This window comes from Callorhinchus milii, unplaced genomic scaffold, assembly GCF_018977255.1.
Source record: "Callorhinchus milii isolate IMCB2004 unplaced genomic scaffold, IMCB_Cmil_1.0 Scaffold7, whole genome shotgun sequence".
NCBI lineage: Eukaryota > Metazoa > Chordata > Chondrichthyes > Chimaeriformes > Callorhinchidae > Callorhinchus > Callorhinchus milii.
The window spans coordinates 11660930-11805108 of record NW_024704748.1 but is presented as its reverse complement, the minus strand read 5'-3'; the positions used below and the strand labels follow the sequence as shown (position 1 = coordinate 11805108).

The following is a 144179-nucleotide window of genomic DNA, read 5'->3' as shown; positions in this document are numbered from 1 at the left end:
GATTGCTCTCTCTGCTGCTGATAAGATTATTCTTTTCATGTTTTTACAACAATGTAATCTTTGATCTTCTTTGCCTGTTTATAGATTCAATTTTACAGTGCAGATCGTTCCTCCCGCAATGTTTTCACTTTGGCCAGCAAAAACAAAGACTTCCACTAGAGTGACTATCATTTGGGTTGATAATGTCTCATGGTGAGAGTAATGTTAAGTGTTAAACGAGTTCAATGGTGCACACAGAGAAAGAAGTAAGGACATCACAAGCCAGCTAGGTGCCAACCTACAACAAGGCAGCATCTCTGCAAGTCTCGTTGACACTGCCTCTTCTCTCTATAATTGCTATGTTACCTACTCTCAGTTACTTGTCTATAATTTAAGTCAAACTCTCAATGCGTCCTGCTCATAGGGGTAAGAGTACATGCAGCCCTTAGTTTCAGGGTCAACTCTGGCTGGTCCAAACGTCAGATACCCCAAACCTGAAAGAAAATCAAAGTCTGGATATCATAATTACCTTCTCGACAGCCTCTGAGTAGGTACTCTTGGTAGTAGGTACAAATAAATCAGAATGAAAACAGCTAGGGAGCAACCTGAAATGGCACTAACTCATCAGAATTTAAGGCCAATGTTTTTTCACTATGGAGAGGAGATTCTCCCAACTGCATTACGAGTCGCATGGTCTTAGCAGCATAACATCACATTCTTCCTGTAGAATATTTTTCTCTTGTTGTAAGCTAAAGGCGGAGAATACATTGCTTCAGAGTGTTGCTTTTAACATAAGAGAGAAGATCTTTGTCTTATGCTTTTACCAGCTACTTCAGCTCCCATTTGCAGCGACTGGCTGGTATACTTTACACAGCTTTGAAAAGGTCAATGAGGACAATTTATATAGGGCCTCTAGGGCTTCCATATGGCTTAATACTGCCATTAAAATTAACACACAGATAATACATCTTAAAGACTCGGAAACCAAAGGAATTTCTTTTATCAAAGATTTATTTGATTGTAATGACTTTAAACCATTTAATCATCTAAAAAAGCCCTCATATTTTGACAAAAAAAGTCTTTTTTAAAATACTTACAGATCAGGCATATGTTAAGTGCTCTGCCTTTTGGGCTCATATTCCTAACAAGAGTTTATTTAACTCTTTCAGGAGAAAATATTCAGAAACCCGATTGCATCATATCTGTTCCCTTATAACTGTATTTTGCCTCAACTCTTCATTGGTGAACGATTTGTTCATCAATAGGTTTAGAAAATCTCTTAACTGGAAACGCTGGTTATAAAAAGCTCAATGGTCTGCTAGCCAAGTATACACTGAAATGATCCAATTTAAAATCAGCCAAAGAGCATAAGGCACACTAGTGTGGATCAAAGATATCAGATGAAGCAAGGATGATACGTTCTGAAGGTGTAGTGGGGAAAAGAGAAAATCATGTTCCTGGAGTTGATCCGAGTCGGAATTATTTGGATGAAGATGTTTTTCCAATCATTGTTCAAACAGTGCAATTTGCAGTCCAATTCCCAACCATCTTACTGAACCAAAAACAATGAAACACATGTAATTAGGTTTTGTGCGACAACCTAAGGTTCACAGGATGCTTGGCTCTATTCCTAAATCAGTTGAGTTCAGATCCCCTAATTTCATACTTAAGCTATATAGTGTTCTGGTCCGGTGAAGTACTGCATGCAGTTCTGGTTGCCAGGACACAAGTGGCTGTCCAGACCCTAAGGCAGTGCAGAGGAGAGTTTGATCCCTCGTGTTAGAGGAATGAGTTATAAAAAGTTATTAGACAAACTGATCCTCTTTAGTTTTGATTGGAGATATCTTAGAGAGGATTTATAGAGGTGTGTAAATTTCAAATGAGATTAATATGTAAATCCAGAATAGTATTTCCTGATGCACTAAGACAATTTGTAGAACAAAAGAACATAGATTTAAAATTGCAAAAGGCAATTTCAGGACAGATATCAGGAAAATTTTCTTTACCCAGAAGGTAATGACTAGAAAAGGTTGCTAGGAAGAGTGTTTGAAGCCAGGATACTCAACTCAATTAAAAAACAGCTTGATACTGAGATGGGAGGACTGTAGGATGGATATCAAAAGCATGAAATCAAAGGGGCCAAAGGGCCTCCTTCATCTAAATGAATTGTGATCTTATGATGTAAACAGTTCTATTAATGGTGCCAAAGCATGCTATGTGAGCAACTAGTCTTTAGCTACTGACACATTTGAAAAGTTTCACCAATTTATTTAGGCTCTAGACTGAGATGAATATGGCCCAAAGTATAATCAATCAGTGCATTAGCTGAAGAAGTCAAGTGCTCTTCTATTCACTTCCATTTAATTCTCGACACTACCTTTCTTCCAGTGATCATGGTTTGGAAAATAGGTCCTCTCCCTAAGTCAATAAAACGTGAATTAATATGATAAGCACAACAGCAAACTTCATTTGAATGAGTGCAAATGCTGACTTTCGAAATTAGTGCTGTGGCATTGTTCCAGAATACGGTGAATTGTCAACCAAGTCCGGGAACACTGCATTTTGAGACTCATGCTTATAATGTTAAAGGACATGAATCTAAGCCGCACATTTTCACTGGGAAACTTTTGGCATTTTACGATTTGAAATCGATATGCAGAGCTCATAAGAAAAATGCATAAGCCAATTCAAATTCCAAAATGTCAAGCGTTCTCTGCATTGTAAGAAAACATAATAAGGGCAATCTCGTTGAAGGTTTACAGACATATTGGTTTTGTAGACTGATCTGACTATCACTGTTCTCTTAAGTTAAGAATTAATAAGCAGATGTTGTGCAACCTATATGAGGAATTAAAAGAGGATTTGGAGTCTCATGTACCAACAAATTAAATTCTGCCGTGCGGTGAATACAATCCATCTGCTCATGTTCTATACAGACATCTTTCAAATACTGGTCAGTGCAATTGTAGGCACTCATCAGGCTGAAACAGCAAACAGTTTGTGGCTTTTGCGCAGCATCTGTTGTCCTTTGTTCGATACTAGGCAAGAGTCTCAAAGTGTCCCACCTAGTTATTTAATTTGGGGGAAAATTAATTTTAAACACAATCCCATTTAAATTGAGTCTCTGTGAATCTCTCGAAAAACTCCTTTATTTGCTCAAGAATGAGGAAAGTGGATGTAGCCTCATGATGTCAGCCAATAATAATAATACTTGCATTTGATATAGTGCCTCATCACATCTTCGAGATTCCTCAAAGCACTTCACAGAATATACCATAAAGTGAAATGACTGTATATTTTGTGGGCGAAAGACATCTCTTTGGAACATGTTCCCTTCCAGTTATCAATGTCAGTATTTTGGTCTGATTTCAAAAGCTTTTGTTCCTTGATGTATTGATTTCATTATTGGAATGTGAATTTGGCTCCTGCTAATACCTGTGTGGCAGATACTCCTCATTGTTCTCTTTGTGTCCTATGCAGTTCCTTCATCTCAGTTTTGCACCGTTCAAGAGTGCGCTAGTCTATTCTGTGCTGATAGTGATATTGAAGATGGTGTCCAGAATACTGATGCATCACTCCTTGCTTTGCATCACCTGAAATGCAGCTGCTGATATTGCATATGCTCTGTGAATAATTTATCTCTCTTTTGCATTGGATCACAGTGTTTTCATTTTTCCCTCCCAATTCTTTCCATGCCTCTCTTGCGGGTGGTGACTCGTATTGGGTAGAGTTCCACAGATACCGGTTATCTTCTGGTGCGTTCTAGTGATCATTCTTCATGACTGGCCCTGAACAGTTCCTGTCAGCCGACTATTAGAATATGAGGAGAGAGCATCACCACCAGCCTGAATCCCCTCCTCATTCGTTGCACATGTACCTTTCAACACTCAGTGAACAACAAAACACGAGTAGGAACCACATGTGTCTTAGTATCATAACACAGAAAGTAGAGGAGAAGAAATATTACAAAGCAAAATCTACTAATGTCATTGTAGTAAAGACTAAAACAGTATTTAATTGAAAGTTGTAATCTTGTGGTGGAGTCCTGTAGCTCAGTGGTTAGAGCACTCGCTTTGCAAGCGAGAGACCTGAGTACAATTCCAGGCAAGGCGAAACCTTGGGCAAGTTTCCTTACTCCACACGCCTAATAATAATCCCTCCAAAACCAAAAACAATAATAAATTGGTCATTTTCAATCTACGACTATTTGTGGGACATTGCTGTGCGCAATTGGCTGCCACGTTCGCCCACAAATATAGTCAATTCACTTTACAGTGTGTTCTGTGAAGCGCTTTGGGATGTCCTCCTGACATGAAAAGCACTATATCAATTGCAAGGAATATTATTATTATAATCTTATAATCTGAAATGCAATTAAACCATTTGATAAAATAACTTTTTTAAAATATATATAACTATCTAGAACTACATGATTTGTAGATGAACTAGCATCTACTACTTCCAATAGTCAAACCTTTTCATTTCTGTGCCTTATATTTTCCCCCAGCAAATGATGTTATAGCAGAGGGAATGATCACACAGATGTTTTCTGATGACCCTATTGGATGTTGGTGGGTTCATTCAGTTTTAAACTAACACTGAGATTTCGATCCAGTAATTACTGTAAGTTAAACCCGTGTTAAATCAGAAGTAAACTGGCCACCGGCATCAGATCCATCAGCAGAAAACGTTAGCCTGACCCAGCTCTCTGCACACAAATTAAAGCTCAGAGTGACAGGTATTTCTGTTTCTCCCCTTTCCCATCACCGGGACCGCTTCAATCCTGATCCTTTGAACTCAACTAAAGATTTGATTGTGGTGCTTGGCAAGGCTCAAGCTACAATCATATCATTAACTGTGGAGACCTGAATACTGCCAACAAAAGGATTCTCTATATTCCCTTTAAGGGTTTCTGTCCACTGTTACTCGGTTGCCTAGGTGACGAAACACACTTTTATATTTGAATGCAGGTTCTCTCGCGACTTCATCAGATCCAACGCATAACACAGTGCTTTGCAGAGATTCTCAGCTACCGACAGCAGCTGCTAAAACTCATTAACTTTTTTTTCTCCAGTTTACTACCTGAACAAGCTGGAAGCCAAGGCAACATGGAATATTCTGATCATCAGGAAATGCCTCTTTAAAACCCTGCTGGTCTTCAGCATCCTGATCTATTAGTGACTGTTGTGCCTGAAAAATGTAAGCTGATCTTTTGATAGAAAGCATTGAAGATTGTTTTCTACCTTTAGTTCTGTTGCAAAAAGGTATTGATTAGATTTGGATTATTTGAACAGGACAACATATTAATTGATGCTCAGGTTATTTCAGAGAGTTGCGGTCTTCGCTTTTCATCCAAAACGTGGATTTCATTCAAATAACCACTAACAGGTGATGAGATTCACTTTCAGCACTGGCTTTGGATCACAACATAAAGAAGGTTGTGTTGTTTTAACAGTGAGAAAGCTCAGAGAGCTCAGAGAATGATCCCTGGCAGCTGTTCCAGCAAATGATATATTTCTGAGGTTGCCCATTGTTGCATGACCTTGACACACGTATTACTGTGACTGGTCACACGACTCAATGACAATTAAAGAAGTCAGAACCATTTTCAAAGGAGGAGAATGCCACAGCAAACATTTGCCAAGGATAACAACAGCTGATAAAATCAGGTTCACCCCTCCCCAGATTAATTAAAAGAAAATTAAAGCATTTTTTAAAAAAGCATTGATGTTTTGATTTAAATAAAATCAGGTAATAAAAATGAGCCATCTATCATCCATTAGACAAAGCCCTCAGCCTGACCTTTACAACCTTTCATTGAATCTTCCCATTTGGAATAGATGACAGCTAGATCTCTTCTGTACAGATGAAAACTGCTACAATTTTGCTAATCCTTAGTCCTTAGTGAGAATACTATTGTTGACCACTAAAGACAGTCGTAACAGAACTGAAAATTTTCAGAGGTTTCATCAAACAGGATTATACCATGCAACCAAAACCACCAAATGAAGTACAGGTATATTGTTGAGGAAATAATACACGAAAAGATGCAGACTTATCGGTGGTGATTTTGGCTTAACATAAAGCTGAGTGCAAAAACAAACAGCATCTAAACAGTACATTATAAAAAGGTGTGGGCACCAGCCAAATCACTCACAATGTACACAATGTTTCCTCCAGGGATCTGCTGGACATCATGAAAGGTCACAAAACATAATTTCCGATTAATTTATATATATATGTGTGTGTGTATATATAGCGATGGAGACATAGATAGTAAGAGGGCAATCTTGTTATAATGTGGTCGTCTGCATCCAATATTTCTCCAAATGTGTTCTAAGTGAAGCATGAAGAATTGGTTAAGTTCCATGTTGTTGCAAACATCAGTTATCTGTGTATTCTGTACATGTGCACGATGCACAGGAAATGCTACTGATGTCACTTTCTGAATCCTCCTCTTCGCCCATACCTTTAGTACCTTTAGCACTCTGCACTTTAAAGTAAATGTTGGAAGCAATTTCACATCCCCCGACGTAATAGAAGCTATATCAAATACAAAGATTATTATCACTTTTATTACAATCCTATGGGCAGATTTTACCCACAAACAGCAGACAAAGTCAACAAGTTTCATTTGGAATTTGGAAACAACTGCACAGCAGGACCCCACACCAAGTCACCAGGATATAAATGCACTGTCTGTGCAGCCATGTTAATGGGGTCTAACAGTAGCCTCTCAATGTTTATTTAACAGGTTACCATTTTGATGCTATGCAAGACATTGCTGTATCAATTCAAAGTTAAATTTTCACAAATGTATCCGGAGAATAAGATAAGTCCGTATAAAAACACCTCTAGTACAAAACTAATTTATTTTAGAATGTGCTTATTTAGGATTTAATACAATATAATAGGTCCGTTTAAGGTTGCTTAAAGAGCAGTCTGACATTTACTTTGGTTGGACTGTTAGGTACTGAATAATGAGGTGTTAAACTGACTAATTTTGATTTACATTTAATAGATTAGCATTTACAAAGGAAAGATTGTAGTCATTAATCTGCTGTCTGAATGCAAATTGTGTGTACAGACTGCAAAACCAAGAAGTTATGGCATGTTTATATTATAAAGATGCAACTGCTTACAGCATTACAGTATACACAGTAGTGCTTCTTCTGGAACCATTTACCACTGTATCCAATGTTGGGTCTGGAGACCACAAAATCTGGGACAGCAAGACGCACTGTGTATTCTATTGCCATCAGGTGTGTTGGTTACAATCTCTTTCAGACTGGGGTGGAGCATCAATCTACTGCAATATACATTTATATAGGTCCTTTCATAAATAACAACAATAACAAGATTACATTTGTATAGTGCCTTTCACGTGGGGAGGACGTCCCAAGGCGCTGGACGGTGTACAGCATTTCAGACCCGAACTGGGGTTGGGGGGGGGGGGGGGGGAAGGGAGGGGAAGGGGGGTGGCTGATGGCATGGTCGGGGTCTTGAGGCAGGACTTGAAAAAGAGGCTAAGGAAGGGGCGAAGCTGAGTGATTGGTGGATGGAATTCCAGAGGTTGGGGGCAAAGTGGCTGAAGGCTCTCCCGCCAATGGTGGGGCGAGTGGATCAGGGGACGTGGAGCAGGCAGGAGCCGGCTGAGCGGAGGGAACGGGCAGGTTAGTAGGGGGTTAGGAGGTCGCAGAGGTAGGGTGAGGCGAGGTCATGGATCTTGAACTGGATCCTCTGAAGGATAAAGGCTCTACAGCAAAATAGATGAAGTCATAAGGATCTTATTGCAGATTGTACTAACCATGTGTAAACACGTGTGTACAGAGGGAATTACAGGTGCCCTTAATCATGTAATTAACTCATAAAGGATTACAGAAAATTACACACAGTAGTTTAGGTACCAGTAATTCCTCTGTACTTAAGTTTTACATCATTTGCCAACCCACAAACCAGACCACATTGAGTTCACCTCAACATTTACACCAACCCTTTCTAAAAAAAATCTGTTCCAAAGATTGCAACTACACATTAAATGAATGATTAGTGTTTCTCATGATTGCAAGAAAGCATCAGATGAGTTAAACTGATAATTATTTTTGCTTCTACACAGTTCTACATCAGTGTGCCACTTATTCAGTGAAGCTGTAATGGCGTTATTTGCGGCTAACTTTTAAAATCTTTAGAACCCTTTATTGTTCTCAGTATTATCCAGAGGGAATAGGGACAAAATAACTTTTCATATTATAAGCTTTCAGCCTTTGTAGATGTGTTTAATATGCATTATATCGGTTTCATAAGTCGCCCTGGAGCACATTTATGTAGTCTCCTTCATTTCCTCATCCTGATAACATTGATCAACTTCATAGATGAGCCTTGATGAGTGTTGAGGGTGTGTGGAATGTTGAGATTTGGTTGTTTCCTGAGTTGCAGTAGTTCAAAACACTGATTGGTTTATTTTTCAGTTGGGGAGAATGAAAGGGAGGGGGGAGGGGTGTAATTGGACTTCGGTTTCTGCAGACCACATGATGTTTACAGCTGTGATTCAAGATGAAACACAAATGATTATCTGATGCAGCTGAGCCCCTCTTCTGATTTGTAACCAGCATCATTTCTGTGCAAATGGGATGAGCTTTGCTAGTCAACACAACAGTAACTTGCATTTATATATCACCTTTCACTATAAAAGTATGTTTCAGAGCTTTAAAAAATGCTGCAGGCGATAGTGAAAAAGAAAATGAGAGATTTAAAGATGTTGACCAAAGCCACTGTTGAAAAGATACACTTTTTATAGGAGGGTTTTGAAGGAAGTGGAAGTGAAAGAAGTAGTAAGGTAAATATATTTTTGATAGAGTTTGAGCAGGAATTGGAGTGGCTCAAGCACAATGGTGGAATGAAAAGAGTTCAGTGAGCAACAGACTCTTCACAAGAGCAGAATGTACTAAATGCCTTGATCAGTTGATGAGCTGAGCTCATAAGCAATGGATTTAAATCTAATGTGTCAGCCTGGTTTAGTAGATAGCACTCTTGATTCAGACTCAGAAAGTTGTGGGCATAAGCCCCACATCAGGACTTTGAACTGACAGTCTAGGGTGATCTGATACTCTAATACAGTGCTGCAGAAGTACTGCATTGTTAGAGGTGCTGTCTTTCAGATGAGGCGTTACACCAAGGTGCCTTCTGCCTGTTCAGGTGGATGTTAAAGACCTTATGGCACTATTTCAAAATAGAAGGGAGTTTCTCCCAGTGTCCTGGCCAACAATCCCTCAGAAAAAATGGTCATTCACTTAATAGCTGTTTATAAGATATTGCTGTGCAAAAATTGGCTGCCACATTCGCCTACAAAATACACAATCACTGCCCTTTGCAGCAAATCCTGTGAAATTCTTTGAGTCATCCTCCCAACATGACAGGCACTATATCAAATGCAAGAATTACTAGTAACTATTATAATAATGGTCCTTTTTAAACTATTTAAATCTTTAGCTGGACCATTAAAAGTTCTTACAACATAAACAAGTTCCAGCTGTTTGAAAATGGTAGTTTAATGTTGTCTGATTATTCTTTTGAAACACGGACCTTGTTTTGTGAATACTTCATTCACAGAACAGGACAGCTGCGTTTTAATTTGATCGAATGTAAACAACATTTCAGATCTCAGTGAACCATTCTGTACTGAAGTGTGTTATTACCTTGAATTGTTTCCATTCACATGTAATGTCCATTGGATATTTATATTGCGGGAGCTCCAAGGGAAATGAGACAAATGTTACCTTGAAGATAACCCAATTTTTAACATTTACATATGAGGAGGCCAGAGTCGTATTATTATCAGACCAACGTAACCATAGATTGAAGTAACCAGTCATTCTGTTAACAACAGGGTTTCTGCACTGAGCTCTGCATACCACTGATTGAACAGATTTGCAATCAACATATAAGTTCCATTAAAATAAAGAAAGTTGCTAAGATGTAGTGAAAATGGCCTTAAAATAATGTGAAATAGAGATGAATTTATACAAAAGGACAACTCTTCCTCCTTAACCTTGATTGTTACACTCCTCTCCCCTCATATCCATCCTATATAGTGGAATACCATGAACAATTACATTGTTATGTCCTAGGCATTACATCCTCAGAGATACAAACTGGGAGGATTTTTTAAAAAATAGGGAAATCCAGGTGAACAGCCAAGATCCATAGGGTGGTACATCACTTACCAAGGCTGCAAGAGTAGAAGGTATCCTTTCTCCATTGGGAGCTGGGTTGGAAGTTGTCATGACTAATGGGATAAAAGTCTTCACTCTCTGACAGCTATTAAGAATCCTAAATGAAGTAACCATGGGCTGCCTCAGTCTGGTTCTCAGTGTGTGCATGAGTGAACAGCACAAAACTGGCCATAATTCAGTACTAATTGGCACTAACTCTGCACTGAGCACTGACTCAGAAAAGCCATAAGGATAGATGTTGTAAGGAAATGTAAATGTCACACTAGTGTAACAGCAGAGGTCTTCTGAAAGTGGAATTATAGAATATTATGGAACAGTGAGATGTAACATTAACTTGCACCAACTCTATACTTGATTTCATGATGCTGTCACTGAGTGCAAATAAGAAAAAGATTGTTTCGCAAGACTCGCCTCCTCTCAAATTCACAGAGCTCCTCACTTGCGGGCAGTAAAATTACCTTCTCTGAGATGAGATCAAATTATATTGAAATAGTTTCAATGCTGTCCCAGCTTATCTTTCAATAAATAGTTTACTACTGAGTACATACATGAAGATTGCTAAAGACACGAGCAAAGCATTCCTGAGCTTGTGGAACCCACCTCCAAGATTACTCCTCTTTAGCCTATGCCCTCTTTAGCATCTATTCATATATGAACATGAATTTATCAAAGCCCAAACAATATCCGGAGAATTCCACCATCACTTAACCTATAATTTCTTGTCGTGTTTTTGTAAGCGCAGCTCTAAAGCTTGCACTTACATCACTGTTTTACGTATCATTTACCATTATTGGTTTGAAAGTGATCTTTCGGTTCTGTGAGCTTTGTACTGTACCCAAAACTATCAACAGTGCACTGGAGTTAGGTGTAAGCAACCCCTCAAAGATGGAAACACAAAGTAAAGATGTGATGGTTCACTTGTCCTGCTCACAGCAGAATAAGGATCAGTCCTTGTCATGGTGTGTTGCCAAAAAGGTTCCCAGAGATCAAGCTATCTCTTATACAATTTTAATGTTCCAGAAAGTTCTTTTGATAAAAGTGCAAGTAAGTAGGAGCATTCAGATTGTCTCTATCTTCCTTGGGCTTCCTGTGATGTGGAGAGGGATGGGGGTACTCAATGATAATTGTGTCGAACTGTAATCATCAATGTAGACTCATTTTGAACTCAGAAAATGGGCTCTTTTTGTTTTGAAGGAACATTTAGTTCTCATTCACATAGAAACCCTGAAACTTGAACCTTGAGCAAGTCTGAGATCATGTAAGGGTTATAATGTATTTCTAGCTGTTGCTCAGTTTTTCTGGGAGAAACAGTGATCAGCCAGTTTAACCAATGCTACGGTCAGCTAGTTGATACAGTTTGATAATACAGATTGGCTCATGCACTTGTCGGGTTCTTGCTGGAATCCTGAATATATCAGTGACAGGAAAGGTGAGCGTTGTCACCTTCACAGCTGTTGGAAGGTCACTTTTAACTAAAATGTTCCCTCTCTCTCTAAATAAGCCTGAAAGATGTGACATAAGATCTGCGGTTGGATTACTGACATCGTATTACTGTAAATATTGCTGGACTCTAAGTGTCAGGAGTTAAAGTGACATCTATATATTCTGCTTAAATTATTTGACTTTCTCCTGTTGCCCTTCCTCTTTCACTGTTTTGTCCTTAAGCTCCACCAGAAACAATTATTTATATATACATAGGAGCTTCGTGCAACAGGATTGTAATACAAAAGGTTATCGTTGCTTGTAATAATAATAATCCTTGCATTTGATATAACGCTTTTCACGTCGGGAGGATGTCCCAAAGCGCTTCACAGAAAACACTGTAAAGTGAATTGACTGCATATTTGTGGGCGAACGCGACAGCCAATTGCACACAGCAATGTCCCACAAACAGTCGTAGATTGAAAATGACCAATTTATTATTGTTTTGGATTTTGGAGGGATTATTATTAGGCGTGTGGAGTAAGGAAACTTGCCCAAGGTTTCACCCTCTGCCTGGAATTGAACTCAGGTCTCTCGCTTGCAAAGCGAGTGCTCTAACCACTGAGCTACAGGACTCCACTATAGCCTGCAGTTTTAGTTGGCTGGTTCACAACACTTGTGTGCGATTGTCTTCCCAAGTACCTTCCAAGTTGTAATGTCCAAGTTCCAAGTTGCAATGTCCTACGTTCAAATCTAGCCCAGACCAATAGAATAAAACTCTTCTTCCTGCCAACCTGTAGGAATCTTATCTAAATTGATTTGAGCACTTTTAGCCCAGTTTCTTCTGGTGAAAGATGACAGGATCAAAACTGATTTGGCAAAGATGCCAAATAAAATAAGTCATATTGGTGCAATGTGCAACATTCTTCTAAGGCTGGAATTCAGACATATTATTGGGGAGAAGTGAACCTTAAGCTGCATTTGACAGTGCTTTACTTCATAAGAAAATGCTCAAGTTTGGCCAAAGGTGGGAACCGTTTCTGTTGCCCATTGCTGGTATCATCACCCTGACAAGCACAAAACAATTTATCAAAGGTCATCATGCTCCACTGCTTTCCACCAAGTAGTGAACGGTCCATTATGCATCTCATCACCAAAATCGGTCCAGTTAGGGGTAGGCACAAAATCTCCCATTACTTGAAACTAAAATGTTTCCTGCTTGGTAAATACTGGCCAGGAAATTGGGGTGCATTACTTAAATGTTTACATTCAAATGAAACGTACAAAAAAAAGTCAAAACAGATTTGAGAACCAAGAAAAATTGCCTAATACACTTGTGAAGCAAAAAGTAAATGAGGCTTAAACACTTCAGGCCCAGTACATTAATGGGTTATTTGATAGTCATTCATACTAAGGGGGAAAGTTAATTTTACAAATCTAGCAGTGGGTAAACAACAGATAATTTTTAAAAAATAATAAAAGCTGCTTCAGACTGAAGTTTACTTTATGTAAATGGTGTAAAATATAATACTTTAATCACAAGTTGAGTTGCTTTTATTTGATTTGTAGTACTATGAACTTCAGCTGTAGAAAAGTGAAGACAGAGTGTGTTAAAGTAATTTATTGACTCGTACAGTGTACTGAGAATTATAGCTGTGATGTCCCCTTAGTCCTGTAATGCTAGGCAGTCAGCAATCTATCATCGCTGCCCTTGAGTGCTTACTGTGCTACAATTGCCAGAAGGTGTAATAAAACAAATAATGACCATCATTTTGTGGTAATAGCGCTCCTTTGCTGTCTTGTGAAACAGAAATAATCTCTGAACCCTGGAATCTTTGAACACTGAAGAAGCTCCATTTAATATTCAAAATATCCCAATCAGGCGAGTGATCATTTCCTTATGAACATTCAAAACTCCACCACTACCTCTCTCTATCCCCCAACAAAACCCTCATTCATGTCCGTGTCAAGTCTAGACTGTTCAACTACTGATGTTGTTGTATGCACTGAGTTAATCAGGGTGGAATCAGAGAGCAATAATTGGCCAAAGCACTACTGGGCAGGGAAGCAAAATAAATATTCTGGGGTTTTTGCTGCTGCTGATCACCTGTGATATTGAGTAAGGAAGAGATCAGCTTTGGCCATGATTCTCTGCCCCCCTGCCCCCACCACCCCTCCAGGGTATGGTGCCGCAGTCTACTGACAAACATGAACAAACTCACATATTNAAAAAGACCCTTTGAGCAAGGTACCAGAGAGCAGCTGGCACCCACTGAACCACACAGAGCACAAGTCAGGCAAAGTGGGTAACATGAATGTATTAAAGAGATTCATTTACAAGGAAGAAGAAACAAAGTCAGTTTTGTACTAATGTTTAGTAAAACCTGGCATTATTGCAAAAGAACAGAATTTTTACAACTAAACTCATCATAAATTTCACAAATGAATGAAAAAGTTCTCAAAAAGGGCTCAGCAGTTCATGAAGCTCAGAAAATTTGAAGAAAAATGTTAGTTCATTTAAGGGGCTCAAATCGAATCTGATAATCTTTTCTTTGTTTTTGTCACAGAGAGCACCCACTGATAATTCCTAGCTATGTCTGTCTTCTTCCCCGTTGCACTCTTGAGGTCATCTTAGGTCAGGTTCAGTAATAGACAAATGCTGACAACCAGTCACTTCTGACACTGAAGCAAACAGATCACAGTGGAGGTAGGAAAATGCAGCCAATATGGATCACAGAAGATCTCATCTACAAAAAAAACTGCCCATCTTGATATAGATGTTCAGTGATACTTTTTTCTCTCCCCTCTATCTACATTTTATCCAAATCACTTATACAAGTAACATCCACAACTGTCATTGAGTTTCTCCTTCAAATTCTTTTGAGAAAGCAAATTTGAGTGGAGTAACCTGATCAGTGTGCTGAAGGGCAATTGTAGGTCTCAAAGCTGTCTTGTGTGCTCATTGATGTAGACTAACAATGCTGGGATCAGAAATCTGAAACCACAACAAAAAGCAGGGTCGTTGCACACACCTTCTTTTAAAACATTAATGAAAGTAGATTGCTCTATCATTGGGCTCATAAGTGTTTCTGTACAAAGTAAAGTGCCTATTAAAAGGACTCAACAATAAGAAATGAATTTCTCCTTTATGTTACGAGAACAAATGCACTAAATAAGAGCAGACAAATGACCAATATTATGAAGAATAATGGATGCTCTGTTGGGAATTACAAGACCCATAATTCAAATGAGGAGGCCTAATGACATCATACACTGCGCAAGTGCTACCCTCGTAGTTTTGGACATTAGCAAATTTCCTGATCGGTTAGTTTACATTAACCACATTTTATTTGTATACAAACTACATTTTTAAAGTGTTTTTAAAAAAACTGGTAACGTACCGCTCTGAAAGCTGCAAGGAGAGAAACAGCAGAAGGATGTTCCAAAGACATGCACAAAGAGGCACGAGACACCTGGAAATCAAATAAATAAGAGCACGTGACTCACTGGGGGCATAATAAGGTTAATTCCTGTTAATTGAATAATAAGGTTTTTTAAGCCATGGTTTATGTAGTAATTATGTACCACCAGTGTATGTTATAGTGTACAGGGATTGTACCAGTAAGGCAACGCCAGTTACCTTTTCAGGTAAGTAAACTAACGTATGCTTTGTATATTTGAAATAATTGGCACAGCGGTCTCTGTATGGTGTGAGTTATCAATAGTCAGATTTATAATCAATAACCAGTTTACAATAAGACACTTTGTCATTATATTCCCTCCCGTTTCCCTTCTAAGTCTTGGGACGTCCTCCCGACATGAAAAGCGCTTTACAAATGTCATTTTGTTGTTGTAAGTCACTAGATAATCTATATTAAATCCTAATATGGGAAGCAAGTTGGTTCACAGTCATAACAGGCAGAAAGCCTGCAGGTTACATTATTCTACCCGTCAGTAAGCCCTGCACGTAGAATGTCTGAATTTATTTCTTCCCGTACCTGCAGCTAACATACCATATTATCTCTAAAGGTATAATTGAACATGATTCTGTTGTTCAATATTTTATTGACAGATACCTCACAGACTGGTAGTGTTATGTCAGGGAAGATAATTATTTCATGGCAGATTTTGCAGAGTTGTTGATGCCTGTTGGGATTTGTTTTTGCATAAATTAAGATGCAGAATATTTAATCAGTGTCCTGTGGAACTCACGTGACTCGCTCCACTGACTGAAGTGTGAAATAACAGAGCTTTGTGCTTATGATCGAATAAATGGCACTTTATTTTCAACCAACCCATTTTGTCTTACCAGTTTCAAATTGAAAGTGAATCACTCCAAGCAATGCAGAGTTGAGCTCTGATCTTCGCTTTCTGCATTCATTTATGTCAGAAAAAGTACTCTGGGTGCTCCTGCCAATGTACGAAAATGTGTGGTTTCAAATGAACTGGCAGAACTCTGCTCGTATCCACTGCAGGGATTTTACTGCTGCCTGCAAAACAGCACCAGCACAATACCCTTGTGTATTAAAACACTCATTAATTCCTAATCTGTGCTGCAACAAACCACAGCAGTCACAGCCAACTGTCAAGTAACAATCCCAACATTCACTGAGGCCATAGCAAATAGGAATTCTGTAATTGAATATGAACTATGGACTTTGAACAAAGCACGCGTGTTTGCTGACAGAATCATGGAATTTGCTTCAACTGTCTTCCAACAAGTAATGCATTACTGCGATTGTCCCTGCAGATCAAACAGCTTCACCCTGCATTAAATTAATTTTTTGCTAAAAAAAGTCTTATTGTCATAATTGAATGGGCTTAATTGTACAATGCCTGCATCACTCTTCTCTCTGGTTAAAGCCAACTTGCTGGAGGGCAGCAATAAGGATGCATTCTACTAGTGAAACAGTAATGGAAGGTAACTTGCTGATTTCATTATTTACTGAGTACAAATGTTGGCTGCACTGGTAGTGATTGTGCTGCAACCGTTCATGCCCAGAGGGACTAATTACTCCATTTATACTAAAACAAGCAAGGAAATATTTTCTACATCTTTGCAGAGCCAAGTTTACAGAGAGCAAACCCAAGATATTACCACAGATTAATACTTCATTGAGTAAATTAATTACTGATTTTGAATAATTGTGACTTGTTTATTTATATCCTCAGCTCATTCTTTCACACAGAAAAAACAAAATGTGTCGCATCCTTAGCAGTGTTACAACCTCCAGAAAACAGTCGACTGCTGCAGTGTAAACATGCCATTAGCAAATGGAGCTGGATGGTGCATCTTTCCATCTCCAGATGTAGTCCCAAATTCAGACAATACAAGTGAGGTCTAAGTTATAACTGTGGAATGGCTCTGTCCTCCTGGAGTATCAACTTGGTTTAGCTTGGTCAATGCTGGCACTCTCATGTTTAAGTCTGACGATTCTGAGTTTAAACGCAGCATTAGGACTTGTGCACATAGTCTTGGCTAATACTCCAGTTCAGTACTGGGTGGGGCAGCACTGCATCGCCTGATATGCCATCCTTCAGACAAACCACTAAACCAAGGTGCCATTTACCTCTTCAAGTGGATATTAAGGATCTCTGAACACAATTCAAACAAGAAAAGGGAGTTTCTCCTGGTGTATTGGTCAACAATCCCCCCCACAAATAAGATTGATCATTCACTTCATGGTTTTTTGTGAGACCTTGCTGACACATAATGACCAGCTGCTGTAATTGCCTTCAGATACCCAACAGCTTGCTATACTTAAGTGCAATTACCTGTGAAGCACTTGGAAATGTTTCATTATTATAGGCACTATATCAAATGTAAGGATTACTATTATTATCTTGAACAGTTTTGGGTTGGGCTCAGTTCCTAAATAAAACAACCTTCAATAAAATTGAATGTTTAGGGAAAGTTTATAGTATTTCTCTAAACATTTATTACGCTTGTAATGTAACATGATGATATAGTAACTCACTGAGACTATAATTTTGTATTTTCATGGTCACAGGTTTTTGAGTGGCAATTATTAGGCAACTCACAAGAGAGGTTCAGGTGATCATTTGGCCCATTTACTCTTTTCCATCCAGAATTCCCATCCTCCTCTCTTCCCTCCCATGGGGAATCAGACGATCAGCTTACCTTGAATGTGGTCTGCAGTTCTTCTTGATCTGCCATTTCATATCAACAACTTGCACTTATATAGTGCCCTCCACACAGTGTAGCTTTCAGAGTGCTTAACAGTGGCGGAGCCTGACTCGGAGCCGGTGGGAGGTGGGGAAGTGACTGAAAAGGAAGGTTTTCAGGTGAGACTTGAAAAAGGGGAGAGAGGAGGCAAGGCAGAGGGATTGAGAGTGAGTGTTCCAGAGATTCGGGCTGAATGCACAACCTCCATTGGTGGAGCGGAGTGTGCGAGAAACAAGCAGGAGGCCGGTGCCAGTCGAGTGGAGGCGCTGTGTGGTGGATTGGAGAGTGTAAGGTAAGGTCGGAGGCTGGCAATGTAGAAGGAATGCAGAAGGAAGGACAATGGGGAAGGGAGGACAGCTGGAGGTCGAACTGCATGCCTAAATTGCACACTGGTTTGGTGTGTCTGAGGGAGAGCCGGGGAGGTTGAGGAATTCAGATCCGCAGGAGTGAAGACGTTGATGGGAGCCAGGGAGTATGGCCTCCGTCTTGTCCACATTCAGCTGCAGGAAGTTTGCACTCATCCATTCCCTGATGTTTGCTAACAAGCTAATAGAACATCAGAGGACCTGTAGTCGATACTGGAAGAGGCAAAATAGATTTGTGTGTCATCCGCATACATTTGGAAGTTTACCCTGTGTCTGCGGATGATAATAAAATAATAATCCTTGCATTTGATAGAGCGCTTTTCACGTCGGAAGGATGTCCCAAAGCGCTTCACAGAACACACTGTAAAGTGAATTGACTGTATATTTGTGGGCGAACGCGGCAGCCAATTGCGCACAGCAATGTCCCACAAACAGTCGTAGATTGAAAATGACCAATTTATTATTGTTTTTGGTTTTGGAGGGATTATTATTAGGCTCTGTGTGGAGTAAGGAAACTTGCCCAAGGTTTCGCCCTCTGCCTGGAATTGAACTCAGGTCTCTCACTTGCAAAGCGAGTGCTCTAACCACTGAGCTACAGGACTCCACAAATATCGCCAAGAGGGAGCATATAGATGTGGAAAACAAAGGGGGCCAAGGATGGAGCCCTGGGGTACACCGCATTTCATTTTGTTTGTGGACAGAGTAAAACACTATCTATTTCACTAGTCCAGTGTGAAATGTGTGAGTGGTGGGATAATGCAGTAATCATTATTACTGTGGAGTCCTGTAGCTCAGTGGTTAGAGCACTCGCTTTGCAAGCGAGAGACCTGAGTTCAATTCCAGGCAGGGTAAAACCTTGGGCAAGTTTCCTTACTCCATACGCCTAATAATAATCCCTCCAAAACCAAAAGAAAACAATAATAAATTGGTCATTTTCAATCTACGACTGTTTGTAGGACATTGCTGTGCGCAATTTGCTGCCGCGTTCGCTCACAAATATACAGTCAATTCACTTTACAGTGTGTTCTGTGAAGCGCTTTGGGACGTCCTTCCCACGTGAAAAGTGCTGTATCAAATGCAAGGATTATTATTTAATCAAACTACCTAGCAATGCCATGTTACAACAGAACAGTTCTCATCCTGGGAAAATAATCAAAAACAACATTATCAATTAAAACTATAAGAAGTACACATTTCAGAGCATTCTGTTTACAGGAGCAGTGTTACCACTATCTCGCTGGTGAAATAATTACATGGATTCAGAAGGGGGCATTCATTTAAATTATTAACGTGAACTAGTAGCGAAAGTTGGATTGTCAAAAATGGGCAGCTTTGAAGCCTCTAATTCACCAAATAAAGAAAGCTTGATTCAAACATATGATTATAATCCTCCCAAACAGAACATGACCTCTCTAAATTATAAGGAAACACAGTAACATTCCTTCACTGCATTATTCTACACAACAGATGCGGGATTCCATCCAGAACTGCAGGAGTCAGATACAGACCCATCAATATTTGCCTCAGAGAAGAGAAGTATTCTGTGCCACTCGATTGCCAGAGTGAAGCTAATGACTCTCAACTCAATTCATGATCTTTTCCTGTACTGTTTTATACAGTAATGAGACACTTATCCACATTAATTGGCACTCTTGCCTCTGAGTCAGAAGATTCTCTTTTCAAACCTTACATCGGGGCTTTGAGCTCATCGTCTCGACTAACACTAGAGTGCAGTGCTAGGGGAGCACTGCATTGTCAAAGGAACTGTCGTTCAGATAAACTGAGGTCTGGGTTGCCTATTCAGGTGGATTTTAAGGATCCCATGCCACTAATCAACAGAATTTCTTCTGGTGTCCTGGTCAACAAATCTCCAAATACAATTTGTCACCAAGCCAGTTAGGAACCTAGGTATCTTGTTCAACCCTCAACTGTCTTTTCTTCCCCATATCCAAGCCATGACCCGCTCTGCCTTCCCTCACCTCCGTATCATCGCCCGACTCCGCCACTAACTTTCCCCTCAGACCACTGAATCTCTTGTTCATGCCTTCATCACCTCCAGGCTCAACTATGCAAACACCCTGCTTGTCGGCTTTCCCAACTCCTCCCTCCACAGGCTGCAGATAATCCAGAACTCTGCAAACCATGTCCTCTCCCGCACCAAACTCCATGACCCCATCTCCCACATTCTCGCCCGACTCCATTGGTTCCCTTCCTTGGCTCCTTTCCTTAAGAGGATCCAGTTCAAGATCCTGGTCCTCACCTACAAAGCCCTCCATGGCCTCGCCCCACCATTCCTCTGCGACTTCCTAACCCCCTATTCAACCCGCCTGTTCCCTCCGCTCAGCCGGCTCTGGCCTGCTCCACATCACCCGACCCACCCGCCCTACCATTGGTGGGAGAGCCTTCAGCCACTCTGCCCCCAATCTCTGGAACTCCGCCTCGCCCCTTCCTTAGCCTCCTTCAAGTCCCGCCTCAAAACCATCCTCTTCAACCTTGACATCAGTCACCCCCCTTCCCCTCCCCTCCCTTCTCCCTCCCTGACCCCAGCTCAGATCTGAAATGCTGTACACTGTCCAGCACCTTGGGACGTCCTCCCGATGTGAAAGGCACTAATCAAGTGTAATCTTGTTGTTGTTGTCATTCACTTCATGGCTGTTTGTGGAACATTGCTGTGTGCAAATTGGCTGCTGCATTCACCCATGATACCCAGTCACTACACTTTACAGAAATCCTTTGAGACGTTTTTACAACACGATAAAGCACTATGTCTTCCCAACTACTCCCTCCACAGGCTGCAGATAATCCAGAACTTTGCAGCCCGTGTCCTCTCCCGCACCGAACTCCGCGACCCCATCTCCCCCATTCTCGCCCGACTTCATTAGCTCCCTTCCTTCAGAGGATTCAGTTCAAGGAAAGGATTATTATTATTAAATAATATTATTAGTATATTGCATTTCATGGAGACACCAGCTATATCAGTATCTGCCTTGGAAACTGAGAAATGTGCTGAGATTGGAAGTGGCACACTCATGTGCAGACTTACATTTTGCCATGTTGGAGTAGATATCTGGAATAGACATTAATCAGAAGTAGCTAACACTGTATTAATTGATTTGATTGAAAGAGAGATGGATAACTGTTTGGCTATCAATGGGACTGAAGAATAGAAGCAACCATATAGATATTGATAATCAATCCTTAACAGAACATGATCGCTCCAGGACTTTTCCAGATTATAATAAAGTGGAATCATAAATCGAATGCAATTGATCAGTAATATATTGGACTGTTAAATTGATATCCAGGTGTTTTCTTTCAATTACATTCAATGTAAGGAGAGCAAAAGAGGCTTTTCTCTTCTGATACATTTTTACCTCTTGATATTTTCCTTGCTCAGGAGATTAAATAAACGGAGATATTCCATGACAGCATCAGTTACACATGGCCTGTGGGCTGAGTGAACGAAATATCCTTTGTCATACTTTCTTGAAAAGCCTATTACTGAGTGACAAAGAAAACTCTAGATCCTGCCCATTTGACAAAAAAAATCTGCAAATGATCCTGTTGTGAAACAAAGGTTTCGGACTCACTATTTAAAAAGAAAGACACAAGGTTTCACCCATTGAGCTATACCTATAATTCTCTGTCAAGAGTCCTCTGAAATCATTTGCAGACTTTCCTTTTATCCTTCCAAACCTCTGAAATTTAGGAGCGGAACATGAAACAGAAAGCGCCTTTTTTTCGCATTGGAAAAATGTCAAGCTGGGTGGCTGATTAAAAAAATGTTTATTGGCAGAATTATGACAAAGCAGTGGATGGTGGAAGGGCACAGGTTACACAATACAAGTCAGAAATACTGGAAAAATATTCAGAAGGCCTGGGGCATCAGGAATGTTGCAGTATAATCTAAATGCCCATGAAATCCATTTATCACTTTCTCAGCAATGCCAGAAGCTTTAAAAGCTTTGAATTATAGATTTTTGGTTCAGAAACCAATTACTAATGGTAAAATTGTACTAGTTTTATGTTTAAGATATAGTCTGAATGCTTATTTATATTTCATGTATTCAAGAGGTAATCAGCCAATTATGGCTTGACATTATTCAAAAATATATCCCAGGCCCAAGAAATAGAAAAAGCTACACTATCTTCTAATGTGACATATTTTTCAAAAGAATGTTTTTTTTAAGAAACAGAAGAGAACAGTGGTTCTGATTAAAATGCTGAAGAACATCATGGCCCTAGAGCCACCTGAAAGAAATATATATTGCTAATGAACAATTTTAACATCTATTCATAGCGGAATTAATTTTTTTGCCCTGTTGCAGACCCGACAAGTATTTCCATGTTAAAGTTGTTGCTTCGTTCAAATTCTCTTGGCCACAGGTTATTGTGTATAAAGATACACAAACAAAAAAATTAAGCTGCAAACTGTAATGTAATTATTTTTATGGTGCCTCTGGGCCTCTGAATTCCTCAATCATTCCAATAGCCACTGCAATCCCACTGGAGAGGGTAAGAAAGTGTGATTACGGAAACAGCTTTAGAAAAGCCTGTGTTACTCCCAGTAGCACCATATCCACTTGATAGCATCCAAGCGATCTATTCAGAAGAAGTTTAAATAGTGCTTCAGCCACTGTGGATCTGGTGACAGAGCACAATAATGATACAGAGCTCAGCCATCACAGTGAGGTGTGTGGGGGGTGCTCCGAGCAGGACTCTTATTGAAGAAAGACTGCTGTCCGTGTAATGAAAGTTCAGCATGAGCTACCCTCTTCAGGAAAGGAGAGGTAAGTGGAGAAATCAGTGCAAAAAGGAAAAGAGGGGAATAAAACTAAGTGCATCCTAAATTTCTATTGAAATGCAATGAGACCATGTCAGAGAGAGTGTAACGATGCCCATCTCTAAATGCTGAGAAATGGTCAGATTGTGAATCACTCTGAAATCAGTAAGATCATCAGCATCTCAATTAAATTATTATGTATATCTGTGACTCGTGAAACCAGGTACCAGGTTTTAAATAATATCCCACTTACGTGCAAAACTAAACATGATTCCACATTTTTCAATACTAGAAGACAGTCTTGAATAGTGTTGTTGAAAAAGTTAATACGGCCATATTATCACCAAGATTTGGGCCTAAGTCACTGTGAGCTCCTGGCTTCACGTGACTTGGAAGGAAAAGTGACTGAATAAGAATCCATCCACAAGTGATGGAGGTCAGTTAGCATAAAGAGGGATCTAGTCGAGGCCAGAGGAGGAATTAAAATTCTCCTCACCTCAAGCAACTAAAGACCTCTGAGATACAACAAGGAGAGATATTAAGAACAACTGGACAAGCTGCAAAAACTACTTGAGCACCACCCTTGACAGAAAGATTCAAAGTGAAATCACCACACAAGACGGCACAATTACAGAGGACCGGATCACATAAACAAGGAATTTGCTAAATTCTTTTTGACACTGTATGAACCTGAAACTGGGGCAATCCTTCATGAGACAAGGGCATATCTGGACAACTTACCCCTTCCATCACTCAATGAAGGTGTTGCAGCCAAGGTCCCTTGGAGGCACTCACTGGTGGAATTGTGGCTTATTGGTGACAAGCATGAGATAGGTCAGATCTCAGCCCTGTACCTTCTGAGTGGTTTCACAGAGGGTACAGAATGATTCAGAAAGAGGACATGGGCCAAACATCATTTGTGGATTGGGAATTGGTCTGAGACGAGACTGCACTATTCTACATCTCTCTGCAATTGTACACAGTTCAAGCTGATGCAAAGAATATGCCTCATCATCTGCAGAATGAGAAAGCTGAATCGTATGTTTAATGACCAGTGCTGGTGGGGATGCTAAAACAAGTGGCTCCCCCAAACCCCATCAGGGGTTGGCTTCCTTCCAAAACAATGGCCAGTAGGTGGGGTTTCCCTCCAGGGAAGGGCAAGATACCTTCCCTCCCCTCTAAGGGGGCACGTGCCATCCACTATGCTGTACATGTATAATTTATTAATATCCTCTCATTCCTTTCTTTTCTGTATATTTGTATTTGCCTTTTATTTGATAAAAACTTTTACACATACACAATCCACGACTGTTTGTGGGACACTGCTGTGAGCAATTGGCTGCAGCGTTTCCCCACAAAATACACAATCAGTTCATTTTACCGTGTATTCTGTGAAGTGCTTTGAGACGTCTCGAAGACGCTATATCAAACGCAAGGATTATCATTATATATATATAAAAAAGTTGATATAGTTAAGATACCCCAGGTTCTGTAGCAGCATGACATCTAGTTGGTTGTGCTTTGCTGGAATCTCAGGGTTTTTTCATTCTCTTAGATTAGGGGCTATTTTCCATTTGTAAAGTACTGCATAATCCCTGTATTGTACATTTTTGGGGGCGCAGTGCCAACTTGGATCAGATGGCAAATTGTGCAAGACACTCCCATTAACCACTTAATTTTAAATTAGAGATATTTTCCATCAGCTTATTAGGATACATTTGCAACCAGTTACATTTTCACCTTCTTGTTAAAAAAAATGTAATTTGTTAGTTTTTTAAAATAAAAAGCAACGCAAAGATTTCTTTTAAATGTACGTATAAAATATAGACAAACATTATGCATTGTAGAGAAAATGTCCTTGCATTATTCATTAAACAGGGATCAATTTTTACTTACATGTCAATGTCTGCAAAAGCAGCATATGGTGTGTTTTACTTAACATAAATTGAATTCAGTTGTTGCCATTTGCTTTCATGGAAATCACTTACATTTGTACGAAGAAGCTTTTATTCTGGGAAGCGCATTTCAAGTTACTGTTCAGCAGGACTTAAAAATACAATTGTACTTTATTCTTTGACAGTATATCATCCTTCAATTAGGAAACTCAGCATATGCTCGGAATCACAAACGAGATTTTTTCTTTCTGGGCTGATTGAACAACAGTGGAGTCCTACAGTCCCCTGGTGGTGAAAAAGGCCTATTACTAATGTTTCTGGCAACAAAACATTTCTACACAACCAACTAGCACAAATAATTCAAAATTTATATGCAATGTTTTACTGAAGGCAGAGGAATCTTCACAGTGAACCCACGGCCTGTTCAAGGACATGTAATTTCTTTAAAAGGTATGGATTTGGATGCATTTTATTATTGAAGTTACCAAGCAGGTTATGATATGGGTCATTGTTCTGCCCCTCCCAGAACAGAGCTTCCTTAAGTGATGAGTGTGTCATTTCCAATTATAGTTCCTCACCAGTGCGTGGAGAAACTAAACAATTACTGAAACCACAGTGATAGAAGACTGTACTTTAAAATCAGCAGCTTAATACTGATAATCACCAGCTTAATACTGAAACTGTCATTACTGTACATGGGGTTATTTTGATTTGCTTAAGAAAAAAAATCGTATTCCTTACTGGGATTTACTGGATGAGCCATTGTACATTGAATTCAAGAGTATTTTTCTCTCTTTTTTAAATTTACATTCGCAAAAGTGGTTTAGTTTAAACAAATGACTTACAGATAAATTTTGTCAATCTTTTCCAATATCTTCATACAGAGCTATCTACATTACTGAACACCAGCTGCAACCTCAACATGGCTATTGGGGAGTCCAAATATATGACCTATAACCTCTGTTATGGAGTGAATGCTCCATAGGGATTGAGGGTGAGTGACACGTTTGGTGGAGAGCGAGCAGAATTTTGTAGACTCAGCTACCTTTGTATGATGCAGGAGCCAGAGATCAACTGAGCAGCTGACATCTTTTGTTTATTAGTGCAGAGAATAAGAATTAAACGAGTGGGGGTGAGAGTGGGGGTGATATCGGCTGGAAGTAATAATTTCAAACTTGACGTTTGATATCTCAATTCTTCATAATGCTGTCTGCAAATGAATGTATACAACAGTGGATACACACCATGTCTTTCTGTGGTTAAGCCTTTCCCTCCTTGAGTAATGCGAGAGAAAAAAATCCATATTTTGATGGAAAAGCTTTGAGCGTAGGGACAGGATGCTAAAGATACTGAACAACAACAACTTGTACTTGTATAGCACCCTCCACGCAGGGTAGTGTCTCAAAGCACTTAATAGTGGTAGAGCCTGACTCCAAGCCGGGGGGGGGGGGGGGGAGGTGGTAACACGGTCAAAAAGTAAGGGTTTCAGGTGGGACTTGAAAAAGGGAGTGAAGGGGCAAAGGGAGAGTGTTCCAGTTTCGGGGCGTAGTGGCTGAAAGTGCGACCTCCAATGGTAGAGTGGAGGATGTGAGGGATTAGCAGGATCCATTTGTTGATGGAAACCAGTGGAGCCTGGCCAGAACTAGTGAGTTGGGGGTATGAAGTTTGGTCCGGGAAAGTATGCGGGCAGCAGAGTGTGTTTCGGTTGTTTTTGGCCCACAGGAAGACTTTGGCAGTGAGGAGGTGATCGGGCCACAGATGGCGGTGAATCGTGAGGCCAGATTTCTGCTATCTGCGCTCGAGCGTCCGAGTTTTAAGTGACCAGAGATGACTATTGTACCAGGGGGAGTGGGTGGATTTGGAATCAGCCCTGGATTTCAGGGGAGCCAGAGAATTGAAGGTTGTGGAGAGAAGGTTGATGGCTGCATCAGGAAGTTTGCTGCAGGTGGAGGGCCAGAGAGAGAGGAGGTCTGAGAAAAAGAGGGCACTTGTGAGGGACTCAGTGGGAAGCTTTTTCCTGGGGGGAAAAAGTTATGGAGTCCTTGGAAGAGGGGAGGGGGATGCAGGAGGGGAGGAAGATGAGGAAGTGCTCCGAGATGGCCTTGTCCATGATGGACAGGTCGGAAATGTCAAGGCTATGCGTAATGATGATGGCAGTGAAATCTGAGGAGGTGGTGCAAGGGGAGTTTAGATGGAGATTGAAATCACCCATTATGAGCAGGTGTTCAGTGCAGAGGGACAGGGATGAGAGAAGAGCAGAAATTTCAGTGAGGAAGGAGCCAGGGTTTTGTGGGGGGAGTGGGGGGGCGGCGGTAAACTAGGAGAATTTTGAGGGAGAGAGAAGTGGGATGGTAGAGGGTGAGGTGCTCAAATGAAAAGAAGCAGCCAGAGGAAAAGGGGATAGTCCAAGGGAAGCTTGGGAGATGAGGGCCACCCCGCTGCCATGTTGGTTGGGGCGGGGCATGTGGTGAAAAGTGTAGCCAGGAGGAGGCTTCAACAAGGGAACCGGGGTCACTGGGGAAGAGTCAGGTTTCTGTAAGACCAAGAATATTGATGTGCTCATCCACGATGAGGTCATGGAAAGTACGGGCTTTATTGGAGAGGGAGCGGACATTTTGGAGGGAAATGCGGATGGGTTTGCTGGTGGGTGGATGGAGGAGAGAGTGGTATGGAGAGGATTTGGGGTCTTGGGGGAGAAATGACCATGGACTTTGAGGATGGGGCAGAGTTGGAAAGGGTATGTGTGAGGGAGGGGAAAGGGGTGTTTGCTTTTCAGAGGCGCTTGGTGCGGAGAGAGTGAATGATGGGACAGTTGGGGTAGCTACTCTGGGATAACCAACCAACATGGGAGCCATGATGGGCCTGGCGGTGCATGCCCAGGCTGAAGCAGGGGGAGGTAATGGTGGAGTCCATCCAGGATCGGGGCGGCAGCCAAAATGTTCACGCGGAGACCGGGAGCGAGTGATCAACGGGGCAGAATCAGCCTGCGGGCTACGGGAGACAGTGCGGGGGTGGGGGGGAGAGAGGAGATGGGGATCATGGGATCATGGCTTAGGTGACAGGGAGGGAAATGATCATGGTGCTGCATTACTAAACACTTTATGAGCAAGTAATTATTTTTCACTTTTCCTATAATGCTTAAAATTTACTGATTTTCTGACAATTCAGTTCATTAAGAAAACAGTTACACACTGAAGTGTTTTTTTTTTACTGCTACACTCATTTATTTTACATTTGTACAAGGCTATTGTACAGTAATCCCTCCTGCTGGACTTAAAACCTATATTTCTGTGGTTCACTCACAGAGTTGCAATCTAGAGGGTGTCCACAATGTGTCATGTCAACACAAAGCATTGAAGCAACCAGCATTATGAAAGTCTGCTGGAATCCCCCAGCAGCTTTCTCCACCATGTTTCACAACCATAAATATGTACGACACAGTCAAAGGCCATTTCGTCTTTTTTTTAATGTTGGTGAGGGCGAGCGGGCCATCAATCCTAATCCCAATTCCCTGCCCTTTCCTCATCCCCTCTAATATCATTCCACTACATGTGCTAGTCCTTTTTATCAAAAATATCCCTATTGAACTGCTCTGACAAGCTTCTCCTTATAGCTATAATGCTTTCATCTCCGGTATCATCCTCATGAATCTAAGCTGCACCCTTTCCATAACTCTCATATCTTTTCTAAAATGAGTCACACAAAATTACATAGAATATTCCAGCTACAGACTAACCAATGTCATACAGATTCATCATCACTTTCTTGCTGTTTTGGAACATTGCTGTGTGCAAATTGGCTACTGCATTCACCCACAATATACATAGAAAATCCACTTTACAGTATATAATGTCAAGAGACATTTTGATGATGTGAAGTGCTTTTTTAATGCAAGGATTATTATATTATTATTTCTTTTGTATTCACTGGATCCCAAAAGCCAACACAAAAGTGAATTGACTATATAATTTGTGGGCAAAACAGTTAATAGTTATGAATTAGCTCCCAAACCCACAAATTGAGCAATATGGCTGAATTGTTGAATCATGTATTGTACATCTTCTGCCGGTTGATTACTTTTTTCTAAAATAAAAACAGAACAGGAAAAATCTACAGATTCATCAGCATCTGCAACAGAAAGACAGGTTGATGTTTTTGATATGACCTTTCAACAGAGCTGAAAGTAACGTTATTTTCCTATCAATTCTATCAGGACTGAATATCATGAACACAAACTTACTTTATGTACATGCCTAACTAAATAATTGTTCAATGGCCAGTTCAGATGTTATCGAAATGCCCATAGTGGTTTCACTATTGTACTAAGCTTTTTATGAAGCAGTTTGTGTCATGCTGTGAATATGTCAGTCACTTGATATGAATATTCTACATTGCTGTGGAACAATCTTAGCCTGTGGGTTTGTAATTTCGATGCATGTGGAAAAGGGTTCTGCAAAGTAAATGATGAATACATTTAAAGGATATTCTGCACTATTTTTGGATTCATCTTAGGTTATTCAGACTTGCGACCAGAAAGCACTGAGGAATCCACTCAGCTATGCCACCTCATGAGGTCAATAAAACAAGTAGCATCTCTTAATAAAGTATCCTCTTTGCTGAGAGAATTTTTATGTTGAATTTCAAAGGACACATCCTGCCAAAGATTGAGAACAACAACAACAACTTGGATTTATATAGCGCCCTCCGTGCCGGACGGCATCACAGAGCGCTTTACAGTAACGGATTCCGGGACCGAGCCGGGGGAGGGGGAGGGGGAGGAAGGTGACCAAAGGCGCGATCAAAAAGAAAGGTCTTCAGCAGAGACCTGAAAATGGGAAGGGAGGGAGCGAAGCGAAGGGAGTGAGGAAGGCAGTTCCAGAGCCTCGGGGCATAGTGGCTAAAGGCAGGGCCGCCGAGGGTGGAGCGGAGGACTCGGGGAACAAGGAGGAGGCCAGACCCGGAGGAACAAAGGCAATGGGTACTGTTTTGAGGAGAGAGGTCAGAGAGGTAGGGGTCTGCAGAGGAGTGCAGGGACTTCACTACAAGAGTGAGGATCTTGAAATCGATCCTCTCTGCGATAGGCAGCCAGTGCGGTTATTGGGGAGCGGAGTTTCGTGTGGGTGAGAATGCGGGCGGCAGAGTTTTGAATGATTTGGTGAGGAGGGCATTAGAGTAGTCCAGCCGAGAGGTGACAAAGGCATGGACCAAGGTTTAATTGTATTTTGGGGAGAGGTATTGGCAGAGATGGGCAATGCGTCGGAGGTGGAAGAAGGCAGTGCTGGTGAGGGACCGGATGTGGGGGAGGAAGGATAATTGGGGGTCGAACCTGACGCCTAGGTTGCGTACGGGTTCTGAGAGTTTTAGTGGGAGGTCGGGTAGGTGAAGGAGGTGAGAGCCGTGTTACAAAAAGAGTGATGTCAGCAGAAAAAACGCATCACCCCCTTGTGCAGCAAAAACCTGAACCGAAACCTTTTATCAAAGTTCATTATTCTCTTCGAGAACAATAAAATCAGATTCTCTTAGTTAAATGAAATGAACTGAAAATCCAGTTTTACATTGCTCATTTATAAGCTTCAATGAACATCATTGTTTCTTTCAAACCAGGTGTTTCTGCACCTGATGTACAATATTTGAATTAGCATAGGTATTTGGCTTCCAAATCATTTAATGTAGTTGCTGACAATGGATGCGAGTTATAGAATGTAAAAGCTTAATGCGGTGAACTGTTGTTCTCAATTTGATGTCATTGAATTTGCAACATTCCTTGCACGTTTCAGAATGTATTGTCTGATCTCACCTTTAGTACCTTCCAAAACAAATTGTTTCAGCTATTGATCTGGTTCACCTGTTAGCTCTAGAATTAGTTTTTTTATAATAAAGAAAAATCCTCAGATTACACAAATCCTTTGTGTACCCAATTTTAAATAAAAACAGACTTTGTATAGACTTTGCATTGCAATCCTCAAGTACCAATTAAAAATAGTATAATAGAAATTGCAAATGTTTTTGCACTGATGTTTATTCATCTTTACATTGGAAACACTTCTTTTTGTGATGTGGTGTGAACAAGGTAGATTAAAGTTACTCCAGTTGGTACATGGAACATATTGACAGTATTATTATTATTATTATATTGTAACAAGTACAAGTACCAAACAGGCTGAGTGAACAGCACAAATGAGACTCGATAAGAATTTTCACAATACCTGGCCTCTGAGATGAATTTATTTCTATCAAGATTGAATCTAGTGATGCATATACGTTCATTTGTTTCTGTACAAATCCAGTGGATTTGCCATTTCTATTAGACTGTGCACATAAAATGGTTATGCCTGTTCGTGTGCTGGGGAGTTGGCTGTTATGACAATAAATAGTCTGTAAAGTAAAGGTCACCAACCTTTTACTTTAACAACTGCCTCCTAAGAAATGCAATTAGGATTATTTCCTGAAGCAGTTATCACGTTGGCTGAATTGGAATGCGGTAAATCTATGAACAGCATCTCCATGCCTTCACTAAATACAAGTCCTTGTAAAATGTGCCATTTTACCTTGTCCTTAATATGCGATAAATAAAAATTCCTTGAGGTTCACTTCTTCAGTTATCAATTATAGGAACAAGCCCAACGTAACCAAAGTCCTTAATAGATAACACATTCCAACACTTCATTATTAACTTAACACACAGAATTGAATTTGTCCACAGACATCACATATCCAATGATTCATTGTTCTGCACAGCAGGAATGATGACCTCTTAATGTCCTGTTTACATGGCAGCTGCTAATTCAGTTTTGGACCGATGTTGAGCTGCTTTGAATTGAAACGCACCGTGTGAATGATGCAAATTTGTTTGTTCCACTATTATTGATAGCGTGAGTGCCAACCTGATAATGGTAGTTTTAACTCAACTGTGAAGTAAAATGATGTGAAGCTGGATGGTGTAAGTAGTCTGCAAATCCCCTCTGGTTTTTATGCTCCTTTGTATAACAGTGCACGCACTGGACTGTAATTCTCCACTGTCTGGTACATGTACTGCTTTAGGGAGAAGATGTCATGTTAATGCTGAGGGAGATCAAATTCACTTCCAATCAATAGATCTGAACTGACAGCATCAAGTATTCTCGGGTCAATTACAGAACTGGTTATATCTTGTTTATACTAATATCCTATATATAGTGCAAGCTGTAGCCAAATTACACTTTCATTTGGTTCCTGGAAGTCAGCAGTTAAAAAGCAGTCCTGGAAGTAAAAAAAAGCAGCTAAGTTAGAAGGAAGATCAAAAAAGCCCCAAATCCTTACCTCACCTTTTCACCAATATAAGCCACAGGTCAACATACTCAATTCTCCCTTTCTTCTCTCTGTTGTATTTGTTAAGCACTTTGAAACATGTCTTGCTCATGTAACACAAAACATATGCAAGTTGTTGTTATAGAAATGATAAAAGCAAGTCATTGGCAACCAAAAAAAAGTATAGTCACCTGCAAGGGGAAATCAGACAAAACATTCTACATCTGTCAACCTTGTAAGCCAAAGTCCCAATCGGTAAGGTAGTCAAAGCTGGACAAGCAATGAGATGCTTGTCAGTGTTTTAGCTAGATAAACTCCAGCAGCACCACAATGGACACTCAGTCGTCCACAAGCCTTGGGGAGAGATGCATCCTTGATAACAGATGGAGGAAACCATATGAACTCTCAGTGCTTTAAAACTCTTAAGCATGGGGTTATAGTATAGATACGTTTTGGTTTTTGCGTGGGTCAAGACACCCAGCAGACAATTTTTTTTTACCACTTTATGTATTGCTTTTTTTTACTTTAGAAGAACGTTTTTTTAAAAAAAATAAACCGTTTTACAAAACATTGTGGTTAAATCGTTTTCAGTCATCTTCAATTGAGCATCACAAATTGAATCATATTTGCCTAGTGAGCAGCCAGAACAAATGTTGGTAAAGCCCCAAAATTCAAAGCAAAGTAATCCAAGTCCACAGCCCACTTTCTGTCCAAGCCCACTTTCTAATGCCATCCGATCAGGGGGTATTTCTACAAAAAATAGCTACTCCGAACAAATCATACTGACCAGCAATTCTAAAAACAGCAATAAAGAGAAATTGGCAGATACCGAATACTTTCCTTTGGAAGGGCCGAGCAATTCAGTACAATATAATTCCCCTTTAGGTACAAAAATGTGCGTATTCGTGCCCTTTGAATGCAAAATGTAAGAAGCTGTCAGAACCAGAGGGAATTATCCCAAGAAAGTTAATGCGCGATTTCGCTCTACAACTCTCAAAACTCGGAACTAGACTTAGATTTCAATGGAACAGCAATGTCAGACAATTGTATTAAAATGTGAACAAGTTACAGTACCATGGCAGGGTCTCAAGTTGAGTATACAGCTTGCTGACTGCTTAATCGGGGTTTCTTTGTTTTTTTCGGTAAATCTGCACTATTCAGCCGCGAGTAGAGAATGAGGTGTCGTTGGCTGATCCACCATCCTCAACACCTGCTTCTCATCAACTCAGAGAATTGCACTGATGGCAGGTGTGGAGCAGCTGTGATACCTTGTCGCTAGGTTTAAAAAGGAAAATCAACAAATAATATCCACAGTGGTTAGGGGGTGACGATTCACTTTGCTTTGTAATGGCAGATTTCTGGGGTTTGGGGATATCATGGTTAAGATTTTCATGGTTACCAGTGGTTACAAATCCATATCCCTCAACTATCACCATAAATCTGAACACATGAAAACAGAAGGAATTTTATTTATGGTCCATCTTTAAATGTAACCCTTTGATTTATCCTCTTCCGATTTACTCTCTTGTCTTAAAGACACTGAATTGAGCTGGGTTATGGTTAGACAGGTGCCAACTGCCCTGCAGTAACTTATCCAAGAGTCCATTTTTCATCTATGAACCTGGGATAATGAATGTCAGCAGGCTACTCAACCATGCAGAAAAGTGCAGCTGAGCTTGAATTCATCCTCACCTGCCCTGTACAAATACTTGTCCGCTTTTGCAGTTGAAATCTGGCTCCCCCCTCCTCTGATCCAATAGCTCTGGCAATGGTGTCAGTTAGCTCAGCACAGAGCAGAGATCAAACCAGAGACCATTCATACCTGTACAGTTCAGTTTCACATATAGTGGCTTTATCATCCAAGCGAGACAATAGAAAAGCTTGGCGTAAATGTTTTTTCCCGTCACACAGAACTTAGCTGTAGTGATAACTTAGAGTGATAATCACAAAATAACTTGTAATTATCCAAGTTGCACTAAATTGTAGCCTTTGCCAAATCTTTGCTGTTCCATACTTCAATCAACTTTGTTGCTTAAGCAAATCTCTTAGCTTTTCAATTATCTGTGTGAAAGTATTGTGTCACTTTCGCTTCTGAGTTGAAATTTTACTATAATATATTGGGTGTATGTTGGCACAAAGCGTTTAGCCCAATGTAATCCATCCAATATTCAGATCAACAACAACAAGAAAAATAGATTTATAGAGCTCCTTTCAAGTCAGGAGGACATCCCAAATCGCTGCGATCGAATGAAGAATGCACAATAATAAGCAGCTATCTGCAAAAAATTAAAAATCAAGGAGCCAAACTACTGTATAAAGAGTAGAGAATATTCTGCTGGAAATCTTGATTATAAAAGTTGTAGTGAGGATTTTAATTACCAGTCCTTTGCTGTAGGTATTTTATTTGGAACATTTTATGACTTACAACTTGGAAGACCAGTTTCTGACTTATTCACCAGTATATTTTTATACTCAATGGAATATATAGTCAGGGCATCAAGAGGTCTGGTAACCAATGTTTAACAGATGGATTTGCAGCTCTGGTTGAAAGGCTGGGCTTATTCATTAGCTCCCCAGAGAATGAAGTTAACACAGTTGATATGGCTTAGGTATGGTTTGCTATTGATCCAGCAGATATTGCCATCAGTTTATTGACCTCAAAAAGCATTTTGCAACTAGTGTATTTACATTGTGGACAGGTTTATGCATTTTCTTCACTCTTTACCATTGAGTACAAGATAAATGACAACACTCCACACCACCTTTTCACTCTGAAATGTATTTTTTCCACCTACCAAAATGATTCAGTTGATGATATTAGAGAATTATTTGCTACTTTTCCCTGAACAAAATGTGACTTTCACTCCCTCCGCTCAGCAGGCTCCAGCCTGCTTCACGTCCCCCGCCTCACTCGCCCCACTATTGGTGGGTGGGCCTTCTGCCACTCTGCCTCCATCCTCTGGAACACCATCCAGTAAACCCTCTGGCTCGCCCCCTCCCTTACCATCTTCAAAACCCATCTCAAGACTTTCCTCTTCGACCATGCCTTTGATCTCCTTGCTACAGTCAATTCGCTTTACAGCATATTCTGTGAAGCGCTTTGAGACGTCAAGAAGACGTGAAAAGCGCTATATCAAAGGCAAGGATTATTATTATTCTCCCCCCTCTGCCCTCCACGACTCCCAGCTTGGGTCTGAAATTCTGTCTGTCCTGAATCTTGGGATGTCCTCCCAATGTGAAAGGTGCTATACAAATAAATATACTGACTTTCTCGTATGTTTTCATCTGCAGTGATATAACTGATAATCTAACTGGAGTGAACAGGCTTCACGCCTCTTTCTTCCCTGTCTGATCAGGCACTGCTTCAGTCCAATCCTACTGACTACCAATTGCCGTTTCATAAATATTCTGTCACTTATGACATCTCAATCTATCTGAAGCAACCCAATTCAACTTTATCTCTGGTTGGCACCTCTTAAGTACATTTTGTAGGCACTAAAATATGATAAATAATGTCAGCGTATTCCTGCCCTATCAGCACTTTGCTTCAAGTGTCTTACCAGACTTCAGATATATTGAAGCAGATTGATTGATGGGCAGAATATTACGAAGCTGCAAAGGGTGTCAGGTAGGAATAAACAAACAGTGTCGATCAAACAGGAAAGAATGAGCCCATGAAAGCTCTTGAAAAATCTGAGAATTATCCTTTCTTCCATCCTTATTATTGCTTTAGACAAGGTTTGGCCAATGTGCTTCAAAACAAGTTATCATGTCTTCTACCAAAGTTATGTTCACATCAGAAATACACATTATTCACATTACTCTGATCTAAAATGAGATTCTCCTGTCTCCATTGTATCTTACAAAATTTGTTTTCTCTTCACACCAAGCATTTAATTTTCCTCTCAACTATTTACAAAAAGGTGAAACTCATCCAAGACTCCAATATTTGTGGAGATTTTTCTAGCATCTCTCAAACATTTCTGGACAGGATAGAACAAAACACTTATTATCTGATAGTTGACTCTTTCTTCTCAGTTTAAACCCTTCTATTTTTGTGCTGTTCCTCTGACTTTCCCCCTGAAGCTCCCCAACTAAAAAGCTCTTTCTGAAGATAAAATGCATGGAACAGCACACTCTTCTTCATTCAGTGTAGAAATCAAATGCAACACACACACAATCATATTATTGCACATATATCCCCAGGACTTTGATCACCCCAAATTTAGAAGCTTGGAACTTTCCTTCATGACCATTTAACTGTTTTTGAATTTGGTGGTGTCCTGCACTAATGAGAAGGTTCAAAAATTTAGAAAAAATAAGTCCAATACATACATTGAGCAGTTCTGAGGATGATTGTCATTTCAGACTGATTTAAAAATATAGGTATGCGATTCCCCCGCAACAAATAAAATTTGATTTGTACATCGCAAGGAGGTTTTAGCAATTACTTGGGCATGTGTCAGTCTAACGAACATGGGCTAAACAAATATATTGTTACATCTAATATATACAATTTTGTTGGCAAAATTGCGGCAGCCAATTGCACACAGCAGCATCCCACAAATAGTCGTGGATTCAGTGTCCAAATTATTATTAGTTTTTTCTATTCAGTAGTAGTCATTGTTTATTAAGTGGTTATTCATTCAAGCACTTCAGCTGGTTATAAGTACTTGCCCTTCATCATTATACAGTTTCACGATTCACTTCTGATACTTATGTCCACGTAAAATACTTGTTTCCTTTGTACTTCTTGAGCCTTCATGTAACATCACAGTACTGTTTCCATTTTAAAATATACAAGAGCTATAAAACACTTCCGAGATTCGGAAATTAAACCTACAATCTAGTCAATCTATGTCCTAACTAAAAAACATTACTAATTGAAGAAGTCAAGTAGAATATTTCGGAAATGGTCATAATTCAGTAATGTATTCCCAGAAGCCAGCTCCTTTCCTGACTACTCTAGCACCAAGGATCTCTTCATAATACCACTTCCCTTTCTTGCTCGTCAAAGAGCAGTGCAACTATAGCCGTAACCTAAGCTTCGATCACTTCTTTAAAAGGATCATTTTTGGGTCATTTACTGGAAAAGCTGAAGTTGGATAATATAATTAATTAGCTACAAAGTGGCATTTAGCTGCCAACAAAGGTACTTTGGCATGGTTTAGTTTGCTTTTCAAATGACTTACCTCACCAAAATTCTATCAACAGCAACCATTCTTGTGCCATCCTCATTTCTCATATTTACTCACCATCTGGTAATGCTTTGCCATTTAATCTTTAACTAAACGGTAGGATTATTTTTTTAAAAAAATGCCAGTCCACAACAGTCATTAACCTTATGGCAAATCCAGGCCAAAAGGTTTTTTAGTTTTATTTCCAGTATCAATTTTCTTATCTGTGCTGACCCTGCAAGCTTCATCAGTTGTCAGCAGAGGCAAGTGACTACTGAAGGTAACAGGTATTACACCCACTGTTTTAGGATGAGATAAAAACAATATTAGCCCACCTGTTTGAACAGGTGTACAAAAATGCAAAGAAACATTGTTTTGCTCACAAAATATACAGTCAACTCACTTTACGATATATTCTGGTAGAGTTTTGAGACATCTCGAAGACATGATAAGATGCTATATTGATGCAACGATTATTATTATAAATGCTGTTTTTAATTAATATTAATATTGGATACTATCCTCCTTGGGGGTGGGGCACATCACTCCCAACCTCGCTCGCCTCCACTGGCTCCCCATCCCCCAGAGGATCGAATTCAAGATCCTCATCCTCACCTACAAGGCCATTCACGGCCTCGCTCCCTCCTACCTCTCTGACCTACTATCCCCCTACCTACCTGCCCGTACCCTCCATTCCTCTGGCTCCGGTCTGCTCCACATCCCCTGCCCCAACCATCGGTGGCCGGGCCTTCAGCCTCTCAACCCCTAGGCTCTGGAACTCTATCCCCCAGTGCCTTCGCCGCCTCCTCCCTTTCCTCCTTCAAGGCCGGTCTCAAGACCTTTCTCTTTGACGGTGCCTTCAGCTCCCCTCTCGACTCTCTACCCCCTCCTCGCTCCCTCCCTTCCCTCCCCTCACCCAGACCATTTCCCCCCTGCTCGGGTCCTGACCCAACTGTACAGCGCCTTGGGACGTCCTCCGGACGTGAAAGGCGCTCTATAACTGGAATCTTGTTGTTGTTATGGTGGGGGATTGGTGGGGGGGGGGGGGTGGGGGAGGTAAATGTGGTTTCTATGGAGCTGAATTTACTCCAAGATGATATGCACTCGCCTCACAAGTGAGAAGACATAGGTTTGATTCCCTGGCAGGGAAAAACATTGGGCAAGATTCCTTATTCCACACACCTGTTTACCTAGCAGTAAGTAGGAACGATTGTTAGTCATTTGGCAGATCACGTTTCCAGGGGTAATAATCCCTTAAAAAATAATAATTTGGTCACTCAATCCACGACTATTTGTGGGACACTGTTGTGCGCAATTGGCTGCCGCAAGTTGCCCACAAATATAGTCAATTCACTTTACAGTACATTCTGTGAAGTGCTTTGAGATGGCTCGAAGATATGATGAGGCATTATATGAAATGCAATATTATTATTATTATGTTTGGGCAAAGGAACGTGAGAATCGAACCAGCTCTCTGTGGCGGTCTCAGTAGTCTGGTTCCTGAGCCAGGAGAGTCCGCAGTATTCTAGGGCACTGCTGATGACAGCATAGCCAGCCCGGGTCATCGGCAGGACTTGAAAGGGCAAAACAGCCACTGGGGAACAGGTAATCCTCCCAATCAACTCCCGAGTCCTAGTTGGACACGCAAAGGGAAAGTTTGCCACTGTGGTATCAATGGCCAACTATGTGGTTTTAGCTGGTTAGACTCCAGCAGTTACCTTAACGCACACTCTGGGGTCCCCAAGCCTCAGGTCTTGCCAGCCTGCGCCTAATACTTTCCAGAATTAGGTAAGTGGGATGCATCCCTCCAGGGAGAGAGTGCATTCCATTCCAACAATTTATCTCTAGAATTTCCATGTTAATTATGCATAATTTTGGACAATTCATTTTGATTCAATTTCGTATATTTACAATATTTAGAAATGCCTAATTATATTAAATTGAATGTTCCCACCTACAAAATGATAGTGACCCAGTTTTGAACTACAATTTTTTTTCATAAAATGAATTTAGTTGTGAAGACCAAAGCTTAATTTTAACCACATTTTTGAAACTGCAAGTTATCAAATCGATTCCTGCCACTGGGAAATGGGCTGCAGGGAAAGGCAAGACGGTTTAACTACTCCACCACTCCATCAGCAGAGAAAAAATTGTGCTTATAGCACCCCCTGCCTCAATAAAGAGCGCAATGTCAAAATACTGCTTTTGTAATTAAAAGCTCAACATGCTCTTGTACACAAAATAAAGTATACTGAAATATTCTACCATCTGTTTGAAGGTTCAAAGATTTTTTTGGCAAGCAAAAAATGAAGCTAACCTTTTCACAATCTGTTAACAATCAGTCAGCTGCTTTCAAGTGTACAATGTTTCTGATTCTATAATTTCTCTACCCCCATCCCACATACTTTGGAATAATATCCTAGTGTATCTAACTTGTATACGAATGTTATTTTGCCTGGAAATTTAAATATTTGATTACCGATGATAAGTGATTTTGAGCACTGGCCCAGGAGCCACTGTATTGAACAATGATCATGTGATAATCTTGTACATGTTATGCACAAGATTATGACACATTGCAAGATTCCCATAGACACTTTTTTCTGGAAATCCATACTTGCAGATCGTACTGCCTCCTGCAGGCCACTTTGTCAGCTTTTGGCAGAGGTTATCCTTTCTCAGAGGTGTTTGACATCTTGCGATTTTCATGTGACACACACATACGGATATTTCCAGTTTATAACCTACTCATTTTTAGGTAAGCTTTTATTTAATGGGCCATCATCTTCAGCACCATGGGACATCCTCCTGACGCGAAAGACACTATGCAAATGTTAATTTGTTGTTGCATTTGATATAGCACCTTATTACGTGACATCTCAAGTGCTTCACACGATATAATGTAATGGATGTGACTTGTGTATTTTGTGGGTGAAACATCTTCAGATGTACTTACCTTAATGTGCTTCCACAAGCTTCCTCAGTTAAAAAAAATATTTTTACTGGTTTTCCGGAACTCAAAGCCAGTTATGTAGACTGTATGTCGTCTAAAGAATCACAAACTATATTAATTTACTTGTCATAATGATCCTTGGATTTGATATGCTTTATCACATCAATGAGACTTCTCAAAGCTCTTCACAGAATATATTGTATAGTGATTGTGTATTTTGTGGGCAAAACAAAGCAGCAGCACACAAACGTGGATTGAGTGACCAAAGAAAGAGCAAAATAAAATAGAACGCCACTTGCTCTCTGACGATTGTATTGTTTCAGGAAGCTTGAGTTAATAATAATAATCTTTGCATTTGGTTCAGCACCTTATCACATTGTTGAGATGTCTCAAAGCACTTCACAGCATATATATTGTAAAGTGAATTGACTGTGCATTTTGTGGGCGAGTTGTTGATCAATGGAACAATGAGTTGCAGAGGAAGATGCAGCATTTATCTCTAATTATTAGCTACTCTTGTAATTACAGATTTATACTCTTAATAGCCTATGTGGTGAGGAATCAACACTTCTTTCACCTCTGCAATCTGGGTTCATATCCAACCCATGTAAACGGTCTCTTCAAACATATCCCCCTTGTTGATGAGCACAATTTGGACATTGCCTTTATTCCTGCAACAATGATTGGCAATACCTCTCACCTTCCCTTGCAGAATGAAATATGTAATGCATCAAGAGACATTCTGTTTTGAAATGCAAGACATTAGGATGAATAGTTTCATCCTCACCCCCCACTGAGCTTGTGATTTGATTCAACAGTTCACAGCATTTGTGAAGAACAAACACTTAATTCCATTGACTGATAATACTTTGCAGTGAAAATTAGTTGAATGTTATCAAGCATTGCATTCAAGTGAAGTTAAGGTATTTAGGTTTATAATCAGTTATCCATTACCAAAACGTACAATATTACATCAAACTTAGGAAAAGGAAAGCCAAGCTAATAAACCAAATGTTCCCTTCTTGTTCAGTTTGTGAGCAAGCTTTCAAGGTCACTTTTGTTCTCCCAAAATATCTACATCCAATCACATACCTGCTAGAAGCTGCATTCCAATAGGCTCTTACCTCTTTCTCACAAGTACACATTGCATTTTTACAGAGCTTCAGCAATCAAGAGTTACAATACTCTTCATAGCTAATTGTAACACCTTAGTGGCCGTTTTGTGAGCAAATACAGCAACCAATTGTGACGGCAAAGTCCCACAAACAATAATAATTCTTGCATTTCATATAGAATCTCATCACGTCACTGAGACATCTCAAAGCACTTCACAGAATATATTGTAAAGTGAATTGATTGTTTATTTTGTGGGTAAAACGGACAGCTGTTGAGACAATTAATCTAGAAGATTGTTAGCCAGGACACTGGGAAACTCCTTTCATTTTTAAAATACAGTTTTAAACAAATGTCATGAACTGGTGGTGGAAGTAATATATTGTGTTCACATTTGGATTTTTCCTTAAATATCCCAGGTATGACTGCCAACGGATTGGTAAAATGGGCCATCCCTTCTGCAAAAAATCTAGGCTCATTTCAAGAAAAAAAATAATGACAAGGGGTCACAGTCAGCAGAATGAAGACAGCTTTTTGCCAGCATTGGTAACTAGCTTGTCATTTTCTTTGAAAAAGCAACAAAACAAATTCATATCTATATAAATTCAGATTGTTTATAAAAAGTTTAACAGTCAACAGCATTCATCTAAGAAAAATTATGCCACAAAAAATAACCCCATTCATAAGCATAGCCCAAGAACAGATGCATTCATTTTTTATAGAATTTATTTTGCGTTTCTTGACAACAATTTATAATGTGATGATCCAGGATAAGTTAGCCTGTCAGAGAAAAAAAAAACAAGAGTTTAATGGGCATCTTTGCTTAACTTATTTAAACAAAGCTAAACACTACCCTCAATAAAATTAGATACATACAGCTAAATAACCACAAACTTGCACGTGAAACTATGTACGCTAACAGCAGTAATTGGAATGGACTCTAAACTCACATTTCAAGTGACTTTCCAATCTTCTCCCAGGTTACTGTAGGCAGAAAACAAAATCATAGTCAAGAAAAAATTCCAATGTTAGCAAATGTCTATTCATAAAGAAATCAAGTTTGCACACCAGTCCTGCTTGTTTAACACAACATAACTGAAGATGTAAAACTGAACAATCATACCCTTCATTTCACCTGGGTCTTTTGACAGCAAGTACATTTGTCATTACAATTCCTACCTAGTACATTGCTGCAGAAGATGTAGAGCAAAGCCCATGCGAGGAGAGGAAAGGTAAAACAAGGACTGCAAAGTTGTTAAGATACTTTATAGTCGACTCAAAGCGACAATGAACTGGGAGCTGGTTGCTCACTCACGCAGAGAATCTGGCAAAAATATTACTTCCGATGCTGTTCATGGCTAAGAAATGGAAAGACATGCAGTTCACACTCCATGCTTTACTCCAATAGCCTAACCAGCTAAAATAACGCTAGGAAACGCACGTGTGATGAATTATAATACAGATAAAACAGAATAAATCTACATTCAATTTGTAAAACACTAAAAACACATCTATTAAAAAAATCACTGTAATGGTCATGCATACTTTTGTAATACAAAACTCCAGTAAACAGCTTTAATAAAGAGCATGACACAAATAAATCAAAAAAGACGGTTCCAAGACTCTCAATTCCACCATTTCACATTGCGCAAGCGAGAATGCACTTCGCAGAGATCCAAGTCCCAGTAACATATGTGCTAAATACGCCAGAAAAAACATGCAGTTTTGTTCTGAACTTTTCAAATAAAAATCATATAAAGCCACTCTACAGCATGCTCCTTCCACGAGCAACAAGAATCCAGAGACTTGGAACACGAATTGCTTATTGCTGCCCATCACTGAAAATTAGACACACACACCAGGCAAATCATGCACAACTACCTCAACGTCGACATAATATACATTCTATTCTAAACTACTTCAGTAAAATCAAACTTTATTTCATTTACTTCTCTTGTGTGCATATTTCATTTCAGAATTTTTGCTACTTTGACATAAATAAAAGATGCAGGAAGACAAATATAAATAAGCTTGCAAAATTGGTGGATAGAAGGCAGATGATATTGAATATAGGAAACTATAAAATGATTCACTTTGGTAGATATAATAAAGAAGCTTCTATACCCTGGATAGCAGAAACCAAAGAGGGAATGAAATCTTGGGATTCAGATTCATAGGACTCTAAAAGCAGTAACATGAGTGGACAAGGCCATAAAGAGTGCAGTCATAATCATTATTATCCATAGGAATACAGTATAAAAGTTTCAAGCAATGTTAGAATGATAAACCATGGTTAGACCACATTTGAAGTACTGTGTACAGTTGTGGTGACTATACTACAAGAAGAGTATTGCAGTATTGGAGAGAATATAGCAAAGATTGACAAGGATATTACCAGGGTGATACAGCTGTGGACTGGGCAGGTTGGAACTTTTTTCTTTATAGCTGAGATGATTGAGAGGGGACCTGATATAGGTGTTTCAAGATTATGAAAGGATTCTACAAGGTGAACATTAATAGGCTGTTTCTACTTGGTGGCAAACCCAGAATGAGAGGGTATAAATATAAGATACAATAGCTAGAAGTAGAACTAATGGAGAATTTAGGAGGAATGTTTTTACATAGATGATGGTGAACTTACTGCCTGAAGCTGTGGTTGAAGCAACAACATTATTGTATGTAAGAGAAAACTTGATGCATACACTAATGAGAAACAAACAGAGGAGCACAGTAGGCTGGGAGCTCACCTACAAAATATAGTCAATTCCTTTTACAGTATATTCTGTGAAGCGCTTTGAGACATCTTTAGGACATGATGAGGTGCCAAATCAATGCAATGATTATTATTCAGGAAAGCTACTTTAAAAAAACTTTGGAAAAATTCCGCCTTTTCACCCTAAGATGCACTTCAACCGTATTTCCGAGGTTTGAGCTCACTAATCAGCATCATGGGTATGCGGAGTCTTGCTCAATTTTAAAGCGACAACAAAATGTAATTGTACATATATATATACATATACACACACACATATTATAAAGGTGACAACAGTATATTGGTGATATAATGCAGGCTTATATCATTAGACAACTACCCACAATATTTTCCCTTCAGAATAAGTTTTGAATACTCCAAAAAGGAGATGCAGGTCAGTTTAAGTGAGACATTTTGTGGGCACATTGAACAATTTTAAAAAAAGGCATGGAGTTTGTTGTTTTACTGAGAAAAGGATTGTATAGGAAAACAGAAGAGATATTTTTTCACCCTCATGTATGATCAATGTATTTAATAGAATACAGATCAACACATTCTACATTTTGGCATCATTTAATACATTTTCCCATTCAATGCAAGCACATGCCAAATTTTCTTCCTTCATCATTGGAGACAATATTAAGAAATAAGGATTGTGCTTCTAATATAACTGCTGTTGTGTGAAGCTAGGATTACAGGCACCCTTTTATGGAACAATTCTGATAAATCATCTCAATTAGTGGGGTTGCAGCCTCTCACATTTGCATTTAGTCCAAAAATATAAAAGAATGATGCAACTAAAGCACATTACATGACAAGTACTAAAGTGTCAGTCTATGTGAAGCATCAAGTCGACATGCAAAGCGGTGCTTCTTTATAACCATAGAACACAAAACCAATCTAAGTTATGAGCATTTTGCATGATCACACTCGTGCTTTGACTGGTACCTGGCACGGAGTCATCATTTCTGAAGGACATATTCGGAAAGAGCAACAAGAAAGACAAAACAAAGATTATCGAGAGATAGAAACAAATGAACTTCCAAAGCATAGGTACTTGTAAGCAAAAATTTGAGCATTAGAGGACTGCCGAGTTCAAAAGATAAATGATAATCCGATTGCTTCAATATCAGATGGCAATGTGACATTGAAACAATCAAAATATCAAAGTGGTCAGTGAATTCTAGTTTGGCGAGAGACTAAATCAAATATGGCTCTAAATGCCACAAATTAATAGCAGTTATGTTCTCCACTATATAAATTAGCATGTCACTAACAAAAAATTGCATCTAATTTATAGTGGTCCCATCAAAATGTCCCAACTAATCACAGATTTCAGTTTGGGATATTAATTGGAACATTAATATAATGTGCCCAAACTGAGTGTTCTTCTCGCCCCAAAATGATTTTGTTCTTCAGCATGTTCAACCAAATGAATGGGAATACTATCTTTTCAAAGATAATTTTCAAACATGCTATAGAGAGGTGTTAGAACACAATAAATTGAGGGTTAATTTGAGAGTGGTTATGGACAATATTTGTTCACACACATCAATCTCAATAAATTGGTCTGTTCGGTTACCATTTCAATCACTATCTGCGTTCTATTCTATCAATGATTAGTGTGCAAATTTATAAAAGTAATTACAAAGTGACCAAACAAAGCTAAACTATTAGTAAGCTAAACACCAACACTATGCAGCTTCCTGAACACAAAGTCAGCATTACCTTCTGTGGTCCAGAAGAAATAAAAGAAAAAAGAATAAAGATCAATAGAACAAAATAGTTTCATAATACTAATGGAAACAAGGGTCAAAAAAGAACACCAAAACATAAAATTCAAATAATATCAATCAAGCTTTTATCTTTGTCAATGAACACATTCATACCTTTTTGCCAGATCCAACATTAGCCTTAGCTGTGCCCCGAACTTTCTTCATTCGGTTCTTGCGTTCTTTACGCTGTTTCCTAGAAACCTTCTTCCTCTCGAACAGACCGTGCTGCAAAAGGTAAAGTGGACGCATGAGTTAATGTGAACAAATCAACAATATACAATAAAAAATTACATTTGTTTAACGTCCTTCACGTTGGGAGGACGTCCAAATGTATTTGTATTTACACAGCTTAAAAAAAGCTTTGAACCAATTTTAGAAAACAGTGGCTTACCCTTGCCAGTCTGTGTTTAGGCTCATTTTTCTTTGCATAATCTAAGGAATCGTAAACCATGGCAAAACCTGTTGTTTTTCCACCACCAAACTGTGTCCTGAAGCCAAAAACGAACACAACATCTGGTGTAGTTTTGTACATTTTTGCCAACTTATCCCGGATTTCTGTTTTAGGAACTGTGGCTTTACCAGGGTGGAGGACATCGACAACCTAGGAGAAAAAAATAAGTCTATTCATGAAGGCAATTTTGCAATTTGTTCCACAAATTCCAATATATAGTTATATTGCAGGCTAGAACAAAACATGCCACTGCACCAAAAAACAACATCATATCAAAATATCATGCGTCTGGGTCAGTATCAAACAAATTGCTCGGTTCTACACAACTCACAAAGGGCACCTAGCAGATCCTCACAACACCAACTTTTAACACTACTTTTATATGCCACATAACAATCCTTGTATTTGATATAGTGCCTTTTAGAATATATTCCTGTAATTTTGCTCTTTCACGTTGTACATTCAATTGGTAACACTTTCGACTCTAGGACAGAAGATTGTGGGTTCAAACCATATGTTGGGATTGTGAGCTTAAGAGTTTTCACCGATCTTCTAATAGTGCTGGTGAAATGCAGTATTGGCAGCTGTACTTGGGAGAGTCCGAGATCCCTTCTACCTGATCAGGTAGATGTTACAGATTCCATGGAATCAATTTCCACTATTGGAAAAGAAAAGGGAGTTTCTCCCAGTGTTCTGGCTAACAATCCTCCAAAGAAAATCAGCTGCTGTGTCCTCCTACAAATCGAAACACGACACTTTTTGTGAAGGCTTTTGTGAGCTTTGTTGCTATAGAGCTAAAATAAAGTATGTACATCCAACTTTTTATAGAAACAAAAGAATTATAATGAACATAGCTTTCTTAGAACAATAAGATAACCTACAGCGAGCTAATAAATTTAGCATTCAAATATTCTGCTATCACTATTAGGTCTCAACCTTATCACTATATTGGTAAATATACTTAATGTTCTCTCTCCCACGTTAACTCATACAAGTGATCAAACTCATGACAAATGAGCTGGTGGCACCCATCAAGCGGTTATTAAGTAAGATTTTAAACAATGGATATTTGCTACTTAATTAAACTTAAAGATGTAATAGATTAAGAATCCAGACAATTTACATTCGGGGATAAAAAACAGATGAAACACCCCTACTCACCATTTGTTTGCGCTGCAGCAAACGGTTTGTCATGAACTTTCTGGTTCTGATAGTTACCGTGTCGTTCTGCAATAAATAATTATTGTTAAAAAGTTAAGATAATTTACAACAATATTACAACAGAAAATCTAAAAGTGTTTTTAGGGAATAGAACTAATGCAGCACCCTATAGTTTATCAAGTACAGATTTACTAGATAACTGGGAATAAATGCAGCAAATATCGGCTATTAGAAATTCATAACACATAAAAACATATGAGGCTGTGTGTTCTTTTTTGCGCCAGTGTTTGCTACTTCCAAGATACCATTCATCCTAATTCCCTGCTCTTTCCCAGTATCCTCCAGTGCCTTTCCTCTGCATGTGCTTGTCAACTCCTATAATAATTTGATATTAAAAAAAATTCATGTCCTCTTCTCATTGAATCCCTTTTCAGCAAAGTTTTTTTTAAAATAATTATTTCAAAACCTTTCATTGCTTCAAACCTTCAACCTTTCTGCCCCCCATCCTCTGGAACTCCATCACAGAATCCCTTTGCATCAATCCCTCTCTTGCCTCCTTCAAAACCAGTGCCAAGACCTTACTCTTTGACCGTGCCTTCGGTCATCCTCCCACTGCCAACCCCCCTTGCTCTTCACCACTTGATTCCAACACCCAGGTTGGGGAGGAAACCCTTGGCTGTCCAGCACCTTTGGGACGTCCTCCTGATAACAACTGCAATTTGTTGCTGTTCTCTATACTGTTACGTGCGTCAGCCTACCTAAATTGGTAGCACGCTTGCCCGTTTGTGGATTCAAGCCCTACCACGGGATTCGGTCTCAGGTAGCGACCAACCCATGGCACGCGTGTCTTTCCAAACATTTGCACAAGTCTAAGTCAGCCTGAGTTTGATGGGTGTCTTAAATTTTTTCTTGATTGCAAATCTCTTGATTTATGGCATAAATCTAGAAATATTTAAACTGGAACTTTTTATTTAATCTAGAATCCAATTTAATTTAGAATATTTAATCTAGAATCCAGCAGTTCTAGGGCCACTCAAATGCAGTGCTGTGGGCGCATTGTAGGAGACGCTATCTTTGGACAAGACATTAATCTGAGGATACCAAAGATCTCATTGTACTAATAGAGAGGGAATTTCTCCCACTATCCCGGTCAATACACAAAATTGCGGCACAGGCACAATGGGCCAAATGGCTTCCTTCTATGCTGTAATATTCTATGAATAATCCCCACAAATAAAGTTGGTCATTCGGCCCAAACAGGAACTGCTTATGTTTATACTCCATGAATGAACCCAAATGTTAATTTGTTCTAATTAGTCCTTTGGGCATTTCCAAGAGGCTTAATTTTAGATCAGGATTCATAGGAACAAGAGTAGGCCATTCAGCCCTTTGAGCCTGTTCCACCGTTTAATTAGATCACGACTGACCTGTGCTTCAACTAATGCTTTCAATTCCAATTTCCCGTTTTCTAGCGGTGTCACTGAATACCCTGAACCTACCAAAAATCTATCAATTCTGATCTTTAACTCAAATACTGTTTGTCACATTTCTTCCTATCATTTCACTGACATGGGACGAATGAACTGGATTGAGATATAAATCAATGTTGAAAAGACAATTTAAATGGACATGTGGGGGGGGGGGTTATGTTTCAGAGTGTGAGGGCGCATCTGAACAGAATGCTTTTCCAAATCAAAAATCTGGAAATATTCAGGAGGACTGTTGGTGAGCCCTGAGATAAATGGGGCTTGAACCCAGAACCTTCTGTCCCAGAAACACGGACGCCACAGCTGAGGGAAACTGACCACACGTTCCTCAGTTTTCAACATCCTTCGGGCAATCGTTTCACGGGGTATTCAAAACGAATGGATCAATCGGGACATGACATCGGGGTTGTTTTTTTTTAAAAAAAAACTGCCACAGGACATTCCCGCCAAGAGCACCGACTCGAGGATAACCGAATGCGGCAAAAACTTTTCTTTTCTGCAGTTGGACCGAAACGCAGCGAGTGCAGAGTCCTGACCAGAGTGGGGCTCAGAGGGCACAGCGGTACCTGGGGGATGGAGGAGGAGGAGGAGGAGGGGGGGGTTCAAGCGACTCTTCGCCACGAACACCCGGGGTTTTTTTTTGGGGGGGGAGAGAGGGAGGGGGGGCGCAAGCCGCTGAAAGAGAGAACCGAGCGGATTATTTCCCGCAGAGAAGCCCCGCCGGGCCCGAGCGCAAACACGTTTCGGGCAGTTCGCCATGACGGAGGGGCTGCCTCCCCGAGGCCCAGGGCCCAGGGCCCAGGCCCAGGCCGCTCGGGAGCCAATCATGAAAAGTAAACGACCGGAGCCGGTGGCCGAACCCGCCACGCCATTAAATCTCGCCGCCGGTACACCCGGCGGACGCCCCGCCGGCGGCCGAGCCCGGGTCCGGGTCCGGATGGCCGGTTCGCGGGGCTGATTGCGACGGGATTTGTTCGGCCTCTCTCACCCACCATCTTCGCTGCTGCTGTCGGTCTCTCCGCCGGCCTCGGAAAAGGAAGAAGGACCCCGCGCCAGCCAATAATATTCACTGAGGGGGTGGGCCCCCGCGACTGCCTGATTGGAAATGACGTGTAAAAGAGAAAACACACACAAGAGAGACAGGAAGAGGGAGTGAGAGAGACAGAAAGGAAGGGATTCGGCGTTTCTTTTCTTTTTCCAACAAAAAAGGGCACCCACCGAAAGCAAAGTAGATCTTTACTCCCCCCCCCCACCACCCTCAGCCTCTCCCCCTCCACAGCCCCCCACCACCACCACCACCAGGTGTGGTGGGTTTCATGTCGAAACCCAAGTGGAAATAAATGTTGGTTGGCGAGAAAGGAATTTTCACGGGAAATCGTTCGGAGGTCAGGTCCGACCGAACGAAAAGGTGGGAATAATGGGGCCTGGATTCGATGCTGTCGGCAAATCCAGGATTTTCGCCCACAAATATAGAGTCCAGTCGCTTTGCGCTTTACCGTGAAGGCGCTTTGAGACATCTCGAAGACGTGATAAGGCGCTATATCAAATGAAAGGATTATTAGTATTTGACCTTGAATACTGGGGTCCCCCAAGCCTTGGCAACCTACGCCTAATATTTTGCTTAATTGGGTAAGCAGGATGCCTTGGGACATCCTTCTGATTGTGAAAGGTGCTATATAATTGCAGTGTGTTGCTGTCCCTCCAGGGAGTGAGTGTGCATTCCATTCCAATAAATATCTCTGGAATTTCCATGTGTAAGTGGAATGCATGGACCACTCGGTTTGGTTTGGATACTCCTAAGCACGGTGATGGGTTTCATTACATGTCAAGACATCTCATCATTTGTGGCACTTGGCTGTTGCAGATGAGCCGATAGTTTGCCAACCTAATTATACAGTCAGTGAACTTTGATTTTAAAAAAACAAATGCCCAGAGGCATTCTGAATCGTACACATCCCAAGCGAGGGAAAAAAAATAATTTGTGGAATTTTTCTAAGGGCAAGCCAGAGGACTGTTTTTGATTGGTGGGCAGGGCAAAACGCTGGGCAAGTTTACTTCCTCCACATGCCTGTTTAACGAGCAGTAAGTAGGAACACGGTTGTTAGTCGGCTGGCAGATCGCTTTTCCGGGTGTAATAATCCCTTCAAAAAAAAACCTAATGATAATAAATCGGTCGCTCAATCCACGACTGTTTGTGTGGGACACTGCTGTGCGCAATTGGCTGCTGCGTTTTGCCCACACCATACAGTTCATTAATTCACGTTACAGTGCATTCCGTGATCTCCCGAAGACGTGATCAGTCGCTACATCAAGTGCGAGGATTATTATCATTACATGATCATTCACTTTATTTTGCATTGGAGGCCACTGCAATCTGGTGAGACATGGAGGGGGTGGGTGGGTGGTGATGGTGGGGGGGGCGGGGCGAAGAAACCAGGCCACCTCTGCAGGTGATTGGCTGAGGCGCCGCCCGCCGTGGCGGTTGGTGGCGCCGAGCATGCTGGGAGATGTAGTTTGCCGGGGCCCGGACTCCTCCTCCTCCTCCCCTCTCCCTCTCCCTCCCTCTCTATCTCTCTCTCTCTCTGCCCCCGGTTCGCCCACCCGCTCTGCCCCGACCGAGCGGCGTCAGCCAGTCAGCAGCCGACGGCCGCCAGCACCAGGGAGACAAGGGAGTAGAGGCCCGGAGAGGTACAAAAGTGCGGCGATAATACGATTGGTGTCGGGAGGAGGGTAGTGATTAAGGAGGTGTGTGTGTGTGGGTAGAGGAGGAGGAGGATGAAGATGATGATGATGATGAAGAACCACCACCACCCCATTAGGGTCGGGCCCTGGGCCTCGGCCCCGGAGTTAAAAGTTCACCCCGAAGTTGCTTGCGGTGCTTTTCGGTGTCGAGGCCGAAGCGCTCGCGAGACGCGCCGGTTATCCCGGGCGGGGGCCCGGGGGCCGGGGGTCCGGGGCCGGTCCTGAACGGCCATGTTGGTGGTGGGTAACTGGTGCTGTTGATGGTGGCGCTGCTTTGGCCGTCAGTCAGTCAGTCAGTCAGTGAAGCCAAAGCAGCCCATCTGGCAGCCCCCCCCCCACCCTCTGAGGCAGAGCCACCCTCAGGCTCTCACCTGTATCCAGTCAGCACTCTTGGCTCCTGTCGAGCATTATTTCCGAACAGTATTTTGTCCACAACATACCACCACAACATATTTTGTCCTTCCACACACCCCCACCCTCCCCCACTTCTCTATGGTATGTTGTGGACAAAATACTGTTCGGAAATAACGCTCGACAGGAGCCAAGTCCTCGCGTTTGATATAGCACCTCATTGTCGCATCTTCTGAGGCGTCTCGAGGTGCTTCACAGAACACACTGTATACTGTGGTTAACTGTACATTTTGCGGGCGACTGTCGCGCACAGCGGTGTCCCACAAAAGGTCGTGGATTGATTGAGCGACTGCATTTTTTTTCTGTAAAGTGAATTATTGCTCCCGGAAAGGCCATCCACCAAATCGACTAACAACCGGGTTCCTACTTACTGCGAGGTAAACAGACGTGTGTGGAGTAAGGAAACTTGCCAAACATTTCGCCCTGCCGGGAACTGAACCCGGGTCTCATTTGCAAAGCGAGTGCTCTTAACTACTGAGCTACAGGACTCCACAATATACAGTCAATTCACTTTGCAGTATATAATGTGAATTGCTTTGAGATGTTTTGAAGATGTGATAAAGTGGTTTGTCTAATTCAAGGATTATTATTAATAGTTAATAATCCTTGCACTTGGTACAGCGCCTCATCACAAAACCATCTCAAAGTGCTTCACAGAAAAGTGCATTGATGAGTGAAGCTTAATTTATTGTATTCCTGTCTGTCTGTCTGTCTGTCTGTCTCTTCCACACCCCCCCACCCTCCCCCACTTCTCTCTTTTCCATTTTTTTTAAACCAAGCATGAGCTCAGTGTCTGATGATGAACCCACAAGGAAAAGATTGAGACTGGAAGTTTGTCCATCTGCTGCACAGCAGCAGCAGCGCTCCTCTCCCACCACCAACAAGGGACTCCAGCACTGTCTACCACAGGGGAGCCCAGAGGGAAAAACTGCAAACATTTCAGCAGGTAGGAAAGGTCTGTAACCGACAGGCCCCATTCTCCTCAGTACAGTGTCTCCATAATAGGGGAGCGTTGTTTGACCACCAGTGCAATATTCAAGGAATTACAAGGAACTTATGAATAGCATCTTCACACCTTCCACAATGGACAATACCCATTCCAAATTGTATCTATTATCGTTTAATTAAAAAGCCTCCCAACTTATTCTGTGGTTGGAACCATGCTAACTACAGTTATTAACTTGGTGCCCGTTGTTCAAGTCTCTCGCCTGTTGATTTAAGCTTGGGATTCATACAGATTCTGTCCTTCAACACCAATCTGATTTTCTTCTGAAAGAGTTCATGGTATGAGTTCACACAGAGCTTAATTTCTGGACAGAAGCTTCCTCTAAAGTCCACATTGAAATTGGGAACTCCAATTGTTTATATTGATGTAACATTCTGAAATTGATTTGTTGATAAACAATGATTGTTGTGTTTATATTTTGTTGTTGATACTTACAAAGCAAGAGCCCATGAGGTTATGTACCTAATGATTACAGGCCTTATGGAACCTTTTAAGCACACTCAAAAGCCAAAGTCTCTGGATAGAACAGAACACTATACTGGATAGCAATAATCTGCACCATAGCCAGGGTTTATCATAAGAAATCCTTATCTGACTCACTACAAATATCTTGGGACTTCTATCTGCGACAGTTGCTGGAAGGCGTTACCTGATGTGCCTGCAACCCACCTTAATTGGCCTGCAGCGAGGCAAGCAGCTGCTGCTTAAACGCCACACCTCCAACTGGTGGAATCATCGCTCAGTGGTGCCTGAGCTGCGGACAGAAAGACAGTGGCAATATCACATTTCATGCTGAGATGCGTTGCCAACCAGGAAGCTTGCAGGGAGTTCCTTGTACCTACAATCCACCTTGTGAGGGCTCAAACCCACACTTGACGGATGTCTAACGACCAACTCGTGACTATCCTCCGGGGGTGGGGTGGGTTGGGGGGGGAAGGTAAGCAGGGTCTCCTTGGAGCTGAACTGGCTCCAAAGTGAACATGCTTGGCAATGGACTGTTGGAATTGAGCCAGCCGTTTTTTACAGTCTTAGTAGTTTGGTTCCTGAGCCAGGCAGGTCTACAGTATTCCAGGGCATTCCTGATGACAGCATCCGTGGCTCATCGGCAGGACCTGGAATAATATAGCATTATGTTTAATATATGTAATTTAATTGTGCTCAGATCAATACTTTCAAAACCCTTAATCAAAACTCCTGACAGACTATTTGACTTGATAAAGAAGAACTATCTTAGCCAATCTTAATAGCAGAGTGATATTATTCTGGGATATGATCTTTATTATTCTCCTTTCACTACACTTTTATCTTGTGCGATCAGAGAAAGTTCATGCTATTTCTTGTCTCGCTTACTCAAAAAATAGGTTTGAGAGTGTCCTGCTAAAAAAGCAGAAACCCTATTGGTTGTACATTGGTTGTCCTTTACGTCAGAGAGCAGGCTGTTTAATAATGATGCAAATAGATTGCTCTTTCATATTTACAACCAGAGTTTTTAAACCTTTCCTCTGGTCAGTGACAAATGAGCATCAATTTAAGTTAATTCCCAAAGGAGCAAAAGGGCAGATCAGGAGGATTTATTTTAAACTGTTTGGACTTGGAATGCCCCGCAAGGAGCAGTAGTCAAAGTAGAATTCAAGATTTTCTTTCAAGATAGATAACTAAAAAGGAATATCTTAAAGCTCTCTGAGTTGCTACCCCACGTGAAGGCACTACATAAATGCAAGTTGTTGTGTTGTAAAAGGAGTAAGGGTGGATAAATGGGACAAGGATTTCTCTTATTCAGCCAGCACAGACTCGATGGGACAAATAGCCTTCTTGTACATTGTAAAGTTGTTTGATTCTCAATTCATTCATTATGTGAAGGTTTAAAGATAACAGTTTCGGTAGTGGTCAGCATGACCAGAAATTCAGTGACATATAATTTACATTTGATATTTTAAAAATGCTGAAACTATGAACATTAAAAAGCGTATCATATTTTGCAGTCAACAAACTGAACTGTGCAGATTTGCCTGTTAACAGATGTGCGGATTTAACCATGGACCAGGCCAGGTATGAGTCTTTATAAATTTGTTAAACCAGAGTATGTGCATATCTATTATTGTTGGACATTCTATAATGAAAATGTCTGTAAGGTATCTTTTACATGGGTTGAGCTTATTCAGTTTATATATTGTGCTCACATACAGTAAGCTTGCCCAGGATATAAAGCAAGTTTGTATAAATTTAGCAATATATTCTTTGTGGCTTTGGCTTTTTGCAGGCGACTCCAAACATGTTCAGGTGTTTAGTAATTTGAGTTCACAGAACTTTTATGTTCTTTAAAGCTGCAGCCACATACAAATAAAAATAACAGTAAATATGAATACTACACCCATCAAAGCATATATAAATTGTTCTCATCTCAGAGATTGATCTGTGTCTTTAATTTATTTTCATTACCACACATTGACTTGTGGAAAGTATTGGTATTAAGTGATAAATGAAGCAGAGAAATGAAATTTTAGTTGTATCATTCAAAGCTATTTTGAAATATTAACATTGAACATGTTAAGATTTTGATTATCTTTTAATTTACCCCTTTAATTGATGTTCATCTTAGGTGGTTATGTTGTGCTCTTCAATGTCACTATTATTAATTTTATGCTGTGCATATTTCCAATTGTGAAAATTCCATCAGAGCTAGCTAATAATGAAATGGTTCAAGTGAGCCAGTTTCCAGCCTTGTAATTTGAGGATGAGCGATTAGAAAAAATTTAAATTTTGGGTGGTTTATTCTGCTTATCGAATGCTATATTTTTGTGTACCAGGTAAAATGTTCTTCATTTGAACTTTTGTTTTGCAGTATGCAACACACTAAGCAAACACTAAAAATCAAAGATGAGTCGTATTCGCACAACACAAAATTGAAAGAAACGTCTCAAGAAAGTGGTCTCAAAGATTCTGAAACGGTTCGTCATCACGCACAATTTCGAAATAATCGACTCAGCAGTTCAGAAATTGAATCTAAAAATTATAAAACCAGGGAGAAAACTGAGTGTGTAGAGTCTGAAGAAATTAGAAAAGAGAAAGACCCCTTGGGTTCACAGCCTGATACGTCTGAACAGACCAGCAGAAATGCACAGCACAGGTGCAGTTCTGGAAGTGCTGGAGATAACCAAAAACTACCAAACACCAAGATAGAAGGCTCTGACTTCAGAGAAAAGCGTAAAAGCGTTATTCCAGATAAGAAAAAATGCAAGACACTTGACACTTGGATAATTAAACACAATAGTACTGAAGTTTCAAGGCAAACTAAAACTGGTGAGCCAATAAGTGACTTTGATGTTCTAGACACAGATGAAGATCAAATTGCTGAGATTGACACTGTTCCTGAGAGTCCCTTATCTGATTTTGATTGCGAACAACATTTAGCTGGTCCAAGCGGGACTGGAAAAGAAGGCAAGGGTGGCTTAATAGAGTCTCATTCTGTTAAGAATATAAGTGAAATTACCTCGCCAATGAAGAGGGATAATTCAAATAATAATTCCCTTATGTCAGAAACAGAAGTTACTGGCATATCTTCAAAAGAAGCAGGAGCTGAGCATGCTTCTGCACAGCAGGCTAACCGTGTTTATGCTTACTCCCCCAATAAAAAAGATGAAAACATGATAGAAGTTGATGGTGTATCAAAATATTTCTGTGGAGACCAATTCTCAAAGGCACAGACAAAAGTATTTGGTGCTTTAAAGGATGGGACACGTGAAGTACTGAAGCCAGAGCAACCGATAAATCCATCACCATCCAGTTCATCTACACAGTTGGGGAAAATGAAGGGTCCTACAAAGGTGGCCAAAAAAATTACGGATCATTTTCGATACTTGGGAAGGAAACCACAAAAGATGGATGAGAACAGGTACAGTTTTAAGTGGATTTTGTAGTTTAGTAACCTTATTTAGACTTCTGTGTATTTTATTTGGTCATTTGGGTGTCCCTGACACATGTAGAAACCCATCAGTATGTTTAAGAGTCTTCAATAAGAGGACATCTTGAAGTGTTTCACAGGAATTACTGTAAAGTGTCATGACAGTGTATTTTGTATGCGAACACAGCAGCAATTTTTGTGCATGACAAATAGCCACAAAATTACTGCCCAATTTTTATCTGGGGGACTGTTGGCCAAGACACTGGGACAAACTCTTCTCTTTTCGAATAGTGCAATGGTGTCTTTAACGTCCACCTGAACAGACCTCTGTTTAAAATCTCATCTGGTTGAAGGCACTTTCAACAATACAGTGCTCCCCAGCATTGTACTGGACTGTCAGCTGAGACCAAGTTAAGGGTTCTGACATGGGTCTTAAACCCACCTTTGGATCCAGAGATGACAGTGCCACCAACTGAGCCGGACTGATATAAAGATATGCCCCCTACACATGGAAATGTTTGGAATGGAATGCACACTCTTCCTCTCCCTAACTTTTCTAAATTTAGGAAAATGAGAAGCTTTACTTTATATTTACAGGAGTATCCTGTAGCACCTTGAAGATGATTTCCATCATTATATTTAAGTAGTTTCTGGACAGAAGGAATTATTTGAAAAGTGTTTGAACTATGTGGAGCTGTGTGACGTGGTTTCATTTGAAACATTGTACTGCTATCTCATTTATTTGTTGACTTTATGGTAGACTGGTTTCTTGTTTAAAAATATTTTGCATAGTACACACCATTAATAGTGATGAAAAAATGTTCTATGTGAACATAAAGGAATTATTATTTTATTGTGGTTCCATATCCTTCCCAACCTGCATTTTTTTCGGCCACTAAATATACAATTAATTCATTTTACAGTATATTCTGTGAAGCGTTTTGAACCGTCTTTTGAAGACGTGATAAGGCACTGTATCAAATGCAAGGATTATTATTATTGTCCCACCTTTACAGTGCAAAATAGAAGTAGTTGCAAATTGGGTGATACTATATTATTTCCAAGCAGCACAGAAATGGGAAGTCAATATGTTTGAGTTTGTATGTTGCTGCTGTATCAATTGGTTGTCGAAATATTGAAATTCTGTATTACGGCAGCTGATAGGAGTAACTGTGCAGCTAGCGATCTGCCACTGGAATACAGATGGATAAAATCAGTTGTGTTTCAGAATTTCACCAAACATGATGACCGTACTGGTGTGAGAGTGTTGTTCTGATGAAGTATTTTGCATAGTGTTTGCTATTGTGGTTGCTTGTATTTGTTTTTGATCATGAAGGTTTATAGAAAAAGATGTTCCAATCGATATTGTATATTTTTAGAATTCAGAAGTTTGCTAATTTAAAGTTGAATTTAGTGAATATACAGTGCATGTTCACATAATGGTGTTGGAGGACGTTTTAACATTTTAATAGATAACTATTTTTATTATGCAATCAATCCTGAGGTCCACAGACATACCGTTTCCTACAGGGGTCACTCGATTGTGATTTGGAGTGAAAACTCTGGATGAATGTCTTGGGACTGAAGTTCCACCCAGTCATTAGCTTGCAAGACCATACTGTTTTAAAATGTAAGAATTATAGAAAAAATATCTTTGGAAGCAGGTTTTTCACAGATTTCCAAATTAAATTTAATTGAACAATTTTACACCATTCCATGCAATGTTAAATGCTAAGGTTGTACTAATAGGCTAAGGTGAGATGGAATTGCATTTTTTATGTTTTTTTTGCAAAGCTCGTTCCCTGCTGCTGTCCCATCTGAAATCAGCAAACACAGAATAGGCTGCAAATCAAACTGATGACTATCATTCTGTATGGATTGATGCTACCGATACGCCATCAAGGAAGCATTCATATCATTCAAAGATTTTACAGGATTTGTGTAAGATTTCAGGAAAGTAGTGCAGAGGAGATTTGTATGAAAATAAACCCAGTGTTAGGCAGATTGCTAATTAGGATTTTCAGTTTTGTTTTGCTTTGGACTTTGGGCCAACTGTACATCTTTCTTCCTCTGTCTTCCCTGCCCTCCATTCTCCTGCAAAAAAACTTTAAATTGTACAGTAATTTATTTGACAGGCAATGCCCTGCTTCTCTCCTAAATGTGGTCAATAGTTTGCTTTTTAAGGATATTTCAGGAGTTGTTGCAAATGTGGAGGCACAATCATGATCGCACTATCTTGTAGCTTGACTCCATTTCTAAGTATGCAGTTGGATTAGCAATATATATATATGAGAAACCCATTTTATATAATACATTCTTATATGTTCTATTAAGACTAATGTGAGAAAACGGTTACTAACTGCACTCAGTGCATGATTTCGAGCAGATTGCACTGTTTATTATGTATATATATTGTAGGTCTGTTTGGAGAAACAAAGTGCACTTTGGAAATATTGTTGCCTCTTGCTCAATGATAAATTTCTATCAAATACTAATTTAATAGAAATGTATTAAATACATTTTAATTAGTGCTACCTCAAAATCTCCCACATTTAAAGAGATATTGATAGTGCTTTTCAGTTTCTAATCTCGTTTTAAATTGCATGGCAATTTAGAGCATGGGATGGACTGAATTGTGGACCTATCCATATCTGTGTTTCATATTCGGCTGGTGATGAAGTACTATTCTTTTGGTGTCACTGGCTAAATTCTCTTCTCTCCATCCTAGATGTTTGGATGAAGAAAGAGACTAAACTAACAATATAATTTGCATTAAACCCAGCACAGAAAATGTGTATTAGAAAGTGCCTTTTAAGAGGTCACAATAGATTTTCATTTTATAAATGGGGACTATAAGAGAAAAAGGAATATCAAAATTGGGGAAGAGTGTTTATAATCTTTATGTTTCACAAATAAGAGCATCTGTATGTGGAGATGATAAGAATATAGATTTTAATTTTTTTATGATAAGCTCCAAATTCCCTTATTCTCCCTCTTGTGGAACATTAGGTCTTCTGCTTCATAGACTATGCAGTCAGCTGCCTTGTGTTTATGAATATCATCACAGTTGTTTCTAACTGTCATCACTCCTGTAGAAATTAGAATTTTTGGCATGAGTTGCAAGAGTAATATGATATTTAATATTTGCACTTCAGAATCATAGCATACTCCTTTTTAGAAATGTTCTTACAATGCTCACCTGAGGTTTGGGTCTTATTCGTAATGCACAATAGTAGAAATCTGTGTGCAGAAACGTATGGCATTATGAGATTATGCAATATTAAGATGCTCTGAAAGATGTTATGACTATAATTTGATCTCTGGGTCCTTCTACAGTTGAATGTGAACAAGACTGAGCCTCGCCTGATTGGCTCGCGCCAGCACCTCTGCACCTCAGGTTCTGGCAACATCAACCTCCATGGTTGCTCACTACAACTCACCAAGCCAGTCAGGAACCTAGGTGTCTTGTTCAACCCTCAACTGTCTTTTCTCCCCCACATTCAAGCCATGACCCTTCTCTGCCTTCCCTCACCTCCGTAACATCGCCCGACTCCGCCACTACCTCACCCCTCAGGTCGCTGAAACTCTTGTTCATGCCTTCATCACCTCCAGGCTCAACTATGCAAACGCCCTTCCTGTCAGCCTTCCCAACTCCTCCCTCTACAGGCTGCAGATAATCTAGAGCTCTGCAGCTCGTGTCCTCTCCCACACCAAACTCCATGACCCCATCTCCCCCACTTTCGCCCGAGTCCATTGGCTCCCTATCCTTCAGAGGATCCAGTTCAAGATCCTGGTCTTCACTTACAAAGCCCTCCATGGCCTCGCCCCACCCTACCTCTGCGACCTCCTAACCTCCTACCAACCCGCCCGTTTCCTCCGCTCAGCCGGCTCTGGCCGGCTCCACGTCCCCCGACCCATTCCCCCCCACCAGTGGTGGGAGAGCCTTCAGCCACTCTGCCCCCAACCTCTGGAATTCTATCCCCCAGTCACTCGCTTCGTCCCCCCCCCCCCCCTTAGCCTCCTTCAAGTCCCGCCTCAAGGCCCTCCTCTTCGATTTCAAGAGTTTCAAATGATTGGAAATAAAACAATTACTTTATGACACATTCAGAAATAGTTTTGAGCACTGTATATAGCTCTTCAGTAAAACCTGTTCATTTTTTTTGAAAAGCTGTCATAAAAGTGGAGATGTCTAAAAACGGCTTCAAGCAATGGGCTTGATTTTTGGCTTAATGTTGTGGTTAAAATTAGTTTGCTGAAAATCTATGGCCTCCCAAGGTTACAGAGTGCCTGTGCAGTCCACATTTTCTCTAGGGGTGTATTTGCATTGAATTGAGCATGTTGTATAATTGACAAACAGTAAAGTACTACATCTGCAGAAGTGCTGCAGTAATGTGCGTGTCCAGAAAGGAAAGGGACAGTAATCAGGAACATTCACCTGCTTCTGGGCTGTTCATCTGGTGCCGTCAGAGGTGGAAAAGTCTGTAAGTGACGTTTGTTCATCATTTTGTTAACCCCGTCATTCAGTTGTGAATTTTCTACAAGCATTAGATCTTGCAATGTTGGCACTGATTTGGCACTGTAATGAAGAATGAAAATGTAATCCTTCAGGGCCCATTTTGGCCTGTGGAAGCTCACAATGTTCATATCCAGCTCCCCAATTTGCAACTTAATATGTACTTAGATCATTTTGGCCAAGGTTGTTTTGTGAAATTGTAAAGGAAACATAAAAATAAACAAGTTTCACATACAAATCTGCATTTCCAACTTACAGGAGTATTTGTTTCAACGTGGCTAACATATAGGCACAATAGGAATTAAAAGAGAATTGGATAAATATTTGAAGAAGAACAATATTAAAGGGAAAGGGAAAAGATCAGGAAATTTTAATTAGATGAAACGGCTCCAGTGAAGGAGCTAGGGACCACATCGACTCCTTTCTGTGTTGTAATTTCTCTGATTATGTTTTCAGATTGGTTATGAAAAGTAATATTTACCTTTATAGCACACCTTCGGGTAGCTGATATTCCAATGTTATTGCTCCTGTAACAGCCAGGAAGGTTCCTGACCTCTGCATCTCAAGGAAGATGAATGGGGAGGGGGAAGAGGGAGGAAGAGAACCTGAATATGAGATGAATAAGTTTCTGATGTGTAGAAATTAGGTTTAAATGTTCTCTTCCAGAATGTGTACCCATACAGTATTTCTCTATTGCTGTGACTCGTAAGCATTTCAGGCAAAATGTTACCCATAGCATAAATTATTTATTCATGTAAATTACCCAATGCTTGCTAAGGACTCTGTGTGTAACAAGGATCACAGTTTAAATTCAGTTCAAGTGTTTCATTGTTTTGTCCATCCATTGATTTTGTACAGCTTCACCTGCACATGTTCAGTAAGTGGCATGAAGAAAATCCTGTAAGTTGCCATCAGGTATAGTGGGTGAAAATTGATTGAGAAAGCACAGTTGATTTCTCCCTTTCCAAAGTCCTGGAACGAATTGTTGCTTCCCAGCTTTGCTCCTTCCTCTCCCGCCACTCCCTCTACGAACCCAACCCCCTACTCGGGTCCAAATCCCTAACTGTCCTGCGTCTTGGGATGTCCTTCCGATGTGAAAGGCGCTATACAAATGTCATTTGTTGTTGATTTTATATTTAGAAAATGAGACTCTTTACAATGAGAATTGAACTGCTGTCATCTGATATTTTTCAAAACATTTTCTGTCAAGGCTGTTGAATTAGTGAATCCCTGAGGGCTGTGTTGTAAAAAATGGGTTAAAAGATAAACACTGTCATATAGATAATTTATTTAGACTGTTTTAGCCTCTATACAAAGGAATTTCATAACTGCTCAACCTGGCAGCAGAATATCACCTTTTTGCCTTAACGGTATCCAACCAGAAAATTAGAATTTATTTTTTCAATTGCTTTATGTGATCAGGAACACGGAATCAAATTTATTTCCAGCATCTCAGATATTTCTGTTAATGTGTGAAACACAAATTTCATTTTAGTTGGCATTCAAACTCTATTGTCCTGTACTTTGGTTGATAAAAAATGTAAAAATGATTTGTAGAGTTGCTCTGCTAATAAATGTTTAACTTCTAGAAGAGGAAATTGTGATGTGGAAGACAAAAAACTCAACAGAGGAAGATACTCGGTAGATGCCAAATGGCTTGGAACTCCAATCAGTGAACTGAGAAGAATGCCCGAATGTGGTGGTGTTTTGCCACCTTTAAGAGCATCTCACGTGAATACAGTGAACATACGAGTAAGTTAAAATAAATTCTCTTTACATAGAATTATATAGAATAATATGATACAATAGAATCATAATATAGGTGGTCCGTAGTGTATACCTAATAGTGACTAACCTTTTGTTATCTTTTATCTGTATCCAAATGGATTCTGTTTACCTCGAATTCATATTCCTTCTTTTCACTGATACAATGTTATCCTTTCTAAATACATTGTAACCTGGAATGTTCAAGTTCAAAAAAACAGTCATGACCTGCTTGTAATTATGTTTCTGCACTGCAATTTCATCTGATTCCTTGATTTTGACAACAGCCTTAAGTTCTCCCATTTTTTCATACAGTATATGCTCAATGCATATAAGTAGTTTATTAGGCTTCTATCTTTCACTGTTATTTTTAGCTTGTCTCTTGTGATACAAGATACCCTGACCCTGTATAGTCTCCTCACCTTTTCTCTTCTACTCTTTCCACTTTTATTTTTATGTATTTTTTTCTACCTGCCTCTCCTTATCCTTTCCAAGTGGAATGCCAATTGGTTGCAAACATACTTGCTCTATTAAGGATTCCTCATTAAAATTATGAATTATTCATTCAGCATTTTTGCCTTCAGATAAATGCATAATTTAGAATATTTTTATCGTTAATTTAAATTTGTTTAGCCTGAATAACTGACTCCAGTTTATCTCAACAAATTCCCTCCTCATTCCATTGTAGTTAGCTTTGTAATCCAGCACTTTAGTCTTGTCTTATCTATCTCCTTGTCCATCATCATTTTAAACCTTATGTTATAATCATGACACCCCTTGGTGTTCTCCTACCTTTAAATCCCTTACCTTTTCAATCTCTTTGGCTTCAATGTGAGGAGAGTGAAAATGTTTTGCTTTTTGTTTGCAGTGTAGGCCTCTGTATGCCACCATTGTTACTGGAGGCATAAAGGTTACCAAAGTGGGTTGTAAGTTTTGTACGGTGGAAATGAATGAACTTCACCTGCGGAATAACTATAAAGATCTAAGTCTGGAAACAAAAAGGCTTACAGATCCGTTTGGCAAGTACCCCAAACCTCCTGAAATTTGTTTTTCAGGTAGTGGTGTACTTTTAGCATTTGAACCATCCTTTTGTAAAATAAAATCTACTTGAAAACAGTGAATCTACAGCTTTGTGCCATGAAGTTCACTTCCATCCCTGCAGTGTTAGTTTCATTTGCACAAAAGATACATTTTTAATTCATAGAGTTCAGAGTTGAAAGGAACGGGTGATTTATTGTTTCTTAAAATGCAGTGTGTAATGTGATTGCTATGACAAAGGGCAGAGATCTTCAGGCAGGCCAAGGTTATGGAATAGCCCAATCCAGTAGATGAGTTTAAGTTTTCTTACAATAATAATAATCCTTGCATTTGATATAGTGTCTTATCATATCTTCGAGACGTCTCAAAGTGCTTCACAGAATATACTGTTAAATGAATTGACTGCATATTTTATGGATGAAACGGGGCAGGCAATTGTACAGAGCAGTGTCCCACAAACGATGGTGGATCGAGTGACCATTTTTTTTGAAGGAATTATTATGTTTGCTGTCAAGCTCTTTTTAATTTGCACTCAAGCAGATGCTATGAAAAAGGAATTGTTGATTGTATCAATTATCTCGATTTGAAGACTCCTATTTATTAACCTTGTCTAGTGCCCAAAAAAGATCACTAATTGTTTACAAGCCTTGTTAAAACATACTTTCTGTCAAATAATATCATTTTTTTCATTTTTTGTTGTTTCATAATTGTATTTTTGGGATGTTCTGTGGGATGTTCTGTCCACTGTGTTGGTAAAGGGCTTTAATGTTGTGTTAATGCAATGCGTTTAAGATTTTCTTTTCAAATTGAGTATTGAGTACAGTGTGTGTAAAACATTTTTTTTAAAAATTGCTTTGTAATTGCAGACCGATTTGCTGAAAAGTGGAGATGTCCCAAGACCCTATCCCACTTATTTTAAAGATGCCTGGGATGATAAGCATGTGAAAATGCCCTGCTCTGATCAAAATCTCTACCCTGTTGAAAATGAGGTAAAAGCAATCCATTCTACAGTTAAGTAGCAACATGACAATTAAACATATTCATGAACATGAAGTGCCAAAAGTTCATATTCTTCAATGTTTTCAATCTTTTAGAAGCCCTGTTGCTTATATTGACAGAATTTATGAAACCCATATTAGTTCACACTTTCACTGACTGTACCAACACTTTTTTAAAAAAAAACATATGACTAGTTGGGGAGACTTTGAATCACAGAGCTTTATATTTTTGTCCACAAGATGGCACTATAAGAACACAGTACACACTTGGTACGCAGCGCAATGAGGATAAGTTAATTTTTCAAGCACCTTGTCACATTGAAATGTCTCAATGTGCGTGATGTGCAGAGACTGTTTGCGTCAGCCATTTGTGTCCAGACAGTCATGAGTTGAATGATTACAAAGATTGTTGGCAAGAACACTGAAAGGGACTCTGCTTTTTTTTGAATAACATCATGGGTTTTTTCACATCTTCTTAAAACGGCAGATGGGACTTTGGTTTAATGTCTTATATCAGCGTGATCCAACCTTTTGGCTGCCACTGGCCGGATTCCCTGTTTGAGAAAGGTCTGCGGGCTACATAAGCAATATTTTGTATTTTCCTTCCAGAAACATAGCAACAATTACACAACACCTTTTCATGTTGGAAGGACATTTCAAAACGCTCGACACTGTTGGCTGGACAGTGAGGTGGAGGTGGGAGCTGATGGAGGTGGGATGGGGAAGGAAAAAGATGACTAAAAGCGTGGTCAAAGAGTTAGGTCTTGACGTCCGTTGAAACGGGAGGGAGCAAGCGAGTCGGATGGACTCCAGGAATGAAACTCCAGAGAGCGGGGACAAAATGGCAATGGTGCGGCAGATGACGTGGGGGGACTTGAAGCAAGCTGGTGTTTGCCGTGCAAAGGGAACGGCCGGGTCAGCAGGTCGCAGAGATGGTGGGGGTGGGGTTGGGAATAAAAGACGTAGAGGAGTTTTTCACTGGGGAAAGAGGGAGGTTTCTGTGAGGAAACTGTGCGCACGTATCTTGGTGTCTGTCCTCGGTCACACCGCGTCTGTCAAAGGAAACTCTAATTGTCTGTCCTGACAGTGAACCACAAAACATTGCCCTCGTTTCTCTCTCTGCTCTCTTTTTCTTTCTCCTTCATGCTTAATCTCTCTCAATCACTCTCGCCTCTCTGTCAGTCAGCCTCTCTTTCACGCAATCACTCGCACACACTCTCTCTCCCTTGATGAGGGAAGCCGTCTGGCTTTCTGCGTACCTGTGCAATGATTGCAGAAACATTGACCAACAGTCACACCCCGTTAAATTGCTAGTTGTCATTTGATTGACCCCCAACTAACATGTTATGACGGACTGTATATTAAGATGACAACAAAACTGCATTGTTTAATATAAAATCTCAACTCTAGCAAGATCTGGTACTTTCTGACACACATTTGAATTACCTGTTTCTTTCAAAATTAAATACAAACATTGTTTTTATTTCAGGAATAGAATGCAAAATTATAGAATATACTTACAGAGTATTCACTTTTGCAGTGAATGTAGATTTCTAGAGAGTTTTTTTTTAGTTGCCCTGTCATTGGTAACTTGGTGTTGTACTGCTAGGAATCATAAACAGTAATGAAAGATAACATTACTTTTTATTTTAGGATGGAGACAAGATTGTGCGTAGTCGATGGGAATTAATCAACACAGCACTGTTACGAAAGTTTGATAACTCACTGGATATTAAGGTATGATTCTAAACAAGGTTAATTGTATTTATGAACGATTCTTTACAAAAATAAGATTTTTACTCTTGTTATTTAGTTGATTGAAGACTTGTCTCTTTGACTGCAGTTGAGACTACATTGAAAATTGGCATTGTTTTTGCAATAGCATTCTAAAGACATAGTGAAAAAGATTGTTATTTTTAGTACTTAGCATAAGTTAGACTTTTTTTAAACTGTGTGTGTGACATTTCAGATATGTTTAGTATTATGGTTATCACAATTGATTCAACGTGGTTGCTATGTTCCAAGCAACCACGATACAGATGAAATAATTGAAATTGTGCATTTATTCCATTTTGAAACAACTCACATATTACTGTTGTCCAGAAATTGCTGCACTGCCTATTGTAACAGTTAAGAGATTCCAATATCAGTTGGAGACTGCAAGCGAAGACAATTTCTGTTGGATTGCAAGAAAAAATAGAAAGTTAATTGTCTCCAGACCTCTTTTGTGTATCACCGGTTGGAGTGACATTAAAGAGATCTGAGAGCCCTTTGTCTACTGCTCATTTTAGGCTAAGCAATATTAAATCAATACCTCTCATTCTGAGGTGGAATAAGCGATCAACTTCCCCAGCCAGAAATCTGCTATATTGTTAATTTTATCCCTTAATTATTCCCGATTGATCATCCTAATTTTTGAACTCACTACAGTGATCATCCCTGACCTCAGCAGATTTAATTTTGTGTTCTTGATTCTTTTGACCTCTTCAACAATCAGGATTCATGTGCAGACTTGTACCTCTTTTCATTTCACGAACACATGTTTAGGTCAGATTTGTGGAATAATTGTGCCTGTTGTCACTGGTGACTTGAAGAAAAGGCTGTATTTTGCAAGCTGTTAAATAACTGCTTTGGACATGCTCTAATTACCATTTTTTCCTTTTTAATTAAAGGATGCTATACTGAAGTATAATGCAGGATATGCAAAGAAATGGGATTTCACTATTTTGAATTATCTTTGTACCGAGGTAAGTAAATGATTAGTGAGGCTCTGGAAGTATAATTTTTTAATATGATGAGGAAATGTCTCTGCATTTATAAATATCAAATCTTGCAGCTTTGGCGTATGTATGCTATTTTTACAGTCTTAATACAGACTGATTACCTAAAGATTTTATAAGAACGTTGTTATAATATCAAAAAGCTAAATATCATTTTAATAATTAGATTTCTAAATGTCTGGAGAAATGAGCATTTCTTGGGCTTGAAATATCTTCACGTCAGGTACGTTTTTTTAAAAAAAAACACATTTTCAGATCGGGCACTTTACCGTTGAAATAAACTTAGAATCTTAGAAAATTTACAGCACAGAAAGAGAGAAATAATGTTAATGCTGGTCCCTCATTAGCAATGTATTCCAGCAGGGGTCAACTCCAGAAGGGAGTTTCTTCCAGTATCCTGACAACAATCCCTCAAATAAAATTGGATTTCATGGCTGTTTATGGGACTTTGCTATGTGCAAAATGGTGCCAATTTGCCCACAAGGTGCGCAGGTACTCCACTTTAGAGTAATATATGAAGCGCTTTGAGACCCCGCCCCAAACCACCATGAAAGCTGTTACCATATCAAATGTAAGCAGAATTATTTCTGTAATCCCACTTGCCTTCTTATCTCTCCATACTCTCTGCTATTAATTTTTTTCCCTGCTTATGTTGTTATATACATTGACATGTATGATTAGCTTCAACAGTAACATTCCAATACAAAAAAAAAGCAATTTTCATTGAAGTTTTGAACAGATTGGTTCTTTACTCCTTTGCAAAGAATTGGTTTTAATACCTTTGGGATTTTTCAGGAATTGTTTTCATTTAAACTGAGTGCTGTTAACATTGGAAGCTTTGCTGGAAGGAGTTTCTGAGGCCAGCTCTCTGGGATGACTGAATTAACTTTGGTACATGCACACGTTAACCCAGTTTGCTTCAGTGACTATGTCTTTCAACTATGCATGGCAGCTCTATTTTCACAGGCTGTCAGACTTACTAAGTCTTCCAAGCCAGCTACTATCCAAATAAAATTTACTGCTTTAGCATCCTTTTATTTTCTCCTTATACTTTGAATGCAGTCCATTTTCCCCAATATTTTTCTTTGCTAAAGGGGTTGATTTGCTGCAGTTGTTGACAGGCCATAAACCATGGAGGGCATCACAACTATGTCCTTTACTCACTTATATATGTATGAATAAGAAAAACATTACATTTGATCGGATGGGTAACCAGGAAGAGTGGGAAACTCTGGCCTATCAATTCCTCTCTCGCCCAGAGGCATCAAGACCAGTTGAAGTCTCTTAACAGCTTCAGGTGTTGAGATTAAATACCTTAACATTGACTGGGCCTTCTGGTCTGTAGGTTTATCAGAAACCATTCTAGCTTTGTCTTTCCATGAATGGGAAAGAATTTGCCAAGGGGAAGCTAAAAGAGATGTAAGCTCGTAAGTTGACTTCATCGCTAACCATGTCAAAATAGTATGAGGCAGCATAAACAAGATAAATGGGATACTGTACTGCCATTCAGTTGAGTTCAGATGCCCAGAAATTATACCCGAGCTCTGAGGCACTGACTTTCTACTCGCCACAACTTAAGAGGGTTGCACAGATCCTGGAGAGTGTATCAGTGAGGTTGAGTAAAGGAATGAGCTATTAAACAAGCTAGGGCTCTTTTTTCTTGAAAAGAGGTGTCTCAAATGGAACCTTATGGAGGTGTATACGATTTTAAATGGTCATTTCAAACAGACGTTAGGAAGTATAGAATGGTATTGAATACTTTACCAGAGAGTGAGGTTGAGGATAGAAGGTTGGATCCATTAAAAAAAATAGCTGGATGCTGCTGCAGGAAGATGGTAAGGTGGATATTTTTCAAAGGATGAGATCAAATGCACCAAAGGGTCGTCTTCAACTGGATCTCTTCTGCAATATTATGTTCATGATAACAGAAACTGTTGCAGTTACCATTTTTCCACTTATATATTAAATGTAAAATGCATTGTTAACTGATCTGAATAGTGCAGGACAAATGCTCTTAGCTATACTTTTTTAAGTTTTAAGTAAATAGGTTTCCTAAAATTGCTTTGCTGAGGGGAAAAAAGCTTTCTGCATGCCAGCTGTTTTCGTCCTCTTTGCTACTATAAAAATGAAATACAGTCATCAATGGCAATTTGTATTGTTGTCATGAAAATAACGTGAAAATTATTTTCTAGCTTTTTTCCCCAAAAGTAAACCAATAATGATCACTTTCAATTTGAAGTGGGTGTTTGTGGAGCTGAAGGAAGGACAAGCTGCATAACCCTGCGTATTTTAAGATAGTCCTATAAGTTCTATGGATACTTCTTATTACACATAAGAAGCAAGTTCAAATTATAGGGATTGAAAATGACCTTGTATAAATGTAATTATATCTGGATTCCCACCCAGATTCCCATCTCATCCCACCTATTTAATCACAGGTATGACTTTTTAATCAACTAAATTATTAGTAGCTTCCTATGAGAATGATTAACTATCTGTGAACTGAAATGGATTAACTGTGCACAAAAACAGTTGCACAAAATTTACTGGTTCAAAGAAGTATGATTTTTGGTGTTGCATTTTCTCTGATAGAATCAAGATGGCATTTAGATATCATCTAAATTTCAGGTGTGTTTTGTTACTTTCCCAAGATAAAGCCTCTCATTAAAACACTGTTTGTGGTATGAAGTTAACGTCTGATCTTGTAATGTTCTTTGTTTATTGATATGTTAGCATACAAATTGCTTGACTACTGAGAATTGCATTAATGGGATGGGTCTATTTTAATTGAGCATTGATTATGAATGGATTTGGTAAATACAAAGGGATGAAATTTATTATCATATTACATTCTGGTTTAAAAATGACATATTTATTCATGTGTGCCTTATGGCATCCAAACAAAGTACCTCATAATGCCTTGTGGACAACTTAATGAGATTTTATCGTCAGAAATGACAATATGGTATATATTAAAAGGTCAGACTTTTCAGTCTGCCCAAAGAATCTCTGCAAAATGCATTCATTACCTTATGCTGAATGAGAAAGCACTATAACTGTTTTGTCAGGATGTTTTTACTTAAATGGTAATTTTTCAATTCATTTAATGTGTTGACTTTTGTATATATTTGCAGGGTCTATTTCAATTTATTAACTTTATAAAGTTGTTTTTTTTACGAATGAAATAGTGTATTAGAATGGAGATTTTGGTTGCAATTGTTACTTTTTTTGAATTTACTCAGGTGTAAAGTATTGTTTGTGATGTGAAGGAAATGGGTAAAGGCTGCAGTGAGATCTGAGTGTTGATGACTATGAGCAGGGCTACTAACTGGCATGAATATATTTAGTGGCCTCCCAGGATCCTAAAGTGGACTGACAGCTAATTAGGCAAGATGCAAGCACGAAGCATGAAATCAACAGCTGTCACTGATAGGCTAGATTGAAAAAAAAATGTTGGTTCCTCTCACTAAAAGGATAGAAATGTGATATTTCAAACACTATAAAATTGTTGATGACTATTTGCTGTATTGTTTTCATGAGGCTGTTGATTCAATTTCTGTTTTTTTTAAAAGTCTTATGATAAAACCTGGCATTCTGTTAACTGAAGCAGTAATTGAGAAAATCCCTAATGTATTTAAACCAATCGCTTTAGACCATTTTGGGTTAGTTTGAAGAAAAATTAACAGTGGTCCAGTGGAGTGAAGCCAATAAATTTAACAAAGTACTGGTGACAATGGGAACATAACTGCAAGAGTATACCACTGTGGGTATTGCAACGTAGATGTGTGCTCACCTCATTAAGTTTAGCATATGGAAGCTGCTTTAGAAAAAAATGTCTTCTAGTGTGTCTTTTGTGCAACACTTAACTACATTTTAGATTTAGGAAATTAGAGAACAGTATGTGCATTTATCTTTCCACTCCTCATTCATGTTTGGGGACTTTTAATTATAACTGTTAGAGATGACCAAATAGTCTTGCAAACCAAATGGAGTTCCAGAGACTGGCCAGCTACAGTCAAGATAACTGAATGGTGTTGAGGGCTACTGAAGATTTATCTTCTGATTTAAAAATTGCCCCTGTGAGCTTTTCATATTGCATATTCCATCTGAAATAATTCAGCACTGATTGAAGTTTCCAAGCTATGGCAAACTACTGCTCCAGGCCAACATTGCTGTCACACTTTAAGTTGATTAGAAATTAAAATATACCCAAAACATTTGTTCACAGTGTTGGAAGAATCCACAACTAATGATTTGGCATGAGTAATAAGCAAGGAGCATCAAAATCAGATGTTTCTTAAAGACGCTCCTTGAAAATAGACCAAAAAAACTTAAAACCGTGGAGATGAAGTTGAAAACACCTAAATGATCTTGTAAATAAAGATACTACAACAGTAGGATGCTAATAAAAATCTGTAGATAGTCACTAGACCTGAAATGGGAACTTAGATTAGTGAATTTGGAAAGCTTATGACAGAGATAGCCAAGAATCAGTGAATGTAGTTAATGTGTGTCAACTACATTGATCATTTATTGATGTTGATTTCCTGATAATTTCAACAGCAACAACAACTTGGATTTATATAGCGCCTCCACGCTGGATGGCGTCTCAGAGCGCTTCAAGAGGTTTGGTTCACAGATGAAAATATTATATTTTTCTTGTATAGTAGTTTGCTTTTATCAATTTGAATTCAAGAGGTTTGGTTCACAGCTGAAAATATAATATATGCGTCATTTGGATGAAGAGTTCCGTGCATTTCAAAAACAGAAAGACACTGTTTGTCTTAATCTTTGGTATGGGACAAATTGGCTGTGAATGTCAGAAATGCTCGTAACTTTTGAGCATTGCTTTCTTCCACCTCCACCACATTGCCCATCTCCGACAATATCTCACCCCAAAAGCTGCCGAAACCTTTGTCCATGCCTTTGTCACCTCTCATGCCCCTCCTCCACTGTTCATAAAATTCAGCTCATTCAAAATGCCACACGCATTCTCACCCACACCAAACTTCGTACCCTGATTACTCCAGTCCTTGCCAAACTCCACTGGCCAAACTCCCTGTCACAGAGCGGATTGTTAAACGCACTGAGACGCCGCCCGTGGTGGAGGACGCTATATAATGCAAGTTGTTGTTGTTGTAACTGGTCGATCACTTTGAGCAATGAAGTTTTGAAATTCGTACAGCACGTTCAAGTATAATGAAGCCCTGGCTTACTTTGCATAAATGAAGAACATTTAGAAATTATTTTTGCTGAGAAAACAATATTCGATTGGTTTTAAAACTTGTAATTTTTAAATTGTTTTGTAATTCTGAAGAGGTCGATCATCTTCACATTGTTGCAAAAGTCGTTAATTCAATTAGCAAACGCTGTTGAAATCAGAAGGGGGCCAAACAAAACCATTAGCAAAGATCAGCATGTGCTAAAGAAGCATAACAAATAATGAGAGAGAAACTGGAGAATTCACTTTTAGCTGGGTGCTGCTTTGTTCATGTCTGGTCCTGATACCTGATTGTGGGACACTGCTGTGCGCAATTTGCTGATGCATTTCGCCCACAAAATACACTGTCAATCCACTTTACAATATATTCTGTGAAGCACTTTGAGACGTCTCAACGATGTGATATGTGTTATATTCAAATGCAAGGATTATTATTATTATTTCTATCAGCAGATGGCACTGTTAAATCAATTTGCAAATTTTCCTCTGATCACAATCCTTTACCTTTTTGATGAATTATTTTTGAGAAACTGGTGTAAAGTTAAAAGGGTCTTTCATGTGTATCAAAATAATTAGAAATAATGAAACAAATTCTGATGTTAATCAAAGTTTCTAATCTGAATTTTTATAATTTTTCAATTGAGAGATACTCATGCTATTCATAGTTGCACTATAAAATTCTATTGCGTTTCGGAGGTATCATCTGTTGATGTAACTTCTTGCTGAAAACTAAGGTTCAGCTTTTTTGAGCTTCATTACTATGTGCCTACCTATTCATTTCATTACAAAGTGAAGTAATGTTGGTAACCTGGGTTCTGAGACTTCAAAGCAAGATTCCTTAGATGTGCAAGTGTGTGACAGAATGTTTTAAGTTTTGATTCAGAGATCTAATGCAGGGTTTAAAATCAAGTGCGAGGTGGGCTCGTACATTGTGTGAAGGGGGCCAGGAGAAACCAGAAGACCTGCATGGTATGCAAACATCTAATTTTTGGAGCTGGAGGTCAAAATGGTTTGGAATGAATAACAGTTGGATGGCATTGCAAAACTAACAGTGGTAAATATTGACATTGAATGAATTTGATTCTGCATCAAAGTCAAATCTCAAATCATGATTTGCTGAAAACTTAAAAAAAAATTTCACATGTAGATGAAAACATAAATACGTAGTTAATATTTATTTCAAATCTTTTACCATGCGTTCCTTTGTTTGGCCAACGTTCATAAGACAGCAAAAGACACAAACAAGTATGAATATGCCAAATGTAAATTAGAATTAGCGTGTCTTGTCTCTTTTTTTATATATTTTCTCAAGCGAAATGTCTGATTCTTTGTTGAGCAAAAGTGTGGTTGTTTCTAAATTCGGTTTTGACCATATATTTTAAATGAATGTAGTTAAATAGCTGCACTTATATTCATTTATTTTTCACTGTAGTTTCTAATCAAAATAATTGAGCGGTAAGGTTGACAGCTGTGGACCGTTTGTATTGCATTAATACAGTAGAGTTTGCTACCATTTGAGTAAATAAAGACAGAAGAGAATGCAGTTCATTATTTTAGTCATGTTTGAGCCAGGAGATGTGGCAGGAGGTGAAAGAAGTTGAGGGAAGGGGGTTAAACTGACAATTTATCTAAATGACAACTAGCAAAAAGATCTCTTCAGCCAGATTGCACCTGCTATCTGCTGCTTAAAGAGAGTGAATATGTACATAAGGATTTGATATTTTTAAGTTGATTAATAAAAGATAATTTGTGTGGAAAATAAATTTAGTTTTCCAGCACACTGTGACTAAAGTAACCACTCTGAAAATGTTACTGTTAAGTATGTTACAAGAATTATTTCTTGTAAAAACCAGCATGCATTTTGAAGGTAAAATCTGCGAATTTTAAAATTAAAATAATAATCCTTGCCTTTGATATAGTGCCTTATTACATCTTCAAGATGTCTTAAAGTACTTCACAGGATTTATATTTTTAAAAATTTTATACAAAATATAGGTTTACTGATTTTTTTTCCATCTAAATGCTATTTTTTTCTCTGGGTTTAATAGACATGCAGTTGATTTCCTCCACATGTGATTGGCAGCAATATTTATGTTTCCACCTTGGCTCAGTTGGTAGCACAGTCACATTCGGATCAAAAGGTTCTGAGATCAAAAGCCACGTCACGACTTGAACTCATGGTCTAAGCCGATGTGCCAGTTCAGTGCTAGAGGAGTGATTCCCTGTAGTTTATGCTGTCCTTCAGATGAGACGTTAAACTGACGTGTCGTTTGCCTGTTCAGATGAATCCTAAAGATCCCATGATACCATTTAAAAATAATATCCCATGTCCAGGCCAAAATTTCTCAAGATAAATTGGTCATTAATTTCATGGCTGTTTTGGGGACCTGCTGTGGGTGTATTGACTGCTTGTTTGCCTACAAATATGCAGTCACTAAACTTGACAGCAATTGCTTGTGAAGCAGTTGGATAATTTTTGACATTATGAACACTATCAAATGCAAGGATTATTTATTTATGTTATTGATTACAGTAACATTAGAGAAGTTCCAGCACTGTGTAAGATGAAACTTTTATTCTCTTCAGTAAAAATTGGTTTTAATTGCCCTTCACTATACTGTGCCAAAATGCCACACTTTTTAAGAGTCCAGACGAAGCAATTTGGTGTTTAAAAGAAAATACGTAAAGGAAATGTAGTGGATTTTATGAATATGGATTTTCAAAAGGCACTTGATAAGGAGCCACAGAAGAGATTTGTTGGAAAAATTAACGTGCACAGTATTGAAGGGGTTACGACAGCAATTATAAGCTGAATTGATAAAGTTAATAGGAGAAATAATTTCCATTGGCTGGTGAGCTGGTAACTGGAGAGCATAAATTTAATGTCATCTGTTTTTAAAACAAAAACAAAGGGAGAGATTACGAGGTTTTTATCGTTACCTCAATAATACTAGGACAAGGGATTACCTACCAAAATTGTAGTTGAAGCACAATAGCTTTTGAAAGATAATTATAGTAATATTTTGAAAGGAAAAATATGAAAAGGTATCAAGGAAAGGCAGGGAAGTGGGAGAAAGTGGATAATTCTTACAGAGGGCTTGCACAGTTAAGGCAGTCTAAATAGTCTCTTTATTCTAAAATTTGATAATTGTTGATTGATATTTAAAAAGCCTGACAACCATTAGGAATTAAGTTATTGAAAGCAAAAATACTGGAAAATATTTTGCTTACTGGCAGTTATAAATTCATCGATCGTACTTTTTAAAAAATATGCATGTGATCCTTTTGAAAATTACAGTGTGTACCAAAGAAATGTTTTCCCTTTAGTTATTGTTTTACAATGGTTATATGTCTTAGAAGAGAAAAAATTGTGATATATTTCAATCCTTATTTTGGGACGTCCTCCTGACAAATGTAATCTTGTTGTTGTATTTTATTTTTGAATGTACTCATTAGTGTTGTTCTTTAGAAATGGTCCCACTAAATTCAGTTGTTGATTTACAACTTAAGATGATGACAAAACATGCAAAGGATCCAGGAAAAGTGGAAGCTGCCTTTTTGGAGTAACATTCACTCAGAGCATACTTTGTTTGAAATTTGACTTAAAATATATAGAATGAAGAGCTACATGCATTCCATTATCAAAGTCTGCCAAAGTAAATCAACCGATGTCATTTTATTTGCGTGAGTTAAAAAAAAAGCGGCAGCAAAATGGTAAATATGAATGTGTATACGAATACACTTCTTTTACTTGATTACTGCTTCTGCATTATGATTCATGGAAATGCCTCCAGTCATGTGACAGGTGTTAGTTTGTTTGATTTGATGTGTTGTCAAGCTTTGATTTAAAGCTGCTAGGCCTGCTGCCTCAGCTCCTTCTCATCCAATCCTGTCAGGGACAGACATTCATTACCCACACTGGAACAGTTTATTGTGACAAGCAGTCATTAGTTGTGATGGTATTTAGTCAAACCTCTTTGTGGCAATATAAATGTTCACTTTAGTATATTGCGAGTCAAGGCTGTCTGCCCAGGAAGTTGCTGTCCTCCAAATAAATAAATCGATTCGCATTTCTTCCCTTCTATTTAATCAAACGTATGTGAGCCAGGCCTGATGAAATTGCTTAAGTGATTAATTGCTCAGGCACTTCCTAGCCAATCCCACTGAATCAATATTTAGGCAGGTCAGAGCTATATGTATTTTGTTTTAAGGTCGGCACATAAAGAGATTACCACGCTTATTTTACAGCTGTAAGATAAGTATTGTTAAATATTGTGTTGCATTGGCTCGTTTTATTTACTGTTAATTTTAAGAAGCCACTGAGGTCGAATTTCTAGGTTAACATACATACAGAGGGAATTATAGGTATTCAAATATTATACTTATGGGCAAATGAAAACAATATAGAAACTCTGTACATTGTCTCTTAATTACATTGCTAAGTGCAATGGTGGTTTCATCCACGGACACACAGTATTTGTATATGGTAAACCTGGGCCACAAATTAGACCCCACTGATAAAAAAAAATATTTTTCATTGTTGCTAAAACACTTCAGAGTAACAACTGGATTAATGTAGATTTTTAATATGTTACGCGTATTATTAATTAAAGGCTACAGCATACTTAGAGTATAAAGAGGTTGTAGAGTCTTACCCATTAAAATTGCTGATCTTGTGCATTGGGAAAGTTTGAACTTTTGCCCTTCTCAGTATTTTACCTATTGTAAATGAGCATTGGAAAGCGAGTCTTTTACCTTTGTTCTTTATAGTGTTATATCTGTAATATGTCTGTGAATTTAGTATTCAGAAGCTTAATGCTGGTAATGGAAGTGTTTTTGTCATTTGAATGCTGCTGACGTGTGTCAAAAATCAGGCACTCCAGAAGTTGTCAGCCAGTGACAGCTTGCACTTTGTGGTTGCATTCTGAAGCCTGATTGCTCTTGCTCATATATGGAACATTCTCAGAAGCGACAGTGGTACAGAAAACTAGTCGAGCTAGGGTCAAATGTTATGTTTACATAACTTTAGGTACATAAAACTTTGATTCCTGGGTTTGAGTGTTGTCAGAATAATTTATCACAAGTTAGTAGCTTAAGAATTACATGATATTGACAGAAATCAGGGAAAAAAATAATACTGAAACAATAAGATATTCTTGATCTGAACTTAAATCGTAGAAATGTAATCTTTGCTTTTCTCTGCATTTTATTAAATATAAAGAGCTTTATGACATGTTTCTCTCCAGTTTTGAGTCTTCTCTGACACTATTATTTGTTTAATAGTATATATTCCCTATTCCCATGTAGATGCCACTTATTCCACTCCCTGGATTAAGAAATTGGTGCTCAGTTAACCTGGCACAAGGGATGGATTTAGAAATCTAGAACATCCAGGTGGCTGGCATGTCGCAAGCTACATACACTCAAAAGCGGTTCTGGTTTTTTATGCAAACCAATTATTTCAATAAATTTCACAATAATGCACATATCGGCACCTTAATGAGTACTTTCAGGTTTTTCATAAATGAGATCTGCTTTAAAATCAATCTCTTCCTGCGCCATATCCCTTGGCAATATATTTTATGTCAGTAGTTAATATATTAATATAGCAGACAAAAATGCCATGCTATTAATTAAAGTGTCTTTAGCATGTTCTGTTTTTCTTCAGTGCTGCACAACAAAATAGACATGGATTCAATAAACAAGTTTGACATTTTTGTTCTTGATTATTCAGGTTTTAGATGATGTGGAGACACAACATCTTCTACAGTCCCTTTTGCCTGAGATTGCCGAACTAGCTCTACGACTGCTGTCTGTCTGTACCCAGGTAGGTAACTTAGCTCAGTGATTTTTGGCTTCATTTTTCAAAGCTTGATCAACTTAATCGAACTACACATAATGGAAGAGCTGAGTTGGAGCTGAGTTATGAGTTTTTAAAAGTTATGACTCCTCAGTCATTTGAAATTGGTTCATGGAGGATTAAGAGGTACATCCATAATAGGATAGCATAATAAAGGAGAACAATGTTCAGAGATGGCAAACAAAGTTTCTCGAAAGTTAGTATTCAGCATTGGAATTAAATAAGTTCTTCTTCAACCCTCCGTGCTGAATAGACAGGAAGTTATTCATTATTCATTTTATTGACACAGAGAAAAAACAAATCTGTTGCATAGATTTTTTTAAATTAGATTTTCTTTTATCAGTTGAAGTAGAAATTAAGAAGTAAATATTACAGTTATGTGCTTATAAGTTTGAGATGAGATTTTATTAAACTATCAGGTTAATTGATTTTTTTAAGTCGGGAAAGTAAGTTCTGCCCCCCCCAAAATCCTGTAAATATCTAACTGTCAAATTTCTGAGCTAACAAAAGCTTTACTGCATACTAACTGGACTAAAATCCTATTTTCAACCCCTAAATTAACAGCTTAAGTTTATTGTCTCACTTGTGTGTTTCTAAGCAAATGAACTATGCATTTGGATCTAATTTGAAGTTGAACAGATAATGCGAGGGCTTCATTTGTCAGTCAATTTTTTACATTAATTACTCTGGGTAAATGATTTACCTTCAAAGAGATTTGGGTAAGGTATAACAATACAGGGAATTATATGCTTCCCTTGAGACTGCTTGTCTCAGGATTGCTCAATGAGACAAAAAGGTGACCGGCTTTTGTAATGTAAAATCAATTCTACATTTATGTTTGTGAAACCAACGTGTTGTGACTCCGCTATATTTACGTAACCTCAAACCATTTTCTTTTATTCCTTAATTGTCCAGCTTGATTTTAATCTCATAATAAACAAGCAAATATATTTGTGAAATCTATTTTGGAGTTTTTACTTGATACATGCTACGAATGGGGATTTAGATAATTTAATCAAAACTTTTCAGATATTAAATGCTGTTGACTTTTGATAGGCACTCCTATTTGAAATGCAATAAAATAAATATACTGGAATATCAACTTTGAAATATCTAGTAATAATCTTTGAATTCCTACATTTTAGTATTTTTTCTTGTTTTATGTGGATTATTTGAGTTTTGTCAAAATGCTTTGCAATATTTCTGTGCATTCTATTCAATGTTTTCCAAAGATCTTCTCCAGTTCTTTGCTGTTGCAGAATTTTTACAGTAAAATATAATACAAATTTACATTTATGTAGTAGCTTTCAAGTCAGGAGAACATCCCAAAACACTTAACAATAATGACCTCGCTCCCAAGGTGGACATGGGAGCTAAGGGGGGGGAGGAGAAAGATGACCAAAAGAGTAGCCATAGAGGTATATGAGACGGTTTTGAACAAGGTGAGGAAAGGAACGAGTCGGAGGGATGGAATTCCTGAGAAAGGAAGCAGACTGCCTGAAAATCCATCTGCGGATGTTGGCCGTGGACACGAAGAAGACCAGTGTTCGCTGAGTGAAGAGGGCTGCTGGGTCAGTGGGATTGAAGGAGGTCACAGATGTAGGGTGGGACAAGACCATGGAGGGATTTAAAGGCGAGAACGAGGGTCTTGAATTCAATCCCTGGGGGATGGAGAGCGAATGGAACCATGGAAGGATGGGGAAAACTACATTAAACAATTTCTGGTTTAATTCACAAACGTTATCTTAGGATCAATCTTTCAAAAATCTGACCCAAACTTTCCCAACTCTTATCTATAATATCATGGTTTCCAAGTATGATTTACTACACATTTTCATATCTTTAACTTGGTGCTTAAACGTATTTACTGTATTGATTTATTTTTATGAGAGGAGATACTACAGGTAATGTGATACTTGAACAACATATAAATAGTGATGCTTACTGTCCAGGAAACAACACTGATGATCAATGAACGATCGTGGAACATCAACCAACACAAGCTAGAGGGAGATGATTGACAGATAAAAATAGAATTGAAGAAACAGGAGGTCCTTTGAGGAAATATCTGATGTTATTGAATTCCAGCATTTTTTTTCAAAAAAATGGGATATTGTAGTAATTTATACAGACACATGTGAAGGTTGTTGTAAAAATGTTAAGCATGCAGTGGTCTTTATGTCCTTCAGGACTACTTCATGCCACCTGAATTAAAAATAAAATTATTTTAACATGCTTAATACATCTTGAAAGCATACTGGATTCAGGCATTCTCGCTCTGTTGAGTTTGGTTGACCTTGTCCATTTTTAAAATTAAAAATGAACAAGATTACTACTTTCATTATTAATCCTTTCAGAAAGGAAAGCAACAATCCAACCTTATCCTGCTGATGTTCTTTGAGATGCTGTCACAGGGCAGGGGTTTTCTGCAATCTTGAAATTGAACATTACCACATGAAATTCTGTTGTTACTTTTTGAAAATGCTAAGCATAAAATACAGTTCTTATTTCAAAGGTATATGAACAATGAATGGCAGAATCCAGACTCACGGTAATGAGGACATTGAAATATGTCTAACATTTGTGACCTATCACAGATTTAATAAGACAGAGCATTGAACAGTTTAACCAAGTTCAATAAAGATCCTACTCATTCTTCAAAATTGATTGGGATCTATTGGTGACTGCCCATGGCTTCATGTTAAGATTGAGGAATTGTTGATGCCAAGGATTCTATGTTCTTGTATTGACTGATGGCTGAAAATTAACCAGTTCATATTGTGAAAGAACGTTTAGCTTCAGTGGAACTGAGCAGATTTACAGTTTTCTGATGTAAGAATAATATTTTTCAGTCTGTAATGTAAACCTCATGCATTTGCTAGATCATGCAGTGCTTCAAGATATCAGCAATCAATCCAAGCAGGCGGACAAAACTCAATCAAGAATTTGTTGAATGCTGACTATCTGTTTTTAAAACTTTTGCTGAACTATTTGGTTGTGAAGACACTTTCAGCCACATTACAATTGCAGAGATTTTGTTAGCTTTTGAAGTTTGTATTTTTACTCTTTCACATAAGAAATTATACTATTGCACTGCGCTATCATACTGTACAACTTAAGTGAAAGAATGGTTTCTGGGGAAACGTACACTCTATAAGCTTAATAGTCAATGACGAACTGAAATGTACGAGCCTTAAATTAGTTAAAATTTTTCATTCTGGCAGTTGTTTCTTGCTCTTGTGCAGGAATATTAGCACACCCATAGCTCAAAAAGAATTTTGAACTGTTCAGTACATTTGGGAGATCCTATTTAAAGAATTGAGGGCCACACAAAAGCGTTCAAGTGGATTTTATGACAGGAAGTTTATAGGTGTTCAGAATTTGACATACTATCTGAGATTGTATTAATGTCACAGTAACTTTCAGTGGGGAGATGATCATTTTTATTTCTCTGAATGCCAGTTACGTTTTGGATTTGACGGCCTTTTGTTTTGTATTTGTTCGTGGAATTCAGTTGATTGTTTAAAATTATTATGAAGTGCAGAGGATTTTTATTGGGAGACTTTATTAACTGGATGTAAGATTTGAATATTCTTTTGTTGTGACAACTTTGTTTTCAGTTGTAAAGCAATAACACTTTGATGAGACCAGTGATGCTAACCAAGTGTTTGGTAACCACAGTTACACATTTAGTTACAGGTTCATGGTTTTGAATGTAGTTAGGATAAAGTCCAGAAACGATGCTACAATTGATTATTTCTGAGGCAAAATTTCCAAACCTACATTACTGTAGCCTAATCCCATGAGTTAAGTGTTTTATGGAAAGCAAAGCACAATTATGCGCATTTATTTTCTCACAAAGAACTGGTACAGGCTGAATGTAAATTGACATGATTGTTCTGGATGCAAAACAAGGAAGATCTTGCAATAAATAAAATTGCCAGCAAAAAAAAGTATTTCATTTGTACGTTATTTCAATAAAGTACTTTTTTTTCATTCTGAATATTTTTGAAAAATCTGCTTAATGATTGTAAAGATGTATCGAAAATCAGTTTTGCAGACACTACATGAAAACGCTTAATTGTCCCGAGAACATAGATTGCAGTTTACTCCTGGAGGGATTGCTGCTTCTAGGTCAGGTCTTTTAAGCTTTTCTGTTCCCCCAGAGATTCATTATCTGCAGTATTTTTACATGTAACTGAACATATAGTGCCTGTCGGAAATATTTTATATGTATATTTTAGAAGAGTTAACTTGTGTTCAATAATTTTTCAAATTTAGGTTCAAATGAATTCCGATGTTATTTTTTCATGTGGATTGTTTTTTTTGTCAGCTGGGTGTCTGACATATGTGGAAACCCATCACCGTGCTTAAGACTATCCAAACCAAGCTGAGATTTTCATGCATCCCACCTACCTTCTTTCCATCCATCCATCATACATGATGATGATTATTAGACATGGAAATCCCAGAGATAGATTGTTGGAATAGAATGCGCACTGTTAGATTGAGTAGAATAGATAGAAATTATAATACCTTATAGCAATTATAAGATAGTGGTTTAAAATGTTAAAAGAATACTATGGCTGTTGGTTTCAGACACTGTGAGAAGCTGGCACAACTTTTAGTCCTGAAGTATGAGGTAAGGGCCACCTTGAGATAAGGGGAAGACCCTGAGCCTGGGACCAGGACAATGGGATGTGTGTCTGAAAGCTTTTTCTTGTAAGCTAGCTACACTCCCAAGGACAGTACTGGGATACTGTGAAGCCTGTCTCCATTAACAACCTTATCAGTCAGACATGCCATGAGACTATCACATGATCACAAGACTTGTTCTATGAGACGAGCAGGTTCACGTGGTGACCTCGGGATGATCTGATCAGAGGCTTGGTATAGTACCCATCACAGTATTATAAAGCCAGGGTCCAACTTACGTAAGTTAGTTAACTCCAGAGCATCTAGGAGTGGTTGCAGAGGAAAACGAGAATTTGCTTGCTGCAAAGACAAAGTTGAATCTGCAACACTCAGTAGTATTGCTCTGTTTTTTAAGATAGTCATGATGCTCTTTTATACATGTATGCATAATTAAAGTTTGGTTTGATTAAAACATCCTGAGACTCTGACCTATTGGTATTACCGAATCCGAACTTGTTTGGAGTGGTTGCAAACACTCTTAACGGCACTCTCTCCCTCACTGGTCTGCCCTTCCAGGCTGGCTGGCTGTCATCAGCAGTGCCCTTGAACACCGCAGACCCACAAAGGGCCAGCCCATTTCCCGTGTGAAACTGTGGTTACCAAACACTTGGTTAGCAACACTGGTCTCATCAAAGTGTTATTGTTTTACAACTGAAAACAAAGTTGTCACAACAAAAGAATATTCAAATCTTACATCCAGTTAATAAAGTCTCCCAATAAAAATCCTCTGCACTTCATAATAATTTTAAACAATCAACTGTGCGTCCGAAGGAGCCAGATAAACTTTGTAATTTTTAGTGGGTTTATAGGAAAGGCATAGTTTGTAACAATTTCCACTGAAAAATTGCAGCCGTGCTTTTTACTGACCCAGTTTATTACACAGCGCATATTACATTGGGCCTTTATACTTCTAATTTGTGTTAGAATAGAGATGTCTAAATGGAAGTGACAAAATTAGAAGCAGTGCATTCGTGGCAGCTTCATGCTTGGACTTTGATGTTGCATTGATGGTTAGAGCGATGTGAATGAAATGTCGATATCCAATGAATGTTTTACTTCAACTTTCCATATATTGTCTGGTTAGTAATGTCTCCAAGCCAACTTCTGCTCACCATCAGAATTCAAAAACCTGTAGACAGGAGCTTACCTCTTGTGATTTTTTTCCAGCATAAATTTCTATTCTACTTCTGTGTGAAAACTGGATACTTTTGGCATATGTTGAAAATAATTTACAAAATAATTTCTACAAATTGAATTGATAAAACTCATGATAGGCAGTTTGTGATCAATTGATCATCTTTGTTTCATAAACTCTGTCAACCTCCAATCTACTGCAGCATATATTAATATTAAAGATATAAATGTCTTATATTCGTACTGGGAATTGGGACAAATTAAATTGGGATGGTTTAATTGTTTAATTGTAGTAAGCTTCTTTATAATTCTGGAGTGAAGTGACTTGGCTTTGATTTCCTTCAATAAACATCATTGCATGATCCTGTGTTTGTGGGATTTGATATATTTTCTTTTGACTTAAACCTCTTACAAGTAGAACACCATGTTGTCAAACAGTGTCAAATTAAATTTTTTTGTATGGTTGACTAAGGACCATAGTAATAAAATGATTAAACCTTCTGAAACTAGTATGAAATAATGAATTTGAAAGAAACCAATCTTTCCTCACTGGTTCCACACAACAATTAGTTGGATTGTGTTGTAATTGTTTTTTCAGAATATTTGAAAGAAGGCATGTTTGTCTTCTTTCTTGGAATTGTTTTGAGAATTTTTGAACTATTCATTGGTCATCTGCAATACATCGAATATGAATCTTTTCCAATTAATTGCGTGAATGCGATTACTGCCACAATGCTGATTCAGGAATCTAGCCGTGTACCTAAATTACCAAATTTACTGCCATTTAGCAAATGTAATGTTGTTTCTGTGCTTGCTAAATTGCTAAACTAATTACTTCTGTCTTGTCTCCTTCCATGCCAGCCGATACCACTGCTTAAACAGAAGATGAATCACTCCATCACAATGTCACAAGAACAAATAGCCTGTCTTCTGGCCAATGCCTTCTTTTGCACATTTCCTCGACGCAATTCCAGAGTAAAATCTGAGTATTCTAGCTACCCAGACATAAACTTCAACAAGTAAGTGCAAAAGTTTCCTCTCATACGACAGCGCTTCATATTTGACATAATACACAGGTTCCATGTTCCATGGTACAAATCATCAGAGCTGATTTGTTAACTTATGCTGAATTTTTATGGATTCAATACTATATTGGGAGAAATACATCTCTGTAATATGCATTTGAATTTTCTTACTTAGCAGTCGAATAGGGAATATGGGAAGGGGGAGGAGTTTTGCATAATGAAAGAAAGGGTAGTTTTCCAACCCTGAAGAAAAGCAGGTGAGATAGTGGCACATCTATTTAAAGCCATAGTTCTACAGAGAGGAAGGACAAAGAATCTTGCCAATGATTCCCCACACAGTGAGTTAATAATCTCAACTGTGTTGCTATGAGGAGCAACCAGGTGTTTGTCCTTGGAGAAAAAGGAAAAAAAAATAAGGAGCCAGCCACTTTCTGCCATTCTTTCATGTGGTGCCGGTTTGGGAACCAATCTCAGCTCATTGCCTTGGATGGGAGGTTCTGATGCAAGGAGACTATGAAATTACAATACAAAATCAAGAAAAATGAGCGAATAATGCAAACAGCATAGTATAATAAAATAGAATACAAGGGCAAGTCCATTGAAATTGGACAATTGAGTGTTGGGGATCAGTATGCAAACAACGTCAGTAATGCAAATGTGGTTACTCTATCTTTTGATAATGTTTGAGATTAATTTATGAAATATTATACAAATTGGATGTAGTGAGTTATATATACTTTCTCCTTTTCTGCATTAAAATCTGTTCTCTGTTTAGGTTGTTCCTTTGCCACCCATATTTCTGATGGAAGGTGTGTTCAGATTGTTAAAAAATAATTTTTCATTTACATTGGATAGGGTGGATAATGGGCAAATAACTTTTATGGATGTATTGCTTTATCCAGAATTTTTTTTTTTGTTTTGCGTATATGGTATTAGACCATACCTGGATCATGATTTTTAATGCTGTGTATAGATTGGTTCGTGAATTTCAGAATAATATTTTTAAGATTTTATAACCTGGGGGGACCTTAAATGTAAATAGTTTAAATGTAAATGCATGACAAACTCTGTTAAATACTTAGAAATTATTTGTTTTTAAAAGAGTTATAAGCCTAAAATATATTGGATATTCTTTTTTTAACCTTAAGTAACTATTTTTAGTTTTATAGGTAACATTATTTTAGTATGCATAATGTGCAAATGACTGCGGATCAATATTTTATTCATAAAACATTTCCGCTCATTTTTACTTTAAAAAAATGTAATTTAACATGTCATGTATCAAATGGTTTTCAATTTGATTTTGTATTGTAATGCGATTATGAAAGATGTATTGCGGTAAACAACATAACTTATAGCAGTAATGAGCATCATCTGGTGATTCTTAGGAGTAAATTATCCAATTCAATTAATCTAATCCAGTTAGAAGAAAGTAGAGTAATGCCTTAATGTAATTCTTGTTGAAGGCAGATCAAGTGTGTAGAAGTCAGTTTCTTTAGCCTCCTGCTTTTCGTTCAAAACTGCTTAAAAATGTGTTTATCAGTGACTTAGTTGGTTGCAATCTCCCCTCTTGAGCCAGAAGTTTGCAGGTTCAAACCCCAAATTGGACTTTGAACTCAAGTTGTGTAGGCTGACACTTCAATGTAATGCTGGAGGTGTGCTGTATTGCTTGCTTGAGTTGTTGTCCTTTGGATGAAACATTAAAACAAACTTCTGTCTGCCTGTTCAGGTGGATGTTAAAGATCTCATGGCACAATTCAATTTATGTATCTATGTATCTTTTAATTATTATTTATTTATTTTATTATTTATGTATCCTAGCCAGCAACCTCCACCCCCCCCAGATAAAATTGGTCGCTATTCACCTCATGGGGGTTTATATACATAAATTAGCGACTGCACTTATCTACAAAATGCATAATCACTACACTTCACAATAAATCATGCAAAGCAAACTGAGGCATCCTTCTGATGTGAAAAGCTGCATATCAAATGTAAAATATCAAGGTAACTCGTTTGTTTTCATAGACAATAAACTGTGAGTGCAGAATTAAAGAGTGAATGCTGTTTGTGATATATGGAGTGAAACAAAAGCAGCATTATCTCAGAAGCAATCATTTTCTTATATTTTTATTTTAGTTTTCTTTTGGAACGTCTGCTGTCTCTTTCCTCCCTTCTCCCACTGGAGCTTCATTGGGACTGGCAGTATATTTAAAAATATATTTCCCTTATTGGAAACTAACATTTCTATTATATTTGATGCTTTGCTACCTAAAAAAATGAATGTAAAGTTGAAAAATCCTTTTCATTGACTGACCAGTAGCTAAACTTTTCCCCTTTTATGGTCCTGAATAAATAAAATCTATGGTATAGTGTTTAAAAAAACCTCCTAATTTAAAACTCAATTAATTCGATCAAAGGACTGAACAACCTATTTATTTTTTTTGTTTAAGTGAGCCTAGAAAGTTGGACTGCCATTATTTTCTTATAGAAACTTGACAGGTATACATGATTAATTTATGTATCCCAACAGTCCTGGAATTCAAATTAGGTTTCAGACTGGTGCTCAGAGATTCAATGCAGCTCTGATGATCATAAGGCTGTGAATGCGCCGAGCACAAGCAACTGCGTCAGAATTTATTTGTCACTGGATCAATAGTAATGAAAATAATCCTTGCGATTGCTATAGCCCCTTACCACGTCGCCAAGACGTCTTAAAGTGCTTCTTCACCTGATATACTGTAAAGTGGTTTGACTGTATTTTGTAGGCAAAATGCAGCAGCCAGTTGTTCACAGCAACATTGCACAAACAGACGTGGAGTGAATGTTCAATTTTTTGGGGGGGATTGTTGACCAAGATACTGGGAGAAACTCCATTCTATTTTTGAATAGTTCCATGGGTTCTTTAACATCCACCTGAACAGGCAGATTGCACCTCGGTTTAATGGAGGAGCTACAATGCTGACATTGGTGCTAGGTAGTAGAATCATCCTATTTTCACAGTCCTCCAGAGGGGTTTCAAAAGGCATTTCTGTTGTACAATATTTGTTTCTTAGGAGGTGAAATGGACAACTTGCTGAATACTTCCCAGGCATTTGTTGATGGATCTTTTTGAGCATCATGATGAAATTGAAAAATCAACCTTTGTTGATGACTGAACGTGCAGCAGAAATCACAGATGGTAATATGGGAGGAAGTAGCGACAAGATAAATTGGACGCACTTAGAAGACAAAATACCAGCTCCATACCCAAGGATCTTTAAAGAACCTAGAGAGGAGACAGCTGGGCTCACAAGTATAAATATATATATAATATATATATAGAAAGAGAGAGAGAGAAAGGAATTGTGCAAGAGAACTGAGAGAATGGCTTATTTGGCTCAATGTTCTCTAATGTCCGAGATCAGATATTGGTCACCATCAGTTTGAAAAGATGGTCTAAATTGCTCTAATTATTGAGGTACTGCCAAGGTGAAGTTCTGTTTTCTTTCATACAATTGATACTACAGAGAAGAATGAGCTTTTAGAAGTTGCATCATCTAACATTTTAAAACATCTGTGACTTTTCTAACTACAAGATGAAAAGTAACCCCTTGCAGCATTGAACTTTATTTGTCAAAAGACCAAGTGATATTCTTTAATTTTTGCATTTTTCCTATCTTGAAAGTAATTCTTAACATTGTTTCAATAATTTTTTTTTACCTCAAATCATGTTTTTTTTTACATTTAATTAGGTTTTAGATGCATGGCTCCTGAAAGCATGACTATGAATAGAATTTATGCTATTAGATGGAATTCAAGTCTGGTTATATGTATATGTATATGTATATATATAAGCTTAATTTTCAGTGAACTTTTAAACACTTAAAAACACGTTTTAAAGTTCTTGACTCTCTAGTTTTATAATGAACTGTTATATGAGGCAGATTAGCAAATCTGTATGTGCCTTGGTAGTGCATGTGCTTCTTTGTTTTGGTGGCCAACAATTTGGAGCTGCTAAATATAAATCCAATTTTTAGTTGTGACTACCATCTCCACTGCCTGAAACAATGTCAGTTTGATCCAGCAGTTAACATATTAATAAATGTACATTGACATATTGATAAATGTAGTCACCATAGAGTTCAGAATGGAAAGAATGTTTTGAAAACTGCACCATGTGATATTACATTACCGAACACTCTGATTTTATATTTTCATTTCCCTTTACTCATAACGTGACTAGCTGCACAATTCTTTCTCTGTCATTGTCCTGGCTGCTTCAGCATAGTTTAAACTCTGATTAGTTAAGTAAAGGAATATATTTGATTAGCATTGATGCAGCTGCGCCACACTGACAGTGAAAAGGTCAGAGACGAGCTGTGGGTGGCCTCCATGGTGTGCCTTTCCAGTAAATTGAATTAGATGTGTAGCATTCTGACGTAAGGCAGTGCCAAAAAGACATTAGTGTCTCCAAAAAGTATTGCACTTCCGTGTACTAAAGAAAATTATTCAAATCTAAATATGGTGCAGCATGCCTTGCTTGATTTATAGTTTCAGTAATTGGATGAGTAGATGATTTATTATTTTAGTAATTTTGGCTTGTACTTTTATGAATAGGAACTGAATTATATTGAATGAATTTGCTTTTGTTTAATAGTTTCTTAGTTGATTTTTGACTTTTGTATTGGCTTTTTTGTATATTCTGACTGAATTCTGTTCTGCACCACTATGAACCAGAAATAATATTGCTTAACATTTCATCTCTTGGACTGAGGTTCTCATTCAAGCAGCCAGATGGTATGAAAGTCTCCTGTCTGACAGCTGTCATTGCCCAAAGTGAGTTTTGCTGGTGTAATCTCAATGTAGTCCCCAGTGACCATAAATCTGCAGCTCGAAACTAACCTCAGATTCTGCTACAAAGGATAATGGATATGAGGAAATAGAAATGTCATGGTACAGAATGGAAAACTTGGATTGATAGATATCATATGGACAATGACCGATAAAAACAAATTCTATATTTTTTCTTTTAAGCATGTTAAGCTTGTGTAAAATTTATGTGAATAAATTTACACTTTATTTTAAGTGAAACTTAAAATTCAAAGTCAAACAAATCAGGATATAATTGTGAAAATTGGACTTTATTCCCTTTCAGGTTCTTTTGTACATCCTGGTGGATTTGAACCTCAGTGTTTGTGGATTAGCATTCTTTGAGCCGATAAAGCTGGATACCCCAAAATGAGTCTGTAAAATAGACATAACACCAAACTGATCTGTCCTGCATATATGCATATATTATATATATATAATATATATATATATATAAAACATTTTACGTCATTGAGCCCAAGCACGGGAAGAAAATTGGTCAAAATTGGATTCTTGCTCCCTGTAACTATTCAGTGGTCGTCTCAGGAAAATAAAATACATGTACATGACATTGTTTGAATGGGGGTGGCTCTGGTGCCCTTTAAGATAAAATAGCGGGGGCCTAACATCACATCTGGAGAATGGTGTTTGAGAAAGACCCAAAGAGATGAGACTGCCGGTGGAACTATATTCCTGCATGAGCCACCATCTTGAAAAGATGAGTGGAGAATATAATTTGAGGGGAGGGAAGAGAGAACAGAAGATAGGAATAGAAAACACTTGGGATGACTACAGATCATTTACATTGTAAATAAAATGTATGTAATCTGGGCAAAACTGCTTTCTCCAAGTAACTCAATTTATCACTGGAAATGCTACTTTGTGGTACTTATTCTAGTGAAATGTGGTATGAAGATTGGAATAGATTACAAAAAAGGTTGATCAGATAATGAGGCATTCGCATTTCAGCTGTTTCACTAAATTCACAAAGTGATTAAGCAGCAATCAATTAGTTCAAATCCATTAAAAGGTAAATCCAGTATTTTAGGTAAAAGCAATTAGTTTCCATCTTTTTTTAGATGCATCTTTTTTAAGAAGTCTTTGTTGAATGTGTTTTTTTCATGCAGTGCTGGAAGTGTCAGAGATTCTTTGGACGAGAAGTTAAACTGAGCTCTGTCTGAAATGAAGATAAGCGAGCTTTACAGGTTGTCTGGGTTGCCCCAGATAGAAATTGGTCGTTTTAAAATAAAATTGAGCTTTGACTGCATCAGGGCTCTTTGTGGGACATGGCTGTGTTCAATTTGACTGTGTTTGCCTATGGAAATACTCTACACAGTCAAATTCTGTGAAATGCTTCGAGACATTCTTCCATCATTAAAGATGCTTTATTAAATACAATGATGATTATTATTTTGATAGTTATGTTCAACATTCTTCATGAAAACTGTGTCAATTGATCAATTAATAAAGAATTATGGGCATTTAGTAGCAGCCAGGCTGGCTCATTGGCAGGATTTGGAACGGCAGACCAGTCACTGGAGGCAGGGGCTCTTCGCATTCAGCTCCCATTAACCCTGCAAGCCAAAGCCCTAATGGGTAGGGTGGTCCTAGCTGGACAAGCAACAGGAAAATTTGCAACACAGTGCTCATAATGGCAAGCTCGATGCATTTAGCTGGTTAGACTCAAGCCTTGGCTCTTGCCAACCTGCACCTAATACTTTCTGGAATTAGGTAAGGAGGATACTCCCTCCAGGGAGAGAATGCACATTCCAACAAATATCTCTGGAATTTCTATGTAAGGAACTCTGTTTGGTTTGGATACTCTTAAGCATGACGATGGATTTCCACATGTCTCAGGCATCTGGCTGACCTCAAAAAAAGGAAGCTAACTTCTGCTAAAGGCTATCTTGTGTCAAAAAACTGGTTTACCTGCAGGGCAATGTGTAGTTTGCATTGGCAGATGAAAAACACTGTCACTTGATTGTGGTAGTGAAATCAGTCATGTCGTGGAATCGGCTTTCAGAGGCTATATCTGTGACCTGCAGGGGTTTTTCTGCATCAGCCCAGGTTTACCAGTTCTATTCCCAACCTTGTTATATGAAAGGCCTTTAAAGTGATATTTATATCTCAATAATGTCATTTGATGTTGAAAAAGAAAAGAAGCTGTAAGCTAGCTAGCAAGGGAGTGAATAGTTATAGTATAATAGCTTAGCATTTACAGAATATCTTTTGTCCGAGCAGAAAACAATTCCAGTATTCATCTAAGGGTTTTTAGAGTGGAGCATTACATTTTTATGCACTGCTCGAGTGGTTAAAAGCAGTGTTTGTTTTCAAACTTAGAAGTTTTTTTTAAATTAGGCCGGCACACAATTAATCAAAAAGTGCCTGAGGCACCAGATTGCTTTGAAAGGTTTTCTTTTGAAAAGAATGAGATTACTGAGGAGTAAAGAGATGAGAATTAATGTACATATCCTTGTAACAACATTAAGCTGTTTCTGTCAGAGTTGGAGATCAGTCTACTCTACTCTCTGCTGGCTATTGCAGTGAACCAAATGGTTTGAAGTGCACATGCTTTATCATGTTAAAACACTCAAGGCTGCCCCAGTCTGAATCATTTATTTAACCAGTTTGACACTGGCTGTATGAAAAGTCACGAGCTGCATCTTGGGTGCGCCATCTTGGGTGCACAATCTAAATATGAATTCCGCACCACCTATTTGTTTTCATTGTACAAACATAAAAGGTCTGCTCTTTCTAATATTTCCTCAATTATTTTCTCAGATTGTTTGAAGGATCGTCACTCAGGAAAGCTGAGAAGCTTAAAACTCTTTTCTGCTATTTCAGAAAAGTAACAGAAAAAAGTAAGTTCCTACCATTTGTTATAATTAATCGGTAGTAGGACTAGTTTGTAAGCGTCTTGGGACGTCCTTCCGATGTGAGAATTATAAATATAATTTGCTGTTGTTGCAATTAAAGATTGTGCAAATAGTTTCTGTAAATGGTCTTGAAAGACTGAAGCTTTTGTGCATAAGTACTCAGAAGTTCTCTCTTGCCCACTGTAAATGACAGTTGAGTGTATAGATTGTGTGTAGCTCAACTTCAAGGAGCATACAAGCTCTGACATGGTGAACTGTTCTCATTTATGTTGTCATGGGAAGTTAGTGAGTGCAGGCTATGCTCTTCATAACGGGTGTGAAGGTGTGCAGTCTATGCATTATTGCAGTTTAAAATTTCTTGATAGCAATAATGATCTTGTCCATTTTTTAACGAATGTATGAGGTGCCACCTTTATCATTGTCCCCTCGTCACTTGAAATGTAAGAAACATAGCAATGAGTACAGTACAGTTAGAATATTGCACCCAGATTTAAATGTATTGAAACATACTTTAAAGAAAGATTTGTCTCTTTTGACTTTTGAACACCGGTACTGAAATCATCATAATTCTTAAAATAGTTTACATTTCACGAATGCTAAATGCTCAGACAGAGTTGCTGAGAATAATGTAATGACAGAAAATGCTCCTGCAAAATTCAAGAATCTCTTCAATAAAATGTGGACCATATTGCTCCATTACTCTTGGTACATTTTAAAGATTGGGTAATTTTTAAATAAATTTTTTAAATGCCAGCTATACAGTTTTTAGAAAGAAATGAACATCACAATACTTTTTCTCATCTCTGGTTCTTTTATGTGTATTGTCATCTCATGTTTGAATCCATTTTGCATTAAACATACAGCAACTGCTATATAGTACTTTATCATTAGTCATGAAAGATTGATGCATCAAATGAGAGATATGAAAGACAGCTTGAAAATCGGAAGTAAAAGTAAAATAGCATGTCAGGAATCTGATCTTTCATAGATTTAACCTGTCTTTGCTTGCAAGTAACTTTGCATTCTGAGCTCTTCGTTTTAATTGTCCTCCTGTGCTCCTTTGTCTATTAAGTCACAGAGGAGCATTTAGGAAATCATAAATTCCATACAAAGCATCTTCACAATATTTCTCTTGTAAATGTGATTTATGAATGACATAACTGAACTGGATGTGCAATGCTGTGTTCACAATGACTATTGAACTTGGAGATTTCAATCTATTAGAATACAATATAAATTTATAAAGTTTCATTGGTTAATTTCATCATCAGTTGAACTGTCAATTTCAACAATCTTCATGCTTCATACATCTATTACAAAATACAATAGTGGCTGAATAATTGTATTGCCATTATATGAATGTATTTCACCTAAATCGAACTGTTTTTGAATATGTATGTCACATATATGGTTCAAATATATTCTTTGGCACAGATGCTCAGGGGTGCTATATAAATGCAAGTTGTTATTGTTGTGCTATTATGAGTATTTTCTCTTTATTCAAGATCTATTTTCCCCCACTTATTTCCTCTTCTGAATGCACTGACTCATACAGTTACCACTGTTACTGGGTACTCTCCAGTTGTTTGTCTGACTGTTCTTCTTGTGTGAGCACTGAGTGTCATCTGACGATCAAACACTGGGGGAAGTCATTTCCAAGCTTATCCTGTCCGCTCAATATCCACACATGCATTTTCCAGAGGGGGTTGTTTGCATTACCATCAGAAGCAGGCGCCTTGACTGATTGTTTTTTCCCTCTCTAACCCTGGGAAGCCAATTATAGAACCCACATTAATTTTAGTTAACAACAGCCAACTGAGCACAGAACCTGGGGCCTTACTGTTATCGTTCTATCATCCCATTTATTCTTCTTTTGATAGTAGATGATTCCAGTATGGGCTAAAATTTAGACTTTTTTCCCCTTTGTTTTGATCTCCAGAGCATGAAAAAAAACACTTGTTCAGGTTAAATAGCAAATAATATTGTTTAAATCATGAACAAATTACTTTGATCTTACCTAGTAGTTTCAAATATGGCTACTTACATTCACAGTTTGCACACAATGAAAAGAGGTACCCTACAAAGGTGTGAAAGCAAACTGAGCCTTATTATGGGAACGCGCCCACAAAATATACAGTCACTTCACATTACAGTATATTCTGTGAAGCCCTTTGAGGGGTCTCGAAGAGTGAAAAGGCGCTGTATCAAATGCAAGGATTATTATTATATCTTTTTTCTCCAATTGGCCGCTATTAATTTTTGTGTCAACACATCAGGAAAACATTCTTTTCCCACTTTTAATTATCTTTTAGAGGATACTTTAGTAGCTTTGAGTATGATAGCTCAGCGCTGTCAGTTTTTTGAATATACCGTACTTATTTTCCATTTGTTTAACTGAGATCTGCGTTGTTTATGTCATCACGTTGATCATACACGCCTCCAGTTGAAACATGATAATAATATAATAATAATCCTTGCATTTGATATAGCGCTTTTCACATCTTCTAGACATCTCAAAGCGCTTCACAGGATATACTGTAAAGTGAATTGACCGTATATTTGCGAAACGCGGCAGCAAATTGTGCACAGCAATGTCCCACAAACAGTCGTGGACTGAAAATGACCAATTTATTGTTTTTGTTTTGGAGGAATTATTATTAGGCGTGTGGAGTAAGGAAACTTGCCCAAGATTTCGCCCTGCCTTGGAATTGAACCCAGGTGTTTCGCTTGCAGGGCGAGTGCTCTAACCACTGAGCTTCAAGACTCCACAAATAATGGTTCAATAAAAATCATTAGTTATCTGTATGCCGATTTCTGTTCCCAACCCTCTGAGCACAGTTCTTGCAATGATTTGGTTCCTCAATTTTAATATTTACAGTTAGTTACATTGACATCCTATTATACCCATAAAAGTTCAATACTTTAGAAGATAGCACAAAACCTTAGCAATTTGAAAAATTACAAATGTCCTAGTTTAAGAAATAAAACCAAATTATAGCACTATAATTCTTGCTTATTTCTTCACATTGATTTCTGTGATAAAGAAAACTAATGGTGCTCATATTCTGGGCTAGAAGAGAAACATCCTGTAATTCTGATTCTGTTTTTTTTTCCAACTAAGAATGCTAACTTTTCGTGAAGTAATTCAAACAATGAATGCACAGTTCAGATATCTCAGGAAATTTTAACATTAAGTGATAAATGGAAAGTAACCAGAGAGAAAGAATAGAAATGCCACGTGAAAATTGCTTGTGGAAATTTCTTGAACTCTGAAGTGAAAACAATATACGATTTGTACGATTTACATTTATATAGTGTATCTTATGTTGGGATGCCATTGCAAAGCGCTTGGCACCCCTGAGTGGGTATCCATGCTGGAACTAAAGGGGGTGGGAAGAGGAAAGATGACCAAAAGTGCAGTCAAGGAGATGGGTCTCGAGACAGACCTTGAACAAGAGGAGGAAGGGGGTGAATATTTTATGAAGGGGGATTTTCTATGTTTGTAAAAATGGATGAGACCCCTGTTGACTGCTTCTAAACAACCAATTTAGAACTTTACGGTCATCATAGAAGACATTATTGTCTTTTTTTAAAGTGATTTTTTTTTTTTGCCTTTCTAGAACCTGTTGGTCTGGTTACTTTCCAGAGGCAGTGTCTACAGAAATTTCCAGAATGGGAAAAGTAAGTAAACAGTCTAGCTCTATTACAATTGAATGCAACCAGTAATGTAGCTCTAACCTCAGGTTGTGGAACCTCCAACCTCAGAGGAGCTCCTACTTCAGTTCATCACATATTGTTCCATCTGGACTTCTGAGAACAGATTGCTAAATTCTATGTAAACTTGATGAGGTTGCCAGTTGTGTGTTACACTTGTGTCACTTATCATGTGTCACTTTGACCTAATGATGCTGATTGAAAACCGGCTTGTAAAAATATACGTCTTGTATTGCTTTTATCTTGTATTTGTAAAACACAGCAGTGCTGTTATTCTGTTTACAAGAATTTAATACCAAGTACCAGTTAAACAACTTTTAATAATATATTTATTGCTTATTGGTGTTATGCTGCTTTAATAGACTTCTGTTACTTGATGCACCTTAGTGAAGATGTAATCTGTAACCAACTTGAATGTGGTGAGAATTTGCTTTTTATTCAATCAGTACTGTGGATATTTGCTACAGTATCCTAGTTTAGTGCTTTCTAAATGGACAGCCCAAAGGGCATTGTGTAAAATTTTATTTGTTGGCAATTTAATTGAAAGAAGTCATTACGAAAGCTGATAGGATCGGTCCTTTGACCTAACAGATTGCACCGTCTCATACTTTGAGCCATAGAGGAAATAGATGTATTTATGGTTCTATTACTGGTCTAAATTGCGGAAGACCAACACTGCAGGAAGGCTTCAGAAATTACCAAGCAGAAGAGTTTGGTAAATTCACTGCCCTTAATTTGTATTAGACAGAAATAATGCGTAGATTTCTATACGCTTCAACCTTGAAAGTAGCTTCCTAATGCATATTATATCATATGTTGGACTGTGGTTTAATTGCAGTACTTTTAGTACATTAAAACACAGCATGGATAGCCAAAGGAGGCCAAATTTGACTTAACACTCTGAAAGGTCAAGTTGTTTGTCTGCCCAGTTTAGATTTTTTTTTGTTCGAAGCATAGGAATCTTGGAGAATCTGTACATTAATAAACTAACTTGCAAGCTGGAGTGCAGTAAGACATGGATAATCCCATGAGGTTCAAGCCTCTGGAGAATTATATGAGGGAAATGGTGAACAGAGACAAAGCACTTCCCCAGAGGTACCTAGTGTAGACCAATTAGCATCCAATTTCGAACATCATTGGAAGAGGTTTGAAAAGAGGTTGAAAGGTCAAAGAATTGTTACAAGGGAGGGGAAGATTAAATTAGCTTTCAAGATATAAGAGACTGAATTGACTGCAAAACATACACTTGTGCTGAAATAATGATGTTTTCAGTATTTTATGTGTATGAACATAAATTATCTTTGCATAAAAGTATAGTGATTCATATTAGAGCAAATTAGCCGTTGTGGTTCTCTTCTTTGATGATTATGAAAATAGAGCACAGATCTTTCTAACTATGTATTTTATTGAGACCAACCCCAGCACGATGTTTCAACAGTAAAGCATCTTTTTCATTGCATGTATTATTCACAATTTAACTTATTTTGAAAAAAACATTATTGACCATAGATGATTGCTTCAATTAAATTAGTTATTCTATCCTCAAAATATGGTAAGATATACATATTATCTATTTTATTTTTTAGCACAGTTTGTTTTAACACAGGTATGCTTACAGTGCGAATGCATTGTGGACCCAATTGATTGCATATGTGCTCAGTCTCGTAGGATTGCTTTGTTTGTGCAAGTCATTTTTGTGCTTAAAATGTCTGACTTCAGGGTCATTTAGTCACCATCAATGTCACTTGCTGCACCCTGTGCATGTATGTTGCACAGAAACTAACATCGATAGCAACCTAAGATCCGGAAGTCATTCAATCATTCAGCGCACGGCAGCCAACAGGGCACAGGAAGCAAGCCAAATTGCCGATTGTAACCTCATTTTAACCCGAGTTGGAATTTTATGAACCCCAGCCACTGTTTTATTAATGGGGTCTATTGTATGGCTTTAATTATTTGCTCAAGTAATGAAGGCAATGTGTGTTTTTTGCATGTTTGCCTTTTTGGTGCTTTGCCCCTATATACAGCATGTTTCAGTGTGTTCAGGATGTTTTGAATTTGACTATAGTAAACATTTTAGACAAAGAGTGATAAAGAGTAAATAGCAATGTAATTGTCAAGAAGTTGTCATGAATATTTTACCCTTGATAGATATTATTCTGTTTTGACGAGGCTTCATACGGCACCTTTTAAATGGTTAGCTATTTGGGCTGTATCATTCAATAGCTTTGAAAATGAAACACCAACTTGGTGTCACCTAACTACTACTTCTTAAATTCTCATTCTTTTTCTTTTTGAACTTCAATAATGGCATACACTTATGAGATTTCACTTGGAACCTATGTTTCTGAATATATTAAAAAAAAACTGTAAAGCAAGTTGTTTTTAAAGTACAAAGTTTCTGTGTTCAGGTCCACGAAGAGGCTGACCAAATTGCATATCACATGTGAAGGTACAATTGAAGACAATGGCCGTGGTATGCTTCAGGTAGGAACTGAATAAATGGTTCAAGAAATCTATGGAAAGTGCTTGATAAGTGTAAACTGATTAGTTTACCTTTGGCAAGTGTTTATCAAAAATGGGTGATCACTCTACATATAAAACAAAATATTGCATATTATTTAATAAAATATCCTCACATGTGAAAGGTGTGATATTAAATGCAAGGATTATATGTTTTTAAATAACTCTCCTTCCAGTTTGTTGTGTGCAAACATATTAATTGCTTTTTTGGAATGACAGAGAATACTTGAGAATAACTGTTGTGAATTTTGTTTTCCTTGAATAACCATGCAGCTCTGGCTTGCAAACAGTAACTGCCCAATCATGATATTGTATGAGGGTTTACTCCAATTGCTTTTCCATTCAGCTGTAGATTCCTAGGCGCTTAATACTTGAGCATTGTTCCCTCGGATAGGTTTTGTGTCTCCAAGCTCAGCCTCCAGATAGAGAATGAGAAACAGAGACCTGATGCTGCCCCCCTGGTAGAGGGAGAGAAATTGGTATAATTCAGTTGCACCCTCTTGCTTTAAATCTATCAACTAAACATGAAGAATCATTGTTCAGGTGGACATTAAAGATCCCATGGCACAATTCAAAAAGAGAAAGGAGTTTCTCCCGGTGTCCTGGCCAACAAATCCCCCAAATAAAATTGGTTACTCAGTCTGTGGCTGTTTGTGGGACATTGTAAAACCGGCTGCCACGTTTGTTCCAGAAAATACTCAATCATCCACTTTACTATATATCCTGTGAAGCGCTTTGAGAAGTATCAATGACTTGTTAAGGTGCTATATCAAATGCAAGCATTATCAATATAATTATTGATTTTTGTCATGGCGAAGCTAAGAACAAATTCTCTTCCTTTCCTGGAAAAGTTAGATGTGTGATGGCAAGAACCATGTAAAGGGTGAAAATGGGGAAATGGAACCTCTCTTAAGAGAATTCCATCACTTCTAGGTTTGATTTAATTGAAACTATACATATAGCCCTTTAATTAGCTGAGATTTGGGCAAATTCTCTTGCAGTGCCGTTGTGGGAAAATGGACCGTTTTTGATAATTAATTGCTTTTCAATATAATTTAATCCAATGGTGATAAATATGTTAAAACTATCTTCTTGTTCTTGTTATTGCTTAGAATATGGCATTATATGTAGTATATATGCACTGGATAGAATTCAGACCGCCAACTGAGAGGCTGTTTCTAGATTGATGCAAGGATCCATTTCAAAAAACACATGCTGATGGATTGATTTTGCAGCCTGAGTGCTATCCAACCACTAACAGCTTATGGTTGCTTCCTTTGTCCACCAGGCAATAAGTGCAACTGGATTGTTTGTGTCTCCATGACAGTTTTCTAGAAAACAGTCATGCCATTCCATCACCAGACTGTTGAAGTACTGAGGCATTTTGTTGGAGAGGAGGGGAAAGAAGGAAAATAGAAAACAGCTGCTTCCATTATATTTGCTTTTGAGTGAGCAAAGGAGATGTGCCTAATTGGATAATGTGGAGATGTAACTGTAGGGAGTTTGACCAAATCCAATTATGATTGAGTAGAGATTGCTTATCCATGAAGTAGAACTGGGGAGAATGTGTAATCTCAGTGCACCCTGGGGATTAACATACTCAAATCAAAATAGTTTTAAATTTAGAAGCTTTATAGAATGTTAAAAAAAAATTCTCTTTACCTTAACAAGTCTTAATAAATCACAATTATATTCCGTTACTATATAATTGAAGACTCAATTCTGATACAAAAGTTGCACCCTTGATAAACAGTATTTCCATGAGGGTACGGAATGATAATTTGACTTTTGTCAAATTATATTTTATCTTAAGAGTTTTACGTAACTCTTGGTTTAATATTGTGACTACAGAATGGAAAAGAAAATGCTTGCCGAGGGATATGGCTTATATTAGTATCTGAATAATAGGCTGTTTTTTAAAAGTGCATTGAGCATGTTGCAGCTTGGAATGAATTACATGTACATGAAGTTGCTGTTGGTCATTGGAAAAAGTCAACTTAAAATCTTGGCCCTGAGGCAGCTTCTATCATTTCTCCACTTCGTTTTTAACATGCTTGAAGGAGCTGTAATGGCAGCTGTCATCTGAGAAGTTGGAGACCAGAGCAATACCCTGATGGGATCATAGCCTCATCTCAGTTCTTTTTTCTGTTGAATTCATGAAGCAATTTTAAAAGAATATGCTGCTTCTAATGTGAAAGCATGAAAATCTATTTACTGAAGTTCAAATTCAATTCGAAATTTAGAAAAATAATTAAGCCCATTAACACTTTCAGTCTTAAATTGGAAGGTTTGTTGATAAAGGTATGAAATTTTAAATTTTAAATACAATTTTTGATTGTACCGAGACCAAGCAGGAGAATGGATTTTTAAAGCAACAGAAATTACAGCTTAGGAGGAAAACATTCAACCCATTAAGCCTATGCTGGAGCCAGATCCTCCACTGGAGCACTTGCTCTAATGGTTTCAGCCTCAATAGCCACATGTGACCAACTAATAACATTTCATCTTGGGGGGGGGAGGTAAGTGTGGTCTCTTTGGAGCTGAGCTGGTTCATTAATGATGAGCTTGGCATTGGAACATTGAAATTCAGTCAACCCTCTGTAGTGGTCTCAGTAATCTAGGTCTTTTGCCAAGTGGGTCCACAGTTCTCTAGGGCACTGATGATGATGAACCAGCCAACCTGGCTTGTCGGCAAGACTTGGAGCAATCCATGAGAATTGGGATTCTTTCCATTCTTTGCTTGTTAACCCTCCAAGTCAAAGCAATAACTGATAGGGCAGTCCTAGCAGGAGAAGCAGCAGGAAGCTTACCAAGCAGTGCTCTCAAAGGTATGCTAAGCAGTTTTAGCTGAATAAACTCCAGTAGAGGCCCAATATACATTCTGTGATTCCTGACTTTGCTATCCCCTTCCTGATTCTTAATATGTGGAATTAGGAAACAGGCTGCATCTTTCCAGGGAGAGAGTGCACATTCCATTCTGGACACTGGAAAATTTCATGTGTAGGTGGAATACATTTATGGAACACTCAATATAGCTTGGATGCTCTTAAGCACAGTGATGGGTTTTAGCATGAGCCAGACATCTGGCTGACCTCCAAAAATGTGTGGCAAAGGTTTCCATGTTCCAATCTTCCTCTATATGAAAATATTTTTCTCAAACATTACTATAGTGGAAATCCTGAGCTTGTGCTCTTGCATGACTGATTTACCAACCAACAAGAATAATGTTTCACTGTCTATCCTTTCAAAGCCTTTCATAATTTGAAGCCATCCATTAGATCCCTCTTAACATCTGCTCTTATGAAAACTATCTGTGATGCCTAACCTCCTCCCTTCTGGAGTTCTGAAATTATGTTGTGCCAGTGAGACAGATGTCATTCTTCAGGCACTTTTGCATAAGACAGGAGCGAAAATTGTATCAATACATTCATATCTTACAACCAAAGTAACAGAACAAAATGGCAGTTTTTTGAGTGCTGGTTCCCATTCTTTTGACAAAAACTGCAAAAGATAATGCTGCAGCATTTCTGACATTATTTGCATTTAATTCTGGGTTTTAAAAGTAAGACAAACTCCTCTTGAAAGCAAAACTAATTAGTTTTGCTTTCAAGAGGAGGTTGTTTTACTTTTAAAACCCAGAATTAAATGCAAATTGTTCCAAAATTATGCTAATTTAATGCACCTCTGCTTGTCTTCATCAGTGTTCTGTATGTTGAATTATTTCTGTTTGTTTTTATTGGTTCAGTTTAATCTCCTTGCATATTAAATGCTGTTCACACAAGTGAACCAAAACTAATAATATAAAATTGGTTTTAGTCTCCATATTATATTTGTTCTGATTGAATAAATATGAACCATAGAGACAAATATACTGGAGTGATTGAAATATTGAAACGTTTTCACTGATTTTGAAGTGTGAATATAACCAAATCTGTTTTCTCTATTTCTTTCTTGTGTTTTCTGGTGTAATTGCTGCTTGAGAAATTGGATGAGTGAAGTGTTCGGCGTTTTCCGATTGTGCCTTTTAAAAATAACATGCACCAGTAAATTGTTGCAGTGCTACATAATGCCAGCCGTTGAGACTTTTCCCACACATTTATATTAGCAATTACTTTTAGATCTGTGGACCAAATACCTTCTTTTTATAACCCAGTTATTAAATAATAGTTTCTTGCCTTTTGGATTCAACTGCTATATGCCAACGAAAAAACCTAGTAAATCTAACATGAATTCTCATAAACCTCTTGGTTTTTGCATCCATTTTCCTTTGTTCTCAGTGCAGCATTCATTGACTGATTAGGGGTTACTACTATGCTGCGAAATATCCAGTTGAAGTAGGAAAGCTATAAAGTTTCTCACAACTGTGAGCACCAATTTGATTGTTGTAAAACATTGCCCAAAATGTCCAAAGAATGGTGTTTCACAGAGGCAGCAGTTCAAGTTGTAATTTTTCTCCAGCAGAGCAGCCCATGGTTTAAATCACTCAAAAAATGTGTTTGCAAGTCAAGTACTGTATTGAATTTGCACCATTCTTTATAATAAAGCCGATGCACCAGTGCATGTATATTCCTATCCGATAGAAGACCTGCTGTGCTGCAACTCATCGGTGAGGAATTACTCCTACAGAACTCCACTAATTGGTGTTAGATTGTGCATGTTTAGATAAAACATAGGATTGCAGGAAAAGAAGAGGATATGTTGTGTAATTAGAATACTGAGTTTACTTGTTTGCTCAAAGTAGATAATCATATAGCCTATTTCTGATGAATGTAAATGTCATTGAGAGCACCAAATTAATGGCATTATATTCTGGTGAAAGATTTGGTTTGCAGGAATCATTACAATGTGGTGAAGATAGACATGGAATTTTACAACGTATTATGTATGTCTGTGATGATGTGAGGAATCTTTAGTGAGAAATTAGCTCACTATAAGCGCTCCGGAATTCTGCCAAGCACTCCGGGATGTTACCCCGTGTGAAGGGCGCTATATAAATGCAAATTGTTGTTGTAGTTCCCTTTTTGGAGCTCTCTACTTGAATCCCATTCCCCTTCTCTTTTCCCATATTTTTTAATAGTATTTATTTCAGTTCCTTGTCACTTACAGACTTAGCTTCAACAATCATTTGTGGTAAGACAATCCATATTCTAATAATATGTGTAAAAGTATCTATTGTAGTCTTCAAACCCTTCCCTTTCACTGGATTAGAAATCTGTTCACAAAGCCTGTTTATCTGGGGTTCTGGAATGAAAGTACACACAAATGGTTAAAATGTTGTTTAAAATCTTTTCTTTCAAGAAGGGTGCTTCCAATGAGGTCAGAAAATAATTTCAAAGAAGTAGCTTTCAGAGCTAATAGTAGTATCTCACCAAGCCTTAGAATAGCAGGTGGGAGAGTGAGAAAAAAAGAGCTTAATTAGCGGTAGTGTTGTGCAGAATTGGAAATTGAATAGTTGTCAATTCATGTTGATTTGTGTGTTCTTCACAACTGTAGCTGCCAATGTCCTGCTGGTGCACTGGTATCGCTGTGCTGTTACAGAGCATCAAGTTGTGGTGTGCAGAACCATGGTGGTTCAACGGGACTGTTCTGCTGTACTTAGATTTTGGAGACACTTTTTGCCTTTCTGCCTTTCTCCAGCATGAGGAAAGGGAGAGCATAATGGGAAGAGAAAAATAAATCAAATAGAATTGCATTTGTAAATTTGCATTTGTTTTGATCGGTTTTAGGGAGATGGCTAGCTGGATCTAAAAACAGCATAGCAACAAATTTATTTTTTCCAGAGACAATGACTCTAAGCATTTACAATATGTTCTTCAACATAAAGGGAGTTATACAAATGTTTGTGCCCTGTCGTTAACAATGCTTGCTGCTCTTCCTTAAAAATGGTTCAGCATTACATTCAATATGCTCTCACAAATGTTTTTTATAAGAATGAAATCAACTCATAATATTGCTTTTAGAGTACTTTGTTACAAATTACTGGTACAACTAGAGTGCAAGGATAAAATTGAGAAGCACATATTTCTAAAACTATAATTTATCTGTCAATCAAATGACCAACTGAGATAGAAAATTTGCTGTATCAGTGACATTTGATTGGCTAAATTGGCCTTTGCTGGTCAAAAAGAACTGAAGTGATGGAAGAGAGTGAACCACGGGGATCAGAAAGGGAAAGTCAGATGATGAGATTCATTATTGTGCTCTTGAATTAAATATGATTCATTCAGGGTAATTATTAAACTTTAAAAGAGCAATCTGTCTTTCCTGGAGATCTACATCAATCAAATATATTCAATGATGGACTACTTGTATTTGGATGCCAAAGAAAACATCAATTTGCATCTCCATAACACCCTATATGTAGGGTAAAGTCTCAGAGCATTGTAGAAAGATGGAATTGGACTCTGAGCAAGGGAGGTGGCCATCGGTGCAATCCAAGAGGTAGGCTTTGAAGCTGGACTTAGACCAGGGCACAAAACAGTAAGTGAGAGGGAGGGAGTTTGAGAAGATAGGGATATAGTCTGAAGACGAGACCACTGATGACGGATGGAGAGAGCCTGGCTCAGGAACCAGACAATCAGAACCGTCATAAATAGTTGACTCAATTTTGACATTCCATTACCAAGTGTATCACCTTGGTGCAAGATCAGCTTCGAGGACGATAGTCATGAGTTTTTCTTATAGATGGTGGAGTTTAGGGAGAGCTGGGAGGAGTGCAGCAGAAAAGTCTCCACATGTGCAAATTATTTGCACATGTGGAGACGTGTAAATAATTCTATAATTCTTGCATTTGACTTAAAGCCTTCTCACGTTGTTGAAATGTCTCAAAGTGCTTCACAGGATTTATTGTAAGTGTATTGACTATGATTTGTAGATGAACCTGGAAGTAATTTGCACTCAGCGAAGTCCCACAAATTGCTATAAAGTGAATGACCAATTTATCTGGAGGAATGTTGGCCAGGATAGCAGAAGAAACTTCTTACTCTTTCAAGTTGTACTATGGGATATTTAATGCCTATCTGAATAGGCACACAGGACCTCAGGTTAACATCGAAGGACGACACCTGCAACAAAACAGCGCTCCACAGCATTGTACAGGAGTGTCAGCCTAATCTATGAGCCCAAAGTCCCAACAATGGGTTAAACCACAATATTCTGACCTGGATGCTAAGAGTACAACCAACTGACTCAAGTTGAAAATCATATCTCGGAACATGTCAGTGATCAGGGGGTGAGAAAACATTTAAAAACAAAAATAGTGATTGAATATTTTGATTTCAGGTTGACTTTGCAAACAGATTTGTTGGAGGTGGTGTCACACGTGCTGGCCTTGTGCAAGAAGAAATTCGCTTTTTGATCAATCCTGAGCTGATTGTCTCACGGCTGTTTACAGAAGTTCTAGACCACAATGAATGTCTCATTATTACAGGTTTGTTTCCTTTTCTTACCGAAGTCCCTTATTGAAGTTAATTGTTGCTCCTGAAGAGAATTTTGAAGTGCTTTACTTAAAAACTCATGACATTAAAATGAATTTGCTCTTGCTGAACATTTTCTCAAAAATTGTTACACAATACTTAATGAGCCAATTCTGCTAACTACTTTCCATATAAATGTCTTCATGACTATGTTAGGATTCTTCTCTTTGGTTTAAATTTTCCCACTGGTAGCATTCACTAATGTTGATTTCTATTTTTACTGTTAAAAAAAGTTCCACAATCTATCAGTTTCTCAATGTATGTATTTCAGGTATGATGATCATCTTCACTATGTGGTGTGTATGAGGTGGTTGTCTAATCTGTATATCATTAATATTATTAATGTGTATCTAAACACGTTAAGACACTACCCTCATGAAGAGTGCTATATAAATGCAAGTCGTTACTGTTTCCAAAGAACTATCTCATAGGGCATTGACTATGATTTGTAGATGGTGAAAGAACTATCTTATCTCATAGTTCTTTCACCTGGCAGCTTTACTGTTAGTTTAGCTGTTTACCCTAGGTCGTATGATTCGTGGCTAAAGCTTCTCAATCTTGACACATGATGAATTATATGAGAAAGAACAGTGAAAAAAATGCTCCAAAGACCTGCCAAATCACCAGATTTTGTCATAAGAATTGAGAGTTGTCACAAATAAAAATCAATTGCAGGCACAAATTGACATTCGATTTCAACTATGTCAAATAGAAGTGCTAAATTCATTTATCAGATTAAACTCTTGAAAGTTGCACCTGGTTGATTATTTTCATAAACCCGTAATTTCAAGAGGAGCAGTGATATACTTGATTGTTTTGTTTAAAAACTTGTAACATTTATACGTTTGTCTAAAGAACGGCAAAATCCAACAATTCCTGCATCTCTGAGCAGATGATGAGTACATAAGAACATAAGAATAAGGAGCAGGAGCAGGCCATTCGGCCCCTCGAGCCTGCCCCGCCATTCAATAAGATCATGGCTGATCTTCAGATCTAACTAATTACCTGCCCTATCCCCATATCCCCTAATCCCTCTTTTTTAAAAATCTATCAGTCCCAGCCTTGAAGTACAGTTTCAACAACTGCAACACAAAGTCATTCATAGCTGACCAGACCAATATCTAAAACTCATTTATTACTGGTTGTTCCCTGGAGGCTTTTAAACTGGCTGTTATTTTCAGTGTTAAGTGAAAAACTATGTGAGGATGGTAAACATGTGTGGCAATCAGTCATGAAGTGACTTTTTATCTCTAAGCCCGTTTCCAATAGATTCTGATAATCAACCCTGCTCTGCTGATTAAGGTACCTGATTAAAAGCTCGGTCTGATTATTCAAACTTTCTTCCAATTACAAGTTGAATTTATGAGGAAACTGACTTAGGAAACTAACTGGCACAATTAAGTGAGAATTGTATATACTGGACATAAAGTAGGATTGGAGCAGAATGAGTGAAGCACATATTAAATTGGAGAAATGTGTTCCTGTAAGTTTTAACTGAGCAAACTGTAACCGACTCAAACAAAAGCAGACTTTTTTCATTTTTTTAAAAACATGCTTTGTCCTGAGTTGATAGAGCAGCTTTGATTGTGAAAATGTATTGTGTTGCTTGTGTTGTGTAATTGGTTTGCGACACTAAGTTAATACTTTTTCTGACTGGTTTAACAATGTGTAATTTACTTTTACTCATTCAAGACTCTTTGAAGTAGACCAATATATATATATATAAAGACAAATTTATATGGTGTACTCTAACTAAATTAAAGAAACTTCTTCAAGATAGTGCCAAGTAATTGCATTTAAAAGATGACTTTCTTGTTGTTGTAAAACAGTTCAGTGAAATGGGGATGTTGGGATGACATGTCTTATAACCTGGTTGATGTTACTGAGATTAGAAATCACTACTTAAATTTAAAAAATCCACAGCCTTAGCTGAGATTTCATGAGTGGAAAACAACAACTTTCATTTATATAATGCCTTTCACAGAGGACAACATCTTTACAATTACAAGGTCAGACCGCCAAGCCGTGGAGAGGGAGGAGCAGTAGGTACCTAAAGGCCCAGTCAAAGATGTAGGTTTTAAGGCAGAACGTAAGAACATATAATAATATTATTAATCCTGGTATTTGATACAGTGCTTTATCATGTCGTTGAGACATCTCAAAGTGCTACCCAGGATTTTTATTGTGAAATAATAACAGTCATTATGTTTGGTATAATACCTTTCACACCAGGAAAAATGGAACTTGATCTATCATGGAATTCATATACACCGTTTCCTGATTGTAGTTAAGTGGCGACGCTTTCTTACAAAGTGGAAGAAAAATGCAGGCAGACAGGCATCCTGGGCTTCTTTCATGCATCACCTGGCAGCTGATCAAATAACGATTCGCAGTGTATTTTCTCAGCTGGGGAAGGTCCATGATGTAAAGCATCTATGGTTGGGAAAAGTGGAGAAGAAAATAAAATGTTAATAGAATATCCAAGAATCTAGGCAATAGAAAATTGAGGCACTTGGCCACTATGGATCACGGAAGACACTGCGTACTTGCAGGGGAGAGAGGATTGGTATGAAAACAACTTAGTAAAATAAAATGCCACATTTGTGCTAAATTATATCAATTGTATTAATATACAAAATAAAAGCTTGTTTCGATTAAATCAGCCACTGCATAGCTGAGAATTGTATAAAAACAAATTTCTTTTCGATATTTTGTAATGTTCCAACTCAGCAATTATGATTTTAACAAATGTTTTAGCACTTAGCATGTGAGACAATAAATTGAGCCTACAGACAACAGATAAAATTCAGCTTCTGAAATATAAATGGTTCAAAAGTGACATTGAAATCTTCTTGATCTTTCTCCAAATTCAGGGTATGTGTGTTCCAAGCTCAACAGCTATGGGTTGTGATGATTCACTCTTAGCAAAGTGACTTATATTATTGCTTTCTGTACTTACACAGGGATTTTCAATTCAGGCCCACTTAGTGTTATTGTCTGTCTACAGAATTAATAGTCATGGGGTTATTCTGGTGGCCCCTTAATGGAGAGGAATATTTCATTGCACTTGTTATTCAAAGTCCAGTACATTTATTTCCATTTCTGACTGCATAGGTCTCCTTAATGTCACGTCTGGCTGATATATTCATTATATTTAGTTATGATGCATCCAGACAGAAGCCTAATGGAAATAACCAAGTTGATAGATCTGAAGAAGGGGCCAAGTATAGAAAGCACATAATTACATTTCTTTCAGATTGTACTGTTTTTGGAGAACGTTAGAAGAAACATTTTGTGCTGTGGTGAATGTTATCCCATCAGGGAGATGAATATTATAAGACAGGATAGTTTGATGCAAATCTCAGGGTCAGGATGGTAGTTTTAATGAATTTTAGTGACTTAATTGGCATATCTCCAGATGGCAAGAGGTGGTATTTTAACTTTAACTTAAATGCTATTGCTATTCATTTTGCTTTTGCTGGAGGAAGATGATAGTCATATGAAGGTCAGCTTCAACTGAAAGATTAATGGTGTTCCCAGATTGTATTTTGAAAGTCTGATTATAGGTTGAACATCTGATTGCAAAAGTGACAAAATTAAACCTAATATTTCTGCACTCAACATTTTTTAAAGAGGATCTGTTTTGTCGTAAAGATGTATTTTTCAGATGTATTCAAACAGTTACTTTCAGTGCAGCATTTTTATATTATAAAATACTTCTGATGTTTCAATGCACTTAATTCAGAGGTTATCCTTGGAGGGAGCAGACAAAAAGGTCACTTACTTCATTTCCTTTTTTTTGCTATTGTTGCTGTTCACTTAACTCAGACATTTCTTTCAGCTTGTCAATATGTCAGAATTTTAAGAAGTAAAGTTCTGGTGGTATTTGAAGTCCACTGCCCACACCAGTAAATAAACATGAAGCTGATATCTGTTTCTTCTGTCATCATTAAATTGCTTTCTTTTATTCTGTCGGTTAAACAGCTGTGCTGGAACAAAAGTCTGTCATATTGCCTTTGAGTTTAGAATTATGTGTAGGAAAACAAGTAATTTCAAGATTGAACAATTAGAAAAGAATCATTGGAGTTCACTGATTAGAGATTCGTTGTTATGCACCATTTGAAATGTAATGCTGTTTATCAAAATGGCAGAAGGCTTTGTTGTGTGCACCAGACTTCTTTTTGGAGTTTTTTTTATTGTAAACATTGCTTTTTGAAGACATTTAATTGTCACTGTTTGTGATGAGAAGTTTGATTCTGACATCACACAAAGGGTTATGTGGCTTTGCATAAGTACAGTTAATGCAAATTGACCTTTTAAGTGAAAAGGAATATTTGATTAAGCACAGAAGCGAAGATTGGAATGTCTTTAAGGTTGTAATTCTGAAGCTGGTTGACTGGAGTACGATAAGATTGTTAAGAGTCAAAGAGTAGAGCATTATTTTATATTCATGCAGTTTAGTTTTATTTCAATAATAAAAATATTCTATGCATTCAATATGCTTTGTCGGATTTCCTGTTGGAAGAGAAAAGATAAAAGAAAATTATAGAATTTTTCTGGAGGGATGAGAGCGGATGGCCTTCTTCATCCAGACCGATCTTGAGAATTAAAATTTAGATTTAGCAATAAAACATTTTCAACTTTGGCAATTTACGTGGAGCCCAGATAAAATAATCCATGCATTTGATATAGGCTTTCAGGTCAGAAGGAAATCTCAAAGCACATGAAATATTCTCGATGGAGTGACTGTATATTTTGTGGGTGAACACACAGCCACCTTTGCACACACCATTGTACCACAAAACAGCCGTGAAGTGAATGAGCAATATTGTTTGAGGTGAATGATAACCAGGACACCGGGATCGCTTTCCCAGCAGTGGCTTGGGATCTTTAACGTCCAAGTGATCAGACAGTAGGAACATTGTTTTAAAGCAGCATTTCTCAAATGTGGCCAGAGCAGCCCCACCTACACTGCATGAGATCTGCATCATCTATTGACCTGCTTACCTAATAAAGAATAGTGATGTTGAAGAGGCCACCTAACTAAACTGAAATTAAATTGTAAATAGTTTCAATTTGTTCTCTTCATATGGCAGCATTAAAATCTAGAGAGTTCACTGAGAAAAAACAATTTTAATAAATCCACAGCTGCAATTAACATTTCCTTCAATGGCTCATGTGATTAGACAGCATTTTAGCAGCTCTCATGTAAATATAACCTGTAAGAGAATCATGCTAAAGGGTTTCAGTAATTAAATCTATAATTCTGATTGTTGATAGTGGGGGAAGGGACTAAAGTTAGCATCTTTCTCTTTCTGAGATGATGGTGAACAGTTTTGTAATTCATTAAACATTCCACCTTGCCGTCCACCTCACTGCCCTTAGACCTATCATTTCAACCACGCTTTCAGTCACTTTCCTTCCCCCACTCCCCTCATCAGCCTCCCCCACCCACTCAGCTCTACAATCAGTTATGTGAAGCACTTTGAGAAGTCATCCTGAAGTGAAAGCCGCTGTATAAATGTAAATTGTGGTTTGTATTGATATCTTACATGTGCACTTTCCAAAAGGGGTCACTGGAGAACAATTGGAAATGAAAAGCTCTGACTGATTTATTTTCTCTGAGGTCAGTAGTGCCATGCCTAGAACTGCCCTGGCTGGGATGAGCAAACTCAGCATCAACCAGAAATTAAACCAATCCTCTAGAATTTATGGCTATAATGGGTGTTTTTTTTTAACCAAACCATCAGTGAGACATTTTATATTTTGGGAATAAAATTAGTCAAATCTACATAAATTTAGAGATCAGAGTTGCCTGAGTCTCAGTATTAGTCAACAGCTTTAACATCACTTGGTATTATCAGTTTTTACTTGAAAGCAAAATATGCTTTTATGCTTTCCTTTTTCATGCAGTGATGGGAATGTGTGTGTGAGCTTGAACGTCAATGAGATAGATCTATGCTGTTGATAGATAATAACATTCCAAAACCATGATTAACATTTTTTATATCATTACTACTGGTTTATTGAGAAATTCTTTGTTCAATATGTAGTATAATCTGTTAATTTGCTGAATTGCCATGTGATGATGCGCTTAAATTTGTTGTAATATTCTCATTAAGAATCCTGCTGATAGTGTGAGAGCACAAACACTGAATACTATAATTTGTTTCTTTTTTATGACAGGGAAGTTTCAATAAGTATGAAATAAATATATAAGCTATGAAGGAAAAATGTAACTCAAAAAGATGAGATTCATTCCTGACACCAACTATGCATTTCTCTGAAATTATTTAAGATCGATATTCTTATTTTTATGGTAATGTTGACACATTCGGGTAATTCGGGGTGGTGAATTCAAGTTAACAGAGTTCAGTTTGATGATAGGAAAGAAAATTTGCTTATAAACTATCCAGAATTGCTTTTATCTAAAATTTTACTTGCAAGTCATATATGTGTACTTTGCAGGATAGATTCCGAAACATAATTACTACTTAAGGCCTGGAGCAAATTGGAATAGATAATTTCTAGTTAAGACATCTTGGGACATCTGAATATCTGTGATACTATTCTTGTATTTGATATAGGCAGGAGGTTGTCTCACACAGCACTTCTCACAGGAGTGACTGTATTTTGTGGGCTAAGGCAGCAACCAATTTACACACGTCAAAAAACCTGAAGTGGCCAATCTTACCTGAGGATTGTTGCTACTCCCTTCTCACGTTTTTTTGAACAGTGCCACAACACCTCTATTGTCCAGTGAATAGGCATACAGGGCCTTGTCTCACCTGAAACACTGCATCTCCAACAATGCAGCAGCCCAGTATTGAATTGAATTAGCAGCCTAGACTGTGAGTTCACAGTCCTGAAGTGGAGCATGAATCCACAACCTTCAGACAACGACAAAAACAACAACTTTCATTTATATAGGGCCCCTCGTGCAAGGTAGTGTCCCAGAGCTCTTAGACTTAGAGAGAAAGCTGCTATAAACTGTAGCCTGAAAACCTAGTGAAAAGTTGAAAAGTGAAATAGCACTAAAAAGAAAACCTCTTATCAACAAAAATGTTCCATTCAAAGGAATGTGAGAAGAGTGATCTTGTACATTTGGAACAAACCCAATCTTCAGTTAAATTTGTTCTTAAGGTTGCTGTGATGTTGATATGTCTGTTGTTCATAAAATGTTTTGTTATCTCTAATTGGTGTTCAGTTATATTATCCTATTTATAAACTTCTTTAAGGTTGGCAACGTAAATGGCAGTAGCATTGTAAACAAAATATCAGTTGATGTCATCTACAGTGCAATTTTTTTCAAAATGAATTTGTTCACATTGGATTTTGCACTAGTGAAAGGGTTATCAGCTGCAGTTTCTCATGTTCAAAGTACAGTATATCCTTATTTGTGTGCTGTTTTATTGTCACTGTTAATACAGCAACAAATATGGTATGCTACAGTTGCAGTATTGACAAATAAATCCCACAGTCACACGTACTCTCAATTTTCTTATCCAAAATCAGTTCTTATCTAAATTTGTCAGAATTATCCTTGCAAATCAGTGTTATTTTATGCCAAATAATTATGTGAACAGCAGTGAATCTTGTTATTTTTAACATTTGTGCAAGATGTTTTGCTTAAAAATCAGAGTATGGATGGAAATGAATTATTTATTTATTTTGTGCAGAAGAATAATCTAGTTCCATGTTGAAACTTACATTAATATCTGTCTCTTTTGTCCACAGCCAAACTCATTTTACAGAATCTCTGAATTAAATTTCTTTGTTGACTGATTTGATTGTTCAGAATCAAAATAATTTGGCTTTTCTCAGCAGGAGATTAAATGATTTTTCTGTTCTAGTCATTTTACTTTACTGTCTGGTAAAATTAAAGGAAAAAAACATCTAATTTTATTTCTAATCTATCATTTCAAATTATTTTGATATTTTAGGCACTGAGCAGTACAGCTCATATGAAGGCTATGCAGATACTTACAAGTGGGTTGGAATTTTCAATGACAAGACTCCAAGGTATTGGCATAAGATTGTTGTTTGGATTATTTAGATTAAATTTCCAGTTTCAGTTATTTCAGAATTGCATTGATTTTCTGATGGATTTTCTTCTTTTTAACAACCATTCAGGGAGCTCTGGTGTATGTTCTGCCATATGCAATATGTTCTGTCGGTGACACTTCAAGAAATTGGGTTAAAGGATAGGAGAGCTGTGATGTCATCAGTGGATATTTGAAGCAAAATTACCATTTTTAAATTCACTATTGCTTATAATTATAGATTTATTGTTTGCTTTTCTCAATCCTATTTTAAGTTTTGTGTGCTGCTTTAAGGTTCCTTCTGAAATGCCTGCTTTCAAGCTCTCTATGTAAGACCTTTGTTGCCTCCTCTGATTCCAGTTTCCTCTCCACCCCCAACTTGATGACACCTGCAAAAGTAACTAACTTGATAGAGAGGGTCTTCAAATACATGTCATTAATGCATACAAGGAACCAGAAGGGTCCAAGTACAGACCCCTTAAACACCCACTTAATGCCTCCCCACATTATGTCTCACCTCCCCTCACAACCAACCTCTGCTTCCTTCCCTATAAAACAATTCTGAATCTATTTCCACGTCTTCCGCTTGATACTCAGTGACCACAGTTTGTGAAGGAGTCTTTCAGGTGGTACTTTGTCAACTGGCTTTTGGAAATATCGAGACACAATGTCATTTGGCTTCCCACAGTCATGTTGGGCTGTCACCTTCTCAAAAAAGGGCCGCTGTGTTCTCACGGTGCCACTTAGGGGTACTGTACTAGGATTGTCTGATTTGCAGCAGGTATCTGTCCGTTTAAGCGGAAGCTCAGACCTGTGTTCATCAGTCATCTGAGTACCAACGTATGAAAAAAATAATATTTGAGTTTGATTCCAATTCCATTAAAAAACTTTTTTTTCCAACATACAGAGATACGTGGCAGAGACGTATGACCGAAATAGTTGCCATAGACGCAATGCCTTTTCGACGCTACTTAGATCAGTTCTTACCTTGCAATTTGCGGAGGGAACTTAATAAGGTGAGTATTTTATTCTTGCTGCTTTTGACAATTCGAATTTACCAAAATATTTACCGTCTTCTTAAAATTGTCGAATCATCATAATTTTAACATTTTATCAGCTGGTATATTCATGCCAAATATTTTGGAATGGCAACACGGTGGACAAATAGTAGAATTAATCAGCTGGTTTTATTGAAAATCTTTGCATTTAAAAGAACATAAGAAATCCTAGACAGAAAAAGACCAAGGTCCATCTAGTTTGCCTTCCACCTTCCTGGAAGTCGCATGCACATATGTCTCAAACTGCCTATGTACTATATCCCATAATGTTATTTCCTAAAAGAATCTAATCTGTGTTTGAAAGAATCAACACTTCGACACTAAAACATGTCAAACATCAGTAAAGTTTTTCATACAGTAACAATATAAACATCAACACTAAAACATCAGTAAAGTTTTACAGATAGTCACGGTATATGAAAAACTATTTTCTTGGTGAACTTGTACAATATTTAATTTTCAACCCAATTTATGATGTGAAGTCAAGATTTTGCATTTTTCTTACAAGCTGAGTAAAATTCCTAACGATTTTTTTGCAATCCTCAAATTGGGCACATGACCCTTTACTTTGGTACTGAGCAGTGGTCTGCATAATATGCTGTGGGAATTGTAATGACCATAGTGGACACTTTTTATGCAATTTTCCAGTACCAAATTAATCAGGCTGCAATCTGTCAAAATTGGAGAAAAGCCATGTTGATAGGATTTTTTAGATAGTGAATTGGGACCCAAAGTCCTGGTAGCGAAGTGATTACATATAAAGCAAGAAGTCTGAATTGACTTAATATGTCTTGTAACTTTCAGTTTGCTTGCAAAAAAAAGATTGGCATTGGAAATATGGACAACTTGGGATATAAATTGGGGGAGAAAATCAATCTAAGCCCTTGAGGGAAGCTAGTAATATCCAAATAAATGCAAAAGTTAGTTGTCTGGTAGCATAGCTGACTTGGATTTGTAGAATAGAGATTTGTGCTGGATGTTCTCCGCACTACAGTTTGCCTACAATTGCCCAGTTGTATCACACTGCTCACCTGTAAGAGGAATGGGCTTACTTGAACATTCCATGGCAATACCTTAGAACAGAATTATTTTTTATCCCCTACCATTGAGAATAAAAAGCCAATCTTTGTGCATACATTCATAACACTGTTCAAGTTACAAGTGCAAAATAAGCAAAAAATACATAGTTCTATTTTGTATAAGTGTTTGGGGACAGGAGTAAATATCCCCAAACATCATTCTCTAGCAATTTGCTCCCAAAACCTACACTACATCCACTGCATTTCTCTTGTCTACTTTATTGGTTACATCTTTCAAGAATTTAATATGGTTGGCCAAGCATAACCTTTCATCTGCTTGTTCAAAGAGCCAGCATAAAGGGCTGAATGGCCTTTGTTTAGGTTGTATTATTCTATGGTTCTATAATGGCCATGTACCATTCCCTGTAGTTGTCTTGGTGGGACATTTTCTATTGTGTCTCAAGACTTATTTTTTGAGAATATAATTGAATAAGAAATGAGAAGACCTGCTGTAATTCAGAGGTTTCTGTATAATTAAAACGTTTTTTTAACCAGTAAATGATGTTTATTGCAGTTATGTTGAGACCTATTGTGGCTGTGCCCAGGGGATGTTCTTCCAAAGCAGTGCAGTTAATTCACTGTAGCATCTTGTCCTCAGAAAATAAATTCCAACTTATGTATTTTGTATATTATATCTGAACAGAAAGGATGTTTTTGAGAATATGGAGGGTGTAGGTGCTGTCATATTTAAAAACACAACATATTAAACCTGCCTCATCTTGATGATGCTGAAATGAATCCTCAAAAATTACATCGTTCTTACTGCCTGATTCAATTTTCTATGTCATAAAATTGGACATTTGAAGCTAAGATACACATTCAAAAATATATTAGATGTCATAATACTGCCAGGGACATGTCAAACAAACTTTGTTCCCATCTTAATTTTTACTGGATGTGCACGAATTATAGAAAAGGTAATCCGGTACATTTCATGATGCTTATTTTGTGGTTTAACATCTGTGCTATGCCGCATATTGCTAGTTTATCGTGAAATTTGTAACATGTCAAAATAGGCAAAATAACATGTCAAAATAACCATGACCCGTTGTATTTCCCCGTAGCAGTGTCTTAAGGGTTTCTCAAAATAATTCTGGTGATATCAGTAATGTAAGGTCATAGAACTGAGCAAAGCAGAGCAATAAATATATGGAGTAATTTCTGGTCATTGGTAAATTTATACACCACTTTGGTCTATAATATTTCATTTATTGCACCACTTTAGTTCTATTGAGTTATCTCTGAAATGTTTGGTGGATCAGCCACTATATCCATTTCCAAATACTCTTATATTGTCATTTTAATTTCCAATGTGGCTTGAATCTGTGATGGGAGATTTGTAGGGTGGGGTTTCTGGAGGGATGAGATCGGATGGGCTGAATGGCTTTCTTCGTTCAAGCTAATCTTGTGTGTGATAACACCACAGCTATCTGAACCTTGTACATGATAGTAAATGTTTGTTTTGCATTCAACGATTCAAGTCTGCTGATTTTTATAACGGACCAGTATGGCTCTGTATAATATGACCATCTGTATAATATGACCACCAAGGAGGGTGGCCTCAATTTCAACATTCTATTGCCAAGCATGTCACCTTGGAGCCAACTGTGTGGTGTTGTAATCTTGTGTACTGAAGTGGGGCGGTTACCAAATAGGGTTTTAACTGCATACACTATAAAGTTAAAATGTTCCAAATAAGGCTACTATCTATATTCATTCTGAACTATTTCCAACTTGTTTTTTTTCTAGATCCAACCATCCATTTAGGAAGGATAGAGCAACTTTTCAAAAATTTTCATGGTCTGCAGTACAGTCAGTGATTAGTTGAAATTGGGTATATTGACAATCATAAATGTGACAAGGGGGATCAGAAAATCAAAATCTTGAGTGTGTGTATTCATGAGCTGACCTTCCCTTCGAGGGTTAAAAAGCAGTGGAATTGACATGGAGAAGTTCAGAACCATCTTATCACTCTGAAAAGCCTTATTTGCTATTATCCACATCACTAGTTTAATTTTTGGAAACAAAATTTGCAGTCAGTTGTATTTACTCATTTATGAACAGTTTTCAATACGCTACTCATTCCAACCCTGGGAATTATGTACTGCAGTGCAAATTCCAATCAGGCAGTCTTCAAATTGATGGACTGCTGTGCCATGAATTGGAAGAACATTTGGATTTTGTGATGGTGGTTGTTCTGCTGATTGTGACAGTGTAGATACCCATTCATGATCTGCATTACAGAGAAAGGCGTAAGGCAATTAGAAAAAGCAATTAGACATATGACTTGTGGTAATAGACAAAAATGTAATTTGTAAGTGAGGAACCTCAATGAGGAAACTCATTCTTCATTCCTTGGGTATAAAGGAATGTTGATTGATTGAGGAGGAGTGGCATTATATCTGTTAGGTCTGTCTTCTGCATTTCTGTCCGGCCCCCATCCCATGAAGATGTTTTAATATTTTGAATGGAAAACTATTTATTGTTCTTTTTCTGCATCATCCTGAAACTGAGTCTTCAAGATTTTAAATAACGTCTCCTTTCAGTAAAATACAAAACTCAGTGCCTTTTTTACCAACTCTATTGTTAGCCAATGTGTGCTGCTTTGGAGAATTAGGTTCTGCTGTTAATATTGTTAGTCTTGGAAATTTAAGAACATTTAAAATAAGCTACAATGATTTTGACTTCAAGCATAATTTTTATCGATAAATAAACTTAGGAACCATATCTTAAGATGTCAGCAGCTTCACCAATAGACTCGTTTTTTTACAAATTTAACATTTTTTAAAATCAAGTTACAGGTAAAAACTAAATTCAAAGACATGCTATATATTAATAAAACATGTTGAAGTCCTTATACACAATAAATGTATTTCATAAACTTCAATAGCATATTAATTGAAAACTAAATCACTGGCCAAAACACATTTCAGCAGTGACAAACAGTTCAATTATATGAGAAGCTTTTGCATCTATGTTAAGAGAGATTTATTATTCACTAACAGTTTCATTTGTGAAGAGAATTGCTGATTATAACTAAATTTATCAGCATATTGTTCAATAGTAATTTGTGTTAGTGAAAATGTTTGAGTCTACAGATTTCACTTTCAATTAGCTAATGTAAACCTGAGTTTAATAAAATCATGGCGATCCTTGAGATGATTAAAAATCAACAGGCTGATGTGATAGAGCTGAGGTGCTGCAATGGTCAGCTGTGTGCTTCAAGTGCATCTCTTTTAAGGTGGGCTGAGATTTGTGGTTGCGAACTCACATTTCTATTTTCCTGTTAGGGTTAATATTTTGTTTGATTCTTTGGTTCTCACAAACGTACTCCAACTTCCATCAATTTAGCCCATAAGATTTGTGAATAGGCTTATGCAGTGTATATTCTTTTGTAATATTTTTAATCTCAGTATTATAATATTGACAGGGTTAGTCCTTTCTAAAAGTATAAAATAACATTTATTCGACAACTTAAATTACCCTTTTCTAACACTGTAATGTAACTGCCTTTGTAGTTCACTTTTCCAGTATTTAAGTCCAAAGGGGTCCAGATAACCTTAATGTCTATATTCTTTAATCAATTTACTCAAAGTGAAAAATGAAGCTTTTGGCAAGACCTGGATAGAATTAAACCAAACAGTCATCCCATTCGAGCCATACTTCCTGCACAGAAAGTTTAATGTTTAAGGTTCTGTCATATTTGTATTCAAAATTCTAGCAACAAATGTCAGAAACTGATAAATGAAGATGTAATCACTTTTCTGGTGCCTTACATAATGTTAATGATTTTCAAAACATTTCTGTGCAGAGGCTGAATTTGTTTCCGTACAGCTGGATCTATGAGAGACTCTTGCTTTGTGAATTAATGACTGTTGCTGCTTAAATCAAGTTAGATCACCTGGACTAAATTACTTCTGTGAGATAACCCATCAACATCCAAATAATATTCAGATAGCTATTAAACACACACATATATATCTTTCGTAAGAGAGAGGTATTTCTTGACCTTAATTTATAATACGATTGTATATTCAGAGTGAAATAAATGTGACAATGAATTTTGTAAGGTAGAAGCCTAACCAAAATACATCACATTATGCTTACATATGTCAACAAAGAATAACGTTTACAATAAGAGATGGTTTATTATTGAACCTACAGTATACATATTAGGTGGGTTGCTCTGCAAATTTTCAGAAACCTGAATTAAATGAATGATATTTAAATAGTACAAAATGTGGGGAGAACACGTTTACTTGATTGATGCAAACAATCCATTATTTTTAAAGACCCGTTGTTCTGTTGGGTAAATTGTGTAGTAAATGTGTTGGTAGATAAACATAAGGATTTATAGGTATGCTGGAATCTCAAAAACTCTCTTTAATACCAGAAATCCAAAGCGGTGAGTTAAAAGGAGTCACCTTATGATATCAATTTTATAGGAGTAGTTTTGCAACTCGTTTTTTCCCGCAATAAATAAATCTACAGATTGGATGGAGAAACATGGAAAAGTCTACCTTATACTGACAATAAATTCCTGTTTGAATACAGGTTTTCCACATTTGATTTTTGATTTCATTACGAATACCGAGTAAGACTCAGTTTCACAGTTTGTATTTTTTACTGCTTTAATTGCAAATGCAAAAAACTTAATTACGGTGAGTCTGAGGTTGGGTGTTAATTATGAAAGCCTGCTACCAGATGAGACATTTCCTTTTCTATCAGTGGTGGTGCTGAATATTGAGGAGAATGTCGGACAATATTGAAAGCTGCTTACTCTACAAGAGAATTTATTAGAGCTCTATATTATATTAGACCCACATTCCGTGCTGCAAAGAATAAGTGCAATAATGAGATTTAAAACAGATGTAGATGCTGTCTAGATGGCTTTCTCACATTACATTGCTATTTAGAATTTATGTTGCTGGAAATCTCTTAAAATGTCAAACAATGAAATGCAAAGGTATCAACTTAGAAATCAGATACTTACAGGGTCCTACAAATATGACAATGACAAAAGAGAACTTTAATGATGGTTAGGAAATGTTTGAATATTACTAGCAACATTTATTCTTCAGGATGCTGCCTATAAAACCATTCAGGGGGAAGTGAGAAGTTAGATTGTCTTCCCTCTTCTTATGCAGTTAACATTTTCATCAAGTATGAGATTTTGAGATGAAATTGTACATTCCATTATAAACATTCACTTCACAAACGAATGTTCTGTAACAACCAGGTGAAGGTTGGAGGGGGGTGCGAGGAGGGACATTTTTGTAAAATGGTGAGTGAGGAAATGCTGAAATGATAAACAGATAAAACTGAGGAAATTATAGCCTTGACCCATGGTTGTAGAAGAATCATAACTGGTACTGATTTTCAGTTCCGTGGCATTCAAGCATCATAAATCTTTGTCTCGAGATGATTGCACCTTGTTTCCATCTATGTGGCAATTTTTATCAGTTGAACAGTGCTGGTTGATGTGGTACTTGTGCTCAATGCCTGTAATTTAGATTAAAATGTCAGGAAATCCATAAAGGGGGCTGTGTTAGTTTAGCAGTTTGCCCTTTTTTGTTTATACTGCATCCCTCAACAAATGCTGACATGAAGCCACTTCTTAAAGAGCAGTGATTCAAACCATTTTTGTGTACAAGTCAGTGGGTTTAGCAAGCTATGTTTTTCGTAGTTTGTAAATCTAATTAAGATCATGAAAGTCTGTGCCTTAAGGTTGAACAAATTGTGCCATGGAGTATTATAAACATGGTTTGTGACGCAATTCTGAACTTCAAGTCTGTCTTTCATGGATGTGGGCATTATAATGTGGCCACTGATGGACATATTGTCGAACCATACCAAATATATAAATGGCAAGCTAATAATTAAAAAAAGTGACTTTGTAACAAAATGTTTTTGTAATTTCTGATACTGCCTATATTACTACTCGGTGCTACAATACCTGTTAATTCATGCTAGATACCCTCAGGTTGCCATTTCACCGCCAGCCTCATTGCCCTTTGACCAAGGTTGCTTTATCTTTTTACGACAGCTATCACACAAATAAATAGAAAACAGCATTTTATACTACTGATGCTGAATGCACAATAATCAGAAACAACAGACAGAGAAATTGGCACTGGGGTGCAGCACATTGGAGGAGCAATTCATGTCAGTTGAGGATCACGGCTTCAGTTTTCCCCCAGCCACTTAGTTGCTAATCAGACACATTGCTGTGAGGATGAGCAGAGCGGAAACTTAAGAAACAGAAAGCAGTGCGAAGAGGCATTAATAATCTATGAGGAAATAAAAGACACTTCAAAAATATGAGTTCAACAGAGCTTAGCCCCATTGAGACTAAGATCTACACAAAGCTGGTGCGCATTCAAGGCTTGTAACTACAGCTGTGCTGTTGTGTAAATGTTCATTCTTTGATTCCTTTTAATCTTGTGTCTTCAGCAGCTAGAAGCAGAAATCAGTTTCGTTTTAAAGACATTTTACCACTAATATAAGGAACCTGTGTGTCAGCTGAAATGACACACATTACTTGTACACTTTTAAATCTGAATCAGGCGTCACCCTAGCTCAGTTGGTAGCATTCTCGCCTATTGAGTCAGGAGGCTGTGGCTTCAAGACCCACCTCGGGACCTTGAACTCAGCATAATCCTGGCAGGGGTGTACTGCATTGTTGGAGGTACTATCCTTTAGATGAAACATTGAACTGAGGTTCCATCTGCCCGTTCAGGTGGACGTTAAAGATTCCATGGCATAATTCGAAAAGAGAAGGGAGGTTTTCCCAGTGTTCTTGCCAACAGTACCCCAAGTAAAATTGGTTACTCAACTGTTTATGGCACATTGCCTTATGCAAAATGTCTGCCGGAATCACCAACAAAAATATACGATCACTGCACTTTTAAGTGAATCCTGTGAAGTGCTTTGCAACAGCCTCCTAACATGAAAGGTGTTATATTTGGTCAAATGTAGTAAAGTGATGTGGCTGAACAAAATCAGTGATGATAAATAGTGCACATGTTTTCTTATTTGCCAATTAAGTACAATACATTAAATGAGCTAATATCTGCTTTTATTTGCTCAATCCAGGCCTATTGTGGCTTTGAACGGCCAAGTATTGACCCAAGGAACCTTTCAGCTGCAGCTACAGGGAACTGGGGCTGTGGAGCATTTGGTGGAGATGCCAGGTTAAAATGTAAGTAAACAAATGTTACAATTCTGACACTTAAATCAGTATCTTGGCTTTAAATGTTGCTTTTTCTTGGCTTTGCTCTCTCTTATTTGTTCCTTCGATATATTTTTTAAAAATCATCGAACGCCTGGTTTGGGCGGTGTTAGATTTTTTTTTCTTGCCTGCATATGTCATAAGTGTCTAGAAAGGAAATGAACATCTATTTGGGAAATTATTGTCTCATCGATTCCCATTGATTCTCTCAGGAGCTGAGCAAGTCCTGAGCAACTTCAAGACATTGGGATAAATTACATAAATTGACCTTAAAAGGGCAAAAAAATCAAGCTGGTAACATGCACAAAAGTTTTATACATGATGTGAATAAATTGTTCTCAAATAATGATGGTAGTGGTGGCATGCATCTTAACTCTGTTTAAAGAGGAGACATTCTGTCGATATTCATGACTGGAATTTCTTATGGATTGTTTGTATCCAGCCTGATGCATTTTTTTTTGCCTTCAATTGCTTAACTTATGGCCATCAATTGCAGCATAAAATGGATCAGCAATCTTTAAATCTAAAGTTATATGCTCTCTAAGTTGCATGTAGAAAGTTTAATTTATAAACAGTTGCAGCCAGCTTATCATGTTACAACAAAAACTGCTGGTTTTCAGCATTCCATGCACAGGCCCAATCAACTCACACACCATCCTAGTTTCTACAACTAATGAAAGTAACTTATGTGCTTTTGCTTTGTTTGTCTCTTGTGTTATTTTTAATATTCTCCTTCTGAGCTGCCTTTGTGTTCAGCGTATTGAACAACTGGAAGTCACCTTTATGAGATGACAGATGTAAAATTCAATGCAATCTGATTTTTTTCCAACATAATTTTATTCATTGATTTTGATAAATCAAGTGGCTGGATGTTTACAAGCAAAAAAACACTAGTCTGCAATTTAATGTGGCCAATTGCTATTATAACAAGAAATTAACTGGGTTACTCAGAACACTTCAAAACAAATCATTAGTGCTTTTCATTCATTAATCATTAGCCTGTTTCGAGCACTGTTGAAATATTTAGAGTCTTCGGAGCTCTGCTTTCATTCTCCAGTTTCTTAACTAGGTTTTGATCTACTGGGAGATGAAGTGTCTTTATCGTATCCCTTAATTACAGATAGAATTAGGAAACTAGCTGTGCTATGTAACTCTTGCGGTTACATAGTACAGCAGTAATGCTCACAATTTGGCTACTCAACACTTAATTTGTGTGCCCTGGGCAGTTATGCTGCTCCACATGTCTCTGATTTCCATCCTAATTGTGCAAGAGAGAAAGAAAATTTTGAAATTGTAACTCTCAATCGAAGTTTGTGAGCAGCCCCCAAATGCACCTTTGGGGGTGTTCCAATGTATTGCCTTTAACATGACTTGAGGCACCTACATGGAAATTATATTTGTACGAATTATCAATAAACAGTCTAATAAATACTAAATAGAATGAAAATACTTGTTGTAAGGAAATGGCAATAGGAAATGGTGTTATGATTTATTTTGTACAAATCGTAACAAGTATATGGTCCTTAAAAAGTAAAAAGTGACTTGCAGTGTGTGCATTAATCATCTCCTATCTCGGTCGCACCATTAAATAGAGGTGTTACTCAGTAAGAAGACAGAAAACCACCAAGAGAGGCATTCTTGGACTTCTACACCACTCAAGTGGCAAACAAAGTGACACACGGACGCTTAAGAGCAGGCATTACCCATCATTTTCTGTTGCAGCAGGTGCATGGCCAGTGAGAGAAAAAAGGAGAGAAACCGAAAAGTTAGTTAAGAAAGTAATCAGCTGGATAATACCCAACAACAACAACAACAAAATACACTTGGATAGCGCCCTTCATGTTGGAAAGACGTCCCAGGGCAATGGACAATCAGGCGTTTTGCATTTGGAGCTTAAATTAAACTTGAAGCTTAAATTAAACTGAAGTGCTACTTTCATTCTGTCAGGCAGAAAGCTCTGATTAGATTCCTTTGGTTGCATCAGAATTTTATATTTCAACCAGCAAACATTTCATGTAAGATTAACTGGAGTTTGAATTAGTTTACGTGAAACCAAACTGTATCAAACTGAAGTTCAGTAAGTTGCATTGGACAAGTGCTTAATCACCTGAAGATCCCCCTCCACTTCGGGGAAAAATCACAACTCTTTAACCTTTCATCAACATTTCTACGTGAATGGCATCACTCAGTTAGATTCTAAGCACCATTGTTTGTGCCCATCTGCCAAGCACACAGGTCACTGTTTTGCCAGCATGTTTTGTCTCAGTATTCCAGACACTAAATTGATGCTGGAATGATCGTTTATTTGTGTACATTTACTTCCTTCAGGAGGAAATAAATAAATTGTGTAGAAGCTATAATGCAGTGTGAGTTGCAGCTCGTGTATTGTCCCGCACCAGGCTTTGCGACCACATCACTCCCACCCTCGCTCGCCTCCACTGGCTTCCCATCCCCCAGAGGATCGAATTCAAGATCCTCATCCTCACCTACAACAACAACAACAACAACAACAAGATTCCATTTATAAAGCGCCTTTCACGTCAGGAGGACGTCCCAAGGCGCTGCACAGTTGGGTCATGACCCGAGCAGGGGGGAAATGGTCAGGGTGAGGGGAGGGAAGGGAGGGAGCGAGGAGGGGGGAAATGGTCAGGGTAAGGGGTGGGAAGGGAGCGAGCGAGGAGGGGGAAGAGAGTCGAGAGGGGAGCTGAAGGCTCGGTCAAAGAGAAAGGTTTTGAGACCGGCCTTGAAGGAGGAAAGGGAGGAAGCAAGGCGAAGGCACTGGGGGATAGAGTTCCAGAGCCTGGGGGCTGAGAGGCTGAAGGCCCGACCACCGATGGTAGGGCGGTTGGGGCGGGGGACGTGGAGCAGACCGGAGCCAGAGGAACGGAGGGTACGGGCAGGTAGGTAGGGGGATAGTAGGTCGGAGAGGTAGGAGGGAGCAAGGTCGTGAATGGCCTTGTAGGTGAGGATGAGGATCTTGAAATCAATCCTCTGGGGGATGGGGAGCCAGTGGAGGCGAGCGAGGGTGGGAGTGATGTGGTCCCGAAGCCTGGTGCGGGACAGTACACGAGCTGCAGAGTTCTGAATGACCTGCAGCTTGTGGAGGGAGGTGGCGGGAAGGCCGGCGAGGAGAGAGTTCCCATAGTCCAGCCTTGAGGTGACAAAGGCGTGGACCAGAGTTTCAGCAGCGTGAGGGGTGAGGTAATGCCGTAGTCTGGCGATGTTCCGGAGGTGATGGAAGGCGGTGCCAGTTGTGGTGCGGATGTGAGGGAGAAAGGACAGCTCAGGGTCGAACAAAACGCCGAGGTTCCTGACTGGCTTTGCGAGGTGGAGAGTGCAGCCTTGGATGCTGATGGTGTCAGCGCCTGAGGTGCGGAGGCGCTGACGTGAGCCAATTCACGGCCTCGCTCACTCCTACCTCTCTGACCTACTATCCCCCTACCTACCTGCCCGTACTCTCCGTTCTTCTGCCTCCGGTCTGCTCCACATCCCCCGCCCCAACCGTCCTACCATCGGTGGCCGGGTCTTCAGCCTCTCAACCCCTAGGCTCTGGAACTCCATCCCCCAGTGCCTTCGCCGCCTCCTCCCTTTCCTCCTTCAAGGCCGGTCTCAAGACCTTTCTCTTTGACCGTGCCTTCAGCTCCCCTCTCGACTCTCTACCCCCTTCTCGCTCCCTCCCTTCCCTCTGACCATTTCCCCCCTGCTCGGGTCCTGATCCAACTGTCCAGCGCCTTGGGACGTCCTCCCAACGTGAAAGGCGCTCTATAAATGAAATCTTGTTGTTGTTGTAACTGGATTATCAGAATAGGCTATATAGAATGAGAAAGGCGATTGGGACTGATAAGTTCATGGCTTTGTTTATACTCCATATAAACCTTCATCCTTCCTTATCTCCTCCCATGCCTCTCTATTTTATTTCCTTCTCCCTTGTGTGTGCATCAAGTTTACTTTTATGTATATTTTTGCTTTTTGTTGCTTCAAACACAGATACTGGCAGCGAGTTCCATTTTAATAGGTTTTAATTAATCCTATAACCTTAACTGTGCTACTCTGATAATGTGTATCAGCCTCAATAACAAAATAGCAGACATGTTGAATATTCAAAGGAGTGTTCTTTTCAGGGAAACTTCTATTTAACATAACAGTGAACTGAGAAGAGCAAATTACAAATCTAACACTAAGATGGATAACAGCAGCAACATCATTTGGAGGTCATTACTGGGCCTAAGGGACTCATTACCATCATTGCTAGCTGAGATTGGACCAGTAATGAGTGAACATCAGAGGATATTTTCTCTTTTATCGATTCAAGTAATATTATTGCTGTGTTCAAATAACTCATCAATCAGTTGTTACTATCCACAGCTTCCTTAGGCAGAAAATAACTAAATCACTTATTGTGCAGTTAGGTTTAAGCATTGAAGAATAACACATAGAACCATAATTTTGTTGTGGTGCATTTTAGGAAAGCGATATAAAGACAAATAGAACATGCACACTGTAGGATCAAACCAATGAGAGAGAGAGTGAGACGGTCAAACAAATGCTATCCACCTGCATTCACTAATCAACACCAAGGAGATAGATAGTTGTTGCACATCCAACCAATTCCAACCCCATCCTCCTCCCAGAGTCTGTTAATAGAGTTGGACAAGAGGCTCCTTGTATTCCAGAAGGTTAACCATTAACCTGGAGTGGGACAGGTGAGTAAGACTTGGTGCCCCTCTTCAGATTTCCCATTACAATCAAAAGAACTGCGAATCTTGTAACAAGCAGCCTTTGTAATGTTAAAAGCCGAACAACAAGTATGTTTGTAATTTTTTCTTGGAAAGAGGTACATTGATGTAGTTGTATGTTTGTTACAGCCTTGTTGCAGATGATGGCAGCAGCAGAGGCAGGACGGGATGTAGCTTATTTCACCTTCGGAGATCGAGAGCTGATGATCGAGATTCATGACATGCATAAATTTTTAACTGAGAAAGAGCAAACTGTTGGTAAGCATTAGCTCACCTCTAAAATATGTTTCATATATTTCTACCCAATGTTGTACAATTAAGCACAGGCTACTGTGGTATTGATATGCTATTTAATAATGGCTTGGTTCAAATCTATCATTCGATTCTGAAGACCATGAATTCTGCATTTGTCAGTTTTGTCACATGACAAGTGATAAAAGTCACAATGATACCATATAGACCAAAAGGTTTCAGTATGATTTCCAGTCAACCTGGATTAGCTGGACTTATTTGGGCACAACAGTTGCCTTAAGTACTTCCAAAGTAAGGATTGGAAAAAATCAGGCAGTATAACCTTTAACATCTTGCATACCATTTGTGATTTCAGTGTGTTCAGCAAATTCTGCAAATAATTGTTTCTCCCCGTTCTCTCGCAGGTCACATCTACAGACATTTGGAAAGATACTATAGTGAAGTCTGCAGATCCTGTTCCTTTTCACGACCAAATGTCAGACTCTACAACTTCATTTATGATTCTGTAGGCTCGTGCACAGATTCAACAGATGAGGATGAAGGTTGATATCTTTCAGCTCCACAGCATTGAAAGGCTTTTTTTTAAACTTCATTTTGGTTGAATTTCATTGTTCAACCCCCAGTTCTGCTGTTAAGAAATCTCGATATCATGAGCTCCATTTAAGAATAAGTAAATCTATCTTAAAACATTCCCCATTATCCTGAAAGAATATTCTGAAGTATTTGGTGCAGTAATGTCTATTAGTACCAGAAGCTTAAGTCTTCAAAATCTTCAGTATAAATGAATGATTTAAAACTCCAGGTATAATAATTAGATTTGTTTGCCCAGGGACTGACAGGACCAATGTTCTGTTACGTATATTCCAAAAATGCATATTCTGTTTCAAACTTTACACAATCATTATTTAGTTTGCATTATGTTTTGAAATTCACATTAATAATCAGTGTAATTATTCTAGCAGACTATCTGCTATATTCTGATGTTTTTTTGGGCGGTTCTATTTAAATTAAAGTTGAAATCGCAGCATGTTTCAAGCAAGGCTTCATTAATTTGTGATAGAAAATTAAAGATATACTTGTGAAGTTGATGAGCAAGCAATTTATTTTCTTGAGTTTCTATTTGAGAAAGAAAGTAATTTTTTTCAATTTTTGAAGGGCAGTTTGTTTAAAATATCTACCTGAAGACCTCAAGTGTATTCTTTCAATGGTAAAATAAAGTTTTGTAGGCATTTTCTGTGAGTACAATTGTACAATATCTATATCTTAACAACTGTCTGCTTTTAATATTCCACCTTGGGGAAACTTTCTGCCAATATGTAAAGTTTTTTTTAAGTTGGCTAATTAAAGCTTTGGTGTTCGATACAAATTAATGAAGTTATGTATGTTTCAACATTTATTACAAACAATGGAAACTCACAAGTCTAGTAAGTTTTGGATTTTAGTCACCATGAAATGGGAAAATATGACTTACGAGTTACGTTGATTAAGGTATACACATGATAGTTCCACTGTATTTAGGTTGATAATGATCATACTTTGAGCAGAAGAAAACTTGATTGTGTGCAGACTGAAAACAATTTATTTACTGAAGTCTCGAGATATGGCAGCAGAACAACAACAATTTACATTTATATAGTTGTGTATTCATGTCAGACGGAGACCATAGTGCTTCATGCAGTGGTGATGAGAAGTTAGAAGAGGAATATTTGGAAAGCATTTATAGTTGCTCCCATTTTCTCTTATCAAAACAAATCACTGGTAATAAAAAGATCCCCAAATATTATATGATAAGTCCAAGAGTGGGGATTAAAAATGCATTCTGCTAGGTATGGCAGAAATCTGCATTGACAGGCTATTTGGGGGAGGCGATTGACAGCTAATTTACTGATGCAATCTGTTCAATCTGTAACCTGAACAAACATGGTGAAAATCCAAGGTCGTCTTAAAGTAAGAAATCAGCCCAGAACCTATGTCAGAGTCCTTCAGACATGTGTACTACTGGTGTTCGAACCGATCTTATCTCATCTGACAAGAAGGTATGTCAGTGTTCAAGCTCTTTCCTTTCTTGCTGCCAAAGATTGTTCCTCAATTTCACTTGATGCTGAAGCTTTATCTTTGTATCTCATGCTCCTTCCGCTCAAAGCAAGTATCATTTTGTGAATGCACACAAGGTACTATGAAATGTACTTTATGGAATGAAGTTAACAAATTGTATGGCTCTCTGGGATGTGAGAACTCATTCTATTTAACCATTTGTGGAGTGGCCATCTGCAAGACAGCATTTTTATCTTGATGACAAATGTCTTGCTAAACAAACAGAAACTTTAGGGAAATAGAAATGTACAGCAGGAGAAAGATCCTGAATAAGCAGCAGACCCAAGGTTTTTGAAATACTACATCCTATTCTCCATTTCGCATATCTTCAGTACATTATCTGGAAGGCCCATCTAGTGTTGCACAATCATGTTGCCGTTATTGAAACTGAAAAAATAATTGTTTTCTGTTTAACTATCGTTAATGAATCATTTTGATCATGACAGATTTTACACCTATTTTGCAATTTGATGTCCGACAATTATAATTGTATGACTAACTTGCAAAATATCACTGATTTAAAATTAACTTCACAAATGCTACATTTGTCATGAAATCCTGGATAAGATATAGTCCGACATGTATTATTCTAAAAGATGATAGAATATTAAAAACTGATTCAAATACAGCAATTATAGTGTTACGTTATTATCTGAGTCATGTTTATGATTAGTTTCACAAGCCCAGACTAAACTTCATATGACCTTGATTCAAAATTGCTGCCAAATATGATTCACTAAAACTCCCACAAAGAAAATCCAATACTCTAAATTGGTCTGTCGTTAATCATGAATTTTGATCTGACTTGGCATCTTCCATTAAATGATGAATGTGGCTAAGCACAGCAATTTTCTTCACTCCTCCACTGTTACTGCCAGATATTTTTCCTCCAAATGAAGTCTTCTGTTACCAAAGCACTTCACAATTTCAAACCAGAAAATGCATTTTTCTTAATTTCACTGAAGAGCTTTCTTTGGAAATCAAATCTCTGTACCTTTGTCAACAGCGCACTGCATTCCATCATGGAACTGAATGTTACAAGAACGATTTTGCATTGGAAAAGGTGTTAGTTAAATTGAGTATCAATGATAATATGTATGATGCATTTGGGTAATTGAAGAGACAGCAGATGTTGAGGCAGGTTTTTATGTGTTATGAATTTAGGCTAAAATTGCTTAAAGATGCTTTCAATTTGTTGAATCATAGCCTTCTTGATATCTTTGAAATGTAAGTCACATTTTCTTCTGTCTGATCTAAATCCTCATTGTTCAAACACTTAAAATAATCAGACTCACTGGTTTAGAACAGTATAATACAGAAATTGAGTGCCATATCAGAAAGTTCTGCTTTATTCCTACACAATTATTAATATTGAAATAATCTTCACATTTGATGAAACAGCTTATCATGTCGTGAAACTTCACTCAGAATTACTGTAGAGTAGTAACTGTATTTTGTAGTTTGCTGAATATGGTAGCCAATTTGCACACAGAAAAGACCCATGAACAGCGTTGGTGTGAATGATAAATTGTGCCTGGAAGATTGTTAGCCAGGATGCAAAGATCAACTCCCTTCTCTTTTATCAACAGTTCCAGTGCTGAACTGGAGTATCAACCTAGACTGAGCTCATTGCTCCAACATTTAATAATAAGGTTTCCCAGTAATAACTATCTTTCAAAACAATTCTATATTTTGTGATTAATTACAAATTCAGTGTCAACACCACATATCATGTAACTAAGCAGACATTTGCAAATATAGTCATAGGTGGCTTATTCTGGTGATTTATGCCACGAGTTATGTTTGGAGAGTACATGGTACGATTAATAGCTCTATTGTACAGTATTTATTTTCCAAGTTGTAGGTTGGCATCTCATGCGACTATCAAAATGTGAACAGTTTCTCCCAATGTCTTTCCAAGGTAAAATAAAATGGAAAATTAATCTGTTAAATTATTTCTCATATTCTGTTCTTCAAGAAGGTATGAGAGAGACATATTTNAAAAAAACAGTTTCACAGCAACATGCTAATATTTTCACTGCCATGTTGAGGTAATTTGAGTCTTATGTATGAAAGCACAAATACAATACTGAAGTTACTTTCTTCAACAATTTGCTGTTTTTCTACTTCTGCTTCATTAATTATTAATAAAAGCATGAAACCTGGATTTTAATAAATGTATTTAAATCTTCGTGTAGAGCTACGTAACTTTAACTCTTTAAAGTTAACCGACATCAAGGGGATGACCCATGCCTAGTGTTCAGAGCATGACAGTGTAAGGTCAATAGAAATGCAATATAGAACAGACCCATGCTTGCCTGTGACCTTTCTGGAAGGACCACCTGCTGTAGTTCATCTGGTAAATTACATACCAAATCACGAGCAGTCCCTTCATTCATATTTGATCAAAGCAACTGCACGTTATTTGCGTCGTGGAAGTTGAAACTAATTGCTTTAGCTAATGGAACTCGGTCAATGTTTCCAACTCAGTGACAATTTTATTCCTTGGACAATTTCCCTCAAAATAGGTTTTCTCTTTTTACTATATGAAATGTTGAAAAAGGTCTGGTCCTATATGGTGTTTTGTGTATGATTATGATTTCAAAAATGTCAAATTCATAGCTTCAAAGCATTTAGTGGTTGCTAGCAATAATAATATGTTGCATACTTGATGCTTGAGAAATATTTCACAATTCTAATTCTGAAAAATCTAGTGTGCCATTTACCAATTTATCCCCTGACATGGAAATTATGCTGATTGACTGAATTCGAACATGCCAGCATGAAGTTTTCTGCATACATGCAGGTTGTTGTTGCAATTCTTCACTTCTTTTTCAGCTTGGCGATGTTGTAAAACAGTTTTCCTTTAAATTTATATCTTTAGGCATCTATTGCCCCTCAAACAACAAATATGCTAGAAATAGATCAAAAATATAAGCTCGGGTAAAATCGATACACATTCCTTTTTAAAAGGAGATTTGGTTGGTAAGTCAACTTCCCACTTGACTGATATTTGACAGCATCAGAATTTAAATCCTTTCCAAGATTGGGGGGGCAGAGAATTGCAGTGTATCAATTTTAAGTCATCATTATCATAACAGATTTGTGTTACTATAATAACAGCAACTGGAATTAAATGTTAATAAACCCTGTTCAGCAAGCAGATGGTTCCACAGTCTATCTGATCATCCACTGAGCATACACCTTTTCAAGAAATTATCAATTTACACATGAAATAGAAATAAAAGCATCAGAAAACAGCTCGAGAATTAGTAGATTGTCTGTCAATTTGATGCTAGCATGCAAACCATGTTGCAATGCATACACAAACTTTTGATTTGTGCATAAATGAGAGGTATGTTTCAAAAAAGCCAGTCAAGAAAATAATCAATTAACTTGTGCATGAAAAAACACTGCAGATAAAATCTATGAATCTCTATGCCCAAAGAGATGGCTCTCAACTCTGCCAGTGCATTTTGACAAGACAAAGTGACATGACTAGTTTGATAATATGGAGTGATTTGAGATTTTCAACATTCTTCTCAACAATGAATAGGTTATTGATTTGGGGACATTCTAGTTTTTATAAATACATCCATTTAATGGGTCATTTTATGATCATTTTTCTAATCTAATTTGTTTTTTTTAGAAAAAGCTCATTATATAAATAACACACCAATTGCAATTAAATTATTAAAATTGATTCATCTTCAAGCAAATAATTCATCTTGCACACTAAATATTTTAAGGTTTTAGAATTAAAATGGGGGGAAGCCATGACAATGAGGTATTGATTTCTGAGAGAAAATCAACCTTTGCATATTTGAGACACTTTATAGGATAGCAGATATGTAGCAAATGTAACACTGAGGTCAGCAAATCACAAAGGTGCACAAAACAAGAATGAAAGGGGAATAAGAGAGGTAGTTGATAGGGCACAGGTTTAGATTGCTTCATCACTTTGGCCTGCTGGCGATTTGCAGTTAATCGAGCTGCCTTTTTGGTGTTCAGATATCATTTGAACTCTTGACAGGTCCATGATGAGACTCATTAGGCTGCAGCTAAAATAAAATGTGATCCATTCAAGACATAAGGCCTCGTTGCGACAGAGCATTGGGACAGATAGTGACTGCACAATCATGCTGTGGTCACAAAGTCATGCCTATGAGTTCCTAATTTTAGAAAGGGGGTGGGGGCTGCAGGGGGGTCATTATTGGTGCTCATGTAGAGAAAACCAGGGTTTGAGTCTCGCTGAGCTATCTTCTTTTGCCTCCTGCTAACCATTATCTGAGCAGAAACAAAATCCGGGGTAGATCACCTTCCAACAACAACAACAACAACAAAATTACATTTATAGAGCGCCTTTCACATCGGGAGGACATCCCAAGGTGCTGACGTCCCCAGTCCTTTAAACCAAAGGAATGAAAGGGCTCAACACTTGCAGAATGCCATCCTTGCAAGGTGATTTCTACCTTCACTTAATTGCTCTTATCTATCAGATAAAAGTAATATAGTTCAAATACATAGTGCTTTGCACTGAACATTTTTTTTTGTCTTTTGAACTTGAGTTCATTTCTCACTCACCTTGGTGACTTTCTTTTCCGTGTCTGACTACAGATTCTATAAGATACTGAGTTGAAGGGCAAAGTTAGCTTTCTGTTTTTGACCCATGCTAAACCTGACCTCGAACAACTGCTGATCGGATCTTCTCCCTTTGTTAAGATTTTCTGAGATTCTATCAACCTCCAACACATAGCACACATTTATAAAATCTTCTGTTGCACAAATAAGCAAAATTATTGACAGCTTGTGATTTGTATATCACTCAGAGGTAGTTTTAGAAAGAAGTCTTCTTATTTGTAGGCCTAACAGATCCAAGGAAAACATGAAGTCTTCAAGAATTATTATGCTGATAATATCAAAATCTTCCGAGAGCATCACAGGTAAGCTTTTCATCAATCTTTTTCTTGACCAAACTGCACATGAGTTTTAAAAATGTTTGTGCCCCCAATAAATTGGATTATGGTTCTTCTGGGTCTTTCTAGTCCTTTGCTGAAACAGAATACATTAGATCCTTAACTTTTTTGAAATAAGTTTTGTGAAACAATAATAATCCTTGCATTTAGTACAGTGCCTTATCATGTCGGAAAGACATCTCAAAGTTCTTCACTTCATTTGAAATGATTGCCTATTTGTAGGTAAGGCAGCAGCACAATTGCAAACAGCCATGAAACGAATGACCCATTTTTTGGGGATTTGAGGGACATTTGGCTAGGACAATGGGAGAGACTCCCTTCCCATTTTGAATAGTGCCATTGAATAGTGCCATAGGATCTTCAACATCCACCTGAACAGGCAGATAGGACCTCGTTCAACACCTCATCTGAAATATGGCACCTTCGACAATGCAACATACCGCCAGAACTGCATTGGAGTGTCAGCTTAGCCTATGCGAATTCAAGTCCCAACATAGGGACTTAAACTCACATAGTTTAACAACTCCAACTTCTTGAATCAAATGTAAGAATGCTTCCGCGGAGTCAAACAAACAACCAATGAAGGATGATTTAGAATCTCAACTTTGCAGGTTATGGCATGTATAGAACATTTTGTAGATCGCCTCCCAACTGCGCTCTTTCCTTTCCACCCATTCTCTTTTCGAACCCCTTCAGTCAGGTTTCCGTGCTGCCCATAGCACAGAAACTGCCCTGGTCAAGGTCACCAATGATATCCTGACCATCTGTGACCAGGGCTCCCTCTGCCTCCTCGTCCTCCTCGACCTATCGGCAGCATTCGATACGGTCGACCACGCTATCCTACTCCACCGCTTGTCCTCCCACCTCAACCTTCAAGGCACTGTCCTTGAGTGGTTTAGGTCGTACCTTTCTCACCGTCTTCACTTTGTCTCGACGAATGGCTTCTCCTCCACCCCCCGTACTGTCTCATGTGGAGTCCCTCAGGGTTCTGTCCTCGGTCCCCTCCTCTTCACCCTCTACATGCTCCCCCTTGGTGACATCATCCGCAGACATGGAGTTAACTTCCACATGTATGCGGATGACACCCAACTCTACCTTTCCTCCTCTACTCTTAACTCCACGACCACCGATGTCCTGACAGCCTGCCTGTCCGACATCGAGTCCTGGACGAGAGACAACTTTCTTCAGCTCAACGTGCGAAAAACCGAGGCCCTCCTGATTGGTTCGCGTTAGCGCCTCCGCACCTCAGGCGCCGACACCATCAGCATCCAAGGCTGCACTCTCCACCTCTCAAAGCCAGTCAGGAACCTCGGCGTTTTGTTCGACCCTGAGCTGTCCTTTCTCCCTCACATCCGCACCACAACTGGCACCGCCTTCCATCACCTCCGGAACATCGCCAGACTACGCCATTACCTCACCCCTCACGCTGCTGAAACACTGGTCCACACCTTTGTCACCTCAAGGCTGGACTATGGGAACTCTCTCCTCGCCGGCCTTCCCGCCACCTCCCTCCACAAGCTGCAGGTCATTCAGAACTCTGCAGCTCGTGTACTGTCCCGCACCAGGCTTCGGGACCACATCACTCCCACCCTCGCTCGCCTCCACTGGCTCCCCATCCCCCAGAGGATTGATTTCAAGATCCTCATCCTCACCTACAAGGCCATTCACGGCCTTGCTCCCTCCTACCTCTCCAACCTGCTATCCCCCTACCTACCTGCCCGTACCTTCCGTTCCTCCGGCTCCGGTCTGCTCCATGTCCCCCGCCCCAATCGTCCTACCATTGGTGGTCGGGCCTTCAGCCTCTCAGCCCCGAGGCTCTGGAACTCTATTCCCCAGTGCCTTCGCCTTGCTTCCTCCCTCTCCTCCTTCAAGGCCGGTCTCAAAACCTTTCGCTTTGACCGAGCCTTCAGCTCCCCTCTCGACTCTCTTCCCCCTTCTCGCTCCCTCCCATCCCTCCCCTCACCCTGACCATTTCCCCCCTCCTCGTTCCCTCCCCTCACCCTGACCATTTCCCCCCTGCTCGGGTCATGACCCAACTGTGCAGCGCCTTGGGACGTCCTCCTGACGTGAAAGGCGCTTTATAAATGGAATCTTGTTGTTGTTGTTGTTGCTTGCTGCAGAAAGAGCACATTTTATCTTCCAGTGAGAATCACCAGGAACAGTTATACTCGACAATGAGTATGAGTAATGTGTACTTTTCCCTTTAAGATGACTAAGCCTATGAACTGAAGTCTGCTTCAATTTAAGATGGTTTAGAATTTTGGAAAACTTCTGGATTTAAGAATTTTCCAAACTTCTGCAGAATCTTAAAAGTTTAAAACCATAGTCTTAAGTTTAAGCCCATAAAATATTTTGCGCCTCTGGTGCCATTTGGGCAACCTCATCAGTCAGTCACATCCACTATATGATTGTGACCTGATCCTTCCTGTACTTGGTGCAAATTAAATAACAAGTCTCTTTCCTAACTATAAGGCTGAATGGACTGTCCGGGGAGTGATTGCGTGATTGGAAGCTGATTACATTGTTGGCAATTCTGCCGTCCCAACACTAATCTAGTGTGCTAACTAAAAATGCCGTTAAGAATTAGGTCAGTAAAGTTGTAATCAATTGAGTTAATGTAATGTTTTCACCTTATGAAAGAAAAAAAATGCATTAAGAAACATTGGACTAACTTTATCTTCGAAATGCCTGTATTGTAAGGTAATTATGCTGCAAAATGAGCAGTTCTTTAAACCATTCGATTCAGGTTTGCTCCAGGGCATTTAAGATGAATAGCATTAATAAGATGCCAAAAACAAGACGTTTTTACTTCATCTTTGTCACAAACAAGAATCTTAACAAACAGAATGGCATTTTCATTTTAAATTGTCTAGCCCCAGATAGTTCTGGGTCACTACCTAAACAGAAACTTTTTTTTAATAAGAGTAGCACAAAAAGAGTTTAAGAAATCCTTGCACAATATTGAGAGGGGCATTTTTTACGACACAAAGAAACACAGAACATGTTATTAGATTAACAAATGTCTAGATATCTTGTGAACACAACCTTTCATGGTTCCACAACCTTTCCATCGCTCTTCAGTGTTAAGATTTGAGTGATTGTTAAATTCTTAGTAACTCTGAATCGGAACAAAAAGCTAATCACCTTTTAAGTAATTTATTTAGTAACTTTAGCTAATATATTATCAATTATCATCAGGGAACTAATCAGTACCTCTACATTTTAACAAGTTAAATTCCACATCAATATCCTAGTGCTTGCTCTTGTATCCCTAATACATTGGCTTCTGTTTGTATTTTCTGGGAATAGATATATGTGGTCTTTTACTTCTCCACCCCCTCCCCCCCCCCCCCCCCCCACCCTGGCCTCTCCTCACTGCATGCACACCCAGGGAGAAATTGCACAACTGCACATTTCAGAAGCGGCCAAACGACAAAAAAAAATTCTGTGAGCTCTTGACAGCAGGAAACTGCACTTGTAAGATTAGGCAGCAGGTTCTGTATTTGTCAGACCACAAACTAGCTGAAATAAATGTTTAGGTATTTTTCCTGTATTTCTTATTACAGTATCTGGACTCTCTTATCCCCCACCTCCTCCCCCCAGTGATTTGCACTTTTTAATCTCTCCCAAATATCTATTATTCTCATTTTAAATTGAAACGAGAACAAAAGATAAAAGGGAGAGATTAAAAAGTGCTCTGCGTAATTGGCTGCCGCATTTCGCCCACAAAATGTACAGTCAATTCATTTTACAGTGTATTCTATGAAGCACTTTGAAACATCTCAAAGACTTGATAAGGTGCTATATCAAATGCAAGGATCATTATTTTATTATTTTAGCCCTTTCTACAAACACACAGGCACACACACACACACACAACCGTTGACTTCTTGGGTAAATTTTCCAAATGAATGATTTGAAAGAACTTTAATTTTCTCAGAATACAGTGACTATTCGTCCGGAAGTAATGAGAGAAAAGAGATCAGATCAAAATACATGATATGTTTAAATTTAATCATTCGCAAATCATTATTCCAGTCTTGGCATTCAAAACAAACATATTCCCCAGCTGGCCCTCAGCCACCAGCTGTGTCTTTCCGTGGTATGTCTAATTAGAGGCCGAGTGTGACTGCTTTGGCACAAGATGAAATCGAGCAGTGACAGGCGCACTGGTGTTAAAACCTCAATAAACACATGCCTTTGAGTTTATTATTGTTACAAGGGAATGACTGGGGATTTTTAGTTCTGAACAGAAGTGTTACATTTGTTTTCAATTGCTGCCTATCATTCTCGTGATGGCGTAGTGGCTGCTTTGATGTGCAGAACTGTGATACACATTTAGAATGTTAGGTTACTGGTTCGGAGGAAAGGTTACAGACATCGTCTGCTATGGACTGTCAGATTCAGTCCTCTGTCCATGACTGTTGAAACACATGGAGCTTGTGATGTTCCAGTTGGCAACGTTCCTCCTTCCTGCAATCTGAAATTGGAATGAATTGTTTCCGCTGTATAAAATGATGGCATCTAATATGTGGTTTGAACTTAGCAATTTGTAGCGTATGAATTAGGAATGTACCAGTATGTATTTGAGGCAGACCGAGCCAGTGCCAATGTCCATGAAGTTGGGTAGTGCTTTCATCTTCCAGTTTGTGAATCTCACCATTCTGACCTCTTTTTGATCTCGTTGCCTTACACACTCACTGTCTCAGAGAGCAGGTTCTCAAGCTCTCAGGGCTCTTACACTTGTTCTCTCCACCTGCCTATTCAGGTTCCAGACTTGCTCTCTGATTTTCAGCTCTGCTGTGTGGAAGGAATGTATTAGTTCCCTCAAAGCTTTGACTATGAACAAATAGTGCAAAATAATCACTTCAAAATGAATGTTAAAGCTAAATATAATTGTGTGAATGTGTCTCATGCTTCAGGTTGTAAGTAATTGCGGGGTTTATATGCTGGAGATGTGAGAAAGAACAAAAGAAGGTGCAGATAAGGTGCAGATTCCTTGTAAAGTGATTTCTGGTGCTCAGCCGTCCTTTCAGAGGAAGTCACTTAGAGTTTCACTGCAGAGAAGGAGGGTAAGTAACCCTGGAGCATATTTATCGTATCCTCTAGATTATTTCATGAGCATCTTTGGCAGAGGCCTAAAATCCCACTCTCCAGTCAAGGAACGGTACGTAGCACAGTTTGGATTGTTTAGATTTAGATTGCTTCATCACTTTGGCCTGCTGGCGTTTTGCAGTTAATCGAGCCGCCTTTTTGGTGTTCAGATATCACTTGAACTCTTGACAAGTCCATGATGAGACTCGTTAGGCTGCAGGTAAAATAAAACGTGATCCATTCAAGACATAAGGCAGATTGGGACCAGAGAGCAGATGACGCTGCTTCTTGTGGAGCAGCGCAATTTTTTTTGGTGAATTAATTTCTATTTCTTTACTTTCACTGCATTATGGCCACTGTTGGTAATTTCCTCTACATATCAATTTACTCCCTGAAAGGGGAAATAAGATCTGATGAATTGTCATGCAATCCAAATAATTATTTCAGGAGGTATTTACATTTCTGTGCTTCCATGATTCTCCCCTTTCCACACCCAATAGTTCCAAGTCAGCTTTGAAAATAAATGCATCATGCCAATGAATTTCACAGGAAAAAAAACACCTTATACAGACATATACAATTTCTGTATTGTTTCAGAATTAAATTGTTGAAAGTGATAATAGAATAAAAGGAAGTTAATTGTTAAATACGTTTGGCCTGCCTCAATTTAGTTTGTTGTGTTATTTTGCCACGAAATATGAGAAGTGGGGCTTTAATATCCTTGTTGCATTGTATGAAGCAATGACATCAAATAACACAATATAAATTAGAAATGAGATTCATTCCAGGACAGCAATCTAATTGACAGTCTAATATAGGTAACACCTTAAAGCATGAGAACCTTGTTTGAGCTGTTTCAAACTTATCTGTGAAGAAATCTGTCTTGAATTCCTTCAAATCACTGAACTGTGAATCTGTACTGTGTGTTCTATTATAATGTACATCATTCATTATGTGGGATGAGGTTATTCTGCTCTTAACAGTGGCAGTAGCATTATTGTTAACGTGTAGTGATATACAGGCTGAAAGATTAATGATTACAATATAATTGCTGTAAATCTATCAAGAAATAATTTCAAGGACACCAACATCAAGACCCTCCTTTTTGACCATGCCTTCGGCTACCCTTTCTGCCTTCCACCCTCGCTCGGGTCCTAATCCCTGACTGTTCAGCGCCTTGGGAAGTCTCCCGATGTGAAAGGCACTTTACAAATATAATTTTGTATTGTATTATTCACAGGTTTCAACAATGTATTCTGCTTTGATCGTCTTTCATATGTTCATGGGTGTCTTTTTTTATAAAATGATTGAAAGCTTAATTGCCACTGAAATGTGCTTGAAGAATATGTATATAATATGGAAGTAAAAACGAGCATTCATAAAGCTTTTGGGTATAGTTCCAGGAAGGAAACACCTGCAAAGAGCTTTTTGAGGTGGCGTATTTCTGAAGCTGAAAAATTTAATTTGAAGATGGACAATTCAGTGCAGAAGATTCAAAAGTACATTGTGAGTGTATTTTTAACATTCAGTATTTTTATATTGAAGTCATTTAGGTCTGAGTTGGCTATTGGTTATTAATTCTATCCAAATTTGATCAACATAATGCAAGACAATTTGTTATTCAGTTATCAGTAACATAAAACCTGAAACAATTCCAAAACTTTCAAAAGTTCTTGATGATTAAGCAAGCTTCGTTGCGACAGAGATTGGGACAGATAGTGACTGCACAATCATGCTGTGGGCACAAAGTCATGCCTATGAGTTCCTAATTTTAGAAAGGGGGTGGGGGCTGCAGGGGGGTCATTATTGGTGCTCATGTAGAGAAAACCAGGGTTTGAGTCTCGCTGAGCTATCTTCTTTTGCCTCCTGCTAACCATTATCTGAGCAGAAACAAAATCCGGGGTAGATCACCTTCCAACAACAACAACAAAATTACATTTATAGAGCGCCTTTCATGTCGGGAGGACATCCCAAGGTGCTGACGTCCTCAGTCCTTTAAACAAAAGGAATGAAAGAGGGCTCAACACTTGCAGAATGCAATCTTTGCAAGGTGATTTCTGCTTTCACTTAA

The 144179-nt window shown here is 38.3% G+C and overlaps 2 protein-coding genes across 5 annotated transcripts; one reads left to right on the top strand and one right to left on the bottom strand.

Moving 5' to 3' along the window:
* Nucleotides 1-42101: 42101 nt before the first annotated feature.
* Nucleotides 42102-50146, bottom strand: rps24 (ribosomal protein S24). Of its 3 annotated transcripts, XM_042336863.1 has the most exons (8): nt 50012-50146; nt 47533-47598; nt 46312-46521; nt 46035-46145; nt 45874-45876; nt 45094-45113; nt 42344-42377; nt 42102-42173 (listed from the first exon to the last, which is right to left on the bottom strand). In XM_042336863.1, exons 1-6 carry the CDS (start codon nt 50012-50014, stop codon nt 45108-45110), a joined length of 399 nt encoding a protein of 132 aa, XP_042192797.1. In that variant the 5' UTR covers nt 50015-50146; the 3' UTR covers nt 42102-42173; nt 42344-42377; nt 45094-45107. The 3 variants fall into 3 exon arrangements, with proteins under 3 accessions (XP_042192797.1, XP_042192798.1, XP_042192799.1); XM_042336864.1 differs by lacking the exon at nt 45874-45876; XM_042336865.1 differs by lacking the exons at nt 45094-45113; nt 45874-45876 and having other exon boundaries at nt 50012-50092.
* A 1419-nt stretch (nt 50147-51565) lies between these two features.
* Nucleotides 51566-131318, top strand: parga (poly (ADP-ribose) glycohydrolase a). Of its 2 annotated transcripts, none has more exons than XM_007898354.2 (19): nt 51566-51707; nt 52952-53118; nt 55161-55227; nt 56021-57070; nt 63182-63344; nt 65261-65383; nt 67046-67129; nt 68065-68139; nt 79128-79220; nt 85944-86101; nt 93740-93819; nt 97455-97515; nt 99960-100035; nt 107353-107500; nt 115490-115568; nt 116496-116604; nt 124821-124926; nt 129822-129950; nt 130349-131318. In XM_007898354.2, the coding sequence occupies exons 2-19, from the start codon at nt 52953-52955 to the stop codon at nt 130489-130491; spliced, it is 2910 nt and encodes a 969-aa protein (XP_007896545.1). In that variant the 5' UTR covers nt 51566-51707; nt 52952; the 3' UTR covers nt 130492-131318. The 2 variants fall into 2 exon arrangements, with proteins under 2 accessions (XP_007896545.1, XP_042192718.1); XM_042336784.1 differs by having other exon boundaries at nt 52952-53127.
* The last annotated feature ends 12861 nt before the right edge of the window (nt 131319-144179 follow it).

Excerpts from the sequence above, each read along its gene's own strand:
- rps24 (XM_042336863.1), bottom strand. Across the intron at positions 46,522-47,532 it reads TGCTGCAGCGCAAACAAATG|GTTGTCGATGTCCTCCACCC; the intron begins GTGAGTAGGGGT and ends TTTTTCTCCTAG. Across the intron at positions 46,146-46,311 it reads CTAAACACAGACTGGCAAGG|CACGGTCTGTTCGAGAGGAA; the intron begins GTAAGCCACTGT and ends TACCTTTTGCAG.
- parga (XM_042336784.1), top strand. The coding sequence starts at position 52,953 with ATGAGCTCAGTGTCTGATGATGAACCCACAAGGAAAAGATTGAGACTG. Across the intron at positions 63,345-65,260 it reads TGAATACAGTGAACATACGA|ACCGATTTGCTGAAAAGTGG; the intron begins GTAAGTTAAAAT and ends TTGTAATTGCAG. Across the intron at positions 65,384-67,045 it reads TCTACCCTGTTGAAAATGAG|GATGGAGACAAGATTGTGCG; the intron begins GTAAAAGCAATC and ends TTTTTATTTTAG.